The sequence below is a fragment of the Schistocerca nitens genome, chromosome 9, assembly GCF_023898315.1.
Source record: "Schistocerca nitens isolate TAMUIC-IGC-003100 chromosome 9, iqSchNite1.1, whole genome shotgun sequence".
Lineage (NCBI taxonomy): Eukaryota > Metazoa > Arthropoda > Insecta > Orthoptera > Acrididae > Schistocerca > Schistocerca nitens.
The window spans coordinates 446,538,774-446,682,952 of record NC_064622.1 but is presented as its reverse complement, the minus strand read 5'-3'; the positions used below and the strand labels follow the sequence as shown (position 1 = coordinate 446,682,952).

Here is a 144,179-nt window from a genome sequence, read left to right as displayed (position 1 = left end):
GTAGGATGTGGACCAGGGAGAGGGGAGAGTTAATGAATGGGAGTTGCAGTAAGAGAATGAAAGTGGAAAAAATTATATATTACAGCACTGCAGAACTTCAGTGTGGACCTTGAATGAGAGAGAGAAAGAGAAAAATGTAAATGAAAGGAGAATATCAGGTCTGAACTGGCAATGAATGAAATTGGAAAAAGATAGAAGAAGAAAATGTGAGGGCAGAGAAGGGGAAAACTGACATTAATGTCAAATGGGTTGTAAGACTGGAGAATGGGTAGTAGAGTTTGTGGTGACAATTCAGCTGGATAGACTGTTGGTAGTTGTTGTACCTACAAATAATGCTGTATGATAATTGCAGCAAGGCTTGCATATTATGCAGCTGCCTTTACATACAGTCCCACCTTTCATCGGATGGGAAATGTTGACTCCAATGCAGCAATAGGTCTGTTTCATGAGTTTTTCACTTGTGGCATTTAATGTGAATAACATTTTACTATTTTCATTGAGAACAACCACATGTCTCTCCCATTATTGTCCCCTATTGCCTACCCAACTCTTCTTTGTTCTATAAATCCCCTCCCCACCCCCACCCCCTCCAGTCCCACCTCTGGACAACCACTCACGAAAGGTCAGCACCATCTCAGCTGCATGTTTGGATCTCTACGTGTGACTGTGGGCATGTGTGTGTCTCCTGAATATGGAAGAAGAGCAGCAACTCTAAGGCTAATAAAATTTTCTGTGCTGTTTCACATGTCTATGCACCAGACATCAATGAGATGCATGTGTGTGATTGCCTGTCTTCATTATTTATTGTTGGTTCCATAAGTAAAGGTGGTAGGGTAGAAGAAAATATCATTTTTCCATCTAAATTGACACTGTTTTCAGCATTGAATACAAGATAGAGAGGTCTCTGAACACTGGCTTTATGAAATTCAGAGCTGTCAGTGGCAAGGAGTATGTTCATTCACGATTTGATGTTGGCCATATTACACATCACTTAACATGGCCTACACTGCAGCATAGACTCTGCTAAGGGTACAGATTTCTTGAAATTTTGGGAGGTGGAGAGAATATCCTATACAGTAATTCCCGTACTATCTGCATACCTATAATTCTTTCTTTTAACTGATCAGTAATAATTGTACAGTTTGTTAATTTCAGAAGTTATGATACATTTTGTTCTTTTGCCCATCATCTTCGTGAATCATAATTTATGTGCAAATTTGCCTTCAGAAGTGTTCTCTGTCCTGAACCAATTCTTGTACTACATATTATAACCAAAGGAAACTATTGCTGTTGCAATCATCCAGAAATTGTATTGAAAACTCTCGAAATTTCCAGATATCTTCTTTGAGCCACTTGGATCATGAAAGTTCTTATCACATATTTGGGTCATTTAGACCAACAAGTCAGAATTTAGTGCTCTTCAAAAATTACTTTGATGCCAAAAGTAGTTAGACAAATGACACTGTTGTGAGTGCGGTATCCATATGCCAACTTTGAGCTGTGTAACAGTTGGTGCACAGTACCAAAGAGTGCGGGATTCACATGCATACCAATGAAACAGCGTCATACGTCCTTATTGTAGAGTTCACCAGCAGTTACTGGTCCCCTTCTAAAAGTCACCCCCCCCTCCACAGACGCTCTTGCCTATTTCGTTGAATTATAACTCTTCTTTAATACCTCAGAATGTTTCTTATCAACCTGTCAATTCTTTCAGTTCTCTTCTTCCAACTTTGTCATTAGTTACTTGACTGCCCCATCTAATCTTTAATGTTCTTTTGGAACACCACATTACAAACTCTCCCATTGTCCGCTTGTCTGTACTCTTTACTGTTCATGTTTTACTTCCATATAAGGATACACTGGACAGATACTTTCAGTAAACCCTTCCTAAACACTATAATAAACAATGGAAAATCCGAGATGGAATGTAACAATATTATGAAAAGGATGGTTGCTTCCCACCATATAGCGGAGATGTTGGGTCACAGATAGGTGTAACTAAAAGACTGTCACAAAATAAGCTTTCGGCCAACAAGGCCTTTGCCAAAAATACACGCGCGCGCGCGCACACACACACACACACACACACACACACACACACACACACACACACACACACGACCATGGTGCCTTCAGCTGCCAGAGACTGTGGTCGTGTGTGTGTGTGTGTGTGTGTGTGTGTACACGCGCGCGTGTATTTGACAAAGGCCTTGTTGGCCGAAAGCTTATTTTGTGACAGTCTTTTAGTTGTGCCTATCTGTGTCTCAGTATCTCTGCTACATGGGGAGTAGCACCTCTCTCTTTCATAATATTGTTACATTCCTAAACATTAACATTTATATCCAGTATTAACATATTTATCTTTTCAGCAGTGCTTTTTTGCCAATCTACATTTTGTGCCCTTGTCACTGCTGCTATCATCAGTTGCCTTGCTGGCCAAATAATAAAAGTCTTGTACTACTTTTACTGTCTCATTTCCTAACATAATTCCACTTCATTCAACTGATCTTCCAAGTGATTTGATTCGTGTGAAAGAGTTACATTGTCATTGGCAAACGTATCGGTTTTTATTTCTTCCCCCTGAGCTGTAATTGTGTTCCCAAATTTCTCCCCAATTTCCCTGACTGATTTCTGAATGAACAGATCAGGTATCATGGAATTACATGCTGCAACGCTTTCTAACTCACTTCGTAGGTCAAGTTCATTGACAAAAGCTTCATACAGTGCTTAATGTTTCACTGTAGTTGAGTATGATCACACACAGACACATACTTTGTCCCTGGGCAACTTCATAATCTGAAATACAATGTTGTGCTGTATGCTGAGTAGCTATGTACTCATTGCATTCTTCACTACTGCTGTTAATGAAATGTGATGTGCTGTCTTAGGGGAGTAAAAGTCTTTATTTTTGTTATGAAAAAATACCAAACAACAAAATACCACATCTTTCCAGAATTAAGTATTTTTAAAATTCTGTCAACTAGAGAACCAGTGGGGAAGCTCTAGAATTGCAAACAACAGCTTATCTGTATTTTATAGACTGTACAGAATCTATAATGCACATTTAAATGGATGAAATGGAAAAATTAATCTCCTTCCACTGCCAAGTACGTACCAAAATGCAGCAGAGATCCATTTGATAACTGCTGTTTACTTTCCCTAGCCGCAGTCTGCTAGTGAGCCAGAGTGATTCGAGAGGTGTACCAAAGACTGAAGGTGCAGGAGATGGTTTAAGTGCAGAAAACCCTCCTGAGCTGCCACCGAGACTTCAAGCAGCAGGACTCCCTCGTGTAGCGTCAGACACTCCGGGACTTCGTCTTTCCAGTAACAGTCATTTTGAACTCTGTACGTCCCACACAGATATAGAGCAATGTGAGTAGTTAACTTTATGGCCATCTGCATTCCTTGGTGCATGTGTATGTCACATAAGTAATTATACTAATATTTATGTAATATATGTGTCATATTAAATGGGAATGGAGTTATTGCAGCTAATGCTCTAAACAGCATGCAGTTTACTTCACTAAAAGTTTAGTGTAATTGCTTTTCAGTACCTTTTGGCAGCAATTTCACCTGGAATGTGATTGAGAATGCACTTTCAAAGACAAGCTTAAGTTGTCTGGTGCTCGGCTCAAGTAATTTGTACTTGTTGAAAATAATACCTTATTTAGGTCTTAGATGTTCTGTGTTCTATTTGGATAAGAGTAATCTTACATAAAATTCCGCTTCAACAACAAGAAAGGAAAAGAAAAGGTGTAATGCAAAATAATTGTAATCATGAATGATTACTAACAAAAATAAACTGCCAATTTTAAAAGGGTGATATGTGAAATAGATAGTTGTTTTAGCAGGAACTGTAACCTTAAGTGATATAATGTTCAGAAATATGCAGTTTTCAACAGCTAATTTTCTGGTATCTACACGCTCATTACTGGATGATAGTTCCTGAAACACTATACATTACAAACTGTATGCAGATTACTGCCAAAGCTGTAGCACCTAAAAATAAAAGCTGGAACAATGTGCAAAGTTTTACAGTAATCTGTTGTGTGTTGCTGTGATAAACAGTGCCCAAACAGCATGTGGTTTACTGTTAGCAGATTGCACATTGTAAAAGTAAACTACACTTTAAGTAGACTGTGCTGTTTATCCACCATAGTGTGTAACGGGTGTTTTGTCTGTGGTCTTCTATAGAGATCATCACAGAATTTCACTCAGCAATGCTACAACTTTGGCAGCCATCTGCATGTGGTTTGCAATGAAATTTACTGCAAATACTAGCATCTGATAATGAACCTACAGAATCATGAAAGCTAGTTTACAGAAAAATACATATTTCAAGAGCAAAATTTGTCTGTTTCTGCTGGAATTATCCTGTAAGTGCACCACATTTCAACAATGTGAAAAGTGAACAAAATAAATGTAAACCTGTTATGCTTATCTATACTAAAAGGCTTCTTGTTTTAGATAAATGAGGGTAAATGCATGAGATAGAACAAAAAGAGGGAAGTTATTGAAACAGAGGCAGAGAGAGATGAGATTTTTTAGCTAGAAGAGGTAGTAGCATATTGCAAGAGAAATGTATCAGCTTCTGAAAAAGAAAGATCCGAATCTGAGAATTTTTACTAGTTTGCTTGTGGCACATGTTGCCATACCTTCTTACTAGTATGTGGTGGTGTGACATGTAGCCACAGATATGATGCCTTAGCCTTATGAATTCTAGATCCACAGTTACACACATGGCTTGCATGCTGTCTGGCTCTGTTTTTCTACTGTTATTCTTGGCACTTGAGAGTTCTACACAGTCTGGAATAATTAGTTCAGTATGAGAACAGTGTAATAAGAGTGTCAATGATGATACCAAAATCGGAGACCAAAAGAACAGTCACAAAAAATGCAGATCATTATCAAGGTAAACAAATGCTGTGGCTGACCCAGTATTTAACAAGGTTGGTCCAAGACATTATATCTTCTGGCTGGACCTCTGTTTCAAGGCCTGTTCCCAGAGGTAGCATTCTATATTGATCAGTCTCTTTGAGTTACTTATGCTGCCTTGAGGTAGCAGGTTTCTATACTTTTCAGGAGGCTGTGTATAATCACTGTTGGGCTCTGATAAAAGAGGAACACTCTTAAAAGCTAACTAAAAAGTAAGCAGTAAAAACTCTGCCACAAGTATAACTTTCAGTTCTTTTGACATTTATATTAGCTGCTTTCAAGTCCCCCTAACAGTTGCTTTCCTTCCATTATTCTTTGCACTTCAATACACGAAATTTATGTTATATCCGTTAGATAATGGCCATGGTTGCTGAAATCACACTGTTTTTTTTTTAGTTTGTAGCATGTGTATTTCTGTAAGCTGCTAGTAGTTACACATAGTTCCTCTCCCTCTTTCCCCTTCCTCTCCTTCTTTCCCCCTCCCTCCCCTCTTTCCCCTATCCCCTCTTTGCCCCCTCCCTCCCCCTTTCCCCCTTCCCTCTTTGCCCCCTCCCTCCCCCTTTCCCCCCTCCTCCCCTCCCCCCACCCTCACACTTGCTCATATACACAGCTAAAAGATAAATGTAAATGTAATTCTAGCTTTATGTCACTACTAACTTACAACTCTCTTAGCTCCCCATATATATTTTTCGTTGTCACTCTTCACATTATGATCAAGAAATTATTTTGATACTTGTAAGGGGATTGACTACCTGAAAACTGACTTCGATCTAATTTTCTCAAGAGTTTATGTATTATTTTTATTATCTTTTGAACCTGGTTTCGTCTGTGTCTATAATAGTTGGTATCTCTCAAGTATGTGTTCCATATCATACACCACTTTCTTTACCCTTCAATTTGTTGTTCTTCTAGAGATTAGGTCCTGACAATTTTTTAATAATAGACAAATACGTTTCCTTATGACTACAGATTTTGACTTGTAGGTGCTGTCATACTCTGTCTTTTTTGTTATTCCTAGCCTTAAATATTCTTTGTCCTGGCAGATGTTCTTTATTTGAAATTTTTGTTTTTTTGTGTTTTAGCAGCTGCACCAGTTCCAGAAACGGAGGCAGATTTATCGACTGCACTTAAAGAGTACCCATGGTTTCATGGAACATTGCCGAGATCAGATGCAGCTCAACTTGTCTTACGCGACGGAGCTGCTGCACATGGTGTCTTTCTTGTGAGACAGAGTGAAACACGCAAGGGTGAATTTGTGCTAACTTTCAACTTCCAGGGAAGAGCAAAGGTAATTTAGTTACATAATGATAGTAACATATACACAAGTAAACCAGTTTTGTAAATTTGGGAGAGAAATATGCACTTTTTAAATTCTGGGCAAAGGGTTAGCAAACTGTTTTAGTAGCTACACTGTGGTAATAAGATAAGATCGCATCTAGGGAATAACTTTTCTTCCAGTTTTTTTATTGACCTGTAATAGTGCTGCCTTATAAATGCCTTTTAGGGTACTAATTTTTTCTGATCTGAGAGTAAATGTCGACCTGGAAGAAATTTTCATCTTCATTTATTGCTAACTGTTGATATTGCAACACTGCTGATATCAGAATAAGACCAGAATGTGCTCCATGATCTTTGCCTTGCATGAACAATGCCCTATTGACTGAGCTAGCCATTCATGACTCTTTACCATAGTCTGTTAAAATTCACAATGCTTTGTTGTGCTCCTTGCTTTACTATTATTCCTGAGACAAAGGATATGGTGGAGAATGGTGTAACCAGAGACTAGAGGTTGTTTCCAGAATCTTTATGTTGCTACAGAGTGGACATTGTCATGGTATTTCCTGATTTGGCTGTTAAAACTGTATGTAAGGATCCAATATTTAAACCCAGCACAGCAGAGTTTTGTTAGCAGCTGCAAAATCACAGAATTCAATTAATTTTATTTATTTATTGTTATTTCAATTCCAGTGTGTGTCATAGACATGGTGTAACTGCTGGAGATGGGTGCGGGCTGAGACTACAAGTAATGTGACTCAGTGAGGCTTAGCACTGTGAAGTGTCTTGCAAAACTTGAGCTCTAGTACTTTTAGTGCACCATGAGTATGACTGTCGTAGAGTCTGCTGCTATGTGCAAGTTTCAGAGACATTGGGATTTAGGCCTAGGTGAAAGAAAATAGAGAATAGTGGAATCCACTTGGTAGCTTCAGGCTATGTGATACGCCCAGTCACTTCCACACCTGCACAACGTTTGGCAAAATAGTCAGTCATCTGAGTTTTAGAAACTCAGATGCATGTACATATTTTTATTTTGAGAGAGTAAATTACAGTATTTTTGGAAACCAGGGTTGGAACGGCATGGTAAGAAGAGGTGTTAAATAACTTTTGGACTATAGTAAAAATCAGAAGTGTTACAAAAAAAGAAAATCGAATAGCATTAAAATCAGGCCATGTGTTTTATTACAAACAAACAGAGAAGACAGAAAATACAGGTATGTGCTTTACTGTAAGCAAGAAAGTTAAAAGCACCATTACAGGTGTTGCAGAAATCTCAGACAGAATGGCAGGAGTCATTTGGAAAATAAACAAGAGATATTTCATAGCAACACTAGACTTCTGGGCTGGGATCTTTAGGGAACGGCTTGTGGGTGGAAGAATCATACAGACAGTTAGTGATTCATCAGGGCAATGATTAAGTCTTTTTCTGCAGGGACGATGATTACATTGGGCTCTTTCTTTCTGTCTTGAGATTATGGATGACTGTTCTTTTCTCTGTGGAGAGGTTTGTATCCCGAGTAAGTAATTCCACGTAGATAACCGGGGGCTAGTTAATGGGAGTGGGGGAGGATCACAGATGGATGGAGTGATACAAGGCAAGGTTCAGTGTTGGATTTTGGTTGGCTTTGATTGGAGGGATTTGTGACAGAAAAATGTATTGTGTTTTGGCATTGTTTGGCCTTGGGGTGTTGTGGGATGTTGGGAGGGAGTTTTGGGCTATGCAACAGATAAAATGTGAACAAGGTAGGGTTTGGGTGCTATGAGGGTTAATGATGGGGTTCCTTAGGTGTGGGATAGGTGTTGGTGGTAGTGATGCTCCAACATGGGTGAAGAATGTCAGTATATTGGAACATGTTTGGAGGTGGTATCTGGAGTGGTCTTGCACATGCCGGAGGGCAGTTGTTTCAGTTTTGGATATAGAGTATTTGTAGCTGTTGTTGCTCAGTAACAATATCATTCCAGAATGAGATTTTCACTCTGCAGCGGAGTGTGCGCTGATATGAAACTTCCTGGCAGATTAAAACTGTGTGCCCGACCGAGACTCGAACTCGGGACCTTTGCCTTTCGCGGGCAAGCGCTCTACCAACTGAGCTACCGAAGCACGACTCACGGCTGGTACTCACAGCTTTACTTCTGCCAGTATCTCGTCTCCTACCTATATCAGCGCACACTCCGCTGCAGAGTGAAAATCTCATTCTGGAAACATCCCCCAGGCTGTGGCTAAGCCATGTCTCCGCTATATCCTTTCTTTCAGGAGTGCTAGTTCTGCAAGGTTCGCAGGAGAGCTTCTGTAAAGTTTGGTAGGTAGGAGACGAGATACTGGCAGAAGTAAAGCTGTGAGTACCAGCCGTGAGTCGTGCTTCGGTAGCTCAGTTGGTAGAGCGCTTGCCCGCGAAAGGCAAAGGTCCCGAGTTCGAGTCTCGGTCGGGCACACAGTTTTAATCTGCCAGGAAGTTTCAACAATATCATTGTTCAGAGATGCTTGGGCCATGGAGACTAGTACCTCAAGTTATTAGGTTAATGAGTTGTTCAAAATGAGCGAACTTAAATGTACTGGACCATTGTAGCTGTGCTCTCATCAGAATAATCTCAGCTCTTGTTGATTAATGTCTGCAACTAATTGCCTGCGGACTAGCTGCCCATATTGAAGACACAAACCACTTCTTTCATCAACTCTCAACCATCCCCAACCAATTACAACCAGTAACTATTGATACCACCTCCATACACCCCAACATCCCTTCCTCCAAAGCAAGACACTACCTCTCCCACTGTCCTTCCAACTCAAAACTCACCCACCGTCTCATCCCATTTACACCTTACAACCTACGTTCTCACATGTGATAATGTCTCCTTTGAGGGGAAGATATATAAACAAATCCATGACAGACTCATGGAAACCCACATGTGGTCCCGTTGATGCCAACCAGTTTGTAGACCATGTAGGAGAATCCTTCCTAGCTACCCAAAAGCCCAAACCCCTTGTTGTCTAGTTCAAGTTCATTATTGATATCTTTATGATTTTGACCCAGTGCCAAGACACTCTATCCTCATTCCTCCACAGTCTCATCACCTTGTCATCCATCTACTTTACTTGGTTCTCCTAAGCCCAATGTGCCAGTTTCCTGGACTTTGACTTCCAGGTCTCTGATGGCTGCACCCAATCCACAGTCCATATCAAGCCCTCTGACCATGAACAGTATCTACCATGAACAGTATCTGCACCTTGATAGCTGCTATCCCTTTCACACTAAAAAGTCTTTCCTTCTGGTCACTCGTGGATCACATATGTGGACTGATGATCAGTGTTGTACCCAGTATGCTGCAGGCCTTACCAAAGTCTTCAAGAATTGTGCCCCAAACCTAACCTGCAGACAGAGTCACACATGCTCCTCATCCTCTGACCAGCTCCAGAAACGGGCCACAGAGGAGCACCCTAGCTCATCATTCATTGTCATCTTAGAATGGAACATCATCCACCATACCATAGCATTGGTGCTACCAGATGCCATCTCTTCCATCTTCCTTCTAACTCAAAACCCACCGACCATCTCATTCCTTATACACTATACGAGCTACATCCTTACACATAACTACACTCCTATGATGTTCCTACAGTCATCAAGGAATGTAAGATCTGAAGATGATGTCTTAGAAGATTGAAACGGTCATCTATAAATAAAAATAAACAATTTAAATTTGATCATGACTGTGTGCATTGAAATACGTTGCTTATCATTGTGCTTAGAAATAAGGAATGTCCTACCCAAAATCCTTCACTGCTCACCCAATCTACAAAATATCCTAATCCCCATTTATGCCATACCTGCTCCCATCTGCTTTCACATGAGTCATATCCCTATGGAAGAACCCAGTAAATTTTGATATTTTCTTCAACACAGAGAGGATTATATTGTAGTATGGAGAAAAGTTTTCAATAATTGATAATGCTGTTGCAGCTTCTGGTGAACTGTTTCAGCTATCTCATCAGGCCTTTTCAAATATTCTGTGGATGCCAAGGCTTTACATTCGTGTGTAATGTGTGACATAATCTCCTTTCGATCTTCATACTCCCTGCAGCTGTCATCTATACCTTGCTCTTTCAGTATATACTTCTGGTAGTTCATCATTTCAGTGAAACATCTTTGTATCACTGTCAGATATTCTATAGTTTCTGCACCGCAAACGTGAGTGCGTCAACCATTCATTCAGTGCTTGCAAATCAACATTATCCTGGCTGAGATCATTCATATTTTTCTTGTCCATGGCTGAGGCCATTCATATTTTTCTTGTGCATGGCTGAGCTCATTCATATTTTTCTTTTCCAGCTCTTATGCCAGCCTGTTATCATGATGTCAGTTATTTCTGCCTTAAAATGGCCTACATGGTGGTGTCAGTTAGTATGCCAGATATCACACGCTGCAGCCGTTCAACCTGGTGGGCACTCATTTACGAGGAATAGATTAAAAATAATTTCTTGTGATCCACTAGAATGTTGAAAATAACAGATTTTCAAAATGATGCCTTAGCTTAGTAGTTGAGTTGCTTAGCTTGCGTTCTGAAGGTTATGGGTGCAAGAGCTATTTATTTTCTGATATTTTAATAAAAGAACTGTAATTATTTTTATTCAGTTAATTGGTTTAAAAATAATTTATTGCTGATTATTTGCCACTTCATTTTAATCATCATATTTGTTGTGTATGCTGGGCTGCATCCCCGATTACAAGGCCAACGCACTTAGACATGTGCTGCATGCCAGGTATGGTCCCTGCTCTTAGTCACTTACTTCATGAGATTGCTTATAAACTGAAGATTTGCTGGGCCATTTTCCTCTGATCCTCCTGCAGCCACAACAGCATCGACGGGCAAGAGCCGCTCCAGTGTGTGGCGCGCATGTTGTGCTAAACAATGCTGCACTGACAGGCACCAATTTTCTTCCCCGTAGACACGTCCAAATGACACCACACTAGTACTCATCCACGGTCAGTTATTTAGGCTGCCGCTTGTGACCAGTTATGCTCTAGGCTCCACGCTCTTCTCTGGAGTTCAGTTATCCGCCGTCTAGCATACACGGGGGTCTCGATACGTGCCACTGCTGCTGCCCATCATGAGGTGTCAGATCTCACCCTTGCCACGAGCACTGTGCAGTGCCAGAGTTCAGCCAGCTTTTATCAAAGGCACCACTTTACTGGACCATATTGCAACAGTACCTCACTGCCGATATGTCAATTAAAAAACAGAAGACAAAATACTCTATTTATATTGGCTGCAAAGTTGTCACAAAAATTATTTTTTGTTAAGACACATTGTTTGGCAGGTAATCATCATACAGACTATTGAAACCTAAGTTCTTCTTGTGCCACGAACAAAGTATAAAATCTACCCTACTGCAATCACAGTTTTTCTCGAAGATTCGAAGGGAAGAACACTTCATTAATGTTACAAATGGTAGTCTTTTCATGACGAGACTTCAACTGGTTGTCTTATTCAAACAATATGGAGAAGAATTAAAAACAAAAACAGAAAAAGTATATATTTAAATTAATTCATTGAATAAAAATAATGATTACAGTCATTCCGATTTTTAAAATAGAGAATGATTCTTGACTGGACTCAGACACACAACCTTCAGCATGCCAGCTAAAGAACTTAACGATTAGACTATGCCACCATTTTGAAAATGTGAAGTATTTTCAAGGCTTCAGTAGACCGTGAGAAATTCTCTTTTGTCAATTACTCCTAAATGAGAGCCCACCAGGATGAATGGCTGCAGATTATGATACCTGGGACCGTTTCCTATTCCACTATACATGTAGTTTCAAAAACGTCAAACCTACCAATAGAAAACAACCTTTGTTTGACGCTGGGACTGTTCTTCATGTTTCTACCTGCTTGAGTGGTGTGTGATTTATTATTATTATTATTGTTATTATTATTATTATTCAGTATTACAATGTAAATTATTTTACAGCATTTACGAATGACGCTCAGTGACCAAGGCCAGTGTCGTGTTCAACACCTCTGGTTTACCAGCATCTTCGATATGCTGGATCACTTCAGACAACATCCAATTCCACTAGAGTCAGGTGGCACGGCCGATGTCACGCTGACTGAGTACGTTCTGGCACTGCCTCCGGTCACTCCACCGTCCACGACGAGGCCTGTCGTGCCATCCGCTGCGGCAACCTCGGTTCCTGCCCAGCCCACAGTGCAGCAGCTCCCACCTCAGCCGCAGCCGCAGCCTGCAGGGCCGCAGCAGCCACAGCAGCCGCCAGCCGCGACGCCGGCCGTCAGCGGAGCAGCAGCTGCCGAGGCCAGGAGCCGGCCACCTCCTCCCCCAGAACCCATCAGAGAAGTGAGCTACTATTACCACTACAACTTTTTGTGTTTTTCTGTTTTGTTTGGTACTGGTGCCTGCTTCCACTATATTAAGATACATGTGGTCTGCTGTATTTTGTTTGTGTATCTTATGCTAAAGGTTTGCAGTTGTTTGCAATGCCATTGCTCCAGGTTGGATTTAGAAAGCTGCCTACTGTGTTGCTTTTGTGACTAGTAATACGAATGGAAAAAAATGAGTGAATGTGCCAGTAGTCCTGTTCTTTGTTGCAATATGATTGAGATAGAATAATGGGGACGTGCATTTGTTGTTACTGATTGTTTAATGAGTGAAATAAGAATGCAAAGAAATGCAGCTTCCATATGATGTTTTGTGTATGGAGTGTTTGGGCTCCAGGAGTAAGCTTCACAAGTCTATTAATGTTTATACTTTTCTTCCTTTTTTGCACTGTCTGCATTAAGTGTTCATTGCATGGGTCTTTGACTTGAAATTTGCAGTGTGGTGAACCACTTTCTTTATCACTGTGCAGCATGGTCTCTACAGTTGCTTGTCTTTGCTTGTTAAATTCCTGTTACTCTGATCTGTTTTTCTGGATTCCTGTGTATGTGTTACAGCAAAGTGAAACCAGTCTAAATTTTCTAATTCTCTTTGGAATGAGGCTCAGAAACGTGGTGGTTTCTTTTTTTGTGCTTTAGTGTTGAGCTGAAAAGTACAATGTGTAATTTTTCTGATATGGATATTTTAAGAACCAGAAATTAACCACGAGTGCTTGAATGAGTAGCTATTGTAAATATGAATATTATTGTCAGTATTATTCTTCTGAGGCACAGTAAAATTGGTTAACTGTGATGGCACAGTAAAATTGGTTAACTGTGATGGCACTTAATCGTAGTTTGTCATGTAGTAAACTGAAGTTCAGTTGAGACTGTGGCATCTTTTTCTGGCATTTATGGATCCCGGATTGTCAAATATCTCAGCATTCATCTTTTGAATCTGCCCCTCTTGTCCTTTCTTTCCACACTTGCAGTTAAATTATAGGGTATGGGTTACGCCTTTTTGCAAACACACTGTTTTTTTATCTTTACACAAACATGTTTCAGCATCTGTGTGCCATCACCAGTTGGTTTTTATTTATTGAAAACTGTAACAAGTGAAAGTATTTTGAGTTATCAGTGATTTGACAGAGTGAGGCATAAAGAAAGTTTTTGTTTGTTTTGCTTCTGTGATTTTATACTATATGGTTTTGCAGGAGCAACTGTATGGTGTCCTGCATTGATAGCTTGCCATCTGCAAACTAAATAGTGTAAACATAAATTTCATCAGCAAATTAACACATCTCTTCATTTTTCAAAAATGTGATTTTGACGTGTCAAAATGTTTTGCATGTATGATTGTTCCTTCTCATGTTTTCTTGTTACTTGTTACTGAACCTTCTTCTTTTAGGTTCCAAGGAGACTGCACACACATATTAATGTACTTTGTGTAGTTTATTTCTTTATAAACATCTTTTTTCTTCGTAAAACACAGTGAGCTTTATGGTGTTGTGTTTCCTAACCCAATCAGTGATCATTTGTTCCCGAGTGTAGAGTTCCTGTAATGTGTTAAACAATGTGCCTTACAGATTGTAGTGTTTTCATTTAAAACTTGTTTGCCTTTTGCTATTGCTTTCTGTATGTGGTATTGGGTGTGGCCAGATTTCAGCATTTTTAGTTGCTATTGTAGTTGGGTGGTGTTTATGGGCTATTAACTGGTCAGCAAATGTGCTATATATAGATGGTGTTACTTTTTAGTGCTCTGAGGTGTTTTGAATATTTTGTTTTAAGGTTCTTGCATGTTTGTCCTATGTATACTGATTGACAGGCGTTGCATGTTCATATATTCCTGATCTGTGGGAGTCTCCTATGTTCTAAGTTATTTCTGTATTGTGTAGTCTGTCCTGCATCCAGTTTCAAGTATCTGTTTCTTCAATATGTTGCCTATTCTTTGTTATTGTAAGTGAGTATGTGTTGAACTGTGAGTATGTGTTGACCTGAACTGTGTAAGGTTCTGTCTGTGTGTGTTTTTTGCTTTTATTCATTTTCTGTTTACAGAAATGTTGGTTCGATGTCTCTATCATGTGCGGCTTGTAACCATTTTCCTCTGCTATCTGTTTTATTGTTGTGGTGTCACCGCCAGACATCACACTTGCTAGGTGGTAGCTTTAAATCGGCTGCGGTCCATTAGTACATGCCGGATCCGCGTGTCGCCACTGACAGTGATCGCAGACCGAGTGCCATCACACGGCAGGTCTCGAGAGACTTACTAGCACTCGCCCCAGTTGTACGGACGACGTAGCTAGCGATGCACACTGACGAAGCCTCGCTCATTTGCAGAGCAGATAGTTAGAATAGCCTTCAGCTAAGTCAATGGCTACGACCTAGCAAGGCGCCATTAGCCTTACATAGCTTGTATCTAAAGAGTCTCACTTGTATCGCCACAATCTCCAGATGTAACACAAGGATGGATTAAAGTTAAGTATTCCAGAAGCTACGTACTTTTCTTTATAGCATTCATTACGTATACTGTTTCAGACCTCACGCCATCCTTCGTGAGCTTATAGCGTGCATTGCGGTCCCCTCAAACCACACTGTGTCGGCACTTCTGTCGACACATCAATTGTGTTTAGCTCCTGTGTGTGATTCTGTTTGCTTACACGTGTTTTGTTAGATCTGTGGAGCATGAATCTGAAGCTAGCCCGCCTGCTTGCTTTTGTGCCTCCAGATGGTTTGACAGATTGAGAATGCTAGTGCTCGTGGTTGTCGATTTCCTGAACAATGTGAAATCAAGTGTGGTGTTTGTTTTTCGTATGGTGAAGTCCAAGAAATTTAGTGTGTTGTACGTTTCTAACATGCAGTGAATTTTTGGGTGTAAGTTGTATATTTCCTTGTCTAGCTGTTCTATATATGTGTGCGGTTCATCAGTCAGGCATGTCATATCGACGTAAATGTACCAGTACGTGACTTTGTATTTTTTTTTGCTCTTATTATGTGTGTGAAGACCTTATTCTCTAGGTCGTTCACGAATATGTTGGCTAGGCGGCCACTAATTGGGGATCCCATTGGCAGCCCTTCATGCTGGGAATAAAATTCTTTGTTGAACATAAAGTAATTTTGTGCTGTTATGGTCTTCAGTATAGTTGCTATTTCATTAATGTATGAGATGGTGTGGTTCCTTGTTGCTTTAGTCTCTGTATGGTGATGTTGATTGTTTCACTTATTTGAGTACAAGTGTGCATTGATGTGACATCAAATGATATGAGGCTTGCTGTGTCTAGGATGTCTATGTTCTTGATTCTCTCTACTAGTTGCATTGAGTTCCCTAGGTTTCTATTGTTTTCAAAAGTGTATATATTACTTAGTAATGTGTGTGTATGTCGGGTGAGGTGGTATGATGGAGCATACCACTGGCCTTAAAGGAGTATATTCTTTGTGCACCTTTGTTAGGGATTTTAGAGTGGGTGCCTTTGGATTTTTTTGTGTCATTCATTTTATCTGAACTTTTGAGAATGTTTATTGATTTTTTTTAGTGTCTGTTGGATGTTTCTATGATATATTGCTCTTGGATCACTGGTCAGTTTGGTGATGTTGTTGTCCCACAGAAACACTAATGTTTTATCTATGTATTCCTTTTCATTCATAACCACAATGATGTTCCCTTTGTCTGCTCTTGTTAGTATGGCATTGTTTTGTTTTAATTTTTGTTTTATCATGTTGGCTGTGATTTCTTCTGGTGTTTTTTTATTTTGAGATTATGGTGTATTTGAGTGTTTTGATTATCTGTGTTATTTCTGAAGCAACTAATTCTCTTGTTAAGTTTGCATTAAAATTTGATGTACTCAGTCTTCCTTGTTCTTTTATAGTATGTTCAGATTCTGTTATAAGATCTTCTTTTGTTTTATGTAATATGTGTCTGTTAATGTTGCATTTGGATCCTTCCCCAGTAGACCTTTTTCTTGTTTGGTGAGAATAAAGTCAGGTAGGTTGATGATTCTGCAATATAATTAATGTTTTGACTGTGGTGACTGTTTGTAGTGGATGTGCTCATGTTGTTTATGATTCTGTTTAGTTTTTTGTTTGTTTATTCTGTTTTTCTTGCATTATTTTCTGTAAGTGTGCCTTCTCTCTCTGTTATTTCTTCAAACTGAGACGATATTGCAAATTTATTGGCCAATTCTAAATGAGTTTTGTCAATTTCGTTGTTGAGTAACTGTTTTTTTAGCATGTAGTTCCCTAATTTCATGTTGTAGCCATATAATCTCTGCCTTCCGTTTCACTTTACTTGGTGCAGATGACATGCTGTTTAGAGAGTTTTCTAGATAGTTTAGAGTTACATTGTGAGTTAGACAGTTAACTGTATGTTGAGGGTTGTCTTCTGAAGTTTCAATAAGATGTTCCTGTATTTATTGTAGAGCTTGCTGGGCAATTGCCTGGATGGGCAACAAAATATTCATCTTTTGACTCTGTTTGTATTGCTTATTACCGTGATTTTACATTATATGGTTTTGCAGGACCAATTGTATGATGTTCTTCGCTGATAGCTTGTCGTCTCCAGTCCAAACAATGTAAATGTACATTTCATCAGTGAGAATAGGGTCTTCACACGAATAATAAGAGCAAAAAATACGAACTTATTTTTGCAGTTTGGTCATATGGTGACATGGTTGGAGACCGTGGCTGTTATTTGAAGACAAATGTTGATGGTGTTGGGGCTGAAAGTAAATTTGTGGCTGGTTGCTGTCCCAACACCATCAACAAAGTTATTTTTTGGCACCGTTATGTTGATGACGTAATATGCCTGATTGATAAACTACACACTCTTATAGAACAGCTACACAAGGAAATAAACAACTTGCACCCAAAAATTCAATTCCTGTTAAAACAGACTACACACTAAATTTCCTGGATCTCGCCATATGAATAACAAATGTGACCCACGATTTCACAATATTTAGGAAACCGACTACCATGAGCACCACCATTCACAATCTGTATATCCACCCAGTGGGACACAAGTAAGCAAGCTTCAGATTCATGCTCCACATATTGAACAGAACACGTGTAAACAAACAGAATCACACACAGGAGCTAAACACAATAAAACAGATAGCAGAGGAAAATGGTTACAAGCCCTACATGATAGAGAAATCGAACCAACATATTTGTAAACAGAAAACGAATGAAAGCACAACACACTCTAAGCCTTACACAACAAAGATCAACACAACATACAAACAATGACCACATGCAAGACTCAACAGTACAACAACGCACACACATACACACACACAAAACAAAATGGCACATACTCACCTACAATAATAAAAACGTCTACAGAATAGGCAACACACTGAAGAAAAAGGAACTTCAAATAGGATACAGGACAGATAACACAACACAGAAAAAACTCAGAACACAGGAGACACCCATAGGTAAATTCAACAGATCAGGAATATATGAACTGACAGGCAACATCTCTGTCAGTGTATATAAGACAAACATGCAAGTACCTTAAAACAAGATACTCAGGACACCTCAGTGAACTAAATGTAACAGAATCTATAGCACATTTGCTGACCGCCTAATAGCCCATTACCACCGCCCAGGCCGGCCGCGGTGGTCTAGCGGTTCTAGGCGCTCAGTCTGGAACCGCGCGACTGCTACAGTCGCAGGTTCGAATCCTGCCTCGTGCATGGATGTGTGTGATGTCCTTAGGTTAGTTAGGTTTAAGTAGTTCTAAGTTCTAGCGGACTTATGACCACAGATGTTGAGTCCCATAGTGCTCAGAGCCATTTGAACCATTAGAAATACTGAAATTTGGCCACAGCAATACCACAAACTAACAATATACGAGACCTTCCACATACAGAAGGCAATAGCAAAAGGCAAACAAGTTTTAAATGAAAACACTACATTATGTAAAGGCACATTGTTTAACACACTAAAGGATCTCTACACTCGGGAACAAATGATATCCAAAGTGGTTAGGAAACATGATGGCATAGTGCCCACTGTGTTTTGCAAAGTAAAAAGGCATTCATAAAGAAAGAAGCTACACAAAGTACATTAATATGTGTATGCAGTCTCCTTGGAATTTAAAAGAGGAAGGATAGAAGTAATAACAATTATTCTTTCAAAAATCAAGAGATATGTTAACCTGCCAATGATATGTACATTTACATGGGTTGGTTTGCAGATGACAAGCTATCAGGAAACCATACAGTTGGTCCTGTGAAACCATATTATGTAAAATCATGGTATGAAGCCAAGCAAACAAAAACTTTCTTTAGGGCTCACTTTGTTAAATCATTTGTAACCTAAAATACTTTCACCTTTTACAGTTTTCAAAAAACAAAAATACGCTGGTGATGGCACAGAGGTGCTGAATCATGTTTGTCCAAAAAGAAAAATCAGTTTGTTTGTAAAAAGACAGAACCTGTATCCTGTAGTTGTAACTACAATGCGGAAAGAAAGGGCAAAAGCAGCAGATTCAAAAGATGAATATTTCGTTGTTGAATCAGGCATTCTGCTACAAGCTCTACCATAAATACAAGAACACCGTAATAAAACTTCAGAAGACAACCTTCAGCATACAGTTTAGTAAAAATTGTCTAACTCATAACGTAATTCCAGACTATATAAAAAATTTTGTAAATATCGGGTCATCTGCATCAAGTAAGGTGACAAGGAAGGTGGAGATTATATGGCTAAAACATGAAATTAGGGAATTATACGCTAAGAAACAGTTACTTAACAACAAACTTGTAAAAACCTGTAGAAGTGGCCAATAAATTTACAATATCAGCTCAGTTTGAGAAAATTACAGAGAGACAAAAGTTACACATACAGAAAATAATGCAAGAAAAACAGAATAAACTAACAAAAAACTAAACAGAATCATAAACAGCATGAGCACACCCATTACAAACAGTCACCACAATCAAAAGCATCAATTCAATGACAGAATCATCTACCTCACTGACATTATTCTCACTAAACAAGAGAAAGGTCTACTGGGGAAGGGCCCAAATGCAACATTAACACACACATATTACATAAAACAAAAGAAGATCTAATAACAGAATCTGAACATACTATAAAAGAACAAAGAAGGCTGGGTACATCAAATTTTAATGCAAACTTAACAAGAGAATTAGTTGCTGCAGAAATAACACAGATACTCAAAAAAACAAATACACCATAATCTCAAAAGAATAAACACCAGAGGAAACCACAGCCAACATGATAAAACAAAAATTAAAACAAAACAATGCCATACTAACAAGGGCAAACAAAGGGAACATCATTGTGATTATGAATGAAAATGAATACATAGATAAAACATTAGTGTTTCTGTGGGACAACAACATCACCAAACTGACCAATGATCCAAGAAAAATATATCATAGAAACATCCAACAAACACTAAAAAAAATCAAAAATATGTTCTCAAAAGTTCAGATAAAATGAATGACACAAAAAAATCCAAAGGCACCCACTCTAAAATCCCTACCAAAGGTGCACAAAGAATATACTCCTTTAAGGCCAGTGGTATGCTCAATCATACCACCTCGCCTGACATACACACACATTAATAAGTAATATATACACTTTTGAAAACAATAGAAACCTAGGGAACTCAATGCAACTAGTAGAGAGAATCAAGAACATAGACATCCTAGACACAGCAAGCCTCATATCATTTGATGTCACATCAATGCACACTTGTACTCAAATAAGTGAAACAATCAACATCACCATACAGAGACTAAAGGAACAAGGAACCACACCATCTCATACATTAATGAAATAGCAACTATACTGAAGACCATAACAGCACAAAATTACTTTATGTTCAACAAAGAATTTTATTCCCAGCATGAAGGGCTGCCAATGGGATCCCCAATTAGTGGCCTCCTAGCCAACATATTCATGAACGACCTAGAGAATAGGGTCTTCACACACATAATAAGAGCAAAAAAAATGCAAAGTCACATACTGGTACATTTACGTCGATGATATGACATGCCTGACTGATGAACCGCACACATATATAGAACAGCTAGACAAGGAAATATACAACTTACACCCAAAAATTCACTGCATGTTAGAAACGTACAACACACTAAATGTCTTGGATCTCACCATGTGAAAAACAAACGCCACCCTTGATTTCACAATGCTCAGGAAACCGACAACCACAAGCACCACCATTCTCAATCTGTCAAACCATCCGGTGGCACACAAGCAAGCAGGCGGGCTAGCTTCAGATTCATGCTCCACAGATCGAACAAAACACGTGTAAGCAAACAGAATCACACACAGGAGCTAAACACAATAAAACAGATAGCAGAGGAAAATTGTTACGAGCTGCACATGATAGAGAAATCAAACCAACATCATTTCTGTAAACAGAAAACGAATAAAAGCACACGCGCGCGCGCACACACACACACACACACACACACACACACACACACACACACACACACACAAAACCTTCAGCTCAGGTCAACACAACATACAAACAATGATCAGATGCAAGACACAACAGTACAACACACACACAAAACAAAATGGCACATACTCAGCTACAATAAAAAATTGTCCACAGAATAGGTAACATGTTGAAGAAGCAGGGACTAGAAATAGGATACAGGACAGGCAACACAACACAGAAAACACTTAGAGCACAGGAGACACCTGTAAATAAATTCAACATATCAGGAATATATGAACTGATATGCAACACCTGACAGTCAGTATACATAGGGCAAACATGCAGGAACCTTAAAACAACTGCGAGCACAGAAAAATAATGGCAACCATAGCACATGTGCTGACCACCTATTAGCCCATAACTACCTCCAAGTTACAATAGCAACAGATTTAAAACCGCTGAAATCCAGCTGCAGCCTATAACACAAACTGACAGTAGAAGTGAACGTCCACATGCAGAAAGCAAGCAAGTTTTAACTGAAAATACTACTCTCTGTAAAGGCATATTATTCAACACATTAAAGGAACTTTACAGGAAAGGCGACACAAAAAGCTAAAGGAGCTTACACACACACACACACACACACACACACACACACACACACACACACACAGAAAGAGTGTGAAAAAGTAAACAAAATTCAAATTCGGTGCCAAACTCTCTCGGGAACATATGAATGCCGATGGGGTTAGGAAACACATTAACATAGTGCTCACTGTGTTTTGTGAAGTACAAAGGTGTTTAGAAAGAAAGAAACTACACAAAGTACATTTATATGTGTGTGCAGTGTCCTTGGAACCTAAAAGTAGAGGGAAAGAAATAATAACAGTTATATATCCAAAACATTTTGACACGCCAAAATCATGTCTTTTAAAAACCAAGAGATGTCTAAACTCGCTGATGAAATTTACATTTACATTGTTTGGTTTGCAGGTGACAAGCTATCGGTGCAGGACACAATAGCATTGGTCCTGCAAAGCCCTATAATGTAAAATCACAGGAAGAAGCAAAACAAACAAAAACTTTCTTTAGGCTTCATTTTGTTAAATCAGTTATAACCTAAAATACTTTCACTTTTTACAGTTTTCAGTAAATAAAAACCTGCTGATGATGGCACAGAGGTGCTGAAATATGTTTGGGTAAAAAGAAAAACAGCATTTTTGCAAAAAGGTGGAACCCATATCCTATAAGTGTCAGCTTTCAATGACTCATTTATGTCTGTGCTGCATAAAAGTTAATTTGTATCTCCATCACAATAGTTACTATATTATGAAAAGGATGTATTGCTATTCAGTTGTAGAGTTACAGAGTGACCCAACGAAAAGACTGTTATGTGTTGAACTTTTGGTCAAGTACTTCTCCAGAAAGGAAACACTCAGGAAACACACACACATTCACATAAGCGAACTCACCTCACACACACATGACTGCTATCTCCACCACTCTGGCCTGGTCTTCCCATTGTTTCACAATAATTACTGTTTTTCAGTAATAACACACTCAACAGCTGTAGGGTTTGCTGATGAAGCTACAATCAACTAAACATACACTTGACCACAGTAGCTGCTGTCTACTTCTGACCTTTACAGTATTTCATCTAGCTTTACCTCATCTTGATCTACATCAGTAAAGACACTTATGCTCAACTGTGTTTGTATACATTTTCATTAGTTCTTTTATCATCTTGTAGAGCTTTTCTTTATGCCATTAAAAACCTTAGGCAACACTAAGTGTGGATCATATATTTCATAAAACTTTATCTTGTGTGCGAAAGAGAAAAAATGTTACTTTTGATATTTAAAATAATTCAAAAAGTACTATATTTCCCAATATATAGTGCGAGTCCAAATTAAAGCTACCCATAAAGGAGTGCCAATTTAGTATTGTAAAACTTGACATCTAATGTCTTCCACTGGAAATAAAGTATTTAATAATTCTGAGAGACTATAGACCATAATTTTACATTTGATTCTTGGCTTCAGGGTAGAATGTCATACGTGTAATAGTTCAGTTAAATCATACAGTGAATTTCAGCTCTGTTTACTTTTTTTATGGGTTGCGTTATCCAGCTACACAAAGATAAACATGTTGCCAGGGAAAGTATATTTTTCCTGCAGGTGCATATTTCTTCTACCACCAATGTGGCAAAGTGCTTGAATCTTTTATCTGTTGGTTAATAAAATAGATGAATATGAAAAAGGGCTATGTATAGCCACGATACAATTTCCACAGTTATATGACTTAATTTGTATTGCTTTTCCAATTATGTCTACAAGAACATTACAACCAATAACATCAGAAGCGTAAATTCCTCTTGGTTTTCTCCACAACTAATGCCAGTTATAGGCCAACATTAGAAAACAGGATTAAGTTTTACTTATGAGAAAACAGTAATTTTAAGTGACTTTTTATATTTTCTTTTAAATACCATGAATAAAAAAAATTAACACTACTTTCTTAGATTATGTGAGACATACAGAGAGAGAGAGAGAGAGAGAGAGAGAGAGAGTGAGTGTGTGTGTGTGTGTGAGAGAGAGAGAGAGAGAGAGAGCAACCAAACATTTATTTATTTTACCTTAAAATCTGAATTATTTCTCCTGCATTATAAAACAGTAAAGCCTCTCTGCCTCCATTATTTTATAAAAAGTCTTTTCTTTTCCCCAGAGATTCAGGTTCACTCTTAAATTACTCTTTGTATCGCAGTTTATTCTTTTTAAAGCCGGTGTTATTACTATTCACATACTGTCATCTTTCGGCCAGTGGCTAACTCAGTCCTCTAAGCTTTCACTCGTAGTCACAATCTTTCCCAACACAAGGTACCACCAGAATGTCTGTCATTGTTTAATGGGTGCAAAGCGTGCTGTTCATGAAATCAAGTAGTGAATACCCACTTTTCAAATTCTGATCTGGTGAGTGAAGAGGGAAAGCCAGTTTGTTGGACCAAAAAATAAATATATGAATAAAAATAATTAATAGTGAACAATACTGGTCCCTCAAAATAGGATGGACTTGCAAATACATCCCATTTGTATAGAGTACAATGTTCCAGTATAATTGAATATGTCAATGACTACTGTATACATAACATGCAGATCTACTTTGGCCAACAGGTTTATGTAGTTAGGAAGGAATCTACAGGGTTAATTCTATATGAATGTAACTAGGCTGCTGCAAATTAGAGTTATTGGTGGTAAGGCAGAAAGCAAATGAACAGCAAAATTTCATTTCTGCCGTATTCTCCTGTACATCCTAGTTTCTTTTTTACTTGCCTTGTGATATTCACACTGTGCATTCATTTCATTCAGTCATTCATTCAGTTCTGTAAATCCTGTCAGTTCTGTAAATCCTGTCACAAAGGCAAACATTGTGGTGTGTGAAACAAAGCAAGAGGCAGAAACAATCACAGATTGTTGTCATCATGTAGAATAGAGCTTTTCAGATCTGCTATTCTGGGTAACACACATTCTTATGCATACGCATAGATAGCTGCCACCAGAAACCCATATAAACAACATAGACTGTCCAAGGTGCTGCCATATTCGAAGTCAATTGAAAAGTCATCTGCTAGCATGGGATCATATTATGTTTGTTTTTGTTATACAACAGCTTTTGCTGTTGCATCATAGAAACGAAGTGTTTCGGGAAATGATCCCAATAATGAAGTCTGTTTGTCATATACTATGTCATAATAGTGTGATATTTGTGATGTATGAGCTTCTGCATTATTTTGGTGACTTTACTGTAAGGTCAGCAAGCACATTTTTGTAACTACAGCTGTATTTTTCCGCATAGATACTTGTGAATTCATTTATAACTTTTACATTCAGTTGAGATTTGAATGACATTTCATGCTTTGAAGTACAGCAATGCATATTTGTCAGAGGTACCTTTCACAGATCATTGGTATCTATAGTAAAAGCAAATGATGAGTAAACAAACATTTAATAATGTGTGTTGAATGGTTAATTATTGTTGCGTTGAGGAGACTTACATATGTGTAGGCAGGACTTTTGTTGTTGTAGCAGTATGTCATCTTTGTTGGAATGGAAGCCAATAGAGTCATTTTTTATGGAATATTAATACAGTTGTGTAACCTCCTGTGTTATTCAACATCTTACAAGACACCATAAATCTGATATCAATCAGCTACTGTTATTGTATAAAAGCAAGTATGCCAGGCACTTAATTGTGAATTACAGAGTAATCATGTAGATGCAGATGTACACAAAATATTACTGTCTAACCATCAAAACCATGGAATTCGGCCGTGCCCTTTGAAAGGAACCATCCCGGCATTTGCCTGCAGCGATTTAGGGAAATCACGGAAAACCTAAATCGGGATGGCCAGACGCGCGGGATTGAACCGTCGTCCTCCCGAATGCGAGTCCAGTGTCTAACCACTGCGCCACCTCGCTCGGTATATTATGGATAAAATAAAACTGAAACATATTGTTGTATATTGCACACTGAGCTACTGACAGTCTAATATTTCTTTTGAGAAGCTAATAGGAATAAAGAGAAATCTAACGAAACATGCTTATGGTATACAGTAATTGACAAATTTAATAATAAATAATGCTGTGTTACATAGTTCTACAATTATTTGACAGTAAAATGTAGTTTAAACTATATTCATATGGTAAGTGGGCCAATTTACCAGAAAGACCCATCATGCACTTCAAAAATTTTTAAACTTTTTGTACATTTATGTTGTTTGTTTTCTTATGTCCCCCATCAATTTAGATTTGCACAAATGATGTAATCTATATTTGAAGTACCAGTAACAACTAACGCACCAACTGGATAGAGTTCGGTACAATATCCCTCAGGAGGACATCCAACAACTCTTATCAGTCAGTGGCAAGCCAAATAAATGGTTGCTTAAGGCTCAGAGGTGGGCCATTGTGTTATTCAGTTGCTCAATTTTTGAAGCTCTTTCTCTTAAACAAATCATTCAATTTTTCTGAAACTGTATTCATATGGTTGTACAGACTGCTTCAATCTCTAGCACAGTGAATCCATTAATTTAGTTATTACAGGGTGTATACGACCCGGGAGATCCGGGAAAAACCTGGGAATTTTTTCATCCGGGAGAAAACCGAGAAAAACCCGGGAATTGTTTACAATTCCAGGAATTGTTCATTGTTTTAGTTTTCAATTAAATTTTTGTGATTTTGAGTGGTAAGAACCAATACTCTAACAAAGGATATTACTGTATCCCGCTACTGCAGAATAACACTGCAGCAACGAAACATGAACGAGAGAGAAATAAACTTAAGTTGAAAAGGAAATGCGCCGTGTACAACAACAAAATACAGTGCTCATACGAGTGTCTGCCAACAGCAAAATGTGTCAGAGACTTTTGGAAGACTATGCAATGCTTCATAACAACAAATTGCCTCCGATGAGCGTGACGAGACAACTGTTTAAATTAGATTCCTTTGAGCAGTTGCGGGCGGGCTCTTGGGCATGCGTAGTTGAGTCGCGTATGAGTAGTACCTTCTCCCGCTTCTTGTTACAGAAGTGTGGCTTGGCGCCACTACCTAATATTGCCCCAGTTCGGAAATATAGTAAATCCGGGCCTGATGCACAGAGCAGTCTGAGTTGGGGTGGGGAGGGTGGGTCGTCTCCACGTGACCTGTGTTTACGTTCAGTGATTTTCTTGTTTCCTCTTCGTTTATTGCTCTCATGTTAAATGATAAAACAGAATTTTATGACCAGGAGATAGCAAATGAATTAAAATACGTTTGCATAATTACGGATGGCTAAAATATGCCATTAGTTTCAGATTTTATTTCCACCTTTCTCACAGTCAAGCATTAATCGCCTCGCAGAACAATCTAGTTGTCTTTGTCGGTTTGCTAAAGAGATTTGGCTTTTATTAATCTTTTCTGCTGAGGCAGTCAGTTTATTTGAAACGAACTGTTTAATTTCACACTGTTGGATGGTTTCAACTGTTTGCTGATTTCTAGTGCATGTATGACATTATGCCATAATAAAGAACCAAATATGAGATAATACAATACTGGTACTCCAAGAAAATTTACATCCGAATCTGGACGTACGAATGTGCACTTTAAGCCAAATTATGCATTTCAGTAAGGTTCACGAAATTCCAATTCTCTTGAAGTATCCTTTGATGTCTTGTTTCTTTTATGACCTAATGTAAGATCTTTTAATGTTTTACACGTACGAACATATGGCCTTCCTGCGTCATCGCGCGGTGACGACTGTTATCTAGCGCTCTCTTGCAACTGCTGAAACGAACCTATTTCTAACAGGTAGTGGGAAAATATTGCGAACGGTGGTTTGAAAGGCGTTACATACATTAAAAGCAAATTTCCTTTTACGCAAGATGAACTACGTGCGAGAATGAACAATGAATTTTGTAAATAACGAAGCGTTTGACTCTCATTTAAAAATCAACTCTTTGAGGACGGCCATTTAGAAGAATTTTGAGCTCAGAAGAGCACACATTTATGTTGTTATTAAAAATTTTACTGGCACATTTGTGTGATGTACCTTAAAGTGTATCACGCGCAGAAAAGGTCAACATTATATGTGGACGCTTAGCTTCTCTTCCAGCTTATTAATCTTGGAGACTAATATTATATGTGAATGCTATGTATATTAATTTAAACCATTAACTTTTCTTATTTCTGTTTTCCCGCTACTTAAGAGTGATCTTGCTATTGGCTGACTACATCATGTGTCCTATGCTGTCATGAGCTGGCGAGATCACGTGACATGAGTGATGAGTGGCTTACAAAAGCGCATCGCAATCTCAATTTCAGTGCTTCGTAAAGTAACGTGTGGTATTTGGTGGAATTCGAATTTATACCTTCGTAATACGAAAATATGCAGCGTACATACTGCAAAACGTGTTGGTCCCCCCCCCCCTCCCCCCCCCCCCTCGAGTTTCGTTTTCCAAAGTGGCGGGAAATTCTACGTCGGTATATAAAACCATAAACATTCAAAGGATTGTTGAGTTTTACAGTGTCAAGGAATAGTATACGGTCACTTAACACGGAAAAAGTGTATTTTCGCCTGGGAGAAAGTGTAATTTTAACCAGGAAATCCATGAAAAATCCGGGAATTTTTTTTCCTTGTCCATGTAGACACCCTGTAATAGTGTCATGCTGACAAACATACAGTGTATCAGTAAACTTTTAGGGATGAAATGGAGTGGCTCTAAAATTGTGACAGCCATTATGTATCTGATGCCCAGTTCTGTGATTCAGATGATTTCAGACAAGTTGTACTCTGAGATATCTCAGCTTGAGATCCATAAAATATGACAAGCATCTGAGTTTATATAAAAAATATGTTTATAGGAAAAAAAGTAGCATTTGTATGGAGATTTAAAAACATATATAACATGGTTAAAATACAGACACAAACTTATATTTGTTATTGGACTTTACATCGGGAATCAATGCAATACAACCCTTTTGTTTAGATTCCATCAAAATTAATCCATTCTAGAGTGCTGTTGAACAAACAGACAATAAATTTTTAAGTGTCTCATGAATGCTTCCTGATGTAATTCTGCTGTTGTTCCCTGTGTAAAGCAGAATTAAATTTTATGAAGTCTGGTTTGTTTCCATCAGGAACAGCATGCTCCATGACTGTATTAATGAGATCCAAGAAGGAGAAAGAGCAGCATCAGTTACAAATTTTTAATCTGTTTATTGCAGAGGGATTTCAGCTATTGCGTAGCTATCTTCAGTGCAGTTATATCCAATTTATTACAGCCTATCATAGATAAAATCACACATGGTACCACTTGATATTACTGATAACAAACAGTGAAACTTATGACCGATGCTGCCCTTCTTCCTAGCTTTGATTTTATGAATTGTTACAAAGGTCAGAGATGGTAATTTTTACACATTTGTTGTTGTTAGTGGTCATTATTTAATGCAGTATAGTCACCATATATTAGTTCTTTGAGTTTATTGTTTTTGTTATAACCAGGAATAACACAATAACCTCTTCAGTCTGGTTTATTAAATCACAAATCACTTTTTAACAATTATGTTAGCCAAGCGTCTACCCAGGCTCACACTCAGAAGTAATGCATAATTAAAGTTTGATTATACTAATGTCCAAATGTGCATGGTGGGGTGCACGTCCCGTATTTATTCCCAAGCCCAATGAAGTTCAGTCTCTCCAAGTGAAGTCGCAAGATTTCCGCTGAGCAGCCAGGTAACCTCGAGTGGTGCGGCGAGTCATCCACAAGCAGCTGGAACACGGCGTACTGCACTTCCCGATGAGAACTGTTGTTTGCGGCGGCGGCCGGGTTTATATAAGGCTTGCTAGTTAATGGACCCGTCGGCTGGGGTCGCTGTTTTCCAGGGAAAACCAATCGCCATGTTTCCTGGCGTAGCCAATTGCTGTGCGCTGACAAACGCGTGCGCGCGAAGGCGGCCAGCGATGGTAGTCGCGAGCCGCCCGGAGAAGTGCGGCCAGCGATGTATTTCTCGGCCACGTAAGGGAGCGTGCGTGTGAAGACGGCCAGCGATGGAAGCAGCGGGCCGCCCAGAGAAGTGCGGCCAGCGATGTATTTGGCGGCCACGTACTGGAGCGCGTTGTTCGGTGTTTGTTAGAAGTGGTGTATACCACAGTTTTACCACTGTTGTACAAGGCACAGCTAAGAAGTTTGGCAAATGGTCTCAGAAAATATAGGGAACAGGAATTACAAAGTAACTTTACTGACCTTCGAAGTAATCACCATTAGCCACCACACACATCCAACATTGATTGTAAAGCTGTAAAAGCTGTCAGCAAACACTTCTTGTTGGAAGCGCTCAAAGAACTGTTGTCACGAATTCTTGGATATCTGCATCATTACAGCAGATGATACCTGGTGCTACCTATATAATCTGAAGACCAAGTGACAGTCAATGGCATGATGTTCATCGTCTTTGCCACCTCCGCCAAGTAGAAATTGATGATGGGTCGAGCCCCATCAGCTTTGTGATAATCTTAGATTTTTTCAGCTGACTTTGTTTGTGACATAGATGGCGAAAATCATAGCATTGACGGTCTCTTGGTCTCCAGATCGTATTGGTGGCATGAGGCCTCTTCTCTTGTAATGAGGTGAATATCCAAAAATGTGTGACCAAAAATGTGTGACCACAGTGCTTTGAGCAATTCCACGAGAAGCATTTACAGACAGTTTCCAACAGCTTTACAACCAATGTCACAAATGTTTTGTAGCTAATGGTTATTATTTGTAAGTCTTGTTTCCTTTATTTTCGGAGACCATTAACTGATTAACTGAACGTTTCACATGTGCTTTGTATAATGGCAGATTTTGTGAACCATCCACACACTTTCCCTGTACACCGTAGTACCCTAGTCTTGAAAACATTGGGAACCGGGATGTTACCAAAATTCTTTTATTATACAGGGAGAAGAAAAAATGGCACACTTAGCAGTTGGCATTGTGATTCCTCATCCCAGTTCAAGACAAAAATGAATCTAGTAAAACATAGTCCTACCAATAGGTTTAATAGAAATGCGATTTAAAAAATGAGGCTCTGGTACTGCTGTAACTGCATGCAGTGTGGCCAAGAAAAAGTAACATGAACTCTGCACTGTGTCAGAGCTGTCCCATTAGCTCAGTGAAATGAGGTAATGCCGCGGGGAACAATTATGCAGACTCTGTGATGTTTGAGTTGTGTTTGCACCTAACTTTTTTTTTTCCAATTAAGGCATCTAATTGTATCAAATTTACACCTCCACAATGTGCTATGTTGTGTATTTCTTTCTGTTGCTGTTACATTTATTTAAACATTACGGCATATCATGAACTTCTTATGTACGTGAACGACCACTTGTGTTTCATTCATGACAAAAAAAAGGGCCAATAGAAAATAATAATGGACACAGTAACTTTGTATGTATCCAATGAAGTACAAAAAACACAATAGGTAGACTACACTAGACCGCATATAATCTAAATGCAATAACTCCATTCTGTACATTTGACATCCATGCTTATCTTCACAGAGCCAGTACATAAATGTACAAGCAATGTTCATTTTAGAGATGCTCAAAGCAACCACCTTGCATTTGCAAACACTTCAGCACTTGTTGGATCATACTTTACTGGACCCTATACCTGTATTCACCATTGCCAAAATGGCATGCATGCAAGCTATTAGCTTGTGTACATCTATGGCTGGAGTACTATAAACTTGTTCCCTGTCCTCGCAAATAAATATCTAGTGGATTAAGATCCAGGGACCGTGGAGACCAGAACATTGGACCTCCACGACCAGTCCACTTTCCTGTAAACACTTCATTAAAATAGTTAGTTACATTAATTCCAAAGTGTGGCAGTGCACCACCATGCTGAAACCATAGCTGTAGCCAAACACCAAATGGAATGTTTTCTAACGCATCAATCTTTGAGATACCTGGAACTGCCTTGTAATATAACTGGTACTTCACCGAGGCATTTAGTGAACAGTTTTAAGAATCACTTCCTGTGCATGTGGAGTATATCTAGTCCTCGGATGACCTCTATCCATTACTTGTGGACGAAGATTACTGATTTCTCGAAGGTGTTGCTCCAGGTTACGAAAAATGGTCTTATTGAAATGGGACCTTTGTGGGTACTGTACAGCATACGCATGAACCGTGCGAGCTTGGTTATCAGATGCACCCAGCATCAAAAACATATCAACATATTCATCATCTTTGTAGTCCATTGGGAAGCCGCCCTATGTGAACTTCACAAGAACAGTTATGGTTTTGCATTGCATGGTTAGTAGACACATGCATGCAGTTTAATGGATTCCAGTGTCATGTGATAGACTATTGTCATGGGAAAAAATGATGTCCTGCTTATAAATAATGAAAACTAGAGAACAAACATCTAAAAAAATAAAAAATAAACCTGGTGAGGATTTGAACCATAACTACATGTTGGATGTAGGTTGATATGTTGTAGCATTCTACTCAGTGAGCTACAATAGTTTGTACAGTAGTGCAGTGTGGTACACGTTTCTCTGTATATTCCAATGCGTTGCGTGATGTGACAGTGTTGCAAGCTCCTCATTTTTGTTCATGTGTTTTCAAAATGCATCCTCCAATATGATTTTATTAGATAAACTTTTGTCCTGAATGTGGATGAGGAAACGTACGCTGTCACTGACATAAAAGTACCCCCCCCCCCCCCCTCTCTCTCTCTCTCTCTCTCTCTCTCTCTCTCTCTCTCTCTCTCTCTCCCTCTCCCCCCCTCCCCCCCCCCCCCCACCACCACCACCACCACAACCAGTATGACTCCCGGGCCTCTGTCGGCAGCGGCAAGCTCAGTTGGGAGCACAGGTGGTCGCACTGAAAGCGTCTACTCGCCTAACTCCGGGTGATTGCGCCTCTCTCGAACCTGACCAAGTACTTAGGACGGCGCTGCGCGCCGCCGGGACCTGAGAGGGTTTCGATGTCTTTGTTGGTCATATTTTTTGAAGAGATTATGGGTATTTAACCTGTATCTTCTGCCCAGAAAACTTGGTATCTCTCATCATTGCACATTATTCTTTATTTAATTGCTTTGCTTCTATGAGCTGAAATAAAAATTGTCCTGTTGTACTTGGGTATTCATTTATTACTTCACAATCTTGAATATTCTGGAATCCTCTTTCACTATTTTGTCAACAGAAGTGATTTCATAATTCCTTGGTTTTTTTTATAATCTTATTAATTTTGTGTCTCTCACAAGTGTAAGAATTTGCGAGGAACTGTGAATGGAGAGGGGGTGGAAAAATACATTATTAAATATGTTGTTATCCCTTTTCCTACCTTGCTTTTTGGCATCTCCCTGGTGTCCATTTTGTAAGTACCAAGAACACTCTTTTCTGTAAATGCTGAAGTTGAATAAATTGACATATCCATGAAGTATTTACTTTTTACCATTTATTATTTCTATAATATTAATGTTTTGAGTTGTTGCAAAGACATAATGTGTTTTATATCTACATCTATGAGAATTATGTTCTAGAAATACTCTTCAGCAACTGTATTTTGGGCTGCATAATTATCCTGGTTGACATTTAATACTATAAATAGTCCATTTGTGTTTCATGTGTGTGCTCTTTAACCAATGTAAATGTGAGAATGTTATTTGAATTACACATTTTTTTCCATGCCACATATATTCAAGAAATGTAATAAAACCACAACCATTGTGGCTGTTAGTACAGACAAAGAGATAATTCTCTCGTCTTTGGTGTTTTAACTACTGTAAATACTTTCATCTAGGAATTTGACACCCATATAACATTACAGTTACATATCATACTTTTTGTGTTCAAATGCTGTAGTCCAGAATGTGAGCCAATATAAAGAAATGAGATTAATAGAAAAGAGTCCTAATTAAAACATACTAGTCCAAATTTCATACATAACAATTTTTCATCATTGTGTTAAATTATGGACACCATTATTATTATTATTATTATTATTATTATTATTTTCTTTGTTTTTAATTGCTGTGGCAAAAAGTTAAGTAAATGTATTGTGTCCAAAACTATTGCACCTCCATAGTTTTGTAGGTTCCCATACTTCATTATCAGCAGGGCATTGTTTTAAGGTGTCATTTTGTTTATAAAAATCGATTAAGGTCTTTACGCTTATGAAGCATTCCTCTTTAGAAATTACACCAGTGGCTGTAATGCATTGTTTTGGAATGATGCAATGGGTGCTGTGGCAAAATAAAGCTACTCCTACTCACTTTGCACTCAAAATTGTTAGCAGATGTTGAAGAGGGGAGAAAACAATGCAACTGGCTATGGAGTTTGATCTTTAGTTTGTTAAGAAGATAGTGTCAGAATAAAATTAAAGTGAGCCAGACTAACCAGTCTGTAAAAAGAAATATAAGAGATAGCTGCTGCTGGTTGTATTGTTTTCTTTTTGGGCACTTTTCAGCCATAAAGTCATCAGGTTAAAAAGCTAGAAAGTGCTTACTGATATTTGTTGCTGTAAATCACAAGGCACTGGGAAATAAATATTTGATATCACTAATATGTCCAACTAATAGTAAGTGCATAGCTATTTGGCAAAAAGTAATAAGTAAAAAATTACTTGCATAACAGCTTCTTTTATGTCTAATTTTATTTAAAACTACATTCGTAGGTTTGAGTGAAGGGGGCCTTCAGCACTCAAGTCAAACTGCCAGAGAAATTATAAAGTGAGTAAAGATTATTTCCAAACATGGAATAAGTTAGACTTGATTAATTGACTAATGTAAGTTTAAAAAATGTTATCAAGAGAAGGGTATAGTTTGGTAGCTGGAACATTTGTACACTATGTGGCCAAAAGTGTTCAAGCATCCCATTAAATGTGGTCTTTGTGAAACCAGATTAAGATATATATGTGAAAGCATGATGTGTTAACATCAGAGATGTGTCTTCTTTGTGAATGAGCCAAAGAACAGACTGGCACCCGTAAGTTTAGAAATTCTGTTAGAGAGGGTTACCAGGTGGCCGGCTCCACTGTTAGCCATGTTAACAGTGAAAGCATTAAGGAAACAATGAACCCAGTCATCAGTACTGTAAGCCTTTAAAACTAGCTGATAAGGACTGGAGAGTTAAATTACACTCTAAGAGCCAATTGTCAGACCTCTCTATCACCTATTACTAAGAACTTCTGTTACAGTTCAGTTTCAGAGACCAGTGACAGAATTATTATTTGAGTGGTTATGGGATCCAGTTTTCTTGCAGATGCTACTGGCAAGTAACCACTAATCATAAGATTTAAAATGTTACTCCTCTTAAGTTGCTGCAGGTAATGCTATCACATGTAGTAAATAGATACTTTATGAAGAGATATGGCACTCTAATTTGTACACCTTACTGGTACCTGAAAAATGGCTTTTAAGTGATTGTGTTGTGATAGTAGTGAAATTTAGTTTGGGGCTGCTCTTCTTGGCTTGGGCCATTGAGCATGTTTTAGTCAGTGGCAAAATGAAGGCAGTTGCTTATGAAAGCAAGCTTCACATATTTTGATAATAGCATGGAATAAGAAATTTTTAGTTATAGTGTATAGTACCTCAAAGGACCATTGCTGAATCCATCAAAAATATTTCAGATGAATGAGAGAGTCAGTTGCATGTCAGAACAGTTTGCCCGAAATCTGAAAAATCACCAAATACTATGTTTGATGATGTATTAGAGGGCAGCATCCCACAAAGTTAAGTATTGCAGTAACAGGTGAAAGAGAGCCTACATGCAATTAACTACAGGGTTGAAGTGTTTTAAACAAACAGCAGTGCATGTCCGGGAACTTTTGGCCACATAGTATATGCCCCAACTAAGTAAATAATTAGGTTTAACATGAGAATTATTGCTTATCACTTCTTTTAAGAAGCTAGAATATAAATATCAAAAACAGATAATTAATTTACCATTACTTCACCATACTTCAAAGTGCTGAGAGAGTGTCATTGTCATAGATATTTGGAAGCACAGTGTTTCGGTACAATTGTAACATCACAGTTGTGCAGATAACATTGATTATATTTTCTTCACAATGAGCATACACAACTTTAGAACAATTCTGATGGATTACCTATATCTGAGCTTCTCTTATTGCCTTGAATTTTTCCCGTGAAAGCTGTCAAAGCTAGCTGTCAAGTTAAAATGGCTTTCAGAGTTGTGCTTTCATGATGTTTGCAGTAAAACTGTAGACGTATCTGAATGTAGTTAAAATTAGCTTCTGCTGATGTGTTGCTATTGAAAAAGAAAATTAAATTTGTGGCAAAATAGCTGTGCTTTTGTGTGTGCGTGTGTTTATTTTCTGCTCTTCCTCCCCTAATGTTGCATGTACATTGCATGCTTCATTATGGAATTGTACAAAGTTCATGAAGCAAATTTCTTGAAAGTTCATTAGTCTGAATTTTATGTTGTGATATTTTACATGACAAAGAAAGTGTGCCTTAAACAACATTCAATATTGATATTATTAATTTTTACAAAGTCATTACAATTTTACTTGGAAGAGAAAAAGATCTGGTATAGACGTACCAAAAATGTGTATTGATATTTGGCCTGAGCTTTTCTGCAGAAATTTGTAAGTGTTCTAGATATTAGATAATTATTACCTGATCATAGTTAATTGATGATTTTTTTTTTTTTTTTTTTTTTTTTTTTTTTTTGCAGCAACAATAGCAGTGGGTAACTGATTCTGTTTTTAATCACAATGAAAAATCTAAAAAATACAGCAAATGTTTTCATATTTGTTTTCCATTAAAACAAATTGTTTGACAATTAAGACAAGAGCTTTACATTTGATTGAGAAAGTGACCTGTTTACAGTTTCAGAATTGATTCCCATTGATGCAGGAATGTTAGTTCGTGTTTAGTTCATGTTTAAGTAATTTGCACTGATATGTACAATGTACTGACTTAATGACTAAACATAACCATTACTGTATAGTGAAAGTGTTGAGTGCTTCCAAACAAACGTGCATTCTTTTTAAGGGTGCACACACACATTGCTTCATTGTCTTGACACTGTTTCAGATCAATGCAGTTTGTGTGTACGTGCTCACAACAAAATCAAAAATTTGCAAAACCAGCCATAAAGTTGCAATTCTTGTTTATAGCCCCATCTACCACTCTGTGCTGCCATTGTACACTAAGTGGTTATTTGCATTTATTACACTGTTTGTATTCCACACAGAATTTTCCAATATAATCATACTAGCTTCAGCGTAACAGAATAGAGACCCAACCTTCCACATTTACTTTCAACAGAACTGCGTAACTAGTGATATTTAAATGACAACTAAAACTAAAACAAAAATAAAATCATCAGTTACTGTGTCTCCCTTCTATGAGTGACAAAACTTTGAAAGTAACACAGTATTCAACTTACTCAGTCACTTTTGGAGTTCCTCATTATTTTTCATATTTTGTTTTCACTGTCAGTAAATATCCTTCAAGTAATTTGAAACAGCACGTGAGCAGTCATTGTTTGAATCAACTATATCATAAAAATAAGAATAAAAATATATTCAATAATAACTGAAAAGGACACCTGGTGATCCTTAAGTGAGCTACCCTCTATAGCCCTATACGTCACAGACTGTGTTTTTCTGCACTCACTCTCTGAGGCCATTTCTGATGGAATGCTACTATATCCCCCCCATACCCCTATACTCTCCTTATATCACCAACCCTACAATGTTCCGCTGTCTGTTGTATTATCACCTTCTTTGTTTATGGTCTACACATGTCCCCTACCCCCATACTCTCCTAAAATCACCAACCCTACCATGTTTCGCTGTTGGTTGTATCATCACCTTTGTTTACTGTTGACACATATTGGGGTCTGCAAGACAGTGCCTCATGACCTTTGTATCTGTTTTCTTCAGCATAGTAGAAAATGCATTTGCAGAAATGTGTCAATTTTAATGATGCTAAGATTGATGGAATTGGTAGTTGGTGGATGGAGGGAGATGTCAGTGATACAGATAAAGAAATATATGAAAAAGACCACGATTTTACAATAGCCAGTGATCACAGTTTTGTGGGTGGAGGATCAAACAGAGGAAGAACTTCAGGACAATGATATGGGGACATTTCTCTTTCTCCAACTTAGTGTTAGTTAAAATTAAATATGTTCTGATTGCTAAATAAAGAAAAATGTGGGTCCCAGCACTGAACGTTAGTTTTGCAGACTTTGTTTTTTTACCGGTCGAGTATAATTTTTGCATGGAAGTTTAAATCCTGGAATTTAGTTTTATGTGAAAATTTACTTGTTATAGAGGTACTATAATTTTTCATATGTAATCCATTTCTCTGACAGTTTGTTTAAATGTACTGTTTAAAAAATGACACAGAAGGATGCAATTTTGTGTGATAAAAAGTAGAATATGGCAGGCTGTATTTAGTGCAGCAAACTCAATAAGAAGTATTTAAACAACCATAAATATTTGTAAAATGAAGGTTATTTAGCTTAAATTAAAAATTTCAGTTGATTTGCACCTTAAATCTCGGTTTGAACATAGATGTCTTACAGATTGCATCTCATTGTATACACTGCAGAAGTCACCTCATGAGCTACGGAATCATGTGATGTACTGAAAATAGTGCTAGGCCTTTGTGTCATATTGTGAATGTGTTGACTATTGCTCAGCATTTGTGAAGCGTTGTCTTCTTGTAACATCAGTGGCAAAGTCTAGAGATAGAGAGTGGCATACGAAAGGTATCACCTCAAAATAGAGTTGTTTTGGGAAACAACAGAAAACCTAGATATGAGTAATTTGGAAATTAATTCTTTGAGGCACTTGAAACTGTCAGTCTTTTTTTTTTGCCCCCCCCCCCCCCCCCCTGCTTAACTAAATGAACTCTTTCAATCATACGCAGATATGTTTCATAAGTTTATTCTTTCCAGGTGATAACATATGGAGGATCAGTTCGAACAAGAACAGAATCATTAGAGAACTTGCAGCAGGAAAGACAAAGTGGATCTGGTGGATCAGTTGGTGCTGGACGTGCTGTAGAAAATACTTACAGCTTTGTCTAATGCAGTATAACAATGGACTGTGAGCGTCTGAATCTTCTTCCTCTGCATTCTGATACCTGCTACTGAGTTATCTTTTATGTTGATGCAAAAGTGTACCGTTAATTGTCACAAAGTTTCTTTGTGAAGTGTTTTAGTTATGCAGTGTTCCTTGTCAGATATCTGAGATGAGAGGTATCTACTCCTTAGTGGAGTAAACTCAGCGGTGTGTATTTGGCTAGTTAAAATTGTGTGCTGGACCTTTGAGCCTGTAGAAGACATACTTGTACAGTGGATTTGGTTGTCCACTAGAGGCATGGACACTGGCCTTGCACATCATTTTAACTTGTCACAAGTGTATAACCGAGATGTATATATCAATTTTGCTTTGGCCACATATGCCCAATACCTGGTTTTTGTGCTGTGGTTGCATTTTAAAAAGAAGTTTCATGCAGCTCTGTTATTTGTAAATTAATTTATATAGGTATGGTAATGTGGTACAATAATTATTTTGTCAACATACATCAACAACAACAAAAAATTGATCCGCCTCCGTTGCGCAGCGGTAGCGTTAGCGCCTATCACGCGAAGGGGCCCGGGTTCGATTCCCGGCAGGGGACTGGGTGTTGTGTGTCCTTCATCATCATTTTCATCATCATTAGCATGCAAGTCGGCGAAGTGGCGTCAACTAAAAAGACTTACAACACGGCGACCAAACCCCGAAGGGGATATCCCGGCCAATAAATGCCATACGATCATTTCATTTCAACAAAAAATTGTGACTGAAGAAATAGAGCATTAAGATTGTTTTCATCATATCACTCATTACATCTTTTGTGGGAACATATTGGCTCAGAGCATTGAAGATAGAATTTATTTAGGAATGTCAGTGGTGCATGTAAGCTACCGCATTAATTAACCCAGGAGGAAATTAAACCAACAGTATCAGTGAATGTTATTTAAGTTAATTGGTGTATATGTATATTTGTGTCAGCTGCTATTTCTTGCCCAAACAGTATCTGAATAGTTGGTTTCCCACTGTTCTCTATGCTCCCTCAGTGTATATATGACGGTAGTGGGGATTTAGGGAAAGTATTCATTTTGCACATTGTAATTTTTATGTTTTACAACTGCCAAAAAGTTGAGACATTACTGTCACAAGCAGTTACTTTGCATATTTAATTAGCATTATTATGTAATATGTACAAACTGAGATAAAATGGTGCTAGATACTCAGCATTGCATTATTGTTCAAGAGTTTAACTCAGCTAAAGTAAGTTCATAATTAGTTTGATTGTGAATCTGGAAAATACTCTGTACAGTGGACATTTGTTTCCATATTTTTATTGGAGGTAACAGGCTATATATAGAGCAGGTTTTAATAGTTAGAAGAATGAAAAAAAGAAATTGATAAGCACTGTCACAGTTTGCCACTGACAAACATACACGATGTGACCTCTCATATTGACTGCAACCAACCAAAGAGATGCAGATCTGTTCATTTGTTAAACATAAGTATTTCCACATTTTTAATTGCAATATATGCTTGAACAGCAGCACTGCATTGTTAATGTTTCCTTTGATTAGTAAATAAGTGTACTTTACTAGTTGCCACTTCTCATGGCATATTTATTAGAAAGAGAATGCAGTTGTACAGTGTGTTAATTTAATTTATTTTTTTATACAAACAATCTATATTATACACTGATAAAAAGTATGGTTCTACTTATGAAATTAACACATGCAGTAGCAGAGAAAGAAAAACAGGAAAGTCAGTGGATTCTAAAGGATTGGCACCATAAGATTTTTCTTTTACCAGACAAGGAGGGTAGATTTGGTATGTAGTAAAATGAAATACTGACATAACATTATCCAAATCCTGAAAAAAAGTTTAATGAATAATTATAAACACCTAGAAATTTGATCCTGCATTGTTAGGATTGAAAACCAATCTTGGATATTGCAAATTATGTGGACTTCTGAGAAAAAAAAAAGAATGAAGATGATAAAAATTAAATAACTGAGTGTGTGGTAAGTGTTGTCTTAATATCACAGAATTTTCATACTTGATATGCCACAGTTTGGCTTGAAAAACAGTCTTTAACATTTTATTATTGTCCTACATTGTGTATTCTCTCACTGTTTCCCTCACTGTTGCCTCTTCATCACTTTCTCTTGAAGAAAGAAGTTTTGGTTCCTAAATTTTGGTATTTCATTTACTTCTTTTTTTCCAACTGTGTTACTTCAATATCTAATTGCACAAAGAACTGTTTTATCTGCATTTAGAACTTAATTTATATAATTGTGCATTTACTTCCAGTCACTGTAAATTTCAGCTTTGCACGTAAAGCTATTTTCATATTGATCAGGATGATTATGTGACTGGTGGTACACAACTTTACTGTTTTCTGAGGCACTGTTTCTTTCACTTCAGATAACACACACATTCATATTATTAATCATACTTGTTCCTAATACAAAACTATGTTGCTTTCGCATTCAAATTCACGTGTATATAGATAATCAATTGAAGCTTTTAAACCGTTGATACATGAATACCATATACCAAAGCTATTAGGTTAAAAAAATGTAAAATGATGAACTCCTTTCTAAGTGGAGTCATCACTTGTCTGTGATGTGATATCAGTATCTGTTAAGTCTATCCTTCAATATGCAAGAAAATGTTTTTCACCAATAAAACATTTTGCAGAGCTTGTTTTGACATGTGCTACATCATAAAGTAGCACTTAAATGATGTGAGTAAAATGATCAGTATTATGCTAATCTGGTGATTGCATTTGTATATATTTTGTAGATTACATACAAAAATGTGTTATCAGTGTATAAGTGTGTACAAGTGACTTGATAATGTTTAATTTTTTTAGAAGTATTTTGATACAGAATTCATAAAATCAAGAAAGTTTTATATGTGGTGTACATATAGCACAAAAAAATTATGTGAATTGTAACTTTGATTTTCATGGTTCAGTAATTCTGAAACAAAAATTTTAGGCTGACCTTTATATTCGTTTGCGGTATCTTCAGCCAGATGATTCTTTATTGATCATCACTATACAGAATGCCTATGATACAATAGGTAACTCATTAACAGTTTATGTAATAGTCACCTATTTGCCACATGTAAGATAAATGTGTATCTGCTAATGTGTGTCATGATTTCTGTTGATATTAATGGGAAAAATGTATACAGTTAAACAATGACATTTACCAGCATAACTGTATAATTTTCTGTAATAGAGGACTGTTCAGTTGCTCATCCTAATCTAGTAAGTACAGTAAAATGTTACACAGAAGTCTAGAACAGGTATTTTGTCAATCTTCAGAGTGTAATCTGTTGATTCCATTTCAATGAAAGGTCATTATTATTTTTTTTTAGGGAAAGGAAATTTTCATATAAGTTATGTAATTGATGTCCTGGATAATACAAGAAATTATTAGTTCATTATCAGTGACTATTGCATATATTTGTTCTAAGAATTGAAAGCTGGGTGCTGTACTGCACAACTTAGTATTTGGCAGAAACCCATCTACATTTGTAAAGCAGAAGACACACATGCTACAGTGTGAGGGAAATGTTTGTTGTTACTTGCTTGCAGAACATTATAAACTAATGTTACACTATATTCATATCGAGCAGTGACATTTATTGGTTTCTGTGGCTGTGTGTCTGCTTGACAGGTCCCCAGGGGTTGATTGGATTTTTAGAAACCATCTAAATGGATATGTAGGTTAAGGTACAAGATCGCACCCTGCAACCATTCGCCTTAGTGGACCCTCATTTGCGAATAACCAGTGAAAAAAAATTTATAATTTCCCGTGATCCTCTAGAGCTTTAAAAATAGGTGTCTTTGTACAGACTTAAGGCATAGTGTAATGGTTAACATGCTTTTCTCCTATACAGAAGATTGTGGGTTTGAATTCCCTCAGGTGGTTTGAAATTTTTTAATCCTTATTGAAATGATTTTGATCATTATTTTCATTCAGTTATTTGGTTTAAATATAATTTTTTTATTGCTAATGCTTTGAGATGGCATTTTTATCATTGATTTAACTTAATGATTTGCTCTCATTTTTTCTTTCTATTATGCTTTTTCCATTTGGAATCTATGTGCATATGTATTTAATTATTTTTACTTATCTGTCATAATATTTAAACATTTGAAAATATCGATCTGTCAGTTAAAAACAAAAGAAAAAATAATGTATTTATATTGCTGATACAGTGGTGTCAAAAATGTATTTTCCATTACAAGATTTACATTTTTTGGATATTTATTGCCATACAAACATTTAAAAGATAAATTCTTGTTGCACTATAGAGAAAATAATGCAGATGAAGATTTAAAGGAAAGAAGGCATTTAAGTAAAACAAAATGAAAGTATTACAAGTAAAACAAAATTCAAGGAAAATGAGGAACAGAAATAATGAATGCAAGAATATGGATGAAAATATAAGATGGTGAAACAGAAGAAATTTAATTGAAGTTAATACACAACAATAATTAAAATCATGTGAACAAAATTCTAAATGAAAGGAAGAAGCAATGAGCAGGAATTGAAAAGTTAATATGATGATTAAAATGACATGAATAAGGGTTAGGAGGGAGAAAAATATTTAAATCAATTACTTGAATAAAAATAATGACAAAAAACATTTCGGTGAAGGCTAAAAAAAAAAAAAAATCTCAAAGCACCTGATGAGATTTGAACCTACTGCATATGGGGAATGCGCCTTATCCATTACGCTACATTGACAATGTGTGTACCACTGCTATTTTTAAAGCTCAAGTGTATGAAATGAAATTACAAAGTTCTTTCTTGTTGATTACTTACAAACAATGGCTCACCTTGATGAATGGCTGCAAAATGTGATACCTGCAAAATCTTAACCTACACAACTGTATAGATTATTTCAAAATGTCAGTCCCACCCCTGGGGACTTCTCCTTGTTGGACTACAAAGAAAAAAAAAATTTACTCCATTTGCCAGTACCCTTCAACTTTTTTCATGATATGAAGCTGAATTAAAAATATGTGAAGCTTTCACTCACAGTGCATTCATTTGAACCATTCTTGTCTCAAAAGTAAGCACTTAATATCGGATACCAGTGTTAGGACTTATCATGGAAGGGCCAATGCTAAAAATGTGAGAGTTACAAAAGCACAGTTTACTACACGTGCACCAGGAGAAGCTGCAGTGGCTTGTTGGCACTCCAGCTTGTGCCAACACTTCTTCCTGAACTATAAAGATTGGCCCACAAACCATACAAACAGTGAAATGGCTGAAGTTTGTCATCAGAACTCGTTACTCGTATTGTGCATCTGCACAGGGCACATTTCTTTTACTGTGTCCCTTGCACGTCAGACAGAGTAAAACTAGTGGCATGAGCATAAGACTTAGTTGAAATTTGAAAGATTATACTAACTTGCTACCTCATAATGATCTTTTCTTTACACCAATTTTAATGATGGATCAACACTCATATCTAACTTAGCTCTGCTGCCACAATGATATTAAGCCAGCCACAGGGAGGGAAGGGGGAGGGGAGCTTGTAAATATAGATTACTTACAAAAAGGACTGTAAAGATCTGATATTTATTTCATGTTGTTGTTGTCTTCAGTCCAGAGACTAGTTCGATGCAGCTCTTCATACTACTCTATCCTGTGCAAGCTTCTTTATTTCCAGGTAACTACTGCACCCTACATCCTTCTGAATCTGTTTAGTGTATTCATCTCTCAGTCTTCCTCTACGGTTTTTACTCTCCAAGCTGCCTGCCAGTACTAAATTGGTGATCTCTTGATGCCTCAAACATGTCCTACCAACCGATCCCTTCTTCTAGTAAGGTTGTGCCACAAATTCCTCTTCGCCCCAGTTATATTCAGTACCACCTCATTGGTTACATGATCGACCTATCTCATCTTCAACATTCTTCTGTAGCACCACATTTCAAAAGCTTCTATTCTCTTCTTGTCTAATGCATCACATCCGTACATGGCTACACTCCATACAAATACTTTCAGAAATGACTTCCTGACACTTAAATCTATACTCGATGTTAACAAATGTTTCTTCTTCAGAAACGCTTTTCTTGCCATTGCCCATCTACATTTTATATCCCCCCTACTTTGACCATCATCAGTTATTTTGCTCCCAAATAGCAAAACTCATCTACTACTTCAAGTGTCTCATTTCCTAATCTAATTCCCTCAGCATCACCTGGTTTAGTTAGACTACATTCCATTATCCTTGTTTTGATTTTGTTGATGTTCATCTTATAGCCTCCTTTCAAGACACCGTCCATTCCATTCAGCTGCTCTTCCAGGTCCTTTGCTGTCTCTCACAAAATTTCAATGTAATTGGCAGACCTCAAAGTTATTATTTCTTCTCCATGGATTTAATTCCTACTCCAAATTTTTCTTTTGTTTCCTTTACAGCTTGCTCAATGTATTGATTGAATAACATTGGGGAGAGGCTACAACCCTTTCTCACTCCCTTCCAAACCACTGCTGCCCTTTCATGCCTCTCGACACTTATAACTGCCACCTGGTTTCTTCACAAATTGTAAATACCCTTTCAATCCCTGTATTTTCCCCCTGCCACCTTCAGAATGTGAAAGAGAGTGTTCCAGTCAACATTGTCAAAAGCTTTCTCTAAGTCCACAAATGCTAGAAACGTAGGTTTGCCTTTCCTTAATCTACCTTCTAAGATACGTCATAGGGTCAGTATTGCCTCACGTGTTCCAACAATTCTATGGCATCCAAACTGATCTTCCCCGAGGTAGGCTTCTACCAGCTTTTCCATTCATCTGTAAAGAATTCGCATTAGTATTTTGTAGCCGTGGCTTATCAAACAGATAGTTGAGTAATTTTCACTTCTGATCAACACCTGCTTTGTCTGGGATTGGAATTATTATATTCTTCTTGAAGTCTGAAGGTATTCTGCCTGTCATACATCTTACTCACCAGATGGTAGAGTTTTATCGGGGATGGTTCTCCAAAGGCTACCAGTAGTTCTAATGGAAGGTTGTCTACCCCTGGGGCCTTGTTTCGACTTAGATCTTTCAGTGCTCTGTCAAATTTTTCACACAATATCATATCTCCCATTTCATCTTCACCTGTGTCCTCTTCCATTTACTTAATATTGCCCTCAAGTACATCGCCCTTGTGTAGACCCTCTATATACTTCTTTCGCCTTTCTTCTTTCCCTTCATTACTTATAACTGGTTTTCCATCTGAGCTCTTGATATTCATACAAGTGGTTCTCTTTTCTCCAAAGGTCTCTTTAATTTTCCTGTAGGCAGTATCTATCTTACCCCTAGTGATATATGCCTCTACATCCTTACATTTGTCCTCTAGCCATCCCCACTTAGCCATTTTGCACTTCCTGTTGATCTAATTTTTGAGACGTTTGTATTCCTTTTTGCCTGCTCCATTTACTGAATTTTTATATTTTCTCCTTTTATCAATTAAATTGAATACATCTTCTTTTACCCAAGGGTTTCTATTAGCCTTCTTCTTTTTACTTACTTGATCCTCTGCTACCTTCACTATTTCATCTCTCAAAGCTACCCATTCTTCTTCTACTGTATTTCTTTCCCCCATTCTTGTCAATTGTTCCCTAACGCTCTCCCTGAAACTCTCTACAACCTCTGGTTCTTTCAGTTTATCCAGGTCCTGTCTCCTTATTCCCACCTGTTTGCAGTTTCTTCAGTTTTAATCTACAGTTCATAACCAATAGATTGTGGTCAGAATCCACATCTGCCCCTGGAAATGGCTTACAATGTAAAGCCTGGTTCCTAAATCTCTGTCTTACCATTATATAATCTATCTGAAACATTCGAGTGTCTCCAGGCCTCTTCCACATATACAACCTTCTTTCATGGTTCTCAAACCAAGTGTTATCTATCATTAAGTTGTGCTCTGTGCAAAATTCCACCAGGTGGCTTCCTCTTTCATTCCTAACCCCCATTCCATATTCACCTACTACTTTTCCTTCTCTTCCTTTACCTACTATCAAATTCCAGTCCCCCATGACTATTAAATTTTCGTCTCCCTTCACTATCTGAATAATTTCTTTTATCTCATCATACATTTCTTCAATTTCTTCATCATCTGTGAAGCAGTGCTACTGTGGTAGGGGTGGGCTTCATGTCTATCTTGGCTACAATAATGTGTTCACTATGCTGTTCGTAGTAACTTATCCATGATCCTGTTTTTTTTTTTTTTTGTTTTTTTTTTTATTCATTATTAAACCTGCTCCTGCATTATCCCTATCTGATTTTGTATTTATTACCTTACCAGAAGCACCCTATAAATATGTAATGCTATTTGATGTTACAGATTCAAAGGGGTCCAAAAACATTTGACATTGAACGTAATGGCTATCTTCAATCCATACAGAAGGAATTTCTTATATTATACAAAGCATAAGGTGGATATGTGGACTTCTTTTGATATGGCTTAACTACATAGTTTCATTGACTTTGTTGCAGCATAGAAAATAAGACTAGACTTCATGTATCCCTGCTTTCCAATGCTGCAACAATATATCTCATATTTCCAAGTCTCTTTAATTAGGAAGTTCATCATCATGTTACTAGGGACAGAAGAATTTAAAGGTTTGTATGACAAACAGCCAAAAAATCTCATAGCAGCTGTGTAAGAGGTAACCAAAGATAGAGATTCACATACCTCATTAAAGAGAAAATATCTCGCATGGTACTCACATTGCACTTTTGTATAAGAACAATGATTGGTATTGAAAATATCTATTAAATTGGTAGCATTGGTACGCTGAGGATGAATGCACCCTTAAGAACACAAGGAAATCGTGACAAATGTGATTACGTGTAAATTAGTTGGGCTGGATTGTGGAAAAAATTGAGTTTTTCCTTTTGAAGGAATTGGACACTATCCACTAGAAGTGATCTAAGAAAACAAAGACTACTGTAAAGCAGTGAGTAGACATGGATTTAATTTCTGCCTCTCAATAAGAAACCAGTGAATTGGCAAATCCAGTGTTTGATCATATTTTTCAATTTAGAGGCAGCTGGATCTAATGAGGAAGACAAATATGAGAAAAATAATATACATTCAAAGAATAAACCCAGCATCAAGGCAGCTCTTGCCATCCAGTCCTTGTCTGTTAATCTACTGCACATTATGGTTGAATCTCAAAGAAAGATGACAAACAGTTACCCCTCAGTTTTATGGCAACAGTGCATGTTAATTTCTATCTTATGCTAGGCATTAGTTATTTGTACATTAATAATATTAATTTTTAGCAATTGTTACCAAAGTAGACACATTCCTGTTTTTGTGCTGTTGTAGTCATTATATACTTGAAAACATTTATTGCAATGTCTGAGTGTGCTAGCACACACTAGAAAGAATTTATTGCTTTCATCTAGAAGACTACATTGAAAATGTGTTATGGGAGTGCTATGAGCTATGCAAATTATTTTTAAAGACTGGAAATGAGAATCTGCCATTAATACTTAGTGTAGTTAATACAATTGTGTAGTTATATGACAGTTTAATTTCATGCATATGAGAGGGATCTCAGCCATTTTCTTGCCAGTGTAGTGCAAATAAGGCCCTATGAATTTACTAAGGATGATAATTTCCGCAGATCATTGGTACCAGCATGTAAAACAGCACCAAAGACTTGTTGTTTAAGCAAAACAGTTGTCACCTTCAAAATAATTTTATATTACACAAACAAGAATATAGTTATGACCATAATCATCATTTCATATAATTGCTATATCCTTATACACCACTCATGTTGCAATAAAACTGCATTATTTATACAGTTTTGGATATAAAAGACAAACATTTTAATGAGAACTATCACTGTCGACACATGTAGTAAGTTCACAATTTGTGTTGTTCATTTTTTGCTGTGCAGTTCACATTTGTTTCTCAGATGTTGTACAAGAGACAAATCAAACCCAAAGATTTGTAACTAAAATGCCAGAGATGCATTGACTGGTCTGTTGTAGTTCGTGTCTACTCGTAACATGTTCTGGCAAACTGCAGCATGAAATATATTTTTGGTGTCATTCAGCTTATCTGTTTCATTATAATGTATATAAAAAACACTTAACTGAATCACGAAAGACAGATCTGCTGTATTCACAACAAAACTGAAAATTTTATATTGACAGTACCACACAATACCGATTTCAGGTTTTAACATTGTGGATGAAACATATTCAAAAGAAATCTATCTTGTGCAAGAGAGGAAATGGAGTGAACAGACTCTAGCAATGCATGAAATTTTTGGGAAGAGTCATAAACGTGAAAAAGTTTGCCCCAACACCAAAGCAAAGCATTAACTTACAGATAGAGAGGTCTTAAAAGTAATGGCCATAAGGACTCTTTACAAAACAATTCTAAAAAAAATGAGGAACCACAAGGTGTGTGGGAGCAGTAAGAGTAAGCTAGTAACGATGATAAATAAGAGTAACGGATAGACAAATAGGCAGTAGATGAGTTAATTTTAAGGTCACAGCATGTGAAAAAGTACATTTCAAAATAGCAGTTTTGAGATAAGAGAATAGGTGACATAGTTTGACTTGAAGGTAAATGCGATATGGGTTGAGACAGGAAGGGGGGGGGGGGAGATTTGTTATTTATAGGTTATAAGAAGGTGAGAGGATGGATTAAGTAAGGTGACAGGAATGAGTGTTAAGGGTAACTGTATGTGCTCTAGGGGAGGACAATCCAAAGGAAATTAAGGTGGAAAGGAAATCAGTAAGGAAATTAATGCAGAAAGAAAAGGGATATGTGTGTGTTGGTGCTGGGTGTGAGTTCATGTGATTTGACACACATATAGATTACTCCCATAGAGCAAGCATCATATAAAGCAAAACCTGTGTTCCTTATTCTGTGAATGCTGGGGTGTGCATAAATGATTGTGTATAATCAAAAATTAAATTTGATGGTAAATTTAAAATGCTTTTACACAATGCTCCCTCAGACAGTATTGTCAGTTAAAGTTAGTGCTGATTGTAAGCAAGATGATATCAGCCTGTTGAGTCTTCCACTGCCCTGCCTCCCCACCCCCACCCCACATACACAATAAGTTTCAAGTTACAGTGTGGTGTTGGAGCAATACTCACTTGGAACTCATGCATGTTCTCCTGTTTCCTTTTGTAGATAGATTTCTCTTGGTAAGTTTTGTGAAAAACTGTCTACAGCTTTTCCATTTTATTTTGTTCCTAATGAGGAATATGTGTTATTTTAAAATTGTTCATAATTGCAGATATTTTAAACATTTTTTTAGTAATTTTATTTGCACAGTTAATGAAATGATACAGTAGGGGAAAAACATTTGCCAGTCACCCATAAGGCACTCTGTGTGTGTGTGTGTGTGTGTGTGTGTGTGTGTGTGTGTGTGTGTGTGTGTGTGTGTGTGTGTTCCTTGAATGACAGATTCTTTGCCTTAGATTGTCTTTCTCACACAATTACTCAGTTGTTAAAATGTGGTAGATTTAGTGGTGTTGAATTTTTATATGCAGTTGAGTGTGTGGCAGTATAGAAAGTTTCATTATTAAAGGCCTGTTGTTTCTGGTGTAGCACCCAGATTTTCTGGGAAGTGCTATATCAGTAAGCTCAAAAAGATTTTGTATGGGATATATTTTGTGTGTACTGCAGTAACTTATCATATTTGCTTCGAAGGTAACGGAAAGGTCAACAGATTTTAGTATGTTCAATAAAATGTCACATCTAGTCCCCGATGTTCTGACAAACTTCACTGCTTTCTGCACAGCATATGTAACTGTGAAGTACTATGTTTATACTTCTTGAGACACTTTAATTTATTTCTGTAGTATTGTCTGTTGTGTTGATGTACTCTCTATCCCATGTTTTGGAATAAAAATTCGAGGTGTGTTTTTATATTCATTTCTTTTGTAATCATGTTTATTGTATTGTCTCTCCCATTAATTTATTTGTTTCTTGTTGAAGTATGCACTGTGAACATTACAATGCAAAATATATACATATGTGAATACTGTAAATAAAAAATTATAAAAAAATGTAAAAAATGTCCTATACTATTTTTTTTCTACAATGTATGCTTTCCTAGATTTTCATATAGTGTGATAAAGGTAATGTACAATTTACAGGGAAATTGGAAGATTACTATTAAACGTACTGGATTACATTGATCATAGAGTTCTGAATTAAACACTGGTACATCCTTTCCATATATGTGTGAAACAGGAGGCATGATGATGGTGATTGTGGTGGTGGTTGGTTTGTGGGGCACTCAACTGCACAGTCATCAGCACCCATATAAAGTCCCAATTTTGACACAGTCCAAATTTTACACAATCGAATCTAGTGACTGTCACGAATGATGATGAAATGATGAGGACAACACAAACACCCAGTCCCCGGCCGGGAATTGAACATGGACCCCGTGATCCAGAGGCACCAATGCTAGCCACTAGACCATGAGCTGCGGACAAAACAGAAGGGAGCGGGTTATAATCACAGTACATTTTCCTGTATTGTGCAAACAGGATACAATTTTGTATCTGCCATACTTCTTTTTTGTTAAACCATGTGCAGTGAGACAAAGATGTTTGGGAAGAGAAGCGTTTTATGGCATTTTTTTTTTAATCAGTGCTGCTTCTTCCAATTTCTTGTGGCATTTGCGTAAGCAGTTATGCAGAGAATCCTCTCACAAGTTGGCTTTCAGTCATACTAATTCTTAAGATAATTTAAGTTATGTTTAAGACAGTGTATTAGTAACAATTACGTGTTCAGCTTATGGTGTTTTTTTACAACAGTATTCACCACTTTCCATTAGGATTATTCACTGTGCTTAATAAGTACTTACACAGTCATAACAGCCAATCCTAGTTAGTACTGCTAAGCGTAAATTTATCATTGCGGCTGCAATTTGTTACATGAACAAATGTGCACTTGAGGGTATAAAGTTATACTTGATATTATTTCCCACACCGAGATACTTTCTGAAAAATACTACTCAAAATAACAAAAGTTTCGATACTATCATGATGATTTACTATGTTGCTCCACAGGTTTTAATTTTACAAGTCACCCACCTCTTAATTAGAGATAAGCTTTATTGTATAACAATACAGTTGGACAGTTTACATAACAGTACACAAAGTGGCTCCTGACAGCTGGAAATGTTCCAGGCAATTACACCATGTTCGAAAGGATTTCACTTTTAAACCCAACATTTTGTCCCCATCTGCGGAGGACATTTTCATGTTTTAGTCACACAGTAGCGAGCCAGGGTGTGAACTGGACATTCAACAAAGCTACAATTGCCCTAGGAAATGTCCTCCGTAGATGGGGGCGAAATGTCAGGTTTTAAAGTGAAATACATTCGACTATGGAATAATAGCCCAGAACATTTTATTAATTGTGAAAGTGGCCCTTGCCACATGTCATTGTGAAAATTTTAAACAATCAGGGCAGTACATTAAACAGTGGAAAATCTGAAATGGAATAACTGCCCATCCCAGCCAAAATTGGTGCCTACTTCAGTTGGGTCTTAGCATCCAGAGACAACAATGTGGAACATGATTTGCATCCACTCCTTGGTGAAATTACAATGGTTTAGCAATTTGAAGTTAATTAGAGTAAAACCTGCTCTACACAGAACTTCACTGATAAAATATTGCAGCATTGTACATACATCAGTTTACACCAAGAGAAAGCAAATAACCCAAAAACTCACATCTGCAATGAGATATAGAACAACATGCCTGGCACCGTAAGCAGAACATTAACAGAGGTGTGCGTGGTCTAGGTACTGGCAGACCTACTTTCTGATGCTGCTTACTTCCTGTCCATCTACTCATACTCGACCTGTTAACCCATCTGCTATTAGCTGTGATGCTGTTGTTCTTACACTGCACTTCCTTATGTGAAACATGATTGAAATGTGCATGAATACATTTTGTAAGGATTTGTACACCATTAAACAAAGAACAAATTAATCTCGTAATATCACATATAGTGTTCAGGCCATTTGTCCTAGGACTGAGTGAGTGTACATTAAGTTACAACTTTTTTGAGAAGCAGACAATAGTATTCATCAGAATTCAAGGAGCTTGCATGGCTGAAACATTTTTTCCAAAAAGTTGATCAAGTAAAATATGTGCTCTTTTCTCTTGTAATGAGACTGAACTTGAAAAGGAAATAATTGGATTTTAAAATGAGATTTCCTTGCGACTGACATGACAGTTTCAAACTATAGAATTAGCTACTTGTACATACCATTACGCTCGTTATGCTGCTCTGCCATACAGGACTTGCACATAAACCACCAGGATAATTTTGGATCTGCCGACACACTCACAATTTCTCCAAGACACAAAATACTATAACCCCTAGTTGTGTTCTTACAGCCTTTGGCAACAATCTATCACACGGGTGCTCAATCCATGGGCCACGATCAACTGGCCAATCACCAGTCTATCAACACCTTTGTCCAAAATCTGTCTAAATGAGCTATTTTTGTAAAATGCCAGGTTTTTGACAATGAGTGTTTCACACAGTATTTGTGAGCAGTAAGCTTCACAACACTGTGTCCACCTCTTTCATCTCCATCTGCATTTCACTATCTTTGACACTCACTCCAACCAGCAGTATTTCCTCCAACATGGTGAGGTTCCTGCTCACGAACTGTAACTTGATGCGATATGAGCAGGGATTGCAATGAGCTGGAAGAGTGCAAGGTTTTTTGTGGGATGTTACCTTTGGATAGCACAGTTACAGAAATTAAATGTGAAATACTTCCTTTAAATACTGTCAGAACTGCCATATCAACAAACATCATTGGATCAAAAAGCTGCAAAGAAGTCTATGGCCTACCTGACAGCACTGAAGACAAAGTTTGAAAACTGATTTTGAAATTTCCAGGCAACAGAACCAGTTCTAGCTTTCATAGCTGAATTTTCCAAAAAATGGATGTGGAAGATATTTCAAATGAGTACTGCTTTTCTCTAGTAGTAAGGCTGAATTTGAAAAGGAAATAATTTGTTTTCAAAATTACATTTCCTTAAAGTCAGAATACAATGAAGATAACTTTCAGAAATTGAGTGTAAGAACATACTCTAACGTTGTTAAAGTGGCATTGTATATTTTATTGCTTTTTGGGTCAGCTTATCTAAGTGAGGCAGCATTTTCAGCGATGAATGTAGTGGAAAGTCGCTATAGAAATAAACTGACTGATGCTCACCTTTCAGACTGTGTGATGTTGGCTCTGATAAATTATTCACCAGATTATAATAAATTTGGAAACTATGTGCAAAGGCAAGTCTCACAATAAACTTTTTCCAGTATTTATTGTGGCGTATATTTTCATTTTTTCCACATGTGTAATATCTTGAAAATTGAATAGTAGCGTACAACTTTTGATGGAGAGAAATTTATGTTTTTTGTGTAATTAAAATGGTTAATTTTGTCTACAGTCTTTTGTAATTAAACTTCACAAATTTTTAAGTCAGTAAATGTCTAAGTGGACTGAATTGCACGTAGTAGATCTCGAGCCTAAAAAGTTTTAGCACCATTAGTCTACTGTAGCTTTGATTCAGTTCACAACTAGATAATCAACATTGTCTGATTTGCCGACATTTGGCTCGGTGATGACATATGATGCACCATTAGCTTTTTTTCAGTCTGCAGATGTTATCACCATCAAAATATACTTTGAAGCACTAATTAAAAGCACTGCGTACACTACTGTACATATCCGGACTTAGTAAACATCAAATTAACCAGTACAGAGCAGATGATGTGACTAAGGTGGGTTACCATCTGACATAGCTCCTACCTCAGCCATGCCCCTGTGCTTTCTTCTCTATTCTCTCTTCTCTTCTCTTCCCCCTTCTCTCACTCCTCTTTTTGGGCTTGTGTGGTGTGAGGTAAGTCACTTTACTAATAATTTGCCTCCCAAAATTTTAGTGTCCTACATCGATTCTTCCAGTGGAACATTCTGGAATACTATATGAAATAATTCTCTCTCATTTCTTACTCTTATAAAATGTGTTTTTTGGCAGTACTATTTTCTTTTCCCAGTCATTCAGGGCTGGGACTCGACCACCTACTTGTGGCCAAGGGGTGTTGCCCTCAAAAAATACATCTAACTTCCATAGTCTTTGTCCTTTATGTTCTTTCACTGGTTTCCTGAAAACTTTCCTACACTGCTCTATAAACCCTGCCATGACGACTTGGCATCATTGGGTGCTTTGTTGCCCCACCTTGTGACACTGGGTGCCTCCAGCCTATGGGCACTACCAAAAATTCTAATTTTGGTACATAATTAAAACTGAAATATCTGATTATCCATAACTCTGACCATCATGCAGTTTCCACCAAATGCTCTTAAGTAAATGGGTGCACCCATCTGCTTTCTGTTTCAACGTCTTCCTTCTGTTAATCAGTGTTATGATTACCGAACCAAACATCTGCAGTGAGCAAGATCAATGAGTGTACCTGTCTCATCCTGCCCCCATTGGTTCAGAAACTCTGGGGATTTTGAACAGCAATACTTGTAACTCCATTTTATGATCTCCCTTCAAATTTTCATCTGAGATATGGGTAAATCATATTACCTGTCGACCATGCCCTTCATTCTCAGGACCAGAAATCATCGTAAAATAAATGAATCAGAATCTGTGACAGTGTGGGTTAAAGGTGCTGACAGTTGTAAAAAAATTAAACTTGTCGGTGACCTTACCCATTATTATAGAAATTAAATAAAGTCTTTCCTGTCCCTTATTCCTATTGCACATAATTAAAACTCTTTTAAATTTAATATATTCATTGTTTATCTGCTAGTTAGTTGTTTGTTTCTTACTAATTCTTTATATGGCCTTTTATCTTTTTCAAAATCCTCACATATTTTAATGTTGTTTGTTGTTGTGGTCTTCAGTCCAGAGACTATATGATAAACAAATATATGCATATTCTTTAAAAAGTTATTGGACACTAACAAAAACATGTTTCAGTAATTGACTGATTTTCCTTAATACACCTTCTCTAGGGTATTTACTCTCTTTTTCTCCCCTATCCATTTGATTACACTTTTTTGACTCATTGTCTCATGCAGAACACTACTTCACCACTTTAGTTTGAATGTTTGTCAGTTAGAGATGGATGCAGAAGGACTGCATTCTCTTGGCTCTGCTTCCTTCAGTCATTAAGTCCATTGACGATTATGGGACTGTAGAGGATTCTACTGCTCGCTGCATTGTTTTGATGATGTCTCCTGCTGCCTCATGTCATCTAAGTCAGCTACATCCAACAAGATTCATTCTTTCACAACGTTGGGATAGGTTCACAGACTTCAGAAATTGGCTTGAAATGGTGCCTGAAGGCTTCCACCAGTTGCCTCTCCACATTACAGAAAGTTCCCCCCCCCCCCCCCCCCCCCCCCCCCCCGATCTAGACCAAGCTTAGTTTCTCTGATTGCATTAACGGTACATCATTGCAATTCTTTTTGTGATGATCGTGATAATTTGGAAGCTTTAAATTATTCCTTTACCAAGTTTTTATACAACAATGAAATATATATCACCCCTTTAACTTTCTTCTGCCATATTTTGGAGTGACCTATTTCTAGCTACTGAATATTGCTACTTTTCTGTTTACTTACACTTTTACTTTGTCTCCATATCTATATACAAGCTCAGTGCCCACTGGTCCGCTCACATAGACTGTATGGTCTACACAGATTTTTGTTTTTATGGAATGTTTTATATTGTTCACAAATTGCAACATCATCTAAACTATTCATGCAAGTTAAGACCACAGAAGCATGGTCTTTTCCCAATGTACTTCTGACCAAAAAGCGATTCCATTACTTGGAGTCAGAAGTTTTTGTTAATCCTATCTTCTGAGCTTTGGTGGTGTTATATCTGTAGAAACTTTCATTTCCTAAAACATTTATTTATTTCTAACTATGAAATGAAATACCAATTTTCATACATTTAGCTTTAAAAAATGTTTTTATAATGAAAATTTTCTTACAAATTTTTACCACCTATTTCACTCCATTAGGGGTTGAATTTCCAAAAACACTGAAAAACATATTTCTAACTGAGAAATCAAATACCAGTTATTATAAATGTAGCTTAAAAAACACTGTAATAGTAATTTAATAATGATTTATTAAAAAAAATGTCATCCGCTATTTTACCCCTTATTAGTTGAATATAAAATGGTGCAAGCTGTTCGAGATTCTGAAAAAAGTAGGGGTAAGCTATAGGGAGAGACGGGTCATATACAATATGTACAACAACCAAGAGGGAATAATAAGAGTGGACGATCAAGAACGAAGTGCTCGTATTAAGAAGGGTGTGAGACAAGGCTGTAGCCTTTCGCCCCTACTCTTCAATCTGTACATCGAGGAAGCAATGATGGAAGTAAAAGAAAGGTTCAGGAGTGGAATTAAAATACAAGGTGAAAGGATATCAATGATACGATTCGCTGATGACATTGCTATCCTGAGTGAAAGTGAAGAAGAATTAAATGATCTGCTGAACGGAATGAACAGTCTAATGAGTACACAGTATGGTTTGAGAGTAAATCGGAAAAAGACGAAGGTAATGAGAAGTAGTAGAAATGAGAACAGCAAGAAACTTAACATCAGGATTGATGGTCACGAAGTCAATGAAGTTAATGAATTCTGCTACCTAGGCAGTAAAATAACCAATGACGGACGGAGCAAGGAGGACATCAAAAGCAGACTCGCTATGGCAAAAAAGGCATTTCTGGCCAAGAGAAGTCTACTAAAATACCGGCCTTAATTTGAGGAAGAAATTTCTGAGGATGTACGTCTGGAGTACAGCATTGTATGGTAGGGAAACATGGACTGTGGGAAAAGCGGAACAGAAGAGAATCGAAGCATTTGAGATGTGGTGCTATAGACGAATGTTGAAAACTAGGTGGACTGATAAGGTAAGGAATGAGGAGGTTCTACGCAGAATCGGAGAGGAAAGGAATATGTGGAAATCACTGATAAGGAGAAGGGACAGGATGATAGGACATCTGCTAAGACATGAGGGAATGACTTCCATGGTACTAGAGGGAGCTGTAGAGGGCAAAAACTGTAGAGGAAGACAGAGATTGGAATACGTCAAGCAAATAATTGAGGACGTAGGTTGCAACTGCTACTCTGAGATGAAGAGGTTAGCACAGGAAAGAAATTCGTGGCGGGCCGCATCAAACCAGTCAGTAGACTGATTGGGAAAAAAAAAAAAAAAAAAAAAAAAAAAAAATTGAATTTCCAAAAGTGCTGAAAAACTTTTTTCTTTTTTTTTTAATTTCTGACAAAAGAAACCAAGTATTAATTTTAATAGTTCTAGCTTCAAAATTGCCTTAACAGAACATATTTTCAAAAAACCTTTCATTTCCCCTTAACGGTGGAATTTTAAAAATTTCGTTCTTAAATGATGCCTACAGTATAAAATCAACACCCACTCCACATTTCAAGTTTCTAATCATAGTGGTTTGGGCTGGGCGATGGTGAGTCAGTCAGTTGACACTTTCTTTTATATACGGAGATTAATAATATTTATTCCGGCGTTCTCAACTGATCAGTCTCTTTAGTTCTGTCTTAAGCAGTAATAATTACTGCTTCTTTAATCATCAGTTACTTAAATACCTTCTTAGTGACATGATTTATTATTAATACACCATATAAACTTCGGACCGTTACCTCAACTTCACGTCCCATGCTAGTTTATCTACCAGTTTTAACACAACATTTTATCTTATATCTTTACACAGTACAGCCTCATTCATAGTACATGATTCTCTGGTGTCATTACTGTCATCTCAGATTCACTAGTTTCCTCACTACTTTGTCTTTAGTGCATACTATTCTCCTATTTACTCTGCACTTATGCTCATCTAAAGGCTTGTACATTTTATGTCTTACTTTTGTATTGATTCAGCACTTAATACCTCCCATTTGTTTGAATCTCTAATTCTGTTGCCACATTTCTCTTCTTTCAGCTTCTCTTAAAATTCCATATTAATCAAACGCTATACATCCTGAAAGAAAATATAACAAGGGAGATATTAAAGAGTGGGAAACTCCATATGTTTTGCTTCTCCATGTCATCAGAAAGTCTATACGAGGTGTAATCCAAATATTTTCGGGACTGGTGCTGCCATCTGGAAAGTAGGAGTCGTAGATCTTTGCACCACTAGGTGGCGAGAGCTGCTTATCGGATGAGTCACTGTACGGAGTGGCATTCAGCTGGGAGGATGTGTTGCATGTCCACAGTGATTTCTGTAATACTATGTGTTTGGTGTGTGGTGATTTTACAATGTATCCACGAACAGAATAGCGGACCTTCGTCAGACCGCATCTGATGATCCAACCTTCTTGTCACAGGTTATCACCGGCAATGAGAGCTGGATTTATGGTAATGACCCAGAGACAAAGCAAACAATCATCACAGTGGAAGAGCCCGGGCTCTCCAAGACCCAAAAAAGTGAGAAAGGTGAAGAGCATGATCATCGTTTTCTTTGATACCAAGTGAATTGTGCACACAGAATTCTTCGCACCCAAGCAAACAGTGAATTCCGCATTCTGCTGTGACTTTTGTGATGGCTCCGTGAAAACGTGTGGTGACGACAGCCCAAACTTGGGCATCAAGGGAACTGGCTGCTGCATCATGACAATGCGCCCTCTCACACGTCCTTGCTCACCAGGACCTTTTTGGCCAAAAGCAACATGGCGGATTTACCCCACCCGCCGTACTCACCAGATTTGGCACCATGCGACTTTGCGCTATTCCCAAAACTGAAACTCAACTTGAAAGGCCATCGGTTCGTCACTCTAGAGAGGATTCAAGAAGCATCGCTGGTGGTGATAAACACCCTCAAAGAACGGGATTTCCAGAAAATGTTTGACCAGTGGCAGAAGTGCTGGGACCAGTGTGTACGTGTGGACGGGAACTACTTTGAGGGTGATGGTGACCATTAGTCCAAAGGTAAGGTTTTCAACAGATGGTAGCACCAGTCCCGAAAATTTTGGATAGCACCTCGTAGAAGAAGGAAGAGATTAGAAAAGGAAAGGAAGAATTGTTTTAAGTGGTGGAGGTGCCTACAGTTGCCTTATTGCGAAGCTTCCCAAAGAGTGGGAAACTCCCTATGCTTTCTACCCCTTCCATTACTGAACATATTTCTTTAAATCCAACACATTATTTAACCTCTTCACTCCTGAGATGAAAAAAAATTTACAGGAAATTTTTCTTTCAATATTTTCCAACAAACTAGTATACAAGCATGACACATATGCCAAAGAAAAAAAATATTGGTTATTCACTAGGGCATAAATGGAGGTCCACATGTGTGGACCTCGGGTCACAGTTATCATGATAATGTACTTGTCTTTGATTACATTTTTCTCTCTCTTCCTCAGTAAAAACCCTTTTCTTTCAACAAAATAATTATTTTATTGTAAACTTAACTACATATGTTAATTTACACAGAAAATAAGTATTTTAATTTCAGTATTTTTAAATACAGTGATTCCAATGCAGGTTTCTGTTGATACTCCACAAATGAAAGAAAATAAAAAAATCATGCAACAATTTCTGCCAAATAATAACATGATATTGCCCGTAAATGAATCTTTCCTTTTTGTGATAGGCTTCAAAACAATTATTTTTCATGACACACAAATACATTTCACATTTGATGCAGATGACCCTTGTCTTGGAACTGCAGCCATGATTCCTGCATTTTGAGGCATTCTTTGCCTCAACAAATTTTGGTAAATGGCCTACATTGTCAAACCTAACTTCTGCAATTGGTTGTGACAGAGCTCTTCTTGGCTTTTTATCCATATTTTGTACATCATCTACATCTTCACTATCAGAGGAATTGACTACAGAAGGGCGCCCTCTTCTTCTAGCTACAGGCTCAACATATTTGTAATTAATCATAGCTTTGCCTACGTGCATTTTGTAATCCATCAGTGACAACCTTCTTTGTTTGGGTATTTCATTTTCTGAGCACCATCTGCGGTACATCACCCAACAATTGACAATCACAAGATCTATAAAATTGATTAAACATTCTTACAGGCCATTTTGATGTGCAAGTGTAGCATCTGTAATACGACAAAAATCTGTCACAGAGATCAACACCTCCCATGTTTTCATTGTAAAGCTTCACTGCCACTGGCTGAGGAACATCTATCTTCTTTTTCTGCTCTCTTGACCACATCTTACATGTGGTTGGAGGGCTGCTTCCAACACATGATGAGAGTATTAGGACACTTTTATTGTCTTTCCACTTAATAAGACAAATTTTATCATCTTCCCTAACCCATTCTTCCCATTCCTCCCGTTGAAATAGCCTGACATTTTTCAATTTCTTCACTATTGGACCCAATCTGTTCTTCATAACTGTACCTGTCTGATAAATTTTCCTTCCCAGCAACATGTCTACAGATTTTACACTTGTGAAAAATCTACCAGTGTATACACAATGCTGGTTGTCTCTAGGAACACTTTCTGTCATCATCTTAACAACTGCTGCACCGAGACCATATTCTTTCATATCTTCAGCTGACACAGTACCTGACCCAGTATAAAACATGAAGTCCAACACAAGGCCATCAGGTGCAGCCAGAATGAAGCATTTTAAACCTAATGGATTAGGTTTTGATGGTACGTAAGTCACAAAGCCACATTTACCAGAAAATGGCACCATCTGTTCGTCAATGGAAAGATGATGTGATCTTGGAAGGGTCAGACACTTCTTCTGCACACAATCAAGAAAATGTTTTACCTTCCAAAGCTTCTCATTGTGCTCACTTGTGTTATCCACAAAATGCATATAATTTCTCAGTTCATAGAAATGGTCTCTTGTCATACACTTAGCAATAACTGGAACCTGAGTATCTTGCTACCAGTACAGCTTACTTTGTGCATAGCCCAGAACTCCCATAACAACATGTATTCCAGCTAAATGCAACATTTCTTCTCCACTGGTGTTAACAGATTCATGTTGTCGTTTTTGAAGTGAATACAAATTGGTTTGTTGTGCATGTTCTTCCCAGAATGTCAGAGGAAGGTATTCCAAGAAAGATTCAAAAATTCCTTTTTCTTCTTCATAATATGGAAGATGGATTTCGCTCTCACAAGGATTCAAATATGGCATTTCTTTCTTCCTCCACTTCATAGATCGCACTGGCAGATATTGTGGAACAAGAATTTCGTCTTGGGGATCTACAAATAAACAAAATTGTAAGAAAAAAAACATGAGTAAGTTCGCTACATAATTTATAATATTATTGATCATTACTATATGGAGTAAACCTACCATTTCTATCGTCTAATTCTTCAGAAGAATCCACGGTCTCATCTACTGTTGCTTTATCTTCAGCATTGGCTTCAGGTTCAACAGGAAAATCTCCAGCCAAAAATGAAAATTCGTCATCTTCCCCATCAGATAATTCGGCATTACTGTCATTCAGAAGTGCTTCCAACTGCTCGTCAGTTAATATTTCATTTATATCTGTAAAGTATAAAAAGGAGAGTTACTTCAGTACTCTACTGTCGAAGACGAAATTGAAGTCATCAAATTCATATTATGACCTGAGGTCCACATACGAGGACCTTCAGAAAATGAGTTATTTCATAGTAATAAACAAAATATATTCAAATCGGAACTAACTCTCAACATCTAGAAGAGTTAACACACTTTAGAAAAAAATCACAGCATTTTAGACTAATATTTGAGCATAATAATTACGTACATACCTTTCCAACTTCTAGTAGCAGCCATTTTGAGTGCACAATCAGCTGTAAACAAATACATCAGTCGTTCCTTACGAGGTGCTGCGCTCTCGTGTTGAAACTGAGAAACAGAAGGTCCACGCTTGTGGACCAACAGTCTGTAAGTGGAAAAATAACGAACGTAGGTCCAAATTTGTGGACCGCTGGAACGAAGAGGTTAAACCACACGTACTTTTGGATTCAGTATAAACCAAGCAATAAGCATATACACTACTGGCCATTAAAATTGCTACACCTAGATGATGACGTGCTACAGACGCGAAATTTAACCGACAGGAAGAAGATGCTGTCATATGCAAATGATTAGCTTTTCAGAGCATTTCCACAAGGTTGGCGCCGGTGGCGACAGCTACAATTTGCTGACATGAGGAAAGTTTCCAACCGATTTCTCATACACAAACAGCAGTTGACCGGTGTTGCCTGGTGAAACGTTGCTGTGATGCCTCGTGTAAGGAAGAGAAATGCGTACCATCATGTTTCCGACTTTGATAAAGGTTGGATTGTAGCCTATTGCGATTGTGGTTTATCGTATCGCGACATTGCTGCTTGTGTTGGTCGAGATCCAATGACTGTAAGTAGAATATGGAATCGGTGGGTTCAGGAGGGTAATACGGAACACCGTGCTGGATCCCAACGGCCTCGTATCTCTAGCAGTCGAGATGACAGGCATCTTATCTGCATGGCTGTAACGGATCGTGCAGCCATGTCTCAATCCCTGAGTCAACAGATGGGGACGTTTGCAAGACAACAACCATCTGCATGAACAGTTTGACGACGTTTGCAGCAGCATGGACTATCAGTTCGGAGACCATGGCTGTGGTTACCCTTGACACTGCATCACAGACAGGAGTGCCTGCGATGGTGTACTCAACGATGAACCTGGGTGCACGAATGGCAAAACGTCATTTTTTCAGATGAATCCAGGTTCTGTTTACAGCATCATGATGGTCGCATCTGTGTTTGGTGACATCGTGGTGAACGCACATTGGAAGCGTGTATTCGTCATCGCCATACTGGCATATCACCCGGCGTGATGGTATGGGGTGCCATTGGTTACACGTCTTGTTCACATTGACGGCACTTTGAACACTGGACATTACATTTCAGATGTGTTACGACCCGTGGCTCTACCCTTCATTCGATCTCTGCAAAACCCATTTCAGCAGGATAATGCACGACCGCATGTTGCAGGTCATGTACGGGCCTTTCTGGATACAGAAAATGTTTGACTGCTGCCCTGGCTAGCACATTCTCCAGATCTCTCACCAATTGACAACGTCTGGTCAATGGTGGTCGATGAACTAGCTCGTCACAATACGCGAGTCACTACTCTTGATGAACTGTGGTATTGTGTTGAAGCTGCATGGGCAGCTGTACCTGTACACGCCATCCAAGCTCTGTTTGACTCAATGCCCAGGCGTATCAAGGTCAGCATTACGGCCGGAGATGGTTGTTCTGGGTACTGATTTCTCAGGATCTATGCACCCAAATTGCGTGAAAATGTAATCACATGTCAGTTCTAGTATAATATATTTGTCCAATGAATACCTGTTTATCATCTGCATTTCTTCTTGGTCTAGCAATTTTAATGGCCAGTAGTGTACATACAGTGAGCTTTCCACCACAGACAGGCCATGATAAATGAGTAGAAACATTTTCATTTCCTTAGACACCTTACAAGACCTCTCTTTAGTTTTGACCATCATGAACTCACCACACTTGAAAATGGTTGGCTTGGCCTTGTCATTGTACCATGTTTACCTCTCCTTGACTGTCTTTAACATTCTCTCCTTAGCCAACTTCTGTATCATCCTGAGTGAGAATCTGGTTCACAAAGAACCTACCTCTTCTCCAACAACATTTGTTGGTTTCCTTCAATATCAACACACATGGCGTGAAACAAGTAGCTTTGAGCCACAGACTATTAATCCTCCTCCAAATGACAGAATGAAATTTGCCCATGTGGCGTTAAGTCAGTGACAAAAGGTACAACAGAAGTGGTTTAAGTCTTACATTACTCACTCATTTAATTACCCTGCAGAAAATATGGAGAAGTTTTTGAAGAGTCTAACCCAGTTTTTTATCTGCATTTCTTCAAATTTGTGGTCTGGAAACTGTGGACCATTGTTTGACAGTAATGGATTTGATTTCCTAATTTGGATAAAATAACCTCTCTCCATTTTTCTCACTAATACCCTGGCATTCATAGGGCGGATTGGATGGGATATTACACGCTTTGAGAATATGTCTAGGATAACAAAACTGTAAATGCACTCACCTCTGGACACATGCAATGGACTGAAGAGATTTACAACAGTTAACTGCTTCAGTGTCCCTACCGGAATACTCCAACAGAGTCTTTGAATTGACACATAAGCTGCCCGTATTTCTGGCACTGATCGTATGCAGTAAGTCTCTTTCACACCCGCCTCCACATATTTTCAAAAATCAAAGTTTCCTGTAATTTAGCTATGTATTTTTGTGTAAAATTATGTCCATAGCTATTGTTAATTAAACCTATTAGGGTGTCCATATGTTGATTAGTAAGGCACAGACTCCTGTCATCACGATCCTTTTTACTTCTGCAAAGTAGTATACCTTGATAGAACTTATAGTGTACCTTCATCTCAGGGTGTTTAAGTGACTCCATACTTCAGGTGTTCATCTCTGTTTTCTTCATTATGCATTTCATGGCATATTTTCAGAATTCTGTGTTTGTTTTTGGTACCTTTCACGAACAGTATCCGCATCCTCTTAAAAACTTCCCCCTGCTCTTCTTGCTTTCCCTCTGCATGTAATCTGGATAAGTCATTGATAATAACAATATTACCCTGATATTTGGCGTATCTGACTTCCTTGTCAAATTGTTGAAGGTACATGGCCCACTGATGTCTAAGGTGTCACTTCTTTAGAAAGTGTGTCGCCTTATGATCAGTTAACACCATGATATGATTCCTCAATGGGGCACATACAGACTTCTTATGTTCCTTCGAAAAATCTCAGTTGTGAAAAAAAAATTCCAAGGAGTGCTTCAAACTCCTTATGCGAACAAAATACTCTTTAGAGACCACTTATATTATCATAATGCAAAAGCTGCAAAGCTTCAAACATGCATACTATTGCTTTGGAAATTTTTTTCAGTGGGTCATGATAACAAAATGAAGGTAATATTGTTAGCATATCTTTCAACTCAGGCACATTGGTGGCTGGCTTGTATCACCCTAATAACCACATCTACTCTTCTACAGCCAGAAGAAAAGGACAGATCTTTGAGAAACTCATCTCCATCTCATTTTTTCTATTATATTTTAAATAAACACTGTAAAATCTTGTAAACTGCTAAGCTTTGTTTAATGTTTCTTCTAAAATGCATTATTTTAAACTGAATGTATGACCTCATGCCAGACCACTTCTCCTGTAATATTAATATTTTTTTTATGTTGGCTCATGATTTTAAAAATTCTGGAATCCTGTTTATTTTATTTATTTTACTGCCAGTTCTTGAATATTTTTATATAAATAAATTTTAAAAAAATCCATTAGCATATGCAGTTCCTTTTTTAAAAATGTGCATATTCATATGGAATGACCATTATTTGACATTATATTAGCTGCTAATGTTCTTAGATAGAATGTTGCCCAATTTAAGCAGTATGGCACAAGCAGAAAACGTGTCTTCAATTTAAAGTGGTTAGAAAATAAATTGTTTAAGGATTGGCTTTTGGCATATGGCAAGAATAAACGTAGAGTAAAATGCTTTGCATGCAACAAAGACTTTTCGATTGCCAGTATGGCCGAATCTGGCCTGAAATGACACCTAGGTTATAATAGCCATCAAGACACTTTAAAATCATTGTTGTTCACAAGAAAAAAAATGGATTTAAGTCTCTTTCTTCTTACCACCAGTCAGATGCAACAGAGAATGCTGTTCCATCTGGAAAAGAAGAGGAAAATACTGAGTTATCTGGAGACCTCTGAGACGGAAGCAGAAACCAGTTTTCATTGACCATGCTACTGCAAGTGACATGTATGAAAGTCTGCTATGTTTGATTTTGCTCTCATCATTTAAAATGTGTTACAATCGCCCATGTATGGCCCAAATCTCAGCTTAAAATCACATATACTGATAGAAGAACACAATCTTAATGATTATAACAGTCAATTAATAAATACTGGGACTTGTCCCTTACACATTATGCATATTGCTTTCAGGTAAGGGTTTGAATAATTAGATTGAAATATTTTCTTTTGTAGAATTTATCAATTATTCAGATATTTTTCAGCTAGGACAGAAGATTTTAATGCAATTAATGGAGGTAAGTATGCATCCATTTGAAATTTGTTTCCCTAGTGGTTAGGAAAGGTGTCTGTATGCAAGAGAGTAGTAAAAATTTTGCCTACACTGCAAACATTTTTTAAACAGGTAGAGACGAGGAAATTTAAGGAGCCTCCACCCATATCATTTCAAAATATTCAGAACAGTGTCAAAGATGATTTGTTTTTTGTAAACCTTAACTCTTTTTTTTTAAGCATGGCAAACATTATGTGGCCTTTCCTTAACACCCATCAGACTGATAAACCAGTGTTTGCATACATGAGTGACGATATTAAAAAAGTGATTCTTGCATTAGTGCAAACTAAAATTGTTGAGTAATTTAACTATAGTCAGTGTAATAAAAGTCGAATTCAATAATCTCAAGAACTGTCTGCCTACAAAAAATATTGACCTTATTTTTGTTGGTGAAAAATAGATTGAAAAACTATATTTTTCTGAAAAGGTTTCTCATGGGGAAATGCTGACATTATGTAGGGATGTAAAATACTGACGTCATGTAGGCATGTAAAATCTATGATAATTAAAATGGTATCAGTTATAATTCCAAATCCACCATCAGTTTTCAGCATTGTAATAAATTTACCATGTTTAATACCAATAAATTCAATGGAAGAGAAAAAAAAATTATGTGAGGAAGATGAAATATCTTGTACTTAGTTTACTGTGAAAATTGCTGATTGTGATGACATCCAGGCAGATTTGGTCAGTTTTGTCAATGAAACTGTTTCTGATAACACTGAAGAATTTCTAAAGCTTGGTAAAGAACCTAGGAAATTGGACAATTTCTTTTCCCCTCATTTAAAAATGAAACACAGAGAAATTTGGGCATGTACCCAGAAGCTGCTTCTATTGAGCCATGGCCAAGCAGCTGTGGAAAGAAGTCTTAGCATTAACCAAAAATAGAAGTCACAAATCTTAAAGAAGTATTTATGTAGCTTTGAGAATCATTTCTGATCATATAAGCAGCTTAGATGGAGATATAACAGTAGTTGTTATTGGTAAAGATTTGTGTAATTCTCTTTTGATGAAAAGACATCATTACAATCAATATCTTCAAGATTTAAAAAAAAAAAAACTAAGGAAACGATAAACAAAAAAAGAAGAATGGGATTGATGACCTTGATGAACATGAATTTAAAAAGCAAAGAAAATATATACAACATTGCATAGATGACCATACTGCAGATGAAATTGCTGACCAAGCAGAGAAACAATGCGATATGACTCTGTTAACAAAATCAAATAGTTTGGGATGTCTGCAAAAGGAAAAACAAATGAAATGCAGAAATTAGAAGAAACAAATAATTTCAAAGTGACAAATTAGCTTTGATACATTGTTTTATGAAGCACATACACTACTGGTCATTAAAATTGCTACGCCACGAAGATGATGTGCTACAGATGCGAAATTTAACTGACAGGAGGAAGATGCAGTGATACGTAAATGATTAGCTTTTCAGAGCATTCACTCAAGGTTGGCACCGGTGGCCACACCTACAACGTGCTGACATGAGGAAAGTTTCAAACCTATTTCTCATACACAAACACCAGTTGACCAGCGTTGCCTGGTGAAACGTTGTTGTGATGCCTCATGTAAGGAGGAGAAATGCGTACCATCACATTTCCGACTTTGATAAAGGTCGGATTGTAGCCTATCGCGATTGCGGTTTATCGTATCACAACATTGCTGCTCGCGTTGGTCGAGATCAAATGACTGTAAGTAGAATATGGAATCGGTGGGTTCAGGAGGGTAATACGGAACACCGTGCTGGATCCCAATGGCCTCGTATCACTAGCAGTCGAGATGACAGGCATCTTATCCACATGGCTGTAACGGATCGTGCAGCCACATCTCGATCCTTGCGTAAACAGATGTGGATGTTTGAAGACAACAACCATCTGCACGAACAGTTCGACGACGATTGCAGCAGCATGGACTATCAGCTTGATGACCATGGCTGCGGTTACCCGTGACACTGCATCACAGACAGGAGCGCCTGCGACGGTGTACTCAACGACGAAACTGGGTGCACGAATGGCAAAACGTCATTTTTTCAGATGAATCCAGGTTATGTTTACAGCATCATGATGGTCGCATCCATGTTTGGTGACATTGGGGTGAACGCACATTGGAAGTGTGTATTCATCATTGCCATACTGGCGTATCACCCGGTGTAATGGTATGCGGTGCCATTGGTTACACGTCTCGGTCACCTCTTGTTTGCATTGACGGCACTTTGAACAAGTTTCAGATGTGTTACGACTCGTGGCTCTACCCTTCATTTGATCCCTGCAAAACATTACATTTCAGCAGGATAATGCACAACCGCATGTTGAAGGTCCTGTATGGACCTTTCTGGATACAGAAAATGTTCGACTGCTGCCCTGGCCAGCACATTCTCCAGATCTCTCACCAATTGAAAACGTCTGGTCAATGGTAGCCGAGCAACTGGCTCGTCACAATACGCGAGTCACTACTCTTGATGAACTGTGGTATTGTGTTGAAGCTGCATGGGCAGCTGTACCTGTACACGCCATCCAAGCTCTGTTTGACTCAATGCCCAGGCATATCAAGACCGTTATTACGGCCAGAGATGGTTGTTCTAGGTACTGATTTCTCAGGATCTATGCACCCAAATTGCGTGAAAATGTCATCACATGTCAATTCTAGTATATTATATTTGTCCAATGAATACCTGTTTATTATCTGCATTTCTTCTTGGTGTAGCAATTTTAATGGCCAGTAGTGTAGTTCTACCCTCAAAATAGTTTTATATAAGTTTTCCAGTTATTGCTAATCTTTTATTTATATACTGATCAGCCAGAAATTATGATCACCTACCTGACAACCAGTATGTCGACCTTTGGCGTGGATAATAGCAGTGGTGTGTCTTGGTATTGAGGCCTTGGTAGGTCGCTGGATGGAGCTGGCACTACATCTGCAAACACATGTCTCCTAATTCCCATAAATTCCAGGGAGTGGGGTGATCAGCTCTGACACCACATTCAATCACAACCCAGATATGTTTGACTGGTGAATTGCAGGGCCAACACATCAATTGGAACTCACCACTGTGTTCCTTGAACCACTCCATCACAATATTCCTCGAACCACTCCATCACACACCTCCTTGTGACATGGTGCAATATCTTGTTGAAAAATGCCACTGCCTTCAAGAAACATGACTGTCATGAAGGGGTGTAACCAGTGAATGACACTTGTTGGCCATCATGGTGCCTTGCACAAGCTCGACTGGATCCACCGATGCCCACGTGAATGTTCTCCAGAGCATAATGGAACCACCATCAGGTTGTCTCCGTCCTGTAGTACAGGTATCGAGGCGCTACCCCCCTGGAAGACGATGGATTCGCGCACTCCCGTCGGCACGATGAAGAAAGTATCAGGATTTGTCAGACCATGCAACACTGATACTGCACCAATATCCAGTACAGATTGTCACATGCCCATCATCACCTGCAGAGGTCCATCACGAGGAGTGTTTGGTGCAATGTGTGTTCACACACACTTGTACTGTGCCCTGTATGAAAGTCTGCCGTTAGTTCCACCACAGTTCACTGCCTAAACTGTTTTACCAGTCTGCCCAGCCTACGATGTCCGAAATTTGAAATGAGGGGTGGAGCCTTCCCCTTTCTACACATGGACACCACACTCACTGATACTACAGGCACTGGGCATCTATCTGACTAACATTCATTCTTCACCAGGTGCTGCTGTTATCTCCTGGATGGGTTTGTATCGATAGTATGTTGGCTGTCATAATGTTCTGGCTAATTGGTATCTTTATGTACATATATGATTTAACTGAACTATTCAAGAGTGGAAAATGTAGACTCATATTTTACTTGAATAAAAGTAAGGATGCCTTTTTAATAATTTTTCTTAAGAATCCTACATCCTTCTGAATCTGTTTACTAAATTCATGCCTCGGTCTCCCTGTATGATTTTTACCCTCCGCACTTCCCTCCAATACTAAACTGATGATCCCTTGACGACTCGGAACAAGTCCTGTCAATCGATCCCTTCTTCTAATAAAGTTGTACCACAAATTCATCTTCTCCCCAATTCTATTCAGTACCCCCTCATTAGTTACGTGATCTACCCATCTAATCTTCAGCATTCTTCTGTAGCAGCACATTTCGAAATCTTCTACTCTCTTCTTGTCTAAACTATTTATTGTTAATGTTTCACTTCAATACATGGATATACACAAATACTTTCAGAAAAGACTTCCTGACACTTCAGAAACGCTTTCCTTGCCATTGCCAGTCTACATTTTATATCCTCTCTACTTCAACCACCATCAGTTATTTTGCTCCTCAAATACTAAAACTCATTTACTACTTTAGGTGTCTAATTTCCTAATCTAATTCCCTCAGCATCACATGATTTAATTCAACTACATTCCATTATCCTCGTTTTGCTTTTGTTGACGTTTATCTTATAGCCTCCTTTCAAGACACTGTCCATTCCGTTCAACTGCTCTTCCAGGTCCTTTGATATCTCTCTCAAAATTACAATGTCATCGGCAGACCTCAAAGTTATTATTTCTTCTCCATGGATTTTAATTCCTACTCCAATTTTTTCTTTTGTTTCCTTTACTGCTGGCTCAATATACAGATTGATTAACATCAGAGATAGGCTACAATCCTGTCTCGCTCCCTACTCAACCACTGCTTCCTTTTCGTGCCACTTGACCTTTATAACTACCATCTGGTTTCTGTACAAATTGTAAATAGCCTTTTTCTCCCCACATTTGACCCCTGCCACATTCGGAATTTGAAAGAGAGTATTCCAGTCAACATTGTCAAAAGATTTCTCTCTGTCTACAAATGCTAGAAACGTAAGTTCTCCTTTCCTTAATCTATCTTCTAAAATAAGTCGTAGGGTCAGTATTGCCTCACATGTTCCAATATTTCTACAGAATCCAAACTGATCTTCCCCAAGGTCGGCTTCTACTAGTTTTTCCATTTGTCTGAAAAGAATTCATGTTAGTATTTTGTAGCCTTGACTTATTAAACTGATAGTTTGGTAATTTTCACACCTGTCAACACATGCTTTCTCTGGGATCGGAATTATTATATTCTTCTTGAAGTCTGAGGGTATTTCGCCTGTCTCATACATCTTGCTCACCAGATGGTAGAGTTTTGTCAGGGCTGGCTCTCACAAGGCTATCAGTAGTTCTAATGGAATGTTGCCTACTCCTCGGGCCTTGTTTCGACTTAGGTCTTTCAGTGTTCTGTCAAATTCTTCACACAGTATTGTATCTCCCATCTCATCTACATCTATGTCCTATTCCATTTCCATAATATTGCCCTTAAGTACATCGCCCTTGTATATATCTTCTACATACTCCTTCCACCTTTCTGCTTCCCTTTTTTGCTTAGGACTGGTTTTCCATCTGCGCTCTTGATATTCATACAAGTGGTTCTCTTTTCTCCAAAGGTCTCTTTAATTTTCCTGTAGGCCGTTTCTATCTTACCCCTACTGATATATGCCTCTAATCCTTACATTTGTCCTCTAGCCATCCATGCTTAGCCATTTTGCACTTCCTGTTGATCTCGTTTTTGATATGTTTGTATTCCTTTTTGCCTGCTTCATTTTTATATTTTCTCCTTTTATCAATTAAATCCAATATCTCGTTACCCAAGGATTTCTAGTAGCCCTCATCTTTTAATCTACTTGGTCCTCTGCTGCCTTCACTATTTCATCTCTCAAAGCTACCCATTCTTCTTCTGTATTTCTTTCCACTGTTCTTGTCAATTGTTCCGTAATGCTCTCTCTGAAACTCTCTACAACCTCTGGTCTTTTCATTTCATCCAGGTGCCATCTCTCTAAATTTTCATCTTCTTGCAGTTTTAATCTACAGTTCATAACCAATAGATTGTGGTCAGAGTCCACACCTGCCCCTGGAAATGTGTTACAATTTAAAACATGGTTCCTAAATCTCTGTCTTACCATTATATAATCCATCTGAAACCTTCGAGTTCTCCAGGCCTCTTCCACATATACAACCTTCTGTCATGATTCTTAAACCAAGTAAGTTATGTTCTGTGCAAAATTCTACCAGGCAGCTTCCTCTTTCATTCCTTACCCCCTTTCCATATTCAGCTACTACTTTTCCTTCTCTTACTTTTCCTACTTTCGAATTCCAGTCCCCCGGAACTATTAAATTTTTGTCTCCCTTCACTATCTGAATAATTTCTGTTATCTCATCACACATTTATTCAATCTCTTCGTCATCTGTGGAACTAGTTGGCATATAAAATTGTACAGCTGTGGTAGGTGTGTGCTTCATGTCAATCTTGGCTACAATAATGCATTCACTATGCTGTTCATAGTACCCGTAATAACGGCCTTGATATGCCTGGGCATTGAGTCAAACAGAGCTTGGATGGCGTGTACAGGTACAGCTGCCCATGCAGCTTCAACACAATACCACAGTTCATCAAGAGTAGTGACTCGCATATTGTGACGAGCCAGTTGCTCGGCCACCATTGACCAGACGTTTTCAATTGGTGAGAGATCTGGAGAATGTGCTGGCCAGCGCAGCAGCCGAACATTTTCTGTATCCAGAAAGGTCCATACAGGACCTGCAACATGCGATTGTGCATTATCCTGCTGAAATGTAATGTTTTGCAGGGATCAAATGAAGGGTAGAACCACAAGTCGTAACACATCTGAAATGTAATGTCCATTGTTCAAGAGGTGACCGAGACGTGTAACCAATGGCACCGCATACCATTACGCCGGGTGACACGCCAGTATGGCAATGACGAATACACGCTTCCAATGTGCGTTCACCCCGATGTCACCAAACATGGATGCGACCATCATGATGCTGTAAGCATAACCTGGATTCATCTGAAAAAATGACGTTTTGCCATTCGTGCACCCAGTTTCGTCGTTCCTTTTTTTTTTTACCCTACTCCTGAATCACCCCAAATTTGATTTTGTATTTATAACCCTGCATTCACCTGACCAAAAGTCTTGTTCCTCCTGCCACCGAACTTCACTAATTCCCACTATATCTAACTTTAACCTATCCATTTCCCTTTTTAAATTTTCTAACCTACCTGCCCGATTAAGGGATCTGACATTCCACGCTCCGATCCGTAGAACGCCAGTTTTCTTTCTCCTGATAACGACATCCTCTTGTGTAGCCCCCGCCCGGAGATCCGAACGGGGGACTATTTTACCTCTGGAATATTTTACCCAAGAGGATGCCATCATTGTTTAACTATACAGTAATGCTGCGTGCCCTCAGGAAAAATTACGGCTGTAGTTTCCCTTCGCTTTCAGCCATTCACTGTACCAGCACATAAAGGGCGTTTTGGTTAATGTTACAAGGCCAGATCAGTCAATCATCCAGACTGTTGCCCCTCTTCAGGAACCACACATTTGTCTGGTCTCTCAACAGATACCCATCCATTGTGATTGCACCTAAGGTACAGCTACCTGTATCGCCGAGGCATGCAAGCCTCCCCGCCAAAGGCAAGGTCCATGGTTCATGGGAGGAGGACTTTTTAAAAATAGGTATTCGTAAATGGTGACTGGAAGTGTGGCAGTTTTATGAAATAGTGGAGGACCAAAAACGAGCTATGAGGATGGACATCTAATTTTCCCAAACATTTAAAACAGTGATGTCTGTGTGTGTCTGATTCAGCAAGACAGCAATTATGTATGTCTGTGAGGAAATTTTGTAGTTAAAATTTATATACAACTGGTTTGCCTGATTTTCTAGCAGTGGGCTGAACATGCAGCACCCAAATTTCATGCTTTTCTCAACAATAAAGTCCTACTCCAAGATAGGACATACTATATTGTGTGTTGCCATAAGATTTGAATTAGGAACAGTGTCATCAAAGTCTGCACATACCAGGTGTACTGGGATGTATATCAAAGTTCATTTAATTTATGCTGCTCATAAAATATCTAGTGTCAACTGGCTGACAATGTACTAATTTAAGGGGAGTGCTTAAAGAGTAGTGGAACTCCTCTATAATTACTAATCTAAGACCAAATATCATTTACTTTCATTTGAAAAATTTAACTTGATACCTATATCTTGTTGGGTAATAAAAAGGTTGCAGAACCATGCTGTTTGCTACGTTTTGCTGCCACTGTGACTATTCAGTACAGTGTAAATATATTACAAATTTCATATCAGCGCACACTCCGCTGCAGAGTGAAAATCTCATTCTGGAAACATCCCCCAGGCTGTGGCTAAGCCATGTCTCCACTAGATCCTTCCTTTCAGGAGTGCTAGTTCTGCAAGGTTCGCAAAAGAGCTTCTGTAAAGTTTGGAAGGTAGGAGACGAGATACTGGCAGAAGTAAAGCTGTGAGTACCGGGCGTGAGTCGTGCTTCGGTAGCTCAGATGGTAGAGCACTTGCCCGCGAAAGGCAAAGGTCCCGAGTTCGAGTCTCAGTCGGTCACACAGTTTTAATCTGCCAGGAAGTTTCATATCAGCGCACACTCCGCTGCAGAGTGAAAATCTCATTCTGGATATTACAAATATTTTTACTGTATAAAAGTGTGTCCAAGAGTGAAATAGATGGCTTACCATATATGTGGTTTTCGAGCAAGTGTTGCTAACCAAAGGTTGAGTATGGCTGCTTAAAATTCCCTTGCTGGCTGTTCAACTGAAGTAGCTCCGAGGCTCTGAAAGAACTACTTTGCTACCAGCACTACTGACAAGACTTGTCAAAGCAGTAATACACAGATCTGAATCTAGTCTTCATTTTACCTCATATAAGAAAGGTTGCACATCTCATCTAAAGAACTAGCACTTTAATTTCAATATCTGACTGCCATGTTGTTGTTGTTGTGGTCTTCAGTCCTGAGACTGGTTTGATGCAGCTCTCCATGCTACTCTATCCTGTGCAAGCTTCTTCATCTCCCAGTACCTACTGCAACCTACATCCTTCTGAATCTGCTTAGTGTATTGATCTCTTGGTCTCCCTCTACTATTTTTACCCTCCACGCTGCCCTCCAATGCTAAATTTGTGATCCCTTGATGCCTCAAAACATGTCCTACCAACTGATCCCTTCTTCTGGTCAAGTTGTGCCACAAACTTCTCTTCTCCCCAATCCTATTCAATACCTCCTCATTAGTTACGTGATCTACCCATCTTATCTTCAGCATTCTTCTGTAGCACCACATTTCGAAAGCTTCTATTCTCTTCTTGTCCAAACTGGTTATCGTCCATGTTTCACTTCCATACATGGCTCCACTCCATACAAATACTTTCAGAAACGACTTCCTGACACTTAAATCTATACTCGATGTTAACAAATTTCTCTTCTTCAGAAACGATTTCCTTGCCATTGCCAGTCTGCATTTTATATCCTCTCTACTTCGACCATCATCAGTTATTTTGCTCCCCAAATAGCAAAACTCCTTTACTACTTTAAGTGTCTCATTTCCTAATCTAATCCCCTCAGCATCACCCGATTTAATTTGACTACATTCCATTATCCTCATTTTGCTTTTGTTGATGTTCATCTTATATTCTCCTTTCAAGACTCTGTCCATTCCGTTCAACTGCTCTTCCAAGTCCTTTGCTGTCTCTGACAGAATTACAATGTCATCGGCGAACCTCAAAGTTTTTACTTCTTCTCCATGAATTTTAATACCTACTCCGAATTTTTCTTTTGTTTCCTTTACTGCTTGCTCAATATACAGATTGAATAACATCGGGGAGAGGCTACAACCCTGTCTCACTCCTTTCCCAACCACTGCTTCCCTTTCATGCCCCTCGACTCTTATAACTGCCATCTGGTTTCTGTACAAATTGTAAATAGCCTTTCGCTCCCTGTATTTTACACCTGCCACCTTCAGAATTTGAAAGAGAGTATTCCAGTTGACGTTGTCAAAAGCTTTCTCTAAGTCTACAAATGCTAGAAACGTAGGTTTGCCTTTTCTTAATCTTTCTTCTAAGATAAGTCGTAAGGTTTGTATTGCCTCACGTGTTCCAACATTTCTACGGAATCCAAACTGATCTTCCCCGAGGTCCGCTTCTACTAGTTTTTCCATTCGTCTGTAAAGAATTCGCGTTAGTATTTTGCAGCTGTGACTTATTAAACTGATAGTTCGGTAATTTTCACATCTGTCAACACCTGCTTTCTTTGGGATTGGAATTATTATATTCTTCTTGAAGTCTGTGGGTATTTCGCCTGTCTCATACATCTTGCTCACCAGATGGTCGAGTTTTGTCATGACTGGTTCTCCCAAGGCCATCAGTAGTTCTAATGGAATGTTGTCTACTCCCGGGGCCTTGTTTCGACTCAGGTCTTTCAGTGCTCTGTCTAACTCTTCACGCAGTATCTTATCTCCCATTTCATCTTCATCTACATCCTCTTCCATTTCCATAATATTGTCCTCAAGTACATCGCCCTTGTATAGACCCTCTATATACTCCTTCCACCTTTCTGCCTTCCCTTCTTTGCTTAGAACTGGGTTGCCATCTGAGCTCTTGATATTCATACAAGTGGTTCTCTTCTCTCCAAAGGTCTCTCTAATTTTCCTGTAGGCAGTATCTATCTTACCTCTAGTGAGACAAGCCTCTACATCCTTACATTTGTCCTCTAGCCATCCCTGCTTAGCCATTTTGCACTTCCTGTCGAAAGGGTTGAAGAGGAAGGAAGAGGGATGAAGGAAAAGGACTGTCAATATTCAGGAAATGGGGAGAGTTTGGAAAAGTCACCAGAACTGCGGGTCAGGGAAGACTTATTGGAGAGCAGATTTCTGACTGAGGGGGCCGGGGTCGATTTATGGCCAGGTCATACATTTGTTCTGTTGTCTTTCTTTACATTCATTTCATCAGATATGACATTTCACTGTTGGTAAGGCTGCATGGGCATACCGTGAAAAAAGCTTATTTAAGAGAAGAAACATTTTCTTAACATTTGTGTGTGTTTCCTCTTGTCCCAGATAGGTGACTAGGTTTCTTATCTATGCAATTATATATTCAAAAATTGATTATTTTCATTGATTTATTATAAGTGATATCTGTGATTTCCCAAGGATGTTTTATGGGCCCCCTGCTGTCAATCTATTATGAAAGATTTAGCAGATAATCTAAGCAGTCCTCTTAGTATGTCTGCAGAAGATTCAGTCATTTACCATCTAATAAAGTCATCCAAACAAAACAAACTACAAAATGATTTAGACAGGATATTTGCATGGTACGAAAAGAAGCAGTTGAACACACACAATAGAAATTGTGAGGTCCTCCACACGACTTCTAAAAAAAATAAAAATAAAAAATAAAAAAAATATCCATTAACTTTCAGTTCCACAATGAATCGCACAAATTTAAAGTTGTCAGTTGAACTAAATCCATTACAAACAGCTTAAACTGGACCCCATCACACAGAAAATGTCATGAGGTAGGCAAACCAAAGACTATGTTTTATTGGCAGAACACTTAAAAGAAACAACAAATCTACTTAACCCCCTCAATTTCAACTGGGAGAAAATTATGTCGGGCACCTAATGTTTCTATTAGATGTAATTGATGGCACAAAGAACTGAAACTTGTTGCAGTACATAATGACCTCTTGAAGGTGAGCAAAGTATTGGCAGGTGTATCTGTAGGTTTTATATGCAGATAAACATCACCAGTTCTGTGTGTTGTATACGACACGTGGGAAGCGATGAGAGTGAGAGACTGCTTACTCTAGACCTGTCCATCCTCTTTTGGAGTATTGCAATGTGGCATGGGAATCTTATTAGATAGGATTGACAAAGGACATAAAAACAGATCAACAGATCAAAGAAGGGCAGCTTGGGTGGGCAGAGAGAGAGAGAGAGAGAGAGAGAGAGAGAGAGAGAGAGAGAGAGAGAGAGAGAGAGACTGGGGAAGGTGATACAGCAAGCAAAACTCACTCAGACTGCAATATGAGAGGATGGCACAATAGATGGGTGTCCCTTACCCTGGTGGCAGACAGTTATCCTTACTTTTTCACCTTTCGCAATCTATTCCAGTCTCTTATTGAAGGAAGGAAATATCAGTTCCAAAAGCTAGTGCTATATCCATGAGTGGCCAGATACTGGTGCACATGTCAGAAAACAGGAGAGAAATGGTGACGACACAAGGCATGAAGACTGCCTGTGGAAAGGACTCAAACCCATGCCCAAGTCGAGCATCTGGGCTGACAGAATGTCGGACCTGACACAACAAGAGCAAGTCAGTAGCAACCTATACAACAATGAAATGCGACAAACCTTTGACACAAAACTGTCAACAGGACAAGTACGAGCCACAATCCAAATTGAGACCAAAGAGAAAAACCAATACGAAAGCGAAATCACTGATGAGATACAGTAGTATGGTGGAGATATTAATGAACAAAATTAGACGAAGTACATGACTGACTGAGTGATCAAGGTGTGGTGGTATTTATGCTGGCTGTGAGGGACAATATTGGCTGGTGTAGTCACGTGGCGAGATAGTGGCACTGTCATAGGCGAGTGCAGTGCTGTGGTGACACGCCCTCTATTGTCCATCCAGTTCCACTTGCTCCAGTGGACATTCGACTTCCATGCAGGCTAATACCTAAGCTAGAGCAGTGTGTGTACTTTTATAAGTGTACTGGCAGATATGTTCACAAATTTACATTTTTCTCGAGAGAATTTTCCTTTTTATGCAATTAATATTATGTAGATGTCATTGTCTTGAATCCACAAAAAGTTATTTGGTTAGAATGTACCATTTGGTTTGTAATGGGATTCATAACACAATGATGAACCTTAATATTACTTTGCCAAGGATATCTGATCAGCGTTTCCGATGAATAATATAAATAAAACATGAAAAAGCTATGCCAGTAAAGTGCGACAAAGGTTTAAATCTAACTTTTCTGATCACTGGTACTAAAATTTGTCACTTCACTGGTCTACTCTTCTGCAAATAAAAATTTTAGTAATGAATCTGCAATCAAATAGAAACAGTAAGAGAGTTCTGACTTACATTTGGTCAGGACAAAAGTGAGTTAAGGATTATCCAGAGAATGAAGCCAGTTTGGACACTTCCGATATGAAGAAAACAACTGAGGACAACCAATAAAGTTTAAATACCTGGACAGTATGACTCATTTCATTTATCATCATCCAAGTTTGATTTTAGTTTAAGTTCATGATGGTTACAAAACAAATGCCAGATAAAATTCATTGCACAAAGTCTCTTCTACTATTTATTTATGCCACAAATCATTTTAGTCCCTCAACTACAGATGGACAGTTTTGTTTAATTAACAATTAATTTAATTAACTACATCCTATCACATGTTAATGAATTATGTCACTGCAAATATTACAATATGTAATTACAGCTAAAGAGAGTAATACAGTTCATATCACTAGTGGCATACCAATACATTGAAGTAATTCTACGCAGTAAGGATAGATGCTCATTTAATAGGGGAAGTCACAATGAAATACTAAACAGGAAACCAACTAAATATTGTTACATATTAGCAACGAAAACAATCAATTATTGATAAAATCACAATAGTGATGTGTTCTGCTGCTGCTTGGTGAATTGTTACATATTAAGAATGCTCAAGACGTAATGTATTATAGAAACACTGTTGTGTGCATATCACTTGCCGAAACACAGATTAACTAAGGTATAGGGTTCTGATCTGCGGTAACACGAGCATGGCACACCAAACCTTTACCCCAGATGAGGTGCGTAGAAACATAAAATTTTGTCTCCAAAAGTTAATTGCGTAGGAAATTATTTAAAGAACTTAAAATCTTGACTATGCCAGCATGTATGCATAGTCTCCTTGAAGTCTTATGGGACTACAGTAGTATTAAACAGTAGGATCATAAGAAACAAAGAAGATTTTTGTAGGGAAATGCACAGACAAGATAAAAACATGTACTATATTAACCAAAACTTTTATTCAATATTTTGCCTCAGACTCAAGAGTATTTCAGAACTATGCAGTTTCAAAACATAACTAAAAACATGCTGATAAGTCAACATCATCTATAGCATTGATGAACTTATGAAACTTCAGTATTAAATTAAATATAATCCTTGAAATTACTGAATTAATTCTCCAGTGATATATGATAACGTGGTCTCAGCAATAGTTCATTTGGCATAATTGTATTTTGAACAATATGTATATAAATGCTAAATAAACGAAGTCTGATTAAGATTTACAAAAGAACAGAGATACAATTTGTACAAACATGTTAAATAAGACATAAAAATTGTGTTTATTTAAACAGTGTATATTTAATAGATGTACAAATTTAGATGACATACATACAGAGCATATTGTCAATAGAAGGATAAATGAATAAACTCCATGTTACATCATCATATGTTGGAACAGGCTACAATCCCATTTGTGAAATGTATTTTCAGAATTAAACAATGCCCATGACATCCATGGCAACAACTGTACTGACAATAATGATATGACAGTAAACAACTTACATATAATTTTAGGACTGATGTGGAAGTGATTACACTGTAAATTATTATAGTTACAATGGCGTTCACTTTCTTTGTGAATACTACACAATATTTTGGATGGTACCTTATATTAATGTAGGCAATCATTAAAGAAGAATCTTACACTACCAAATCTCTTTGGCAATAGCAACATTGCCAAGTCTATTTGGTGTCAAGTTTTGCTGCACTACAGAGGATTCTTATCATTTCATTTGCTGACACAAGCACTTCTCTGCCTTTACCCATTATTTCACAGAGCTTTCCTGCAAGAACATGCTTGCACATCAAGTCAGTCTGGGTTCCAGCTACATGATAACGATATGCAGGGCAAGAGCAGTAGTTAACTGATGGAAAAATGGTGTATGGTGTCCCAGAACTCCCCGTTACCTGTAAAGTTTGTTTTTCTTTTTAGTTCAGTAATTCTTAAAAAGCTCATATTATAGGCCCTATTACATTACCTCACCTTTACCTGTATAACATATCTTAATTTATTTGTTGTTCGTAAAAAAACAACACAATTTTTTTCAAGGAGTTCTAAAGCTCGCTCAAATGGATTACCATATAGTGAATGAAGAGCAAGCAAGACATCATCAGTAACTGAAATAGTGAAAAAGTTTTATTTCATTACAATGATAAAATATAACTTAACACAAAAGAAGATGCAAATTCTAATCATATACCGAAAACTAAGTTACAGCCTAAATGCAACACTCAATACTGTGCACTATGTTCGGTAATAGACAATAAACCTGTAGCACAAATAGTGCAGCACATTATGGAAAGACCTGCATGTAATGTGTAAACCATACTAACGGTTTTAAGATACAGCTGTATAACAGAAAGGAATACTTAATTAAAGTCATAAATGCTGGAAGTGTGAAACAAATATGAAAAGGTGGAATATCATCAATTAAACTGTACTTTGCACAGAACTGGAATACGGCAGTTGTCATTTCTATTTTAGCCTACCAGATGTCAAATTTTTCCAGTTTTCTCTCAGTCATTCTATGTGAACACAGAACAGCTCATTCCTTTCACCGTCCTCTATCCCAGGCAAAACAGTCACCTACGAGGACGATTGCTCTGTTTATGGGTTGCTAAATGCTACTGCCCCAGTATGTATTAAAAATATATATACAAGAGAAAGAAACTCACAGCCTACCAAATAAAAATTGTTAATTCTAGTGCCTCCAAAAACCAGGTGGACAAACTCAGATTCTAATTCAAACCGTGTTCTACGCTCTGTGGAGCATTGAAGGTGGTGGTCAGGACAATAACAATAGCTCTCGCATTCATTGTGTTAGCTTCTTCACTGCCAATGAGATGCTTTCTTCACACCCCACAGACTGTAGACACACTATGTCACTGTATCATTTCTGAAGCATCCGCCACCCAAGCAGCTTAACAAAGGTCCAAAGCAGATAACTACTCTTGACACAGACATCCCATCACGCTTAATACACACACAGTTGCTGTCAGCATGCTGCCTTCATTTTCAGCAGAGGATGCCACTTTTCTATGGTTTTGTGTAATATTGGCAGGCAATTGATAAAGTAAAATGCTATTTTCTCAAATGATTTTCATTCTGCTGACACAGAAGACACTATAACAATGTGCAAGGGCAAGTTTAGGAGTGGAGGGAGGCACACAGAACAGGCTGACAGGATAGAGCACCTTCTTTACTTTCCCGTTTCATTACCTGCTGACTTGCTTTGAAGGACATTACACAATACCTGATTGTTCAACAGCTAGTAGAAATTATTAAAACTTCCTGGTAGATTAAAACTGTGTGCCAGACCGAGACTCAAACTCGGGACCTTTGCCTTTCGCGGGCAAGTGCTCTACCAACTGAGCTACCCAAGCGCGACTCATGCCCCGTCCTCACAGCTTTACTTCTACCATTACCTCGTCTCCTACCTTTCAAACTTTACAGAAGCTAGCCTGCGAACCTTGCAGGACTAGCACTCCTGAAAGAAAGGATATTGCAGAGACATGGCTTAGCCACAGCCTGGGGGATGTTTCCAGAATGAGATTTTCACTCTGCAGTGGAATGTGCGCTGATATGAAACTTCCAGGCAGATTAAAACTGTGAGACTCGAACTCGGGACCTTTGCTTTCACGTGCAAGTGCTCTACCAACTGAGCTACCCAAGCGTGACTCACGCCCTGTAGAAATTATTGTTGTTATTACACTGCACTCTCGCTAATCTGGTCATTTGGTGCTGGGTTAGTGGATGTCCCAGATTATTATGTCTGAAACTTAGTTTAAACACATAGGGGCTATACTTTATTAAATTCAAAGATACATTCGTTTTCATAGAAGACATCCTTGAGTGTGTACATACACACCAGTTTCACTCATTGTGAAACATGACCTAAATTTTTAGTTGTTGCAATGATGATACGCATCAGTGGGATGCTTTTTCATGCAATGCTTTGCAAGTGCTATATTGGTACTGCATGTACCTGGATGTTGTATAATGAACTCCAAGAAGATGTCTACAGCTTCTGCACCAGTAGTGTGAGAACTCTTCAAGCTCTCTCCTCGTATGTCCTTTTCTTCATCACTTTCATCATTACTTTTGTGCACACTTTTGATTATTTCTTCATATGTTGAAGTTTGGTATATCTCTCAGTTTTCCTTATTCAGCCACTCAGCAATATCACCTTCACCAGTTTCTCCTCCTCCTAGAAGCTTGTGGAGCATGTCAATGTACAAAGAGTCAGCAATGGATGATTCCAAATTGACTGGCTCATTGTTGCACAGTATTGACTTTAAATCTGTATCAATGGTTAGCTACACTTTTTTCCAACTCTTCATTATGGTAGTGTTCTCCACTTCATCCTATGCTTCTGCTGTTTAGAAAACAACATCACTTAAGTCGATTGTTTTCTACACCTTCAACATAGCAATGGCACAGTCATTTTCACATTTGTTCAACAAAGAGACAAGATGTGCATGTTGATAATGATGTTTAATTGGTTCCAAAATTCCCTAGATCATGGGCTGAATCATGCCTGTTACGTTGGGTGGAAAGGTGCTTGCATAACATCAGGATTTACAGCCACATCCTAAAGATGACTGGGAGCATAATCAATTATAATAGATTCCAGAGGAGCCTTTTTCTTCTTCAGCTTTCTCACAGCTGGTACAAATACTTCATGTAGCCTCCAAAAGAAAATTTTTCTGTCCATTCATTCTTTCTTATGAGCACAATGTTGCCATGTAAATGTGTTTCTGTTGCTGTGTTGAAAACAACACAGATGTGTAAAACAAAGTGCAGGGAAATAGACAGAGATGCTGAATGAAACGTGTTTGGCCATCAAAACAACAATGCGTGATGCCATCAATGACTACCATAGCAGAATATTGTCAAATGACATTTCACAAAATCCAAAGAAATTCTGGTCGTATGTAAAGACTGTTAGTGGCACTAAAGTTAGTGCCCAGTCCCTCATGAACGAGACAGGAACTGCAAATTGAGAGTAGCAAAGCCAAAGCTGAAAGCTTAACTCCCTTTTCAAATCTTGCTTTACAAGGGAAAACCCAAGAGAATTGCTCCACTTTAATCCTTGTACCAGTGCAAAGATGAATGAAATACGTATTAGTGTCAGCGGTGTTGAGAAACGGATCCCTGTCAGATTCTATACTGAATTTGCAGCTGAGTTAGCTCCTCTTCTAACTAAATCTGTAGTAGATCCCTTGAACAACAAACTGTGCCCAGTTCTTGGAAAAAGGCAGAGGTCACAACTGTCTACAAGAAGGGTAGTAGAAGTGGCCCCTAAAACTGGTGTCCAATATCCTTGACATCAATTTGTTGTAGAATCTTAGAACATATTCTGAGCTCAAACAAAATGAGGTGTCTTGAACAAATGACCACCTCAGTGCCAACCAACATGGATTTCAAAAACACCGATCACGTGAAACTCAACTCTCACTTTTCTCACATGACATACGGAAAGCTTTGGATCAAGACAACCATGTAGATGTAGTGTTTCTTGATTTCCACAAAGCATTTGACTCAGTACCGCACCTACACTTATTGTCAAAGGTGCAATCGTATGGGGTATCAAGTGAAATTTGTGACTGGATTGACGACTTTTTGGTAGGGGGGAAACAGCATGTTATCTTGGATGGAGAGTCATTGTCAGATGTAGAAGTAACATCGGGTGTGCCCCAGGGTAGTGTGTCGGGATCCTTGCTGTTGATGTATATCAATGATCTTGCAAACAATATTAATAGTAACATCAGGATTTTTGCAGATGATGCAATTATCTGTAATGACATACTATCTGAGAGAAGCTGCATAAATATTCAAACAATGGAAACTCCAGGTAGGAATATCAAGAACTTGGGAAAAGATAGATTGCTACTTACCGTAAAGAAGACATGTCTAGTTGCAGATAGACAGGATTAAAAGACACTCACATACAGCCTTCATCAGTAAAACACACACACACACACACACACACACACACACACACACACACACACACACACACGACCGCCAACACCAGCATCTCAGACCAGAACGCAACATCACGTGGGATACAAGCAGCAATTTGGAGGGGGTGGGGAAGGTGAAGGGATAGTACTGTATGGGTCAGGAGGTTGTGGGGCAGGCAGATGGAGAAAAAAAGGAACAAAAAAGGAAAGGAGTGGGTAAGACAGGTGGATGCAATGGTAGAGGGCTGCAGATAAACAGGATGGGACACGAGAATGGGGAGATGATAGGACAGAAGGGCTGGAAACTGTTGGGTGGAGGGTGTGGGGATAGTATGTTACCATAGGCTGAGGCTGGGGTAACTGCGGCTATTTGGATAGAAAGAGGCAGTCTATTCATGTATCATCACAACCCTTTAAAAATGAATGGAATGATGAGAATTCTCAATATATATTATGCAGTTGCATAAGTAATGGGTACTGCAAATTTGCTATGTAACAACATTATAATATGATTAAGAAGGAATTTAAACAACATAATTTAACTGGATAGATAAAAAAATCTACTCACCAAGCAGCAACAGAACACACAAATAAAAGAGGGTTGTAATTAGGCAATTACCACCACTTGGCGAGAACCAAGGACTTGTTTCTCAAACTCCGCAGGTGGGAATTACCACTACAAAATGTCCTTGGTTCTCGCTATCCACCTGGCCTTAATTTATGTTAATTTCTTCTGTCTCATCTTTTCTTCACTGTAACTACTCTTTGCTTCACTCCGTTTTAGTTTTCTACATCTTTCATTGTCTTTCCCGTCTATTTTTCACCGCCTCCTCCCACCTCCATTACTTACAATGCCCTTAGCTTCCCACTCTTATTAACTCATGCATGATGTTTTAGTAGTAATCTCTGTCTTGCATATTACTCTGCCTTCCATCTTTAAGCTCGCAGGTTTTCACATCGTGTCTGAGGCAGTTCCCAACAATCAGTCTTCCCTTCTCATCCCGTAAGGTAAGTCTCCCCTGACCCATGATTCTAGGTGACTTTCCCAAAATCTACCCCTTTTCCTAGATCTCTCCAGTCCTTTTCCTTTGCCCTTCTTCCTTCCCCTTCAACCCTTCTGCCTGAAGGAGGAGCCACTGGCTCTGAAAGCTTGCCAATCACAACAGCCTTTTATGTGTGTGTTCTGCTGCCACTTAGTGAGCAGACTTTTTATCTACCCATTTAAATAATTTAATGATATGAATATAATAGGGAAACATTCCACGCGGGAAAAATATATTTAAAAACAAAGATGATGTGACTTACCATACGAAAGCACTGGCAGGTCGATAGAAACACAAACAGACATATACATACACACAAAATTCAAGCTTTCGCAACAAACTGTTGCCTCATCAGGAAAGAGGGAAGGAGAGGGAAAGACGAACGGATGTGGGTTTTAAGAGAGAGGGTAAGGAGTCATTCCAATCCCGGGAGCGGAAAGACTTACCTTAGGGGGAAAAAAGGGGGTATACACTCGCACACACACATACATCCACCTGCACATACACACACACAAGCAGAATGACTCCTTACCCTCTCCCTTAAAACCCACATCCTTTCGTCTTTCCCTCTCCTTCCCTCTTTCCTGATGAGGCAACAGTTTGTTGCGAAAGCTTGAATTTTGTGTGTATGTATATGTCTGTTTGTGTTTCTATCGACCTGCCAGCGCTTTCGTATGGTAAGTCACATCATCTTTGTTTTTAAATACATTTAAATAATTTTATCAATAACTGACTGTTTTTCATTGTTACATGCACCTATAAATCATAACGGAAGAAATGTGCAGCATGTAAATCAATTTTGTGATCTTTTAGAATCTGAAATCTCCAACATAACCAAAAGAAATTTAGGAATACAACAGGTGAAGATCCAGCACACTTAAGAATAAACAGAAATGACGGAATATCGATCGATATGTGTAAAATGTTCCAGTTAAAACTGATGTCCACACATTTTTGAAAAATGCCAAGAAAAGCCAATATTTCAATATCTCCAAACCTAGGAGAATTTCAATTGTATCACAAACCCATATCCAAAGGACATATCACGGAAATTGTGAACATTGCAATAATCATAAATGGGTAATTTGAGTGAGGTCATTATCTCTCTAAGATTAAAAAATGATTTCTACCAGCTAAAACACAAAATACAACCAAGGAAGTAATTAGATACAACACAACTACACCTAATATTATAATTGAAAATATAGAAAAAAAAATTAGAGAAGATACTGAGACAACAAAACAAGTTGATTGGCACGAACTTCAGGTACAAAGCAGCAGAGAAAACTTTTGCACTGGCCAAGAATAATGGTGGAATAAAGAATGTGAAGAGGCACTAGAACAAAGAGCACAAAAATGGAGAAAATGGAGGTGTGTGTGTGTGTATGTGTGTGTGTGTGTGTGTGTGCGTGTGCGCGCGCAAACCCACACCATACATTTAGAGAATTCAGCCAATAAGGAAAAGAAACATAAAAAATAATCAAAAAATCAAAAGAACATTTGAAGAAACTCAGCTTATGGGCATACAAGAAAATTTTGGCAAAAATAGTGCTAGAAATTTTTACCAGACTTTTAAATATGTATGTAAAGGGTATCGAGCTGCAGGTATCTGTTTCAAAGTTGAAAATGGTAAAATAGGATTAAATAACAAAGAAAATTTGCAAAATAGTAGAAAATTTTTTTTGACAGGCTCTTAAACTGTCCAGTTACAAGAGTTAAACTGGAATTTGCAGCAATATCACAAAATCTGTAAAAAAAATTTTATTGATTGATTGATTTATTTATTTTTATTTGCTCCCATCTGATTACATTTTCTACAAAGTGTGTACTTGTAATATAGGACAAGCCAACTAAAACCTATTTTCTTGCAATATTTAACCTATTTATAAATTCATCAAAGTGGCAATACTTATAATTATGTTGCATACATTTTTCATCTGTTTTTTTTTTAGGTCCTGAAAATTATTTACATACTACATTATACTCATATTTACAGTTTTCTCTCAGAATTCTCAAGTTATTTACATATCATAGTACTTTTAATTAGTTACAGTACTTCCATAACAGTAATATCATTTTTTAATTCATTGATACACATACTCTTCTACACTATAAAATTCTTTTTCCATTAAAGAAACCTTTCAAAGTTTCTGGAAAGTCTTTTTGCACACATTGTCCAGTAAACTCTTTGGAAGGCACTTTACGTATCTGACACCTTGAGTATCAAGGACCTGTTTCAGCAACTCAGAGTTGGTGTTGTATATTTCTCAGCTGGCCTTTATTTCTTGTTTCAACTGTATATACACCTGAACTTCTTTCTAGTACTGCATTTCCTTTTATTAATGATATTATTATTCCGTAAATGTACAAAGATGGAAATATCAGCATTTTTAGACTATGGAAAACAGTTCCGCATGAGTCTCTTTGTTTCTTGTTAAAATGGTCCTAACAGCGTTTTTTGCAATATGAACATTCTTTTTGTATTTATGCTGCCGGAATTTCCCCAAAAACAGTAATTCCATATTGCAGTTACGGCTCAAATAGAGCATGGTACACTGTACATAGAAGTTCCTTGTTGGCATAATGTGCAAGCTGTTTCACAACAAATATTGCAGTGCTTAATTTACAGCAAATATTATCTATATGTTGACTCCACTGGAGCTTATTGTGAACTGTAATCCCCAAAAATTTGTTAGTGGTAATTTCTTCCAGTCTTATTTCATCTATGAATATATCTGTGTGTTATTCCTTTTCTCTATTTGTGAACATCATGAGCATCAACAAAGCATGAAATTCATGAAGCCATCAAATCACACAAAAACAATAACACAAGTGGTGAAGGCTCCACATTGCAGCAAAATTATTGAAGTGGTCAGAACCAAAGATTATTAAATGATCTAGAACTGATTTTTGAGAACATTTGGAAAACTGAAAAGATTCCAGAAGAGAGGAAAATTGTGTTAATCCATCTGCTACACAAAAACAGAGACAAAAACAAAATGTCAACAATTTTAGAAGAGTGTTACTTCTCCCAGTTGCACATGAAATATTATCCAAAATGCTCCTGGACAGAGTGGTAGAAACTTTAGGCAACCAACTGGGAGTATATCAGAGAGGTTTTCGAAAGGGAAGATTCTGCACAGAACAGATATTTAACCTAAAACCAGTAATTTGCCACAGTGTTAACCAGCAAACCTATATCTACATCTACATCTACATTTATACTCCGCAAGCCACCCAACGGTGTGTGGCGGAGGGCACTTTACATGCCACTGTCATTACCTCCCTTTTCTGTTCCAGTCGCGTATGATTTGCGGGAAGAACGACTGCCGGAAAGCCTCCGTGCGCCCTCGAATCTCTCTAATTTTACATTCGTGATCTCCTCGGGAGTTATAAGTACGGGGAAGCAATATATTCGATATCTCATCCAGAAACGCACCCTCTCAAAACCTGGTCAGCAAGCTACACCGCGATGCAGAGCGCCTCTCTTGCAGAGTCGGCCACTTGAATTTGCTTAACATCTCCGTAACGCTATCATGCTTACCAAATAACCCTGTGACAAAATGCGCCGCTCTTCTTTGGATCTTCTCTATCTCCTCCGTCAACCCGATCTAGTACGGATCCCACACTGATGAGCAATACTCAAGTATAGGTTGAACGAGTGTTTTGTAAGCCACCTCCTTTGTTGATGGATTACATTTCCTAAGGGCTCTCCCAATGAATCTCAACCTGGTAATCGCCTTACCAACAATTAATTTTATATGATCATTCCACATGCATACTCCCAGATATTTTACAGAAGTAACTGCTACCAATGTTTGTTCCGCTATCATATAATCATACAATAAAGGATCCTTCTTCCTATGTATTCGTAATACATTACATTTGTCTATGTTAAGGGTCAGTTGCCACTCCCTGCACCAAGTGCCTATCCGCTGCGGATCTTCCTGCATTTCGCTACAATTTTCTAATGCTGCAACTTCTCTGTATACTACAGCATCATCCGCGAAAAGCCGCATGGAACTTCTGACACTGTCTACTAGGTCATTTATATATATTGTGAAAAGCAATGGTCCCATAACACTCCCCTGTGGCACTCCAGATGTTACTTTAACGTCTGTAGACGTCTCTCCATTGAGAACAACATGCTGTGTTCTGTTTGCTAAAAACTCTTCAATCCAGCCACACAGCTGGTCTGATATTCCGTAGGCTCTTACTTTGTTTATCAGGCGACAGTGCGGAACTGTATCGAATGCCTTCCAGAAGTCAAGGAAAATAGCATCTACCTGGGAGCCTGTATCTCATATTTTCTGGGTCTCATGAACAAATAAAGCGAGCTGGGTCTCACACGGTCGCTGTTTCCGGAATCCACGTTGATTCCTACAGAGTAGATTCTGGGTTTCCAGAAACGACATGATACTTGAGCAAAAAACATGTTCTAAACTTCTACAACAGATATTAGTATCATTTATTGATTTCACAAAAGCATTTGATTCCACAGACAGAGACAAGAGATAAAATCATTACAGAATAGAGTGTTAAAGTAAAACCAGCAAACATAATTCATGAAACTCTCACAAAGACGATACCTAAAATCAAATTTATGGGAGCACTACCTCAGCCAGCTGAAATAAAAACTGGTATTAGACAAGGGGATGGTTTATACCTTTACTGTTTAACTATAATGCACAAAAAATTGAAAGGATCTGGAATTTGGAGCTAAAAAATCACAAAACTGAACTAATAATTTTGGGAAGGGAAACAAATGGAATTTAGGTAAGCTGCCTGGTTTTTGCAGACAATTTTGCAATATTTGCAGATAATCTGACAGACACAGTTACTCAAATAAATCTTCTGGAGGAAACAACAAATAGTACTGGTCTCAAAATTTCATGACAAATACACACATCAAAAAAAGTTTTGCATCAGCTCGGTTCCAGAACCTGTACAGAAAATTGGAAGAGAGATCAACATAAACATCATTTCTGCCCTTTTTATTGCTCATGAAAACCACACAGTGCATGTTGTACCATCATACAGCGAGACCTTCAGAGGCGGTGATCCAGATTGCTGTACACACCAGTACCTCTAATACCCAGTAGCATGTTCTCTTGCATTGATGCATACCTGTATTCATCGTGGCACACAATCCACAAGTTCACCAAGGCACTGTTGGTCCAAATTGTCCCACTCCTCAACGGCGATTTAGCGTAGATCCCTCAGAGTGGTTGGTGGGTCACGTCGTCCATAAACAGCCCTTTTCTGTCTATTCCAGGCATGTTCGATAGGGTTCATGTCATGTCATTATCCTGAAGGAAGTCATTCACAAGATTTGCATGATAGGGACATGAATTTTCATCCATGAAGACTAATGCCGTGCCAATATGGTTGCACTATCAGTCGGAGGATGGCAGTCATGTATCGTACAGCCGTTACGGTGCCTTCCATGACCACCAGGGGTGTACGTCAGCCCTACACAATGCCACCCCTAAACATCAGGGAACCCCCACCTTCCTGCACTCGCTGGACAGTGTGTAAGGCATTCAGCCTGACCGGGTTGCCTCCAAACACGTCTCTGATGAATGTCTGCTTGAAGGCACATGCGACACTCATTGGTGAAGAGAACATGATGCCAATCCTGAGCGGTCCATTTGGAAAGTTGTTGGGCCCATCTGTACTGTGCTGCATGGAAGTTGTGCATCATGCAGCCTATTGCGCACAGTTTGAGTTGTGACACAACATCCTGTGGCTGCACAAAAAGTATTATTCAACATGGTGGCATTGCTGTCAGGGTTCCTCTGAGCCATAATTCGTAGGTAGCGGTCATCCACTGCAGTAGTAGCCCTTGGACGGCCTAAGCGAGGCATGTCATTGACAGTTCCTGACACACTATACTTCCTCCATGTCCGAACAACACTGCTTTGATTCACTCCGAGACGCCTGAACACTTTTGTTGTTGAGAGCCCTTCCTGGCACAAAGTAACAATGTGGACGCGATTGAACCACGGTATTGACCATCTAGGCTTGGTTGAACTACAAACAACACAAGCTGTGTACCTCCTTCCTGTTGGAATGACTGGAACTGATTGGCTGTTGGACCCTCTCCATCTAAAAGGCGTTGCTTATGCATGGTTGTTTACATCTTTGGGCAGGTTTAGTGACATCTCTGAACAGTCAAAGGGACTGTGTCTGTGATACAATATCTACAGTCAATGTCTATCATCAGGAGTTTGGGAACCGGAGTGATACAAAACTTTTTTTGATGTGTGTATTAAAAAATGCACCAAAATTCATAAAAATACAGATATGTGAAATATAGCAAGAAAGTAAATTCAAATATCTCAGAGAAAATATACAACAGAATGAACTAGAAAAATCTGCAGTGGATGTAAGAGTTAAAAAATGGAGGGAGCACACGGTTTGACAAAGAACATTTAAAATAAGAAATGCTTATCTAGAAAAACCAAACTAACACACTATACCACAGTGGTACGACCATATTGTTTATTATGCATGTGAATGCCTAACAATGGCCTATAAGATGGACAGAATAGAGTTATCTGAAATATGGATAGTCAAAAAAATAATGGGTGCAATACAAACTACAGATTGCTGGAAAATGAGAAGTAATGAGGTGGTCTACAAATATATAGAGAAAATATCAGACATAATTGCTAAAAGAAGATAATCTTTTTTGAACACCTCTACTGAACGAATGAGAATAGGTTCACAGTACAAATATTCCTGTATTTCTGGAAGAAGAAATCGACAATAGCGTGGATTACAGGAATAAGGAAATACCTAGAACGAAACAATACCAAATAATCAGAAATAACAGACAGAAATCTTTTCAAGAATAAAATATATGCAATAGAAATTAGAAATCGGGAACCACATGAATACAAGAAAGGAAAAGACAACATTGTATGCAGAGAGTAGATGGAGATGTGGAGATGGAGTACTGGAAAAACAGAAACAAGGAAAGAAGTGAAATGAAATGGTTACGTGATCCTAGTTGGTCAATATTAAAATATAATTATTCAATCTTGGCATGTAGCCAACACCCGGCATCAGTAGGTTCAGCTGGCCCCGAAGGCCAGAGGCAGTTTCTGTTTGCATTTGCCTGTGTAGATTAAACTAAATAGTCAAAATTTTGATGCAGTGAATGCAATCATGATTAAACAGTTAATGAATTAGTTATAGCTGCACATAAAAGACCACTTACATTTTATTAAAAGAGCATGCATAATCCATAAAAAATCCTACAATAACCTTGGATTGGTCTCCCATACATCGCAGCAATGCAATACATTACTTGGGAGTGTTGTTGGATGAAAGAAGAACTTTCTTGGACAACAGAGTTCAAGCTAGGCAAGAAACACACAAGTTTATGCAGAAGATAGCATGTGCAGATCCAGCGAACTCCCCCTGCATGCCACGAGATTCCACCACAATGCCATTTTCTTCTCGATAGTTGGTTTCACGGCAAGTGTGCGACGTTTGGTTTGTGGGGTGCTCAACTGCGCGGTTATCAGCAACCGTACAAATTCCCAACCTTTGCTCTGTCCAATCTTACCACTTTTATGAATGATGATGAATTGATGAGGACAACACAAACACCCAGTCATCTTGAGGCAGGTGAAAATCCCTGACCCCGCCGGGAATCGAACCCCATGCTCGTGAAGCAAGAACGCGACCGTGAGACCACAAGCTGCGGACGCGGCAAGTGTGTGAGTGTACTGGCTGTGTCATCAGCAGTATACAACCATCCGATGACAGGTAGTGAAGGATGTGCACCTGTGGTTGGCGGGGGCCTTCGGTATCATTCCCATCAGGACACTATTTGTCACATCAGGCATCTTTCCTGTGGATGTCACAGATAGATACAAGGCAGCATGTTATTCGGTGTGGGTTGGAAACTAAGCTAATCTCCAACAAACAGTAGGGTCTAATGTTGACACTAATACACAACTGAAGTAGTGGAAGTTACACAAACAGCAACATGACTGGGACACATCAGATGTGAGTCATAGGGTGGGTGAAATTTTCCCGATGATCATGAAAAGAATGAAGGTGGATTACATTAACCACAATCAGGGAATTATTCATATTCTTATGGGGCATGGCGTGTATGCAGTATACTCACATAGGATTAAGAATTGAAAAACAATCCTATGCGACTGCTGTGTACTGGGCACACCAGAAAATGATGTACTTCCTTCAATGCCCCACTTATGATGCTGACAGGACAGGGAGCAATAACAATATAAAAACTGTAGTCTCTGATAAAGGAACATGGCACAAAGATGACAGGTTAGCAAAAAGCAAAATTCAATGATCGAATTCTGAAGATAACATGGAAGCTTGACTGCACAACACTATACAAGACATTTTCAAGGACAAGAACACGTCACTTTTTGGGCATCATCCAACAGGTAGGTCAGTGTGAAACATGTTTTGCGTATCACTCATGGGGTGGTCTTTATTTACAATTGCAGGCATTCTACACGGTGCAGCTCTACAGTACAGGAGAACACTCACCAGATGGCCCTGAAGTGCATGAAAGATAACATAATGTACTTACTGTGAACTCTGTAATCACTGTACATGAATTCTATCGACACAAAATTCCAAAAGTATCATTATTAATTATATTTTTTGTGTAAAGTTAGTAATTGAAAGTGATATTTCAATAGTGGTATATGGACGCCATCAGACTTGAGTTTTACCAAGCTATATTTGATAACGTGAGTCTGATGTAGCTGTTAAGGAATAGTTTGTAGTTTAATTGAATGAGTGCTGGGGCTCAAGTCATTCTGAGTCTGCAACTGGTTCATAGCAGTAATATTTTGGTAATATAATAATTAGATTTTATTATTTTTCTTTAAAATTTATGTTAATTTTTTGATGTAGATTAGATTCCAATTAGTTTGTTCTGTATTTGGTGGTCCACAATTCCTTTGGATGGGCAATTCGGTGACTTTCATCAAGTGCATACTGAATATAAGTAAGCTGAAATAATCACAATGTGAATATATTATATACTCCCGTACTCTGCATACTGTTCAAACTTTCACATTTGTATAAGTGTTTCCATGACCTGCTACTGTAAACCAGACAGCAGGTTACATTTTTGACATTTTAAAACTCTTTACCCTACAACGGCAGTGCTCTGTCGACAGAGCTCTCTGAACATGTCTCATGGACCAGGCATCCAGCCTGAACCAAACAGAATCTCTCCCCTACATTTCCAACCTCCACAGACTCTCCTGCGTATCCTGATGAACTAGCGCCCCTGGGATAAAGGGTGTAGTGGAGAATGATTTCGGAAAGTTTTTGAGTCCAACCAACCTGCAGGTTTTGGTTATAATCTTTTTAACTGTGGTACCAGTTGAGAATGGCATGCAGCAGACATTGTAGAAAAGCAAGAAAGAGGTAAAAAACTTCCTGGCAGATTAAAACTGTGTGCCGGACTGAGACTCAAACTCAGGACCTTGGCCTTTCGCAGGCAAGTGCTCTACCATCTGAGCTACCCAAGCACGACTCACACCCCGTCCTCACAGTTTTACTTCCGCCAGTACCTCATCTCCTACTTTCCTCATTAAGGAAGAGGAAATCTGAAATTGAAATTTTGTATTAGGCCATGAATAGTTTCATGTGTCTACATGAGTGCTATCCCAAAAGGGAGACAGAACTTCTTAATGGACAAAAATTGTAACAATCTATGGTATCCTGGGGTGCATCTCAAGAAAGTGCTAAATTACGATTATTATCTATGACATGTAAGAATAACGTGATAGATGATATTATTAGATCTCCACAGCTATTCACTGACGACACAGTGTTCTACAAGGAGTCCACATAATTAGAAAATTATTGTGAAGTGCAGGAAAACTTGCAGGTTAAGACATCTGATGTGAAGACTGACTGCTGAACTTCAACCTAAGCAAAACAAATATTTGAGAAAATGTGAATAATCTTTGGCTAAGCTATTATCTATCACTGGAATCAGAAAAAAAAACTGTTAAGGAGTATGTATCTGAAGTAATTTATCAGGAAAAATAAAATTTAAATCAATGGAAAAAAGATGAAACACAGATCACTTAAATGAATCTGAAGTAAGTTTACTCATGAGAAAAGCATTCTGCATAATGCAAAGACTTCTAAATATTTCCGGACTACCCAAGAAATACACTACTTCCTCCCAAACATACATTGTACATGAAACATGACAGTAAAATCAGAGAAATATGTTCTTGTAAGGAAATGAACCAACAGCTGTTCATCTTGAAGGGCATGCACTAATAGAACAGAAAACGGTAAAATGCAGCAGTTAACTACATACACTCTGCTGTACCATGTTAACAGTAACTTTAAAGAGTACAAACCAAGATGTGTTTCAAGGCTTAAGAAATCATAAGTGTATTGAAAAAAGGTGCAAAGACTGACTAAAACTTATATAAAATAGTGCCATTTTATATCTCAGAAACTTTATACATTAATATTTTTCATTATCTGTGCTAATACTCAGGACTTTAAATTGATTTTGATTGACTGGAGTTCCTGCGATACAAGATTACATCATGTACTGCAACAATATTTACAGTAATCTAAAATTCATACTTGTATTTCATCATGAAAATGAATATCTGAAACATCTCTTAAGTGGGACTCTTCTTTCTAGGTTTCTCTAGTAACAGGAAAAACTGGTCTTAATTACTAATTTGCTATGAACAGAATCATTTGCATAAAAATTATCTTCTAGGGGTTCCCCTATCCATGCTAAACTCTTCATGGTACACTTATAACTGGACTTTAGACTCCATGAAAGCCCAAGCCCAGGAATCCCTAGTCTATCTCTTAAGGAATTCACAAAAATTAAAAATAATCAACTGCTTCCTTTTCATTTGTCCTTCAATTGCATACATATTAAATGAATCCACTCTACACTACCATCATTTGCAGAAGCTATACGCTTAAAAAATAGTATCTCTGATATTGTACAGTATTTGAAGAAAGCCTGAGATGATACTGTAACTGTGGGTCTCAAGAAATTCCAAACTATCTCTAAAAACTGACTGGCTCTGACCTCCCAAGAAAATCCTGGGTAGTTTTAAACTAAATTAGAACCAACCATGGCAAATGTGCAGACTCACTGTATAAATGGAAACCAAACATCTTCAAAGTGCGACTGTGGAGCAGAATCCAGCATATAGTGCACCCATGTCCATTAAGAGCCTACTTCGGACAATCTGAAGACTTTCTGAATATGACTGCCAGTTAAAATTAACTATATTTTCAACCTACACATTTATTTATAAATTTTATTCTTAGTTTATGTTCATTAATGTGATTCATAATACTGCCATATAATAAAATGAATCCTATTTCAACTCAAAAGGAATGTAAAGTAGTTTCCTCAACTCACTGAAAGCCACCTTCAAACAACTAGGCATATTATATGTAACATTACCCAGAATACCGGTAGTTACCACTACTATATATACAACAATCCCCTTATGAATCATAGACTTTGCCATGATGGGGTGGGCTTGCATGCCTAAATGATACAGATAGCCATACCTTAGGTGCAGCCACAACGGAGGGGTATCTCTTGAGAGGCCAGATAAACGTGCAGTTCCCGAAGAGGGGAAGCAGCCTTATCAGTAGTTGCAGAGGTAACAGTCTGGGTGACTGACTGATTTGGCCTTGTAACATCAACCAACACAGCCCTGCTGCACAGGTACTGTGAGCAGCTGAAAGCAAGGAGGTACAGCCATTATTTTTCCCAAGGGCATGCAGCTCTATTGTGTGGTTAAATGATGATGGCATCATCTTGGATAAAATATTCTGGAGGTAAAATAATTCCCCATTCGGATCTCAGGGTGGGGACTACAAATGAGGATGTCGTCATCAAAAAGAACAAAATTGACAGTCTATGTTTTGGAGTGTGGAACTTTAGATCCCTCAATTGGGCATGCAGGTTAGAAAATTTAAAAAGGGAAACTGATACGCTGAAGTTAGATATAGTGGGGATTAGTGAAATTTGCTGGCATTGTGAGTTTTCAGATAGATTCTTCAGTAGCTCTACAGCCCTTGGTGAGCCTTGGCTTCTTCAACAATCTTCCTCCACACTTCTCGGTTATTTGCTGCTCTTTTCCACCCCCAGACTCCCATATTGCTGATATCCATTATTACCTCATCGATCCATCTTCTTCTAGGTCTCCCTTTTCGCCTAACTGAATGGATCATACCTTTCATCATTTTCTTTGGAATTCTATCCTCTGCCATTCTTTCCAAGTGTCCTAGCCATCGTATTCGCTGAGATTTCACAAATTTTACTATGTCCCTGCCTTGTATTAACTCTTGTAATTCGGCATTGTAGCGTATTCTCCAGCCTTCTTCCTCCCTTATTGGCCCATAGATTTTGTGTAGTATTTTCCGCTCGATGCTTCTTAGAGCATTTTTATCGTTTTCTGTCAACGTCCATACCTCTGAGCCGTATGTGATAACTGGGCGGAATGGGAAATTATATATTAGCAGTTTAGTTTTTCTTGTAACAAGGCTATTTTTGAAAAGCTGCATATTTGCAAAGTAAGCTCTGTTTCCTGCTTGTATTCTTTCCCTTATAGCCTTTCCAATACTGTTATCATTTGTTATTAGGGCTCCCAAGTAGTTAAAAGAGGACACTCCATTGAAGCATTTCCCATTGATGTTTAGGTTTTTAGGGGTTCTTCTGGCCTCAGATTGTGACATTACCATATATTTTGTTTTGTTTTCGTTTACTATGAGGCCAATTTTTAAGGCTTCTGTTTCCATTGCCCGGTATGTTTCTAGGAGTGTATTGGTATTTCTTCCTACTATAGCAATGTCATCAGCGTATGCACATATCTGGCTAGTTTTCATAAATATGGTGCCTCTTTTGTTGATTTTATTTACTGCACTATGCAGGGCTATGTTGAATAGTACAGTGGAGAGACTATCCCCTTGTTTCACACCTTTATTAAAGTCAAAGCTATCACTTGTTCTGCTAAGGACCTTTACTTTTGCTCTTGTCTCTGTCATTGTCATTCTGATTAGTCTTATTAATTTAGCACATATACCAACTTCTTTCAGTACTCTGTATAGTTCTTGCCGATTTATGCTGTCAAAGGCTTGTTTGAAATCGATGAATAAGAAATGCAGATCTATATCATATTCATAGAACTTTTCCATCATTTGCCTTATCACAAATATTTGATCCGTTGTTCCTCTGCCTGGTCGAAAGCCACACTGATATTCCCCTAGTATGCCTTCTGCACACTTCTGTATCCTTTCGTTTAATGTACTTGTGAGGATCTTATAAGCTGTACTTAGGAGTGTTACACCTCTATAGTTTTCACATGCTGTTCTGTCCCCTTTCTTATAAATGGGGACTATTATTCCAATTTTCCAATTATCCGGCATAGTTTCTGTTTCCCATATATCTGATATTAATGTGTGCAGTTCCTTTATTACAGCCTCACCACCAGTTTTTATTAATTCAGCAATTATGCTGTCTTCCCCAGGGGCTCGATTGTTTTTTGACTTGTGCACAGCCTGGGATACCTCTTGTAGTGTTGGCTTTCTTGCCTCATTGGTATCATTGTCTACTTCCAGCTCCACTTTTCCCGCCTGTGCAGCTGTCTCTTCATCTTCTAGGCTGGTGCTTGGTGTATCTTTGAAATACTCTGCCCATCTTCCCACTATCTGTTCTTCCTCCCTTATCATTTTCCCATCTTTACTGGAACAGGCCGTTGTTTTTGGTTGGAATCTATTCTTCATTTTGCCTATGGCATGATAGAACTTTCTTATTTCACTCTGTTCCTTTAGTTCTTCTAGTTCTTGAAATTTCTTCTTATTCCACTCTCTTTTCTTTCTCTTGCACAGTCTGTTAGCTCTTCTCCTTAATTCTCTATATTGTTCCACATTATTTCTGGTTTCTCTCTGTAGCACTTTTGTTCTTGCCCTGTTCTTTTCCTCTATTGCTGACCTACAATCTTCATCAAACCACTCCTGGGTTCTTCTGTTCCTTCTTATGCCTATTATTTCCTCTGCAGCATCCTTAATGGCTTTTTCAAACCTGTTCCACCTTTCATCTACTCCTACTGTGGTCTCTTCATTGCTCAACTTTCTGCTTAGTGTTACTTGGTATTTTTTTACTTCATCAGGGATGTTCAGTTTGTCTGTACTCCATTTCATCATCTTTCCCATTCTGTTGCCCTTTGTTAGTGACAGTTTCTCTCTCAAGACTGATTTTATCAAAAAGTGGTCTGAATCACAGTTTGGTCCTCTGCAGCTCCGTACATCCGTAACTGACGTGGAGTGGCATGCAATCACTAAAATATGGTCAATCTGATTGACTACTCCATTGGCTGCAGACTTCCAAGTACCCAGATGGATCCTTTTATGTGGAAAGCAGGTACTTTTGATAATCATATTATTCCTTGCTGCGAATTGGCATAGTAAGTCTCCATTCTCATTGTTTTCTTCATGTAGTGAATATTTTCCAGAAACTCCATACAGATGTTCATTCCTCCCTATTTTTGCATTAAAATCTCCTATTACTAGCATCAGGTCATATTTAGGTACTGCACAGCATACTTTTTCCAAGTCTTCATAGAACTGTTCTTTAATTATATCCTCTTTTTCCTCTGTTGGTGCATGTGCATTAACTATTGATATATTCCTAAATTTACCTTTTAGTCTGAGTCTGCACATCCTTTCATTTATGGGTTCAAATTCTAGAAGGCTTTTCCTAACTTCCCTAGTTATTATAAACCCTGTTCCAAGTTGGCCTGTTCTTTCTTCTGGTCCACTATATACCAATGAGTACTCAGGTTTATCTACCTGCCCATTCCCCTGCCATCTTATTTCCTGTAGCCCTACAATATCATATTTGAATTTTAAAATTTCATTGGCTATTTCTTTCATTTTTCCAGGCTGAAGCATTGTCCTCACATTCCATGATGCTACTGTTAGATCCTTTATCCATTTCCTTTGCCGGGGTCGTGATACATGCTTTCCATCCAGTTTCCGAGGCTTCTGTTGAATTTCCGTAATATTCTTTTTTTTTACAGTATGGGGTTATTAGCCCCATGCCCAACCCCCAACCTGGAGGACCAGGATTTGTATGAGGTTTACTCCTCTAGGGAAGCTGGCTTCACTACGCCTCTAGAGCCCTCCCTGCCCTATGTTGTGGGACACACTTTGTCTGGCTCCTCTGTCGAGACCAGTCCGGCTTGGGAGACCCTGGCAGTAGCTATGCTACCGCCGGCATAGCTCTCGACTTCACCGAAGCACGCAAACCCTCCCGCCCGGCACTGAAGGTGCCTACTATAAGGCGGTGTCCCCTGGGAGGGTTTCAGATAGATTATATTATGGCAAGTCAGGGATTGTGAAACCAGATTTTAAACTGTAAGATATTTCGAGGGGCAGATGTGGATTCTACCACAATACATTGGTTATGAATTGTAGATTAAAAGTGAAGACATTGCAAACAAGCAAGAAATTAAGATGAGGCCTGAATAAGTTGAAAGAAACAGAGGTTGTTGAAAGTTTCAGAGGTGGCAGTAGACAACAACTGACTGAAATTGGGGGAAAAATACAGTGGGAGATGAACTGGTAGCTTTGAGAGATGAAACAGTGAAGACGGCAGATGATCAAATAGGTAAAAAAACAAGGACAAGTAACAATCCTCGTATATCACAAGATACTGAATTTAATTGTTGAAAGGAGAAAGTGTTGTGTCTAGACAAGACAGTCTAGACAAGGCGAGGAAGCCGAAAGGGCACGCATCAGCTCACGCAGGCTTGTTTAGGTCTGAAACAGGAGACGTAATGAATGCTATAAAGAAAAGTATGTAGCTGCGGAAATACTTAACTTTATTCCATCATTTGTATACATCGTTCTTGATGAGACATGCTTCATACGATAACTATCAATTGCTATGTAAGGCTAATGGCGCCTTGCTAGGTCGTAGCCATTGACTTAGCTGAAGGCTATTCTAACTATCTGCTCTGCAAATGAGCAAGGCTTCGTCCGTGTAGTCGCTAGCTAAGTCGTCCGTACAACTGGGGCGAGTGCTAGTAAGAGTCTCGAGACCTGCCGTGTGGTGGCGCTCGGTCTGATCACTGACAGTGGCGACACGCGGGTCCGACATGTACTAATGGACCGCGGCCGATTTAAAGCTACCACCTAGCAAGTGTGGTGTCTGGCGGTGACACCACAGAAAGTATGAAATATCTAGCAAATGAAGCAGTTGAAAGGAAGTATAAAATTTTGAAAAATGAAATTACAAGAAGTATAAAATGGCTAAACAGCAATGACTAGGACAAAATGTATGGATACAGATAGATGCTGCCTACACAAAAATTAAACATTCGTTTATAGAAAAGAGAAGCAACTGTATGAATATCAAGAGTTCAAATGGAAAACCAAAGCAAAGAAAGGAAATCTGAAATGTGGAAGGAGGATATAGAGGGGCTATAAAAGGGAAATGAACTTGAAGCAAGATTACAGAAAGTGAAGAGGGCGGACACGAAGATGAGATAGGAGATATGATACTGTGAGAAAAAGGATCCTAGAGCAGATGAAATTCCCTCAGAACTACTGATATTTATGGGACAGCCGTCCATAACAAAACCATTTCACCTGGTGTGCAATATATATGAGACAGGTGAAATACCGTCAGGCCTCAGGAAGAAAGTGATGATTTAATTCCAAAGAAAGAAGGTGCTCACAGATGTGAATATTACCGAACTATCATTTTAATAAGTCATGGTTGCAAAATACTAACACAAATTATTGACAGAAGAATGGAAAAATTGTTAGAGGCTGACCTTGGTGAAGATCAGTTTGAATTCGTGAGAGATGTAAGAACCTGTGAGGCAATACTGCCCCTACGAATTATCCTAGAAGATAAGTTATCTTTTGTACATTTGGAGAAAGCTTTTGATAATGCTGACTGGAATACATGCTTTGAAATTCTGAAGGTAGGTGGGGTAAGATACATGGAGTGAAAGATTATATACAACTTTTACAGAAACTAGAAGCAGTTATAAGACTTGAGGGACAGGAAAGGGAACAAGTGGTTGAGAATGGTGTGGGACAGGATTGCAGCCTATCCTCAATGTTATTCAATCTGAAAATTGAGCAAGCAGTAAAGGAAACCAAAGAAAAATTTGGAGAAAAGTTCAAGAAGAAGAAATAAAAACTGAGGTTTGTTGATAGCATTGTAATTCTGTTGGAGACAGAAAAGGACTTTGAAGGGCAAATGAATGGAATGGGCAGTGGCATGAAAGGTTGTTAAAAGGTGAACAGTGACAAAAGCAAAATAATTGTAACATAATGTAGTAGAATTAAATCAGACGATGCTAAGGGAACTGGATTAGGAAATTAGACACTAAAATTAGTACACAAGTTTTGCTATTTGAGCAGTAAAATAACTGATGACAGCCAAAGTAGAGAGAATATAATGTAAATTGGCAACGGCAAGAAAAGCATTTCTGAAGAAGAGAAATCTGTTAACACTGAATATACATTTAAGAGTTAGGAAGTCTCTTCTGAACGTATTTGTCAGGAATGTAGCCTTGTATGACAGTGGAATGTGGATGATAAACAGTTCAGACAAGGACAGAATAGAAGCTTTTCAAATGTGATGTTACAGATGAATAGATTATGTAACTAATGAGGAGTTACTGAATAGAACTAAGCAGACAAGAAATTTGTAGCTCAATTTGAATAAAAGAAGGGGTCGATTGATATAACACATTCCGAGACATGAAGGGATCACCATTTTAGTAGTATTGGGGGGGGGGGGGGGGGAGGGTTGTAAAAATTATAGAGGGAGACCAAGTGACAAACACAGTAAGCAGGTTCAAAAGGGTGTAAGTTGCAGCAGTTATTTGGGAATGAAGTGGCTTGTACAAGATACAGTAGTGTGGAGAGCTGAGTCAAACCAATCTTTAGACTGAAGACACAATGACGACATATAAAACAACATCTCTTATGTAGTCAATCTAAACAAGACCAATCTGGTCTTCCTACCATCACATACCATATCCTGAGATAAGAATCTACCAACATGATTCTGTGGCACAGCTATGACTTTTTTAAAAGTGTGCCCTATGATAAAGATCATTCCACCTACGATTCAAACTACTCCACTTAAGAAGACTACCATTGTCTGCTGCTGTGCAACATTCTTTCAACACATCAAAGTTCTTTAATAATTTGGCTCCTACTCCTGTAGTCACTAGGTGTAAAATACATTTTTAAGCCTTTTTTTATGGTATCACCCATTCCAGTTCCATAAACTGAAAAACATAATTTACAATATCTGCTTTCTGAGAGATCATCTGCACTATAGGTCAAGTTGTTTGCATACAACGTTTACATCACGCAAAGAGAAACACTGTAATGTGAGGGCCGATACTGAATGGATTTATTAGTATAAAGTTTGATTTTTATTTTTTCCACTTGATGTCCGTCAGTGACTTCTACCTGGCAGAAAGTTGCAGCATCTCAGTCATGTTACCCAGAACCAGATAGAACCACCCCGAAACTCACGTGTTGAACTATCAGCAGCTAAACTCACATGTTGCTGATGAGGTAATGCTACCGAACTATGTGTCTTACGATCTGACTGACCAATAGGGAGGCTTGGAGGTGGTCAAGTGGGAGTGGAACCGTGGCCGGCTGCCGGGAGTGGACACGCCGTTTGCTCTCTTCTGCTGGCAGCTTCCAAACCGATCAGACGCTCTCCTCACCTACTCTCTTGGACGGCTGCCCATTCAGTCTCAGCAACATCTTCAGGCCTGCCTATCTTTACGGCATTAAAACTTCATACAGTTTAAACTATGTTTTATTCTTCACCTCAACGGGTGCCTACTTCTTTCCCCACCTGGCCAATCCCGACGCATTAACAACTGGTATCAGGAGTGGGATGGCTCACCGTTAGGCCCGTCTCATCTGAAGTTAACTAGCCGTACTTAATGAAGCTGCTAGCAATACTTTGCGCTTGATGTGCCAGATGCGCCGCGTGATAATAAGCGCACCCATTCGTGGCATCGCCACGCAACTTTCCGCCGTACCGGCACCTTTTTCCAAGCAGCTGCCGCACGTCACCACCAATCACCGCGTTGCTGTTGCCACGGGCGCCACGTTATGCTGCAGGAAGCCGCCTTCTGTGCCGCGGTACGGACACATGTTCTGGCCGGCTAGCTGAGACACGGCACCCAGCCGCCTTCGCCCAACGCACCACGGCCGCAGCTTCTGTAAGTTCGAAGTTTCATTTTTTTTTTTATGTTGCCGCCGCCAAGCTGTTAGCTACGCTGTAATCCTGTCCAATATAGGCCCTTTCTCTTCTTTCCGATTGTAGAAGTCTTCAGCCAGCACTAGGTGCCTTAACATTGTAACCAAGCCTCAAACCCGTAGTATCACCACTGGCGAAGATAAATCCCCATCTATGGGAAAACCAGACCCAGTAGCTGCCCTCCAAGCAGACATTGACAAATTACTATTACGGAAGATAGATTTCGGAAGAATGCCAAAAATTGGCTCAAACCCTGTCTGCCAGTTTAAGTGTGCCAGAAACACACCCTGCTATGCCGCAAATGATGGCTGCAAGCATCCCCAGTAGCATAATACCCCAGCCACACATTGCCACCTTGGCTAACAGTTTCCCTGCAGTTAACTTTATCCCGACATTTTCCGCGAAACCCAATGAACAGATAAACTCCTTTTTGCAAACTGTCCGAGATGTAGGCAGTGCTTGCGCTTGGCCAGACAATTTCCTGGTGAATAGTCAGGTGACTCCCGTAACTGTATTGAATCAGTGCACACCTTTAGGGACATTACCTCTTTCGCCACATTAGAAGCTGGGTTGAAAGAAAGGTATTCGGACCAACGCGACGCCTGCTATTACAGGGATAAGTTATCCACCCTCTACCAGAAGCAAGGAGAGGACGTAAAAGCATTTGCTGACCGAATGTGCGCTGTGGCTTGCCACACTTACATGCTGGGTTCCGATCCCACACGAAACGAAGTGTTAATTGAGCAAGCAGAAGCCCACTCAATTGACGTATTTATAAGTGGAATTGGCCCGTATGTGGGAGGGGAGGTCAAAATAGCATCACCCACCTCGTTGCATGATGCCACACGACTTGCGATGATGCGAGAGAAGGTAGCACATTTTGTTGCTAGTTCAGCGTGCACGGACGAACAGTCATGTCCAATTTTCAAATACGAGCAGGCATGCCAACGTTGCCAAAAGGCAGGCCATGCTGCCATGCAGTGCTGTGCACCTTATTGCTCTGTGTGGAATCATAGGGCACATGAGTAAAAACTGCCCGCAGAACTCTGGAAACGGGGGCTCCTCGTATAACCAGCAGAGGGAACAACCCTTCGGTCTTTGCTTCAATATGAGAACAGTAAATAAGGTAACAACTGCAGATATTTACCCTCTCCCTCGTGTTGATGAGACACTAGACAGTTTAGAAAATTGTAAATACTTCACTACCCTTGACATGAAGAGTGGGTACCACCAAGTACCGATTGCACCACAGGACAGGCCAAAAACAGCGTTTGTAGTTCCCTCCGATCTATATGAATTTCTGAGAATGCCATTCAAGTTGTGCAACGCGCCAGCCATTTTCCAAAGATTTGCTGACCTATTACTTAGAGGATTGAAACCCACAATGTGCCTAGTCTATATAGATGATATCATGGTTTTTTCCAGGACCGCAGATGAGCATGTTCCCCAGTTAATAAATGTTTCGTCTGGACTAAGAAGTGCTATTTAAGCTTAAAAATGGAAAAATGTTTGTTTGCTGAGAGTCAAGTGCAGTACCTCGGGCACATTATTAGTGCTGATGGAGTAAAACCTGACCCCCGTCTAATTGAAGCAGCTAGAACCTTGCCTTCCCCTAAGAATGCAAAAGAATTGCAAAGCTTTCTTGGACTCAGCAATTATTATAGGCGTTTTGTAAAGGACTATGCCACAATAGCTAAACCCCTTACCCACGTGTTGAAAAAATACCCTATCAATGGACCACTGAGTGTGAATCTGCCGTGCACCATCTCAGAGACGTTCTAACCAGTTCTCCCTTGCCGTGGGAACTGTTCTGATCAAATTATTGACAGCGAGGAAAGACTAATCGTCAACTGAACCAGGCGGAAATGAACTACAATACAACAGAGAAAGACTTAACTGGCACTAATGTTTGGAGTTAACTACTTTAGATGCTACCTTTACGGGAGAAAATTTACAATAGTAACAGATCATGCAGCACTGCAATGGCTATTAAATTTAAAATACCCTAGCAGCCGTCTCACACACTGGGCCCTGAAATTGAGCGAGTATGATTACTAAGTGCAACAAAAAGCTGGAAGATTGCACCAGAATGCTGACGCACTTAGTAGAAAGGAGAGAGTAGCTCAAACAGGTGATGTACTAATTGATGAATTAAAAGACTCCCAGGTAAATTATGCAAAATGTTGGCAGTATCGCTCCCATCTGGATTTTGTTACAGAGGATGGAATTCTATATTGTTTAAGACCCCCCCCCCCTGGGTAAACGTATAGTAATACCAAAGGATCTGCAATAAAGAATTATTGCCCAGTGCCATTAGAGCATTCAAGCTTGCCACAGTGGATGAAGAGCCACAAACGCCCGCATTTCCGTGAAATATTGGTGGGACAACAGATGGCGAGATGTTGCTATGTATATAAAAAATTGCCTACCATGTGCCCAAAGAGCACCATCCCCACAATTTGAAATTCCCTTACAATCTCTTCCCGAAACATCACAACCTTTTCACTTCATCACTTTAGACATGGTCGAGCCACTTCCAGTAAGTACACAAGGGAGTAAATATATTCTGTCTATTATTGATCACTTTTCCCGATACCTTATTTTGGTACCCATCGCTGACATGTCATCTGAAACCGTAGTATGAGCTTTTGTAGATCATCTTGTCCTTCCTTTTGGAAGCCCTGAAGCCATTATAACCAACCAAGGAACCAAGTTTTTGTCCACCTTATTTATCGAAGTTTGCAGACTGCTGAGAATTAAACAATGGGGAACCACCCCTTTTCGCCACCAGGCAAATGGCCGCATTGAACGTGTTCATTGCACTGTGAAACGAATGCTTTCCTATTATGTTAACTCACCTCACAGCGACTGGCCAAGATACATTCCATACGTGGCAAGTGCATACAATAGCCGTTTCCACGAAGCCACTGAACATACCCCTTACGAGATAGTGTTTGGCCACCCTATGGAATCTCCCTTTGAGATCGATAAATTACCTCCGGGAATCGATCACACAGCCATTAAGGGGCTAGCGCACCGCCTTAAGGCCATTTGGAAGAAGGTACAAGGGAACAACTTCAAGGCAACCAGGAAGCAGATAGAAAGAAGAAATAAAAATGCCATTCTCTCCCCTACAAACCTGGTGTTTTGGTTTTACTGAAAAAACCTAGTGTAAAGAAAAGAAGAGTGAAGAAAATTACAACCCCCCCCCCCCCCCCCCCCCGTATGACGGACCATATTCAATTATTCAGTTTACTTCCCCTGTTAATGCAGAACTACAACTGCTTGACCGCACCATATACAGGAACTATGCCCCTCCCACCACCTTCTGAGACAAGCACCAGTCCTTCTGCAGGTCCTGCTCCTCCTGTGAAGCAGAGAACACTGAAAGTTCCCCTGCCCCCAGATCGCCCCAGATATAGGCTCAGGTCGAAGCATCCTTATGCTCTCAGATCTAGGGACTAGAAAAGGAAATGCTATTTTGTGCCTAAGAGATTCATAGTTTGATCAATCAAAGGAGAAAGTAACAAGATTCAGGCAACCACCTTATTATTTTTTTGGTACCTCTACAATTTATATTTTGTGCTCCCATACTATAATAACTCAAGTGTCACCCTAGCATCCCCCTCTAAAAGAGCTTTCAGAGTTGTACCCGCCCAGCCTGTTCTGCAATGCTGGCCTAGTTCTAACCCCTAGTTTTAACTTTTATTTTACTTATGTTATTTTTATTTGTGTTATTTATGTGTTATGACATGCCTAATGGTCGGACAGCTGCTCTATGTTCAGTACCAATACGGTTAATGCTAAATAAGAATATTGTATGAAGGAGTGATTGCATTATGTAATTTTCCCGTTTGAACACTGATACTGCGCAACCATGAACATGTGTGCTCCGCCTGTCAAAATCAGCTGTGTTGTCAACCAGGGAGCAGCACGTGCAGCGGCCATCATGTAGAAGGCTGGAGATACTCATATGACACAGCGGTACCTCCCCGCCCCTCCATCAACCCGCGCCGTCACACTAGCCGTGCCCGAGGCCAATGAGAAATACCGTGGGCCTCGAGCCGTGCCCAACTGTCGCCGCCTGAGCACCCCCTCCCCCCTACTTCTCCTTCCTTTCCCGCTCTCCGCGCATTGTACTTGCCGCTGTTAAAAGTGCAATACGCATACTAAAACTATCTTTGCTATCAATGCATAGCACTTTAACACAGAAAGGCACCACATTGTTTACGCAATACCTACTTTAAATGTAATTTCTTCCGTACTTCCACCTCACCCCCGAGTAACTTCACCTCGTAAATTTATTTGCATTCCTAAGCCTTTAACATGTCTGCATGCATGGAGAGTATTAAATGTGTAAAGGTACTCTCTCCCAACTACTGCATAAGTATTTCCTATTTGATGATATTAAGCTATTTGCCTTATATTCAGCTCTGTTGCAGAATTTTTGTATTATACTGTATTTCACTTTTGGATCTCCTTTATTGACAATGATTTTGTTCTGCTTTCGAAAGAAAGCATCAAGTTTACCTTACAAAAATTTTTCTCCAGTGTTACTTTTTACAATCCTATGTTGTTGAACGTTTCATTTTGTTGTCAAACCTAGAATGTGGAGCCCCTCCTTGCGTTGTCCATTCTCTTTCCTTTCTTGTTCAATAGATTGTGATACTTCGAATTCTCATCTACTTTTTGCAACTAATACTCCACTGCTTTGCAGATGTGCTAAGTCTACTGTCATTTTAGAACCATTTATTTCCCTGTTTCCTTTCATGCCTCCTAAGACTAAAAATGATTGCGAGTTTCTCACTCTCATGTCCGCTAATCTGACTATACCTCTGAGGGAAGTTTATAAGCAGGCGACTTCCAGCTGATGGATTGTGAAGCAGAAACACACCTCAATAATGAAGTGCACCATTACAGTGGTGTCTTCCAGTACAGCGACTTTTAGTTTGGTGGCGCTTTGCGATTCTGAACCTCCCCTGAAGTATAATACCACCCTTCCACCCTCCATCTAGTCTCGCGTACCTTAATAACCGACTACCTACTCTTTTTCCACAGTCATAAATGGTTTCACCATTCTGTGCTCATAACAGTCTATTCAACCCTTATTTGTCGTTTCATTGGTCAATACTATTCGTTACAAGCACTAAATTCATTTTAATCTTACTAATTTTTATGGACTACATCTACCAATGGTTAGTTACAATACCCAAGGCATCGCTCACACAAGACGCATTGTTCCTGGCTAGGTCAGCATTACCTGTGCCTCACAGCTGTCTCGCTATCTCAGCACGCCACCTGCGAGCACTGCGCTGCGACCTCAGCACTAATTTGAAACCTGCTTCTGTCGCCTCTGTCTGTTACTGCCTCCAGCCAGCTTCATAACGCTACCTGTTTTCCCAGTACAGAGTCTGATAAATTGTTTCACCACTCTGTAGTACATGCCTTTTGTACGCTTAGCAGTGTTGAGCGATGTCCGACCCGCTACGCGTTGTCTGTTGATAGCCAGATAATAATTGGTACCAATAAATTTTCTTTTTCTTTTTTTTCTCTCCCCTTATGGTTCTATGCTAGGTTTAATCATCATCTTGCTGCACAGCAACGCCATTGCTATTTTCCATATGTTATTTCATGCATATGTTTTTATAATTGATGCTATTTGTGTTGTATAATATGTACTTGTATTTTATATTGCTAACCCCAGTATGTAAAGGCCCACCACAGCCCTGGATTTTAGATATATTGCATTAAACCAATCCTCCCATTTTGTAAGACTCCCCCTACAGTCGTGTTATCTGACTTTAGGAGTTAGCAATTCCGGAATCCTATTATGCGCCATGTTTGTGCCCAGAGCTGGACTGGTATGTTTAGAAGTGAGTGAAGCACCCCAGTTACATGAAATACCCATTAGAGATGAGTTGAATGTGCTCCTGAAGTTGAGAAGAAGTACACTACCCTCTCGCTGCAGAGTGGTAAGAGAGATAGATTTTGTGGTAGGAGAGATGTGTTTAAGTTTCACCCAAGTATAAGGAGAATAGTAGAGTATAGAAGAATAGTAGTTAGCGCCCCATGTGCTTGTTGCACATTTAAGAGTTCACCCAGACGAATTTAGGTTTCATTATTATTCACCCTACTTCTTACGAGGTAATTGATTGACGAGGTGAAGTTGTTACGAGCAAGCACGAAAATCGACACTGCTACCTTTTGGGTACGGTGCCCCACCGGGCGTTTAGGAAGTGAGAGTCACCCGTTTGTTTATTCAAACAAACACATCCATGATGTTCCAAGATGGAAGCTCCCGCTGAAATAACATTTGTTTGTACCTATGACGTGACGTCATCGCCCAAGCGCAGTAACACGCTATCTTGTTGAAGATCACACTACTACACTATAGTAGTTTATTATACTTTATTGCAGTAGTTCACGCCCCTATTTTTCATAAGTCACCCTGTTACTTCAGGGACTTCAGGATTTTTGTAGTAATTACCCCCCCCCCTCCCCTCCCCAACATGTATTCGCCCTGTCTTCCTTGCCCATGCTTTCCACTGGGTTCCTGACGCTGCTTTGAGTTGCTTGTTCCCACCTCAACAATTACTTTCTACCTCCCTCCTCCAGGACCGTGTACCTTACACACTGCGGTTAGTGCCCGCAGAGCACCCAGCTGATCGATTTATTCTTTCAATGTTTGGTTTCGTAAATTGATAGCCTACCTATCCCTTTTGTCTATGCGTCAGTGGCTCTTGTCTCTCAATACGAATACTATAGTCTAGCAGTGTTCTTCCTGTCCCCAGCCTAATCTCGAGGCTCAATCAGTGTCATGCCCTTAGGCTATCCACCCATTCTTGGGCCCTTGTCCTTCATCTCATAATATTTTTTTCAATGCTGATATGAAGCTCCTGTGTTATTTGCAACTTAAATTCTATATCCATTACTTTGTCCTACAGAATGCTAATTGCTTACCCTTCACTGATTAGTTTATAGGGAGTGTTGGGGTTAATTTTCGGGGACTGGGAAGGTGAAGCTGTGGCAAGTCCGTTCTGCAGGGAATGCCAAAACACACTTCTCCCTCCAGTGCCACAGTGAAGTACTGGAACAGTGGGGGAATCTTCAATTCCAATGCTCCGAATCTTCTATTCCATTTCTCACTTCAGGTTAGAGTACCAAACTATGCTTCCTTCTGTCCACATGCATATGTCTCTATTGCTGAGACCCTTCTCAATTACTGTGTCGACACTTGTCGCTGTTGACTAAAACCTATTATATAGGAGGATCCGGGTAACAATCTAGCATTTCTGCACTATTGAAGATACTGCATTTACTTGAATATGTTTTATGTATAATGCCCAACTATCTCTTTCATCTACGTGTCATTGCCTTCTCCCCAGAGGGAAGGGGAAGGAAGCCTTTCCTATCCCAATACGACTTCTACAGTCACAATTTCTCTGTTGTTGCTGCGTTCAGCCTCCTGCTCCTCTAGCTGCATAGTCGGTCCCCTGCCACTTAACTAAGACCAGATCTGTTTTGAGCCACAGTAAACCCAGTTTAGTAGAGGCCAAATTTCGTTGACTCGGTTCCTTACTCTCCTGCTAGGCTGGCAGTAGGCGACCGATTCTGCTATGAAAGTCCCTGTGGACTGCCGTATTAGTTGCTGCAGATATTTTTTTGCCCTTCCCTTTTTCTCTTACCCTACTGCCAAGTCAACATTTCTATTCTGTTTCCAGAATCTGCCAGGAAGTTTCATTTCTATTCTGTCTTTTTCCTTTCTTCTGTCAGGGAAGGGTAGCTTGGCTACGCCTTCCGGCAGGACCACAAGAACTAATATAACCCCGTATATCAGACACACTTTTCCAGCCATTTCATAGAGGTATCGTTCCTCCCTTGATTGCAGTGGCCCATTAACTACTTTCTGAGGTATTACTGTTGTGAAAAATCTGTGTTTCGGTTAGTTATCTGAGCAAGTGTTCGATCACCCAGTAGATGTGTGTATCCGATCCCGTATCTCCATACCGTGCAACTGGTAGGTGTCACCGCTGAATCAGTTTTATTCTGGAACCCGTTACCTGAGCCTGTTCCCGATTATGCTCCATTCCTTACTCTTTAACGTGAACATCTTCCCGATTTGCTGCGGGTGGGCCTCTCCGCATAATTGGCCAGTATGTTGGGCAACCCTGACGCTGCGATCGCGGATGGATGTACACAAATATACCCAGAACAAACCCCACGTTAAACGCAACATGATTCTTCCCATTGCCAAAATCCCTTTTCTTCCTAAACCCCAACATCCAGTACTTAAGTTGCCAATTCAGCAAATAACTTATGAAACTCCTACATACAGCGAATTCTGCCTACATACCGATTACAGGCATTGATTAATACAACCCTGCCGTTTTGTGCTCATGCTGATCAAGTGGATGTGTAAGCCTTTCGTCAGCACGACCATCCCCCGCCCCTCTTCCCCCCACTACCCTGTTGTTACTAATTTATACCCCTTCAGTCCCCTGGAGTTGCGAGTTCAGATCACCCTGTGACATAGTGCGCATTTGACAGTTTAGTTCACCATCGACTTTCCATCTGCCACTACAATTTCAGGTATTTACTTACTGCTTCTTCAGCTAATGTAATACTTCCCTTTTGCAAAATAACCACTAGCCAGAGCTGACAAAATTAATTCGTACTGATAGGTACTCAAGCCTGACTGACTGCACCCTGTTCTACCACCTGCCACCACGACGCCGCTATTAGTGGGTTAGTGGGTTAATGTCTTCCTGTCTTCCAGTGCGCTAACACAATGATATATTACTTGGTGCTCGCCCTTATTGCCATTGTTGTCAGCCTTCCGCCGTATCGGAATCACCCGTCCAATTCAGGAGTTATGTTCGAACGGTTAAATAACCTATTGTATACTCCGCACCAGTTAGTAATTTCTACCCACTTGGATCTATCTGCACTTAAAGAGGAAGAATTTGCATTGTAAGATGTGGTGAACAGGTTGTTAACCAGCGAGAGATTATTAGCACGTGCCGATCAGAAAGAGGCTCTCCGCACGTTGCGTGACCTAAGACGAGTAATTACACATAGTCAGGGACAACTGCGTAGCATATCCGACGCTGTACCCTTGCACTGCATTAATCAGGCATGGTTTAATGCTGGCGGTACAATCTTGAAAATAGTTTTCGGCACACCAAATCAATCAGATGCGGATCGTTGGGATGTTGCCGTACACGTGGCAAAAGACAACCACGAGGCTATAATACATTAGGACGTTCGCCTCACACACATAGCTACCACCCGCCAAGTGCGTGAAACTGCTACTGAATTAGCCCACCAGTATGAAGCAATACGTAATTCGATTCAGCATGATCTCGCTTTGGTCCATCAGGAACTCAACAATGTAACTACCATGCTTATGGTGATGAAGACCCTGCAGGTACTTTTATACAATGTGCAGGCCACCCAAGTACATGTCAGTTCTCTGCATAATGTCATCCAGAATGGTCTAGGCCATCAACTAAGTCCCCATTTAATACCCGCTGAACTTTTTCTACAAATCTTAACCAATATTTCATCCAGCCTCCCGGCCCCTCTACGAATGATATATCCCCTGCGTCAAGCAACTCTCGCGTTATACTGCAGTTCCACTCATGTACAAATGACCCGAGACTGCGATTATTGAATACTATGATCCACCTACCAGTCTCTTATGCTAACTGTGAATTTGAAAGCTACCGTATCCACACTTTTCCAGTGTACTGGCCCGCTGTACAAGTTTATGTTATATGGAAAACTCACAAAATTCTAGTTATCAGTAAGAACCGTGGCTCATTCTGTCCTGTCCGAGCACGCTTTGCAAAGCTGCCAACGGGGAAAGTACTACATGTGCTCCACACTCATCCTTCACACTCACCAAAGGGAATGCAAAGTCGCATTGTTTCTCTCGGAGCAAGCAACCCCCCTCTGTAGCCATCTAGTTGTACCCATAACCAAACCTCAGTTTGTTGCCATAGGCAACAGCATTCTATACACCATACCCTACCCCATAACAGTCACGATCGTATGTTACAAACACCTTCGAGCAACTCAGCCCTATCGTGTGCTACTTAATGGTAGCGGTTTACTATTTAATAGCTCTCACTGCGAAATCTTTACCCCAGCCGAGGAAGTGTTTGCAGACTTATCCTATGCCCAAAATGTGCGACTACCTCCTCTCATGTGGTATTTACCAGAGCAACCGGTGGTACTACCACCACCTGATAATTGGCCATCTCTCCGCAACTGCTCACATTCCCAGCTGGTCTAGTCTTTGACCTGGTAAACAAAGAGTTAGGGCAGATGACGTTAGGTCGTGCCACCTCGCACATCACGGATAGGCACTGCCACCAGTGTCTCAGTCGTGTAGTTATTCCTATTTCCGCGTGTACCCCTTTAGTAATTATCTTTATTGGTTTAGCACTACGGGTAGCATTTAGAAAAGGATTTTTTGCGTGACTTGGGTCGTCCCCTCCTACTGTTCCCGAACAGCAACCTCCTGGGGAATACCAAGCTTCAGCAAGAAATGGGAGCAAGAGTGTTCCTTCCTGCCACCATACTGTAGTAGTCAGTAAAAAATAGTAGTGAGTAGAAAAGAATAGGAAATAAGTAAAATCTACCCAAAAGGAAAGGCATGGCCCTCCTTTAGATGTAAGCAACAAAATACGCGTGTCAAGTGCTCCACCAGTGTCAAGTGCTCCGGAACCCCTGCTTATACGCTTCGGCGGGAGTTGCAGTGCATCACAGCGCACTGCTGCCTGCCGCGGTCAGCGATCTCTGCAGCTACCACTGCCAACGGCTGATCACCGTAACCCGCGCGCTATTCGCAGCGTCCCACACCACTGCCGCACCATCAACTGTTGTCCAAATTTTGTCAAGTAAGCGTTCATCACCTAATTATTGTCATTTTTTAATACAAATCTATCACGAAAACACGAATAATCAAAACGTATTGTTAAAATTATGTAATGCCGTCTTTCGTAGGAGCCCCTTAGTAACTGTCAATCTACCATCCCCCCATGCCTCACTCCGGTGGAGGGGAGAAGAGTGTACAGTGAGGGCCGATACTGAATGGATTTATTAGTATAAAGTTTGATTTTCATTTTTTCACTTGATGTTCGTCAGTGCCTTCTGCCTGGCAGTAAGTTGCAGCATCTCAGTCACGTTGTCCAGAACAGGATAGAACCACCCTGAAACTCATGTGTTGAACCATCAGCAGCTAAACTCAAGTGTTGCTGAGGAGGTAATGCTACCAAACTACGCATCTTATGATCTAACCAACCAATAGGGAGGCTTGGAGGTGGTCAAGTGGGGGTAGAACCCAGCCGGCTGCCGGCAGCGGACACGCCGTTCACTCTCTTCTGCTGGCAGCATCCAAACCTATCAGACGCCCTCCTCACCTGCTCTCTTGGGCGGCTGCCCATTTAGTCTCGGTGGTTTCTTCAGGCCTGGGAGCCTTCGCTGGTGGCCAACGCAGAGGCTCATCGCATGGCGCCTTGGAGCTGGCAATCAGCAGATGCTACTGAGTGGGAGCTGCACCAGATGCAAAAGTCATTTATGTACAATGCCAGGGTAACCAGAGGCCGAACAGAGGTCACAAGCTCACTGATGGCAATGAGGAAGAGTTTGACAGCACAGAACCCTGTGGGATACCATTCTCCTGAATCTTAGGGGTGCTGAGTGAAATGCCAACTCGAACCCAGAAGAGCTGGTGAGATAAAAACTCGCGGATAAAATTCTGAAGGGGACCACGGAAGCCCCAGTCATGGAGGGTAACTAAAATGCAATGGCGCCAAGCCATGTCATGTCGTACACCTTATGTAGGTCAAAGAAGACCGCAGCAAGGTGCTGGCGGTGAGTAAAAGCCTGCCAGATGGCTGATTCCAATTGGAGTAAATGGCCAGTTGGAGATCGCCCTGCCCAGAAGCCACTCTGATATGGGGACAAAAGGCCCAGAGATTCGTGTACCCAACATAATCTGAAGCTGACCATCATTTCAAGCAGTTTACAAAGTACATTCGTCAGGCTATCTGCGCAGTAGCCGTCTAAAGATGTTGGGTTTTTCCCGGGCTTAAGGACAGGGATAACTGTACTGTCTTGCCATTGTGACGGAAAAGCACCCATGAGCCAAATGTGGTTGAAGACCCTGAGGAGCTGTTGCCTTTGGGGAACATCCAAGTGTTGGATCATCTGGTTGTGGATGGAATCCAGGCCTGGGGCTTTGTCTTGTCTCATGAAGAGCTAAGAGCCTGCATCAATTCCCATTCAGTGAAGGGTGAATTATAGGGTTCAGCGTGGTGCAGGATGAAATGGGGGAGGGGTCGGGGGGGGGGGGGGTTGTTCAACTCTGTTTCTGCCAGAGAAAAGGATAGTAGGGTAGGAAGAGGATGACGATGCCGTCGCAAAGTGTATGGCGAGGTGTTCTGCAAGGACCAATGGAGTGCACAGAGTGCCTTGGAGGTTCAGACCCTGGACAGTTGACTGTCGCTGGCAGCCCAGAAGGCTATGGAGCTTGGACCAAACCTGCAATGAAGAGGCATACTTCCCCTGGGAGGATACATAGTGGCCTTTTTACTCCACTTGATAAGGTAACAAGCCTTAGCATGGAGACACTTAGAAGTGAGGTGGTTAGTTTGTGAAGGGTGTTGCTTAAATCGCTGTAGCGCCCATCAGCAGGCCTGGACAGTGACTGACATCCTTGGGCCAGCATGGTACCGGTCGATGACAAGGGGGACCTGCAGTAGGGGGACGGCAGTGCCAGCAGCATGAAAAATAGTGGCAGAGATGCCTTGCATGACTACATCAATGGAATTTGAGACGGAGGTGTCAAAGTTCACAGAAGATGTATATAAAGGCCAACTGGCCCTGCACAATGCCCGATGTGAGTGCCTGTATGCCTGGCGGCAGCAGGGGAACAAAAAAATCACTGAAAAGTGGTCACTGTCACAAAGGTCATGATGGGATGACCAATGTAGGGAAGCCACGAGGGCAGGGGAGGATAGGGTGAAATTGATAATGAGCAGCACTGAAGTGGGCATGGGAACCATCATTGAGGAGACACAAATTGCGGTCTGTGATAAGCTGGTCAATTAGGATATCCCTACCTATTGAAGTGACACTCCCCCATGGTGGATGGTGAGCATTGAAGTCCCCAAGGAGGAGAAACGGGAGGCAGGAGTTGCTGAATTAAGGTAGATGGTTCAACATAAGGAAGTCGCCTACTTGGAGGGAGGTAGACATTGTAAATGATGATTGCTGGATCATTTGCACTCAAACCAATATCGCTTACAAGTTGGTACGTATGGGGATCCAGTCACTAATGACATCAGAGCGAACCAAAGTGCAGACCCCACCACACACTAACCCCCGGGGCCAGCACAGCACAGTTCCGACAGAACGCCCGGTAACCACAAAATGTTGGAGAGTGTTCATCACGGAAATGTGTTTCTTGAAGAACAAGACAGAACGCAGAATAGGAGGAGACAAGACGTTGCATTTCTGGTAGGTGATGATAGTATCCGATGCAATTCCACTGGATGATCGTGTGGCGAGAGTCCAAGCTCGACGTGAAGAAGCCGAGGAGGAGGTCAGGTCACTTGGTCAGTAGTCGTCACTGACAAGGACAGGGTGATATCCATAAATAACATGTCACACTCAGGTTGCAAAGGGGGAGATGGCACCTCTGGGGCCATCGGGGTTAATGTTTCTTCTTCTTCTTCTTCTCTTTCTGAGGTGGACGAGGGCAGGACACAGGGGGAGTACAGGCTTCTGCAAGATCTGGAACCGAAAGAGAGTGGGCGACCTTGGGGCACACCATCTGTGCGCCTCTTGGCCGAGTGGTGGTAAGTCTTCTGGCCTGAGAGACACTGGGGAGAGGGGTCCCAGGAAGGGAGCCCGATCACCAGCAGATGCCGAAGAAGGGGGGCACTTCTTCAGCTGCGGAGGGGGAGCGGCTCCCTGACAAGATGTCATGGGAACTGCATGGGAGGGGGCGAGGAGAGAGGGACAGGGCTGGGGTAAGGACGAGGAAGGAGGATGAAATGAAGTAGCAGAGGAAAAAGATGAAGAAAGTGACATTGGATGGAATCTCTCATACTTTTGGCGAGCCTCAGCATAAGACAGGCGATCCAGGGACTTGTATTCTTGGTTCTTCTTTACTCTCTTGTAAACCGGGCAACTGTCGAGTGAGGGGCATGGCGGTCAGCACAATTGACACACACAGGTGGCGGAACACAGGGACTTCCCTCATGAAGTGGGTGGCCACAGTCACCACACAAAGGGTCTGCCGTACAGCGGGAAGACATATGCCCAAACCACAAGCACCAAAAACACCGCATAGATGGAGGGACGTACGGCTTCATGTCACATCTGTAATACATAACCTTGACCTTCTCTGGGAGGGTATCCCCCTCGAAAGTCAGAATGAACATGCCAATATCCGTGCGGTTGTCTTTGCGACCCTACTGCACACATCGAACAAAATTAACACCATGCCACTCCAGATTAGCCCTGAGTTCATCATCAGTTTGCAGGATGAGGTCCCTATGAAAAATTACTCCCTGGATAATATTCAGAGATAGGAGAGGAGTGATAGACACCCAGATATTGCCAAGACGATCGCAGGCATGAAGAGCTGCGGATTGGGTGGCAGAAGCAGCTTTGGTAAACAGGAAGCCCAACTGCACTTCACCAAACTTATCCTTGATATTTTCCATGAAAAACAATGGCTTTGCGGAGGTGAATGTGTCCCCATCCATCCTACAACAGATGAGGTAATAGGGAAGGTTGAAGAGTCATTCAAAGCAGAATTCAATGATCCGTCACCATCTGAAGAGATGGCCATTTGAGAATGACCAATTTTTGCAGCTTGATATGCTTTATGCGCCAAGCATCTGCCTGATACCGCCCACTCCGACCACGGGCTCTCCCCATGGGCGCTACCCAGCTGCAGCAAGGGCTGTCTGGCACGGTGGCCATTGCTGGGAGTTCCAATGCTCCAAGAAGATAAACAACCACTCTTTGTCATACATAGGGAGGGAACAGCTCAGGTATCAGTAGTGTGATCCCTATGTTGTCAGGGGGCTCAGCCATATGGGTACATAACAGCCCCACCACATGGACTGGCCACATGTTCTGGTGACCTGGCAGGGTGGAAGACAGCTACAGTGGGGAAGGGAGAGGGGAAGGAAAGGGGGGAAAGAAAACCACATCGCAGATGCTAGGGAGGGAGTTGTTCTCCATATGGCTCCCACTAACAACAGGGAATTTTGAAGTGAACCTCAAGTGGGAACATAAATGCCAAAAAGGTTGAAAGAACAGGTGAAAGGAGCAAAGTTGCAACCAATACAGGAAACCAGGTGGATAGCCAGGTCGACATAAATCAGAACACCAAGAGAGGGGAAGGAGACAGCAACAGGGAAAGAGTGAGGATAGGGAGGGAGGGCAGAGTGATTGGTTGGTTTAAGGTGGGAGAAGGGACCAAACTATGAAGTCATCGGTCCCTTTTTCCTAATAAAACAATGCCATAAGTGTGAGAATACAACGGACAAAACATATAACACAAAACGGAAAGAAAGAAAAAGCCACAAGAACGAAAGGATGGCAATGAACACTAAAAGGAACGAAAGAGGACAAGAAAACAACATAGAGGTGCTAGAAACAGAAGAGAGTAAAACATGAAAGCAGATTACAGTGATGGCCAACCACGAGAATAAAAAGGGAAAGCCAGCCACTCTGCAACACATTAAAACCTCCACTCTAAAAGCACTACGGTGGAGGGCACAGAGGTACAAAGGACTTGCGCTAAAACCTCATTAGTATAAAACCCACTCTCACGGATAAAACTTAAAACTAAAGCTGCTGTGGAGGCATTGTCGCCCAACACCAAAGGAAGGGTGCTGGGAAAGTTAATAGTCTGCCGCAGAGCGGCTAAAAGTAGGCAGTCCAGCAAGAGGTGGACAACTGTCATTTGGGAGCCACAGAGACACTGAGGTGGGTCCTCGCGACGGAGAAGGTAACTGTGCGTTAGCCATGTATGGCCAATGCGGAGCCGGCAGAGGACAACTGATTCCCTGCGAGAGGTCTGCATGGAAGACTTCCATACATTCATAGTCTCCTTAATGACACAGTTTGTTGTGCATGCTGTTATGCCATTCCGATTCCCAAAGCTGGAAAACACTGCGGTGTAAGACAAAACGCCGGTCAGCTTCGGAGATGCCTATCTCCAGAAGCGGTTTCCACATCGTCTGTTTGGCCAGCCTGTCGACAAGTTCGTTGTTGGGGATTCCGACGTGTCCTGGGTTCCACACAAACACCACGGAACAGCGGGACTGTTCCAGGGCATAGATGGACTCCTGAATGGACGCTACCAGAGGGTGGTGAGGGTAGCACTGGTTGATAGCTTGTAGGCTACTCAATGAGTCAGTACACAGGAGAAATGACTCGCCAGGGCATGAGTGGATGTACTCAAGAGCACGAGATATGGCCGCCTGCTCTGCAGTGAAAACACTGCAGCCACCTGGCAAGGAACGCTGCTCAATATGTCTTCCATGAACATATGAGAAGCCTACTTGACCATCAGCCATTGAGCCATCGGTGTAAACCACTTCAGAACCCCGGAACACGTCAAGAATCGAGAGGAAGTGACAGCGGAGAGCGACGGGGTTAACAGAGTCCTTAGGGCCACGCAAACGGTCCAGACGAAGCTGCAGCCGAGGCGTACACCATGGAGGCGTACGTGAACGGACCGCAAGTAGAGATGGTAAAGGCAAGGACTCCAGTTCGGAGAGAAGGCAACGCAAGCGAACCACAATCGTTAGCCCTGATCTGGGCTGCCGATGTGGGAGATGAACTGCCGCAGGCGGGAAAAGGAGACGGTAATTCGGATTCTCAGTGGAACTATGAATTTGTGCTGCATAACTGGCGAGCAGTTGCACACATCGGCAGTGGAGGAACACCAGCCTCCACCAGTACGCTTGTCACCGGACTCGTCCTAAAAGCTCCTGTCGCTAATCGAACCCTACAGTGATGCTCAGGGTCAAGTAAATGCAATGCTGAAGGCACTGCCGAACCATAAACGAGACTCCCTTAGTCAGTTAGGGATTGGACAAGGGCTCTGTACAGCGATCTGCACCCCAATTGGTGTTGCTCAGGCAACAGAGGGCAATGAGGTGCTGCCAGCACTTCTGATTAAGCTGACAAAGATAAGGGAGCCAAGTCAATCGAGCGTCGAAAACCAGTCCTAGTAATTGATATGTCTCCAATACAGTGAGTGGATTGTCATTAAGGTAAAGTGCGGGTTCCGGATGAACGGTATGACGCCAGCAGAAATGCATGACACACGACTTTGCGGTTGAAAACTGGAAGCCATGGGCTAGATTCCATACTGCGCCTTGTGGATGGCTCCCTGGAGGCTCAGAAACAACAGTACTGGAGCAGCAGTACGAAATGCAGAAGTCGTCTGCATACAGAGAAGGTGAGACAGAGGGCCCGACAGCTGCTGCTAGACTGTTAATGGCCACTAGAAATAGAGAGACACTCGATACAGAGCTCTAAGGGACTCCATTCTCCTGGATATCGATGGAACTATGGGAGTCACCAACTTGGACATGGAAATTACGGAGAAAGAGGAAGTTTTGGATAAAAATCGGGATTGGTCCCCGGAGACCCCACTCATACTATGTGGTAAGGATATGATGTTGCCAAGTCGTGTCATACACTTTATATTAGTCAAAAGAGACGGCAATCAGGTGTTGCCATCTGGAAAAGGCTGTTCGGATGGCAGACTCTTTGGACACAAGATTATCAGTGGTAGAGTGACTCTAGTGGAAGCTGCCCTGACGTGGAACCAGCAAGCCTTGTGACTCCAGGACCCAACCCAATGGCCCACATACCATATGTTCCAGCAGCATACAAAGAACGTTGGTGAGGCTGATGGACCGATAGCTATCCACATCAAGCGGGTTTTTACTGAGTTTGAGCACCGGAATGATGCTGCTCTCCCGCCATTGCGATGGAAAGATGCCTTCGCAACAGAGCTGGTTGAAGATGACGAGAAGATGTTGCTTGTAGTCGGATGAGAGATGTTTAATCATCTGGCTGTGGATGCGGTCAGGCCCAGGAGCTGTGTTGGGGCAATGTGCAAGGGCACTGAGGAGCTCCCACTCTGTAAATGGGGCGTTATAGGATTCATTGCAGTGCATAGTAAATGAGAGAACGTTCAATTTGAGCCGCCGTTTGAGTGTGCGAAAGACTGGGGGGTAATTCTCCAATGCAGAGGCTTGAGCAAAGTGCTCGGCAATTGCGTTTGCGTCGGTACATCTCTCCTAACACTCCTCCTTCCATTGTTTGATAAGGTAGCGAACAGAGGCAGGGAGCCGTTTAAATGCTATGAGGTGCTCCAGGGAAGGGTGCCACTTATGCCGCTGTAGAGCTTGCCAATGCTCCTTAACTGCTTCAGCGACTTCCGGCGACCACCAAGGGGCTGCCTTACACCTCAGGCACCCTAAAGAGCGAGGGATCGCTTTTTCTGCCACAGAGACAATTGTGCTAGTCACCTGCTCAACCATTACATCGATGTTACTGTATGGGGGAGATTCAGCGGTGCCGGTCGGAGTGGCCGACTGGTTCTAGGCGCTACAGTCTGGAACCGCGTGACCACTACGGTCGCAGGTTCGAATCCTGCCTCGGGCATGGATGTGTGTGATGTCCTTAGGTTAGTTAGGTTTAAGTAGTTCTAAGTTCTAGGGGACCGATGACCTCAGATGTTAAGTCCCATAGTGCTCAGAGCCATTTGAACCATTTTTGAGATTCAGCGGTGACAGCAGAGGTGAAAGTTCCCCAGTCCACCTTGTTCAAAGCCCATCTGGGCAGATGTCCATATGCCTGATGCTGGGGCAGTGACAGGAAGATGGGGAAGTGGTCACTACCACACAGGTCGTCATGTTCTCTCCAGTGGATGGATGGGAGAAGTCCTGGGCTGCAAATTGATAAATCAGTGGCCGAGTAACTACCATGAACCACACTGAAATGTGTGGCGGCCCCAGTATTTAAGAGGCAGAGGTCAAATTGCGACAGAAAAGTTTTGACATCTCTGCCTAGGCCAGTAAACATGGTACCACCCCACAAGGGGTTATCGGCATTAAAATCTTCCAGAAGTAGGAAAGGTTTAAGGAGTTGATCAATCAGTGCAGCTAATACATTCACGGGTATTGCACCATCTGGAGGAAGATATACATTGCAGACAGTTATTTCCTGTGTCATCCTTATTCTGACAGCCAGAGTTTCAAGAGCGGTTTGAAGGGGCACATGTTCACTACAGACCGAGTTTAGGACATAAACGTGAACTCCACATGACACTCTATTATAGTCGCTATGGTTCCTGTAATATCCCTTATAGCCACAGAGGGTATGGGTCCACATTGCTGGGAACCATGTTTCCTGGAGGGTGATGCAGATAGCAGGTGTACAGCTTAACAGTTGACATAGCTCAACCAGGCGGTGGAAAAAACCGCCGTAATTCCACTGGAGGATGACATCGTGAGACTGGCAAGGCATGGAACATTCAATGAGGCAGTTTACACCTCTGAGTCACCTGCTGCCAATAATTTATTGCCTGAGCAGTCTATATCCAATGTGTCCGAGGGTCTGGCAAGATCTAGGTCCTCAGCGGACACAAAACTCTCCACCCCAACCTCAGCCGTAGAGCTTGTAGGTAGCGGTGGTGTGGATGCCACTGCAATTTCCTTGGTCTTGGGGGTTTTCTTTTTGGATTTCTCTCGCTGCTCCTTTGATTTCCCTGGCACGGAGGACTTCACTGGCTCAGTCTCTGGGACTGACGATGAGTGTGAAGTGCTACTACCAGCTGCTTTTGGGCTCTTCAGCCACTGGCGGGTGTCATCTTTCCCACTAGAAGAAACTTGGGAAGGGAGTGACCCAAGGGACCACTTCCTAGCAAGAGAAGCCGAAGAAGACTTACACTTCTCTGGCTTAGAAGTGGGGACGGACGTCCCCGATGGTTGGGGGGTGTTGCTCCCGAAGTAGGTGGTGCAGGAACAACAGGGAGGGAAATGCCCCCACCATCTAGGGGGCAGGTGTAGTCTTCCAGCTCTGAGAGGTGACCTGGATTGGCGGAGCTGATGGTGCCAGAAATGTTGTAGCGGAGGCGTAAGACAATGTCATACGCACAGGGTGCAGGCGTTCAAATTTTCTCGTAGCCTCAGTGTAGGGGAGTCGGTCCAGTGTCTTTTACTCCATGATTTTCCTTTCTTTCTGGAGAATCCTGGAGTCAGGTGAGCAAGGCGGATGGTGCTCTTCACAGATGACACAGATGGGAGGTGGGGTACATGGGGTATTGGGATGTGATGGGTGTCCACAATCTCGGCATGTGGTGCTTGAAGTACAGTGGGAAGACATATGGCTGAGCTTCCAGCACTTAAAGCACTGCATCAAGGGAGGGATATAGGGCTTTACATCTCACCAGTAGACCATCACCTTGACCTTCTTGGGCAATGTATCATGCTCAAAGGCCAAGATGAAGATACTGGTAACAACCTGATTATCCTTTGGACCCTGGTGTACACTCCAGATGAAATGTACACCTCGCTGCTCTAAATTGGCGTGCAGCTCATCGCCGGACTGCAAAAGAAGGTCTCTGTGAAATATGATACCATGGACCATATTTAAGCTCTTATGGGGTATAATGGTTACAGAAACATCCCCCAGATTGTCACAGGCGAGTAACTCATGTGACTGGGCAGAGGATGCTGTTTTGATCGAGACTGACACAGATCTCATTTTGGACAATCCTTCCACATCCCCGAACTTGTCCTCTAAATGCTCAACAAAAAACTGAGGCTTCATTGTCATGAAAGATTCCCCATCAGCTCTTGAACATACAAGGTACCGGGGCAAATAAGATCCGCTGCCATCCTTAGCCTGACATTCCTCCCACGGTGTGGCCAGGGAGGGGAACAATTTGGGGTCGTACTTCTGTGCGTTGAATTGAGCTCGTGATCACTTAGAGACTACTGGTGTATCACCACCAGCAAGAGATGATGGACTACGCTTCATCGCATGTGTGCAGGCATCAGCAGAGTGATCCCTGTGTGGTCAAGGGACTAAAACCAACAGGGTACATGGTGGCCACACTACAACAGACTGGCTACCGTGCTGGATATCAGATGCAAAGAAGTCCATGGTCATCGTCGATGCAGAAATCGACACTGCATAGTGCATGGTGGAAAACGCACCCAGGAAGGTGTCCAAGCTCAAGAGGTGGAGAATGGGCAGGACTGCAATGCGACGACGAGGAAAGTGGACTAAAGATCTCAATGCACGATGGACACGATGTACCTTGTAAGGCGCCCTTCCTCAATTGGCTCGCTCTTTAGGAAAATTTCGAAGAATGGAGGTCGAACCCTACAGGGAACCATCACATAAAGGCCTAAATGTGTGAAACTGCTTTTAGTTGCCTTGTATGACAGGCAGGAATACCTCGGGCCTATTCTAATCCCCAGACCCAGAGGGGGAGGAGGGCAGAGTGAAGGAAATGCAGCCAGGGAAGGAAGAATTGGTCGCAATGGCGTGGGGCCCAATGTGTGCTTCACACAAACCCGCGAGAGAACTGCGAGCCTCTGGGGGGATGTTATGTTCCTTGATTCAGCGTGCAGAATGACCTTTTTCACTCTAGGAATCTTAAATCTTACCTTTTCCCTTTCTGTGTAAGAATTTTTGATAATTCTAGAAGCTAGAGACTTAGCAATCCTTTTAGATTTGTGTGTTTGTGAGCCTTGCTTTTTGTTTCTCTTACGTAGACTCTTTTTACCAGAATTATTTTTCAAATTTATTTTTGCTTCAATTTTGACACACAATAAGCTCTTTGATGAGTAGTGGGGCCACTATTCTAAAGTTAATTTAATCCCTTCTTTATCTTCAATACACCCCATTATTCCTGTTCAGTATTGGCCAACACACTTGAGCAATATTCTGGGATTGGTTGCATAAGTGTTTAAGAATTTGCTTTTGTAAACTACTTGCATTTTCCCAGCATCCTACCAATGAACCAAAGTTTGCCTCCTGCTTTACCTACGGCCGAGTCTTTAAGATCATTCTATTTGATATCCATACAAATGGTTACATTCAAGTAATGGGCAGCCTACTTTTCAACACGCTACCTCAATCATTTAGAAATAAAAGCAATACCTTCAGAAAGAAAATAAAGGGTTTATTAATGAAACATACTTTTTAGACTGTCAATGAGCACCTGAAGCCAAACTTGCATTAACGACACTTTAATTTTTTTTTTAAATCCTAAAAATATCATGTTCACAGTTGTCAACAATGCTTATAATTACTTTCTATGCTTGCATTCATATGTAACATAATCTATTAAAGTATTACCATTTATTTTCTATAATTTTGTATATTGAAATAGGCACAGTCTTGTGATTTCTGTATCTTGGCCACTACTGTAGTTTGCACAGTATGTGTGCTGAATTTTCATGTATCCTTTAGTTTATTTAGCTGCTTCCGAAAAATGTTAGGTTACTGCTGCAATTGCTTAATGCTTCTGTTGTAAATGTAACACGTGAAAAAGCATTTAACATTTTGTCATCAGCTCCATATCTTTGTGACTACACAGTATATGCTTTATCAGTTTCAAACAAATTAGGTCATTAATATAAATGAACACTGCACCATGGCATATCTGTAGTAGTTTCTACATCTATCAGTAACTCTCCATCATAGAAAAAGTACTGCATCCTTAACAAGAAACACTCAAAGTCAAATTTCATTTGATATCCCATATGATAGTACACTCATGTTCAGAAAAAACAGAACACCTTGAATGACTAGAGATAGGACGTTCATATTCACAGGACATGTGTATTAGTATGTTCTGTTGAAACGATTAGCATCTGAAATGTGTCGGCCCACATGTTCAAGGTCAAAGTCAATATTGTGGTGCAACACCACCTACCAGTAATATTTGTCTGCAGCTCTCATTGTCACTATAAACTGAAGGTAATGGATTGGTGTGACTCGAAGCAGATGTGCATCATGCTTTGCAAATATACACACAAACTGTACCCTCAAATCAGTGAGTTTGAAAGAGGGTGCATTATTGGCATGAGAGAATGTGATTATGAATTCATTCGGGAAATTGCTGCTCATACGGGACAAAGTGTTTCGGCAGTGCAATGGGTGCATGCAGAATGGCTCATGGAAAATCATGCAGCACACTATGGTTAAAAGAGCTGCTAATTCAGTATAGAATCTAATAATGATCCCATCAGGATCTGGGCCTACTTTATTTTTAAAGATTTCAGCTGTTAGTCAGTGATACTGATACTAATATAGTACAACTCATATTTGCAGTAGTGTAAGACAAGCCAGGAAATTAATCCTGGATCTTCCTTTGTAAAGGAACATACAACAATGAAGTTCAAGTTCTTTGGTATCCTTAATTTCAGCACCTGTTCCGTCCTTGTGTTTGGACATCTTTGGTTTGAATTTCAGCTGTTACATTTGATTGTTCTTTCTTTGGGTTTTGCGACTGATTTCCTGAATGAACTTTCTCTTTGCAGTGGAGTGTGCACCGATTTGAAACTTCCTGGGAGATTAAAACTATGTCAAGCCTGGGACTACAGGCAGACAAAGGCAAAGATCCGAGGTTTGAGTCATAGTCTGACATACAAACTGGGCCTGCCAGGAATAACCAAATCTGTAAAAGGTCTTTCAATAAAATTCTGAACGGATATTCTCTCTCTCTAGCCCTAAATTTTGTGTTACATTGGACTATACACCATGGATAGTCCCTCCCACCATGAACTGTCCTCCTAGATAAACATCTACACAGCACCTAATCAACTCCTAAAGTTGAGCCAAATTTTTTTTTGCATGCTTCTTTTCAGAGCTGAATGTTTGTTTATTTATTTATTCATCCAGGAATTATCTTATCATTATACAGGATTTAGTCACCATCATGAAAATAAAACACTCAAATATACAGACACACACAATATGTACGTTTTTACGAGAATAAGTGACAGACTGTGGCTCTTCTGAAGAAACCATCCCAGTGTTATCTGAAATGAATCAGGTAAACCTACTTCAAGATAGCCAAAAAGAGTGAACTCCGTCCTTTAGAATGTTCAGATCACGTTTTAACAACTCCCCTATAGTATAATGTTCTTTTGTTCATACACAATTTCCACAAGATAAATTGCAATATAAAAATAGTTTTTGCATCTTTCTACACTATTACTGCACACTGTGGAGTCCACAACCACAAACATGTCCCTGCTATACCCCTTCCACTCCAATGAGTCGGCCCAGAGAAATGACTCCAGGATCACAAATATGCTACAATGTTCCAGGCACATTTCTATTTCCTTCTTTCAGTCCATCTAGAAAACTGAGTCAACATCCACCCACAATTAGTGAGATGTTGAGCTCATGAAAATGACAAGACATTAGTATTATACACTATAGACCCTGGCACACGATTTTCTTGTAACAAACTTAACATTGTGGTCATGTGTAATAATGTTACAGGATGTTGCTGTTGTCCTCCTCATTATTAACCACTACTCCGAGCTGGCTAAGTAATCTTTACTATGTACACTTTCTATACAATGTTATTTCTTGATAGAAAACGCTGCTTTGAGATTTTAGTTTGTTTTTCCTTAGTATATCCAAGTCCAACCCAGGTGTTGTTCCATGAGTAAAAATGGGAATTATTGGTGAAATTCTTACAAATGTTTTTCCTGATACGCAAAATATATTTGTTGATGTACTCACTTGGCACAATAAGGATGCCTAGTTCTTTTTTAGATAGTTGTTTATAATGAGCCTATCACTAGTTTTAGTTACTATTATTAGGTCTTTTCTGCAGTATGACAAGTGTGTCATGTTTTATGCCTTTAATATCAAAAAATAGTCCCCGCATTCGGATCTCCGGGAGGGGACTGCCAAGGGGGAGGTTACCATGAGAAAAAGATTGAATAATCAACGAAAGGATAACGTTCTACGAGTCGGGGCGTGGAATGTCAGAAGCTTGAACGTGGTAGGGAAACTAGAAAATCTGAAAAGGGAAATGCAAAGGCTCAATCTAGATATAGTAGGGGTCAGTGAAGTGAAGTGGAAGGAGGACAAGGATTTCTGCTCAGATGAGTATCGGGTAATATCAACAGCAGCAGAAAATGGTATAACAGGTGTAGGATTCGTTATGAATAGGAAGGTAGGGCAGAGGGTGTGTTACTGTGAACAGTTCAGTGACCGGGTTGTTCTAATCAGAATCGACAGCAGACCAACACCGACAACGATAGTTCAGGTATACATGCCGACATCGCAAGCTGAAGATGAACAGATAGAGAAAGTGTATGAGGATATTGAAAGGGTTATGCAGTATGTAAAGGGGGACAAAAATCTAATAGTCATGGGTGACTGGAATGCAGTTGTAGGGGAAGGAGTAGAAGAAAAGGTTACAGGAGAATATGGGCTTGGGACGAGGAATGAAAGAGGAGAAAGACTAATTGAGTTCTGTAACAAGTTTCAGCTAGTAATAGCGAATACCCTGTTCGAGAATCACAAGAGGAGGAGGTATACTTGGAAAAGGCCGGGAGATATGGGAAGATTTCAATTAGATTACATCATGGTCAGACAGAGATTCCGAAATCAGATACTGGATTGTAAGGCATACCCAGGAGCAGATATAGACTCATATCACAATATAGTAGTGATGAAGAGTAGGCTGAAGTTCAAGACATTAGTCAGGAAGAATCAATACGCAAAGAAGTGGGATACGGAAGTACTAAGGAATGACGAGATACGTTTGAAGTTCTCTAACGCTATAGATACAGCAATAAGGAATAGCGCAGTAGGCAGTACAGTTGAAGAGGAATGGACATCTCTAAAAAGGGCCATCACAGAAGTTGGGAAGGAAAACATACGTACAAAGAAGGTAGATGCGAAGAAACCATGGGTAACAGAAGAAATACTTCAGTTGATTGATGAAAGGAGGAAGTACAAACATGTTCCGGGAAAATCAGGAATACAGAAATACAAGTCGCTGAGGAATGAAATAAATAGGAAGTGCAGGGAAGCTAAGACGAAATGGCTGCAGGAAGAATGTGAAGACATCGAAAAAGATATGATTGTCAGAAGGACAGACTCAGCATACAGGAAAGTCAAAACAACCTTTGGTGACATTAAAAGCAATGGTTGTAACATTAAGAGTGCAATGGGAATTCCACTGTTAAATGCAGAGGAGAGAGCATATAGGTGGAAAGAATACATTGAAAGCCTCTATGAGGGTGAAGATTTGTCTGATGTGATAGAAGAAGAAACAGGAGTCGATTTAGAAGAGATAGGGGATCCAGTATTAGAATCGGAATTTAAAAGAGCTTTGGAGGACTTCGGTCAAATAAGGCAGAAGGGATAGATAACATTCCATCAGAATTTCTAAAATCATTGGGGGAAGTGGCAACAAAACGACTATTCACGTTGGTGTGTAGAATATATGAGTCTGGCGACATACCATCTGACTTTCGGAAAAGCATCATCCACACAATTCCGAAGACGGCAACAGCTGACAAGTGCAAGAATTATCACACAATCAGCTTAGCAGCTCATGCATCGAAGCTGCCAACAATAAAAGTATACAAAAGAATGGAAAAGAAAATTGAGAATGCGTTAGGTGACGATCAGTTTGGCTTTAGGAAAAGTAAAGGGACGAGAGAGGCAATTCTGACGTTACGGCTAATAATGGAAGCAAGGCTAAAGAAAAATCAAGACACTTTCATAGGATTTGTCGACCTGGAAAAAGTGTTTGACAATATAAAATGGTGCAAGCTATTCGAGATTCTGAAAAAAGTAGGGGTAAGCTATAGGGAGAGATGGGTCATATACAATATGTACAACAACCAAGAGGGAATAATAAGAGTGGACGATCAAGAACGAAGTGCTCATATTAAGAAGGGTGTAAGACAAGGCTGTAGCCTTTCGCACCTACTCTTCAATCTGTACATCGAGGAAGCAATGATGGAAATAAAAGAAAGGTTCAGGAGTGGAATTAAAATACAAGGTGAAAGGATATCAATGATACGATTCGCTGATGACATTCCTATCCTGAGGGAAAGTGAAGAAGAATTAAATGATCTGCTGAACGGAATGAACAGTCTAATGAGTACACAGTATGGTTTGAGAGTAAATCGGAGAAAGACGATGGTAATGAGAAGTAGTAGAAATGAGAACAGCGAGAAACTTAACATCAGAATTGATGGTCACGAAGTCAATGAAGTTAAGGAATTCTGCTACCTAGGCAGTAAAATAACCAATGACGGACGGAGCAACGAGGACATCAAAAGCAGACTCGCTATGGCAAAAAAAGGCATTTCTGGCCAAGAGAAGTCTATTAATATCAAATACCGGCCTTAATTTGAGGAAGAAATTTCTGAGGATGTACGTCTGGAGTACAGCATTGTATGGTAGTGAAACATGGACTGTGGGAAAACCGGAACAGAAGAGAATCGAAGCATTTGAGATATGGTGCTATAGACGAATGTTGAAAATTAGGTGGACTGATAAGGTAAGGAATGAGGAGGTTCTACACAGAATCGGAGAGGAAAGGAATATGTGGAAAACACTGATAAGGAGAAGGGACAGGATGATAGGACATCTGCTAAGACATGAGGGAATGACTTCCACGGTACTAGAGGGAGCTGTAGAGGGCAAAAACTGTAGAGGAAGACAGATTGGAATACGTCAAGCAAATAATTGAGGACGTAGGTTGCAAGTGCTACTCTGAGATGAAGAGGTTGGCACAGGAAAGGAATTCGTGGCGGGCCGCATCAAACCAGTCAGTAGACTGATGACAAAAAAAAATTACCCGCTGATGATAGAACTCTAAGAGCATATAGTGCTGACGACATTCTTTTTGCCAGTATCTTTGTGTCTTCCTTTCATGTTAACCGACAATCAATGCTAATTCCTAAAATCTTCAAATGCATTTATTATACAGTCTAGAGGCTTGCCATCTAAGCTTAATGTGACAGAGTTGTTTTCCCTCTTAGTGCTGAAAAGCATTTTTTAGTTTAATTTATGCTCAATGTAAATTTATTAGCCTAGATACTGCCCAATTGTAAACATCCCTGAGGGTTTTATTTGCCTTTTCCGTTGGGAGTTCTGGCGTTTTTACAGCGACTATGATGTTGGTATCAGCAAAGAGAACTTTTTCTCCCTGCCTTATGCTGCCTGGAAAGTCATTAATATAATTATATTAATAACAGAATATGACCCAATACATTACCTTGAGGGCACTATGTTCATACGTTTCTTGCATGACAATTATTTTACTAAAAATTTATCCATCAGCAGTTATGTGAACTCACTCAATCTTTTGCACCCCCATTCACCAGGTAAGACTGGAGCCACTTGTTTGCTATTCCTCTTAATGTTTCTAGTTTGTTTAGCAGTATTTTATGGCCAACAGTGTCAAAGTTTATGACCAATCAAAGAATATGCCTGTAACAAAGTCATAGTTGAGAGCTTTATGTACCACTTTTGTGTATTCTGTAACGGTCGATGTTGTACTTCAACTACAGAAAACAAACTTTACTTTGTAAAGGAGGTTGTTTTTATTCAGATAACTCATTAGTTCATCTTTTATGATTAATTCATTTATTTTTGAGAACACAGACAATACTAGAACTGGCTTGTAGTTTACTACACTATCGGCATTATGTTTCTGTAGTAAGGACACAACTAGCACATGGTTTAGGTACTCTGGAAATACACCTGAACTAGACTCATTTATTTTGTTTGTTAATGGGGTTTGTGCGCTGTCTATGCACACCTTCAGAACTGACACTGGAATCTCATCTATGCTTGCTTACTTATTCTTAAATTTCTATATTTTTTCCTGACTTCAAGTTTTGTTGAGGAACTCATCATCATTGTGCTTGTTGTTTAATTCGTTGTGGGTCCTACAAGTGTTTTTGGAAGATTTTGTTGCAGTTTATCAAAAATACCACAAAAATAATCATTTAAAAAATTTGCCAATTCCTGTGGATTTTCTATTACTTTACTTCCAGCTTTACTTTATACGATGTCATCCTTGTGTCAATCTTTTCCAGTTTCAAGTCTATGCATACTACTTTGCTTTTCTTTTCTCCAGCACATATTTTTTGTTTTTCACAGCTAGCGCTACCCCACTGCACATCTTTTCATGCCTGTGATAGCAGTCTAGGGGCTGTGGATCATGTAGTGCTTTTGTAAACAAATGAGAAATTTAAGTGTCTGTGAGGACTTTCAAATACCTGAATTTATCCATCTAGTTTCTGCTGCTGCTGAAGTGGCTACTTTTGGAAATGTAAGCTCAGAAATTAATTTAAATAATGTTCTGAATTTAGATAACACAGCATCCACATTGTTTTTGTTAAACATTTCTTCTCATGTTTAATTTGCATAATGCCCTAGAAAAGTTATGTATTTTACATCAAGAGAAGATCATTTTGTAGGCCTGCAATTTTGTGGGTTTTACCAAACCTGTCTTTAACTTTATTACCTGATGATATTGATGAGAGAGGCCATAATCTATTTATAACACTTAAAAATTTTCCTCGATAATACCTGAGAGAACTAGGTCTAAGACTGATGACCTTTTTGAAACCTTAGTAGTGATGTTTGCTATCAGTGCTAGACCAGAAGTGTTAAAAATATCCATTTCCTTCCCCCTCTCTCTGACCTTGACCTTGTTGGGGTCATTAATACAAGCAGCGCAGGAGAGATCTCTCCAGCTGCTGGGCCTATGAGGATGTTAGCTTCAATATCAGTATTTCTCACAGTTTTAATATGTGAACATGTGGGACTGCAAAGTTTCGGATGATTAAGATTCCATAGTAGTATTCTAATCATAAGTCAATTTGTCATAAATACGAAATTCTTCTTTCGTCTTAAAAGTGACTGTGGCATAGAAAACAAAACAGCACACTGTTGTATATAAAATTTCTGTTTAAGATTATATATAAGGAGGGAGAATAGATATGGAAGAAACAATATATCCAAAGGTTTAAATGCCCTAATATCTTAGTTAAAACTGACTACTAGGAAGAAAATTAAATTTTACATTTCCACAGCACAGCATTTTATTTCTTGCAACTGATTTGAGCACAAAATCTGTACATTGTTGTTTAAAAACACATACAGCCTATGCCTGTCTGAATGTTTATTAGAGTATCGTGGAATAATACGAAGTAAAACAGTCAATGACTTTCCAAGTTTTGCTAATATTTCCCCTTTATATACTAAAGATGTATTTACATATTGCATACATTTAAAAATATACAGCCAATGTCTGTCCAAATGTTTATTACAGCCTTATGCAAATTTTGAAATAAACTGATCAAGAAGTTTTCAACATTATTTCCTAACAATTTTCCCCTTTATGTATTAGATATACAGGGTGTACATAAAGTCCGGGAACAGTTTCAATTATTTATTGCACAAGAAACAAACATTGTACAGATATACATGTCATTTTGAAGAGACACCCTGAAAGTTTTTTTTCATGTATACCACCACAGCATAGTTTGGCAATTTGCCGATAGTCAGTGCTAGTCGCAAACATGGTGTGGGGCGAGCTTTCTGTGTGTTGGAGTTCGACAAAAACAAGTGTGCTATGGCTGTTTAACGGATGTTTAGAACCAAGTACGGTAAGAGGCCACGAACAAGGAAGGCCATTTATCACTGGCACAACAAATTCATTACGACAGGTTGCTTGTGCCCGACAAAGAGAAGCAGATGTCCCAGTGTGAGTGAAGTGAATGTGGAGTGCGTATGAGACACATTCGCAAGGAGTCCAAAGAAATCAGTATGTCGTGCATCCCGTGAACTCAAAATAGCTCCAATCACTGTGTGGAAAGTCCTGTGACAGAACCTCAATGATGACGACAAAGACAAGCGTTTTGAGTTTTGTTCGCAGTTGCAACAATTGAATAAGTACGGGGATGGCATTCTTGATCGCTTAATTTTTAGCGATGAAGCCACTTTTCACACTAACGGAAAAGTGAACAGGCATAATTGTCGAATCTGGGGTACAAAGCATCCACACCACTGCATTGAATTTGAGTGCGATTCCCCAAAGGTTATTTTTTTGTTCCTCGCCATGTTGAAAACTGTATGGGCCATTTTCCTTGTCGAGAATACTGTCACTGGATATTCCTACTTTGACATGTTGCACTGGCTGATGACTCAAATGCACATGGATTCTCCGTTCATCTTTCAGCAGGATGGGGCTCCACCCAATTTTCATTGCAAAGTTTGTGGGTACCTGAACACGGAGCAGCAGCATCGATGGATCGGCCATGCTATAGAAGGAGACAGCTGTTTCATGAAATGGCCTCCCAGATCTCACTCTGTGCGACTTTTTTCTGTGGGGACACATTAAAGATCTGGTGTATGTACCGCCTCTACCACATGATGTAGCAGAGCTCCAGGAGAGAATACAGAAGTGACTGCCAGAGTCGACAATGCCATGCTGGGACGGGTATGGCAAGAATTAGATTACCATATTGACGTCTGCCGGGTCACTCATGGTTCACATGTCAAATGTTTGTAAAAAAAACTTTTAGAGTTTCTCTTCAAAATGCAATAAGTATGACATCTGTACAATGTTTAGTTCTTGTGCAATAAATAATTGAAAGTGTTTCCAGACTTTATGTGTGCCCTGTATATTTATGTAGCTTATGACCATCCAAAAGTTTGAGTATCATATAAAAATGAGAAATAATCCACGCAAGAAGTTTTCTGTGTTTTTTACTGGCAATGTTTCACCTTTATGTACTACATGTATATTTATATATGACATATATTTAAAAATCTGTGGTTAATGCCAGTCTGAAACTTTATTAGAGTAAACTGTACAAACTGAAAAAAATCTGTCAAGAGCTTTGAGATATTTACAATGTTTAATAGAGTATTGTGTAAGAATTTGCGTAAAAATGTCAAGAATTTTCAGATTTTTGGTAACAATGTTAAAATACAACTAGCCTTCATATAGCAGTATAGATTTCCTTCTCAGTACCTGTGTTTGTATTCATGTCCCACATGTTATACGATAGTTTTTGGGCTGAGACTCTACAATTTCTTGAGGAAAATGCCTACCTTACTACTACATTAAGAGTACACACACAGAACGATTAACTTTTTATTGATGTCTAACTTTGCTAGTTCAGTGGCTACCAATTCAAAATATTTATCTAAACCCATTGTGATCAGATCTCCAGCTATACAAGGTGTGTCCCTTCTGACGTAAATCCACAATCCCCCACATTTTAACCCTCTTGTAACCCCAGTCACATTTATGTAACAAAGTTTATTTGGATGTTGGCTCATTCTGCATGAAATGAGCCAAGTGGTCATTTTTTGAAAATCAGTACAGTAAAGATTTGGGATGGTTATACACTGACAAAATATCAAATTTAATGATTTGAAACTCATTTTTATTGTATTCAAGATATTTAGCTATGAATTGTCATCCCAAAGATTGTAGTTGACTATACTCCATAAACACCAAAAAAACTTCGTTATACTGGTTGAACTGATATGCTGTCTGTGAAACGATGATGCAACAATAAGTGCCTTACTGTTGAACAAAAGGTTTCCTTTACATCCTGCACTGAATTTTTTTTCTGGTAAGCTTCCTTTTAATTTTTTTTCTCTTTTTGAAAGTGACAGGGATTACTGTCACACTCGTGACAAAAAAGGAAATAAAGTTTTCTTCTTGTTTGAACAAATACTTCAAAATTTTTAATATTCTAGGAGAGTGAGGTTATGAAAATATATTAACTTCTAAACCTATTAAGTTTTGGAAATAACTTTATTTTATCCAAAAATGTTGTCACGGGTGTGACAATATGCACACATTTTTAAAGGCATTCCAGCATAATGAAATACCAGTATATAAATTTTAAAACGAGCTGTTTCTGTTCATGTGAAATCTTATACTGGTGAGATTTCAAATAAATACAGGTCTACTGACATTACAAATAAATGTAAATAATGTATCTTGCATTCCCAGATGATGACTTCTTCAACAGAAAGAATGAGAAAACTGCGGGATAAAATGAAGGAAGATCCACTGAAACATAAACACTTAAAGGAGAGAGAAAGGGACAAAATGAGAAGAATGAAGAACAGATAGCAACTGCTGATGAACCAACGCAGTCTACTAAAAAAAGAGAGAGAATGATAAAAGTAGACAAATGTTGTGTAGAGAAAGGAAATGTAAAAATATGGCAGAAACAAACCATACCAGTGAATTAGGATCTTACAAATGTTCCCAGGCATTAGGCAAAGCTGAACATAAGGCAAAAAAATCACTTCCAAACAGACCAAGGAAACAGACTGCTGTTGTCAGAAAACTGATTAAGGAACTGAATCTCACTGACATTAAAAGAAATGTTAAGATATCCTCAAAAGGGTCAAGAAGTTTGCCAACTGAAAAAAGAAAATTAGTTGAGTATTTTTGCCAAGGTGATGTTAGTCGATACTCCTGGTATTCACGATGTAAAATCTGTTAAAGACCGTAGAAGTGGAAAACGAGTACATGTTCAGAAGCGGTATATGATTATGACTGTGAGGCCTATGAGGAATTTAAGAATTCAAACTATGATACTCCATTAGGAAAGTCAACATTTTATGAACTAAGGCCAAGTCATGTACTACCAGTTTCAGAAACACCTAAATGTGTGTGTGTGTGTGTGCAAATACCACACAAATTTTAAATTTCTAACAGAGCATTTCACATGTGGTTCCAGATTTTCCTATTTCTACTAAAGAGTTGCTTCAGAAAATTACTTGTGATGTAGAAAATGAGGATGTTGTTGTTGTTGTGGTCTTCAGTCCTGAGACTGGTTTGATGCAGCTCTCCATGCTACTCTATCCATTGTATGACACAAAAATGCAGAAAGTGCAAACATGACCCGTCATCGTGGTTGACTGATGAAAATTAAGATAAAATTCTGTCCTGGAAGCAGTGGAAGGACTATGATGATATGCCAAAGTTGGTGGAAAATACATCAACACGGAAAGCAGCCACTGAAGAGTTAGAGGACCAGATGTCAACATTTAAAAAGCATTTCTGGATAAGAGAAAAACAAGCCAAATATTTTGAATCTTGTAAGAAAGAGGTTGCAAAGCATTATGTTGCCATGCAAGTTGACTTCGCTGAGAACTTTTCTTTAATGTTACAAGATGAAATTCAGGCTGCACACTGGAGCCATAAACAAGTAACATTATTTACGTGCTGTGCATGGGATAGTCTATACACTGTTTCTTCTTATGCAATTGCAAGAGATTATCTTTCACATGACACATTTGCAGTTTGGTCCTTTCTTGAAAAAATTATATCACATCTAAAACAGCAGAATCGAAATATACAAAAAGTTCATGTGTTTTCGGACAACTGCACTGCACAGTTTAAAAATAAATTTACATTGTCCTACCTCTGCTGTACCAAATCCTGTTTGGGAGTTAAAATTGAGTGGAACTTCTTTGCCGGTTCACACAGCAAAGGGGCTGTTAATGGGATAGGGGGAACAGTGAAGAGAACTGTTTGGAGAGGAATCAGAAGTCGGACAGTGGTTGTGAATGATGCAAAGGAATTTTCAGATCATGCGCGTGGTAAATTGAACGAAGTTCATGTTCTCTTCTTTTCAAGCAGTGATGTAGACAAGAAAAAGGAGCGGCAGTCAAGGCTTTGGGAAGATGCCATTTAAAGTGCTTTCTAACCATTATTTTCAAAACTATAACAGTCACCCTATTTTAGCTGCAGAAACATCTGACAGTGAAATGACAAGATATGAAATCTTTTGAGAGATCCCTAAATCTAAGAAATAGCTGAAATTTTCTGAGGTTTATTCAGATTATGAAGTGTCTAATGTTCAAGATAACCAAGCAACATCAGAAAATGAAGTACAGGTAACCATAAATCCAACTAAGGAAATTAAAGCTGGAACCTTTTTGATCATCAAGCTACAGAGTGAGAGGGGAAATGTATAGAATTTTGTTGGTGTTTGCCAATCAGTGTGTGTGGCCGATGAATCATGGTCATGCTTTTGAAACCATGTGAGTAAGAAAACAAACTCTTTTGTGCTAATGAAAATGACATTTCAATTGTTTGTTTACAAAAGAATGTTGTTAGCATTTTGAGTCATCCAGAAATTCAAATGAAAGGAAATGGAGTTTTTTTATTGCTTTCATGAAACTATTGAAGCATTTATTTCTGTGTATATCTCTTAGCTAGTTGAGTATTCATTCCTTTATTTATTTAATATGACAATGCTTCATTCTCCATATTGTGTATTATGTTGAGCTAACAGTGTGTTTCAGTTGAATATGAGCTGTCTGTTAGTGTCTATTAAAGAAATGCATTTTTTAAATTAATTTAACACCACATGTTTTTTTTTTTTTTTGTACTGCAAAAAAATGTAATGAATCCATTAACATCCTTTAATTCTCTGAAATATTGAGAGAAATTTGTAGATGTCACACCCACGACAACAGAAATTACATTATTACTTTGAAAAGAATGTAAATTTCTTTCTGATATTTTCATGGCTAATGCAGTAAGTTTTTAGTATTATACAGTTATTAATCTGTTTGCATATAATCATTCAATTTACAGATTTTTCCCTGTAATGGTCAATGTCCTACATTGCACTTCTGAATTTTGTCACACCTGTGACGTGTGATTTTTGTTTAATAATATACGTTTCCATAAATTGCCAAAAGAAAATTATATTCAGACTTAGTAATGTAATCAATTTCCTTTTAAATGATATATATTTAAAGAGGAACATTTAATATGGGACATTTTAAAATTATTACACAGTTCATTTATAGAGTTCACTGTCACACCTGTGGCTATGGAATCAGTCTGTTACTGATCTGGAGTGTGTGGTAGTTCACCAATGTCCATTGATACACATTTGTACAAACATCACATTCTATGACATGTACTAGGAACAATTGTACAAATATTATTTTTGGCCACGTTTGTAGCTTTTTAGGTGCACCAGTGAAGTTGGTTGCCATCTGCTGCACAAGGTATGTAAGATCCTTTGTTTATGTAAATAACTTTGTTACACCACTGAATGCACCTTAGTAATAAACCAATGCAGAAAGCAGAAATTTGGGGTTATACATTTATATTACTAATGCCAATACCAGCTGTAACACTCTGCTAACAACACATTACTATAAATAATAACTGCTGAGGGCACTTAAAGGTTACATTACTTGTATGTACAGCAACTTCCTCATTCACATGACGATACCACTATATATGCCGTATTTCAGTGCCTCTATGTTAGTGCTCTGTAACACATACTGCAGTGTTGTTCAAAGACTGTAATTCAGCTCTGAGCTGGCGTACTTTTAATAAAGTACGCCAGCTCAGAGCTTAACAGGGTGATTATCTTAATGAAGAATAATTAATTTTCGGCAAATTTTTGGGGTGTTTGTCCTGATTTCATTTTCTCTCTTGATAAATTGTGAGTGCACAGTCCCGTATGGCACATTCTTTCTTCCATATGCATTTTTATGATATCTCTAAACAAGTTGAGATAGTTTACAGGGAGGGGAACCTGATATCAGTTATTCTAAAAAAAGGCCTGGTCCTCAAGTTACTCCTCAAACTTTGACACTATTGTGTCTCTATATAGTTTGCTGAACTTTTAAATCTTTATACTTGTTTTAGCTGCCATCGTATATGGTTAATGTTCATAAAATTGCCCCATTGTCTCAGCAGGTTCAACGTGGGCATTCACAAAATTATATCTGTATACCTTGTAACGTACAACTGCGCTACATCCTGCTCTATTTCGACAGGCAGTTTTACTCGCCAGTAAGCAAATTTCAAACAAACATAACTGCTGATGACAAAGAAGGGTTTTCGTACTGACAGTCGTGTTTAATACATCATAATGGCGGTACTCCGTTTCAGCCCAAAACACATGCAAATCGTTTATATGCATATTGCTTGTACTGTTTGTGTGCCTACGTGTCAGTTGCAGCAATCTGTACAGGTACATGATTTCTGGGGTTGATGCAATATTAAATACTGTAATACGAGTAACTGGTTAGTGTGTGACCATACCAGTGTCAAGTAGCATTCGTTACGAGCATTATGCTGTAAACATGTACATGATATGCTGATCAAACAATGACTTACAATCACCGTGCTTTCTGAATATATCCTCAGCTTCACGTAACAATTCTTCATTAATCTGTGGCAACAACGCTATGGCTTTATTCTCTGTTTCTACCTGCATTTTTTTATCTAGTAGGTTATAACGGCAATTGTTAAAATCACAACCTCCCTAAACGCAAATCAGTTCGCCTTACAGCGAACTTATCACACGTAAGTATGTCACGTACTCGTTTCGAGCAATTCCTGTTGTTCTGACTACTGACGCAAGCATCTGATTCTGATCCAAGGTTCGCAGTTCGCGCCGCCAACGATTAAAATTTGCGCCCTAAGGTATACAAAGAGTTTCGTTCACGAATATATGGAAAACAAATGTTACATCCTCTGCGAAGTTGATCTTTGAGAAATCAGAACTGTACAACTGGCGTTCGGCTCAAATCGGTGGATTTGTCTGTGGTGACAGATTGGGCTTGAAGGAAAAACATGGGGGTATCGCCGCTTACACCGAGGGCTAGGTTAGTTTGAAAGGTGATAATTTAGTTGAGAGTTAGCGGAGCCAACAAGTGTGAAAGCCAGATAAAGATTGTGGGTAGAAGATTGTAGCCTCAAATTAAAAACTAAAACGCCTACATCTGACTCCAATGAAATTAAGTATGAATGAGAAAACATTGATAATAACAGAAGACAGCTAATAACGAAAAACTAGAATGGGATTCTGCTTGAAAATTATCATGCCGGTACTGATTATAGATTTACATTATTCATCAGTGTGCTGTAAGATACATTCAAAACTTGTTCCCCTAAGGAAATGAGAAAAAAAAGAGAGAATTTCCAGGGACATGGCCTCATATCTG

General features: G+C 39.5%; 3 protein-coding genes across 4 annotated transcripts in view; 1 reads left to right on the top strand and 2 right to left on the bottom strand.

The window, feature by feature from the left end:
* The window catches only part of LOC126203322 (SH2B adapter protein 2-like), a 91,502-nt gene extending 52,925 nt beyond the window's left edge, over positions 1 to 38,577 (top strand). Inside the window, exons 4-8 of the mRNA XM_049937589.1 lie at positions 3,164 to 3,372; positions 6,018 to 6,223; positions 12,182 to 12,565; positions 34,226 to 34,280; positions 38,488 to 38,577. Of these exons, the coding sequence (XP_049793546.1) occupies positions 3,164 to 3,372; positions 6,018 to 6,223; positions 12,182 to 12,565; positions 34,226 to 34,231 (805 nt within the window). The 3' untranslated portion in view covers positions 34,232 to 34,280; positions 38,488 to 38,577. The remainder of the gene's footprint in view (positions 1 to 3,163; positions 3,373 to 6,017; positions 6,224 to 12,181; positions 12,566 to 34,225; positions 34,281 to 38,487) is intronic.
* A 21,588-nt stretch (positions 38,578 to 60,165) lies between these two features.
* LOC126203521 (piggyBac transposable element-derived protein 3-like) lies at positions 60,166 to 63,167 on the bottom strand. Of its 2 annotated transcripts, XM_049937845.1 has the most exons (3): positions 62,397 to 63,167; positions 61,957 to 62,151; positions 60,166 to 61,862 (listed from the first exon to the last, which is right to left on the bottom strand). In XM_049937845.1, exons 1-3 carry the CDS (start codon positions 62,452 to 62,454, stop codon positions 61,540 to 61,542), a joined length of 576 nt encoding a protein of 191 aa, XP_049793802.1. In that variant the 5' UTR covers positions 62,455 to 63,167; the 3' UTR covers positions 60,166 to 61,539. The 2 variants fall into 2 exon arrangements, with proteins under 2 accessions (XP_049793802.1, XP_049793801.1); XM_049937844.1 differs by lacking the exon at positions 62,397 to 63,167 and having other exon boundaries at positions 61,957 to 62,233.
* A 16,961-nt stretch (positions 63,168 to 80,128) lies between these two features.
* Positions 80,129 to 143,644, bottom strand: LOC126203869 (zinc finger SWIM domain-containing protein 7-like). Its single transcript, XM_049938249.1, has 3 exons — positions 143,350 to 143,644; positions 81,736 to 81,863; positions 80,129 to 81,653 (listed from the first exon to the last, which is right to left on the bottom strand). The coding sequence occupies exons 1-3, from the start codon at positions 143,447 to 143,449 to the stop codon at positions 81,429 to 81,431; spliced, it is 453 nt and encodes a 150-aa protein (XP_049794206.1). The 5' UTR covers positions 143,450 to 143,644; the 3' UTR covers positions 80,129 to 81,428.
* Positions 143,645 to 144,179: the final 535 nt, after the last annotated feature.

Excerpts from the sequence above, each read along its gene's own strand:
- LOC126203521 (XM_049937844.1), bottom strand. The coding sequence starts at position 61,506 with ATGACAAGAGACCATTTCTATGAACTGAGAAATTATATGCATTTTGTG.
- LOC126203869 (XM_049938249.1), bottom strand. The coding sequence starts at position 143,449 with ATGCAGGTAGAAACAGAGAATAAAGCCATAGCGTTGTTGCCACAGATT. Across the intron at positions 81,864-143,349 it reads ATTCAGAAAGCACGGTGATT|TTACTGATGATGTCTTGCTT; the intron begins GTAAGTCATTGT and ends TCACTATTTCAG. Across the intron at positions 81,654-81,735 it reads AATTAAGATATGTTATACAG|GTAACGGGGAGTTCTGGGAC; the intron begins GTAAAGGTGAGG and ends CAAACTTTACAG.